Raw genomic sequence first — 144,179 nt, 5'->3', positions numbered from 1 at the left:
ACAAACAAGCCATTGCAAGGGGAGATATGGAGCAATTACCCAGCCTTCTCCTGTATTCTCTACACCACATTACAGCAGGTAGACCAACACTCTCAAAACCACTGAACACAATCACCACAACAGGCCTTTCAGAGACCGTTTACAGAGAGATCAAGGATGCTTTCTGTGGCTAAATGAGTTATATGTAATCATCTATTCATATGCCAATGAAAGAAAAAACTTAGCATCTTCAAACTCAGAGCTGTTTTAGTAACTAGTATGTTTACTAGGAGTGGATGAGCAAAATTCATTGAAATACAAGAAATATTTATATATAATTTAGCTCATGCACACAAAAAATGCAATATACACACATCCTTGTGAATTTCTTCAATGATTGTAGTAGCATGTTTTTTTAGACATAGCTTGTGAGAAAACTAGAAAAACATGTTCAGTGAAGACATTTATCCATTTCAAATAAGTGCTATTCTTTTACATTTATCAAAAAATCCTGAAATGAATTTATCATGGTTTCCATAAAAATAAATAACCACATTAGCATTGATAATAATTCGAAATTAATATTTAATACTTGAAAGAATTGATTTCTGAAGGATCATGTGACACCGAAGACTGGATTAATGATGCTGAAAATTCAGCTTTGCATCACAGGAATAAATTACATTTTAAAATATTACAATAGATAAAAGTTGTTTTAAATTGTAATAATATTTTACAATATTACTGTGAAAATGCAGCCTTGGTGAGCATAAGAGGGTTATGAAATTTTATGAAATCTTCCCAACCACAAACTTTTGAATGGTAGTGCACTAGCTAATAGCGAAAAAAAAAAATACTAAAATCCAGACTATATAAAATATAAATAATATTTGAAATATTTTAATATATTACTAAGTAAAGAAGTAAATTTTTTATCTTTTTTGGATGTCAGTTTTGGCTAATATATCAAGTTTTTGCTCTACATTTGAACTTGGTCAGGGTTAAACATTTAACAAGTAGTAAGTTGAATAAGAACGGATACATTTAGTTCCTAATGATTCATTGTTTGATTGAAAACACATAGAAGATATACAAACAGTAATCCAATCTAATTCTAGACTGGAAAATTCTGTTTTCCTTGGAATATGAGCTGAAGCCATCCACACTTCCTCCACATCTCCTGTTTACCCAGGAACAAACAGAATATATATGAAATCATGACTACCAGCCTCTAAGCGAGTCTCTGCCTAACACCGTCCAGATTCGTACACAAGCCATTTACCATTTCATCCTGACAGAATGTTTGTGAGAAAATACAACCATTACGATCTCGGTTTATTGTGATCTGCAGTCAATATGAAGGCCATATGGATGAGGGAGCGTTTCTGTAACATCATATAATCTCCATCAACAAACAGAGCTGCTTATTATCAGCACGACCACAAGCGGCGTATTCTGTTTATTAACCACGGACAATCAGCCAAGAACTCGAATTCAATCTCCGGATGTATCCCTGTTTCCAAACAGTCTGATCTGCAGCGATCCAGAGGTATATCAGGACATGTTTAGACATGAACTCCCGTAAATAATCCCAAACAGGACGGCTCCCACAGGACTGACCCCTGCTCCCTCATTCCGATAGGAGAATGGATGCGACCGCATTTATATTCTCCAGATGGGTGCTGGAACGGCGAGCGCACACAAAACCGTAGCATATTTTCCTCCCCATCTACCTCATTTTAATTATGATGTCTGCTGAGAAAGAGCCAAGTCAGCTTCTCAGAGCGATTTCATCAGCCTCACATCTAATCTAATTCCTTTAATTCTCACAATGAACTGTAACTTAAAGCCGTAGCGAATAAAAGTTCCTCGCGATGACCTAATATAGGGCACGTCTCAGGCCGGGTGGCTGCTGAGTAATGTTAACCTTTAATGCCGACTGGATTTCGCTCTCTCTCTCTCTTCATACACAGCTTGAACTATTTATGACTGGCTGAAAAAATGACTCCACCCTCTCGCTTTGGCTCCCTCGAGATTCAGTGTGCATATATGGGCCAAAATGCTAGCTATGAATGAGTCAAGCTGTTGTTTGATGGGGAAAAATGTAGTAACTTCTGTGGAGAACTATCATAAACTCACCAGTGGGCATATTATTCTTTAAACATCCCCAGCTGTCACCTGCTCCGGTCTGGATGACTGAGTCACAAGGTGGTGCTTTTATTATGGCTTTCTTGGTGGTTTGCGTACGTGTACGTGCATTCTTTTGAGATCCAGATGAACGGTTAACTCAAGATAATATATTTAGGCTCACTTCAGGTTCATCTGACCCCGATCAGAAACCAGCCCCGAGGAGCGCAACAGACTGTAGCAGAACGCAGGGGTCTAGAGATGAGTGTTAAAAAATTATTTTTAACTTAACACGCTGACTAAAAAAACAACGCGCATGGCGGGACGCTCTAAAAAAACTGTGAGAGACGACACAGGAGTCAAAGACGTCAGTCGGAATGTGTAGGGCTCACTCTCAGCATGCTAATTAGATCAAAACTTTAAACCAAAATACCAAATCTATTTATTAAACCTATTTCATATCATTTTATGTGCACGCAATTGTGTTAAATGTTTCTTGAGTAGCAAATCAGCATATTAGATTGATTTCTGAAGACTCATGTGACACTGAAAAGTGGAGTAATGATGCTGAAAATTCAGCTTTGCATCACAGGAATAAATTACATTTCAAAATATATTGAAATAGAAAATTGTCTTTTAAATTGTAATAATATTTCACAATATTACTGCATTTCTGATCAAATAAATGCTGCCTTGGCAAGCATAAGAGACATTAAAAACAAAAAAAATGTACCAACAGCAAACCTTTTGAACAGTAATGCACACATAAAACATACACAAAAAATAAATGTATTCCACCTCTCTAAATTGAGTTCAAAATTGTGATTTGTGACAAATGCCTAGTTTTTACATCAATGTGAAATCCAAATTGCCCCTATAATGCACTTTCTTGTTCTTCTACATTATTTTTAGCTACATCGACAACAAAAGTTTGCCTTTGCAATCATTAAAATGTAAAAAAAAAAACTTTTTAGCTGATTTCACCAGTTCAAGTCCAACCATCTATCATAGAAATCACAAATCAATCAAATCTCTATGGATGAAAGCAAGTCTCAAGTTCTCACTGAATATCCTTTTTCACTCTGAAATACGTCAGGCTACAGAAGTAACAATGTAGCACATGCTGTTGTTTTTGACCTGACGAAGTACAGAATCAATGATGGATTGGAAGAAAATGATAACGGATTAGTCCATCAATGCACTTCACATATTACCAAACTCACTTATCCACATTTTCTACATATCACTTCCCAATCAACAACATCAAGAAGAAACCAAAAACCCTATATCTCTGTAACAGTCAGCGGTGGAAGACACAGAATGGCTAGTTCTTACCTTCTTGAGGTGGCCACTGCGAGTCCCCACGAACACCACTGAATAGCCTCCGTAAGTGTACGCGGCCACGGACGCCATACCGTCAGCGCGGTCGTCAAACAGAGGAATGCCCTCAATGACCCTCAGTCCTCCGAGAGGCTGGTTCAGAACCAGGCCACAGAAATCATCGCCAATCTGCTTGGGCTACGGGACGAAACGAGAAACAATGAAGCGTAATTAGTTCATATTCATAAAATTGTTTTTGTTCACGTTTAGGCCTGACATAAGTCATGTGTAATAACAGACAATGCGGTTCAAAAGGCTACACTGAAAATGGGATTAAAATCAAATAAAAATAAATAAAACAAATAATTCAATTTATAGATGCTTTCTTTTTTAATTGAATGAAGTAAAACGAATACATATTTCAGAAAAAAACTATATAATGAAAGTGTTAGTGAATCTGTTACAGTGATTTAAAAAAGCAAAACCAAAACAAAACAAATAATTAAGAAAATAAAAAAAATAAAAATAATGAATGGCATAAAATTAAAAATATTAAAGCAGCAACTAAAATTGTTAGAATGAAAAATAATAATAATAATAATAAAAAAAAGTCCATGCAAAAAAACATTTTTAAATGAATTGCAAATACAAAATGAATGCAAAATATTTCAGATTCAGTAAAAATGACTACATGATGGGGTTAGCAAATAAAGTTAGTGAATAAAATAAAATAGTCTGTCTCATTAATATAAAATTATTACTTATTGGTGTTTTAAGGACCCTTAACAACAAATGCCGAATAGTCCATGTTATCCTATTGTTTAATAACCTTTAGTAGATCTTTGGGACATTAAAGTTCAATCAGAATGCAGAAAGTAAAAAGTCATTTGTGGGCCAGATTTCAGGTTAAACACTTAAACGTGTTTACATTTCACAAAAATAAAAATACATCCACACAAGCAAACAAATACCCCAAAGACCCAACAACAGCTTTCTCCAGCTGTCGCCAATCACAGCATCTCAGACAGGAAGTGCCAGCTAATAGATCAGACAGAGAAGAGCCACCCAAACAGAGACTGCGAAAGTGAGTCCATGGGGATCAGACCAGGGGCCGGCGCGCACCGACCGGTGAGACATGACATCATCCTGAAATCTACCTCACTGTCAGTGCTTTATCGCTTCAGATGTGCTCTCTCCTAAAAGAGGCACCATTTACCCTCTGCGCGGCTCGGAAAAGCATTATTTCAGCCGCTTTTAATGGCTGTCCACTGACACAAAGGAGGAAAAACTACAAGAAAATGGCTGTATGTCATTTCTCCTCATGGAAATGTCAGAAGAGTTATTCAAAAATCAATTGCGTTAACTAACATCTGCAACACATCAATCGGCCGGGTGATGATGTCAGCACCAAACCTAGTCCCCCGGTTCATCCCGGAGGTGAACTATTGACTCATTACCAGGTTCTCGGAGCTCGACAGAAAACACAAAGCTATTTAATCTCGCTTCCTCTGGACCTCGGCATCCAACACCACATTAAAAAAGCCTCAGTAAAGTGCAACGAGAGGTCAGCTTAGCCTGCGGATGAATGACATCAGTTCCAACAGCAAGAGTTTTCACGGCGGTAATGACGAACATGAAGGTGCAACAGCAACAGCTGAATTTTTTGGCACCTTCCGCCCAAATTCTTCGAGGCCATGGGCGTCTTGAGAGCGTGCCGTTGAATGATGATTGAGAGGGTGATGTTGGCTGGTGGAACGGCTTGTTTGTGCGCACATATGAAGGGTAAATGTATTAAACGAAGCATGAGCTTGCGGCAGACACGCACGCTCTCATAAGACAGAGGGCCGTCGCCGTGCATGAGAAAGAGCTAATAATACCCCAGCAGCCACGGCGCTGGAATCAGGAGCAGATTTGCATCAGTCATGGGGAACCCTGTTGTTGCTCATAAAAACAACCACAGCCACTCCCCCCCAAAGGAACGAGGTCATCAGCACTCGCCATCTTCGCCCCATCTGCTCTAGCCGGGCCGTGAGGTGTTGTGCTATTGTTCCCGGCGCAATTACAGCCGCGGACGCAAATTGTCCTCTCGTCTGGTTGTCCTCCAGGCAAGTAAGAAGGAAAAACAAACTCAGCCGGCTTGCAAATGTTTTCTGTGATTTTTTCGAGGGGGAAAACATCGCTACTGTAGCGCGAGGAGAGTTTAAGTTTACAAGCACAGTCACTAAATAACTACCAGACAACTAACATATCAAACGACATGCAGCAAAATGATTCAATATGTACGCTAGGGTTGGTCCAAAACCAAAATTTTGGCTTCGGTACCTAGAAATAAAAACTTTTGCTGAATATGCATGATCCAACTGCATACTTAAAACAATTACTAAACTAATACACATTAAATCATGTCAAGTCATGTTCATGCAGAAAACAAACGTCTTAACAACTAGCTACTTATAAATGGCTTATGAATTAAGTGAAAGTCTTTTCCAGTTGATTTGAAATCATTTCTTTGAATATTCCAGTGCATAAGCATTACATATTATCATAATTTAGCAAGAAAATATCAACCATTAACTTGCTTTGCTCAAATAAGCACACATGAACTTGAATAAATGGCACAAAACCCCAAATTTGACAGCATAAACTCTCTTAAATGTCCTTTTTTCCATGCTCAGCATTTCTTGTAAGAGTGTGCATGGAATCTGCATTGACCTTTGTAACACACTGAATATTAATAGAAATAATAATAGTGTATAAATTCCATAATCAATCAAAAGTGCATGTCTTGATGCATCCGTAATTGCGAATTTTAAATATGCGTTTTGTACCATGGTACTTTTTGGTGCCATCTCTACTGTTTGCTAATTAACTTCAAAATTACAGGATGTTTAACCCCAAAGAAATTAATAATATCTAGCCTTTGGACAGAGTTGATGTAAACACTATTTAAAGGATCTGTGAATTGCTAGCTTCGAGGCAGATAAATAACATCAAATCATAAGTGTGATTTGTCACCGGATTACAAAAGACAAATATTAAAGATTCATAAATAAAGCATCAAGGGTTTTCAAAGGCAGGCCTTGTGTGGTACACTTGACTGGTTTAAAATGTCAGAGGCGTATTGATTTTGATGTCTAGCCATCACCTTCTTCATCTCTCACATAATAAGCTATTGCTTCCCACCCTGTCTGGTTTGAATAGATTTTTCATCAAAGATACATTACATCAGATTAAGATGTGTAATCATGTTAGACAGTTTCCCCTACACAGGCATTCCTGAAAAGTCTGCAACACGTCACAATTAGGTCAATGGGAATCATGTATAGCATCCACAAATTAGTTTTTCAGAAGCAACAATGGAAAAAAAAAACCAGACAACAGACCGAAGGTCTATTATTATGTGAGGTCGGAAACCCTTGGGTATCTATTGTGACATGAATACATGCTTTAACATCATGATTTAAACAAGGAGGACATGTTCCTGGATCAACATTGAAATAACGTTGCAGTCAGTCAATAAGATAAGGTCACACTTTATTTTAAGGTCCAGTTCGCACTCTTAACTATTAACTACAACTTTTGCCTCAGCAAATTGCTAATTATTGCTTATTAATAGCTAATAAGGTAGTTGTTAAGTTTTAGTTTAGGTATATGGGTGTAGAATTGGGGATGTAGAATATGGTCATGCAGAATATGTGCTTTATAAGTACTAATAAACAGCCAATATGCTAATAAGCAACCAGTTAACACTGAGAATTTGCCCCTACACTAAAGTATTATCTCCCTCCAATTTTAGGACTTGGATTTAGGACTTTTAAGCTCATAGTTAGGGTGAAGAGATGCACCAATGTTACAATTCTGTCAGTATCAATAAGCCAAACATGGCCACTTTTGTGAATCTATATTATGTGGGGGAAAAAAATTAAAATAATTTTTCCAGAGGAAAAATCACAAATCACAGTAATTATAGTAAATGCAAAAATATTCCTGCTGAAAATCCACTATAAAAAAAGCATACGGTTTAAATTAATCAGTGACACGCATTCTTAAAAGAGAAGTGCATGTCAAGAAATGGTACAGTCAAATGATTAAATATTTACCATAATCTATTGCCATTCCTTTAAATTAGTGCTAGATATAAGGCAAGGGTGTCCAAACTGGATCCTGAAGGGCCACTGTCCTGCAGAGTTTAACTCCAACCCCAATTAAACACATCTGAATCAGCTAATCAAGCTCTTAGGCATGCAAGAAACTTCCAGGCAAGTGTTTTGAGGTAAGTTGGAGCTAAACTGCCGGACAGTGGCCCTCCAGGATCCAATTTGGACACCCCTGATATAAGGTAAAAAAAAAAAATTTGGTTACACTTTATTTTGATAGTCCACTTCAGACATTCTACTAACTATAAGTAACTTTGCAACTACATGTCTACTAACTCTCGGTAGGTTTAGGGTTAGTAGAATAAGTTGACATATACTTGCAAAGTTTCTAATACTCAGTATGTTGTGGGCCCATCAAATATAAAGTGTTAGAAGTTATTAAGCAAACAGTCTACTAATATTCTAATGACTGCTAGTTGACATGTAGTTGCAAAGTTACTTACTGTTAAAAGAATGTCTAAAGTGGACCATCGAAATAAAGTGTTACCAATTTTTTAAATGGGCTGAAAACATTAAAGATCCAACATAGGCGGATACAAATAAATTTATTAAAAACATACATATTGAGCGTTGTTGGTGCTGATTAATTGTGCCCAATGACTGTCTGAAAAGAGTGTGACTGTTCCATAAGAAGGTTAATAAAACAATGTTGATCCAAGAACCTGGAATCCAGGAATTTCTTGATCCTGAAACAACATTCCTGTCAAGCAAACATAGTCCTACATACCCCTAACCTTAATGCCAAAAGCCAGAGATAAATAATAAATTGATAAGAATAAGAACATGGCTGATGTTAATGACAACATAAACCCAACCCTAAGCATAACCCTGAACCTACCCCAAAAATGTGATTGGTAGATGAAGGAAAGCACCCTACTTGGCAAAATCGTGATCACAAATACTTGCAATAAAACAGATTCAGAGCAAAGACTCACCGTATTAATACAAGGCAGTTCCTTGTTGAGCAACCATGGCAGAGACAGCTTTCCTTCCCCGCGGTAACACGACTTGATCCTCTCTCGCATGGCCAGGTTGATCTGGTGCAACGTGAAGAGGCACAGCACCGTTTCTCTCGGTGGGTTAGCCCTGTTCTTCTGACCCTGGGAGAAGATCACAAACAGGACATCCTCATCCTCAGAGAGGCCGAGAGCCTGGGCCAGAATCCTCCCAGGACGGTGTTTGTAGGCGGCTTGGACAAGTCGGTATTCCACACCATCCTTGGTGCACCCAAGTGGGAACTCGACGTAGGAATAGAACTCTGTGTCATTGGAGCACATGCGGACGATTTTTGAGGTGAAGAACTTCTCGCCCGTCGCATCCACCTGGGTGAGCTGGGTATCCAGTTGCAAAGTGAGGAAATAGATGTACGTGCGGCTGGAGAACCCGTAAACATAGTAGATGTCGAATGCGGGATATTGAGACAGTGTGTCTGAAGGTATCTTGATTTGAGAGGACACAAACTCATCTTGGTAAACCAAGCTGAACATTTCCATTTTCTCCTCATCTGCCACCAGTTTACGGCTGGATAGAGTTGGGAAATACTCTGATTTGCCATCGATGGCGGAGCCGATGAAGAGGCGGCTGTCACCTTTCTTTTTCTTCTTCAAGTCTCCGTCGTCATCGCCCACCACAACTCCAGCCATCCCATCTGGCTCTTTGGCTCCCGAGAGGTAATGTTCTTTACGGTGATGCGGTTCACCAAGCTTGAAGAGATCTTCCAGCCGCAGGAACTGGCACACTCCCTGCCAGATGCTTCCACAAGCCACCAGACGGTTGCCAGCATAATCAACCAGCAGCAATTTGTTGACGTTGTCTGTGGATTCCAGTTTCTGCGTGCATGGTCGTACGCTGGGGGGCGGGTAGCACTTGGCGTTGTCCTCCACGGGACCAGTCTGGTGCGAGCGCATTTCGGTCAGATTGGCGGAGAGCTTGTAGACTCGGTTTATCGCGCCGACAAACACCTCGCCAGTCTTGCGGTGCACGGTGAGATGCGTGAGGCTCGTGTCTTTAACCCTGAAGCTCCCGGAGACTTCAGAGGGTTCAGTAGGAGTCATGGGAAACGCTATGTTGGTCCCGGTCAAAACAGAGACGGAAAATACCAGCAGCCACAAGGACCTCATGATTCCAAACCTTCTAATGTGGAGGGGGGAATGAGACGAAGCTCTTCCCTCAAGCGTATTCCAGGCTTTTTCTTCTTTTGCTGTCTCAGTGGTTCATGTCTACAATGAAACAGAGAGAAACAAGGAAAAAAATGAGTTTGTTTGAAAATGGATTATGCAGGCAAAGCAATGTCTTATCTTTAAAAGTTTAATTGCATTAAAGGGGTCATCATACTTTACAATTTCATTTTCTCCCCAAAGGCAATACGTTTTGCACAGAAAAAACAGTCATAATTTAGTTTTTTGACCCACACTCTGACCTTTATAATCAAACAGCCTGTTTCTTGCCAGTATGTAATAAGAGAACAATCCTTCAAGAACAACCTCTTTCTAAAGCTGAAATACCCATAAGCATCACAAATTTTGATCATGCTATGATAATGCATTTAGTAGCAAAACTACGTGTTTGTAACATTGAGATTCTTTGGAAGGATATGCAACACGGCTAGAGCCATATAAAGTCACGAACACGTCTAGCAGATTTACCCACATTTTACTGAGAAACCCTGAAGCTCACACAATTGGCGTCATTAGCGCCAAGATCTTGTATTCGATTCCCTGGGAATGCAATGGATCAACTTCATAAACTTGATCAAATATATACCTTGTCTGCCATAAAATGCATCCAACTTCCTCCGTACTACTTCACCGTGATTAGTGAGGCCAAGTTTCTGAACATCAAATCAGCATTGTTGGTGCGTACATGTCAATAGCTAAGTGTTGCACGTATTTATCCGTCTTGTACACATGCACAAGAGGCGCTCTTGCAGACTCTTACCGGAAATTAAGCTTTGAGTTCTAGTAGAATGAACTTTGACAATAACCGATTTTAAAACCCAACAATCAGAATTTCAGCACTTCTGCCTGAGACTCAATCCATCCCTGCCTGCTCTCCATTTGGAGGCATTAGTGACTCAGAGTGGACTGTGAGCCAGTGCGTGACAGCTGGGTGAGGGGATTTTGGGGGTATGTATTGATCGAGTGGCTTCTGTTGGTGCCAAGCCTTGTCACTCCCACTCCTTTCACTCAATGGATTGCTAATAAACCTTTATGGTCATTGCAAGCACTAATCCCAAGCGCATTTGTTAATTAGGAAGCAGCCCTTAACCAGACAGCAAGAACAGGGATGGGAATCGTAAGGAATTTAACAATTCCGATTCTGATTCAAGTGATTCTGTATTTTTAACAATTCTTTGTGAAAAGGATGGTCAGTAGAGACAAATATTGTCAAATGACGATTATTTTACATTTCAAAACAATAATGCAGGGTTCCCACACATTGTGGCATATACATTTCCATAACCTTTCCAAATAATTCTGATTTCTAAATAAGAATATATCAAATTGATTCAAAGTGAGATCAATTCAATCACTAAAGTATCATTCTGGGAACACGTTTAACCAATGAACTGAGCAGAATCAAATGTTGTGGTTACAATCAGACTGGCTTGAAAGTCAATTTTCTGCAACATAACATAACTACATACAACTTATATTCATTTTTAGAAACTCTATGGCTTTTCTAGGCCTGGACAATGGAATTTTAAAATTTCCTGATATAGCCAGGTTTTCCTTGATTATGGAAACCTGAATAATGGTATAATACAATTACTGACACTCCGTCCAGAGCCGTCAACCGAATGCCATGAAAATCATTCGCTTTTATTTCAAATAAAAAAGAAGCTAGTATTCTCAATTTTTAAACCTGAGCAAGACGTAAGATCACAGAGAGAAGACAGAAAGAACACAAAAAACGCAGCGAGAGGTTATAGCACCATTTCATTCGCTCTTGGAAAATTTAACACAAGCGGTTTGCAGATCAAACACATCGGTCGTTTGTTCAATCACTGCTTCCCCCCACTGGGCAGAACAGCAGGAATGAAAGAGGTCTGCATGGCTTCTGTTGTCTGTCTCCCTTTCTTTCTGCCTTTCTCCCTTTCCAAAGAGAAGGGAAGGGAAGGGTCGGGAAGGGCCACATTAAGCACACACAGACGGAATAAGGCTTCACTTCAACCACAACCTAAGCACTAGAGTTTTTCTGCATATGGTAGGACTAAAAATCTTGCTTCAGTTTGTCTCTGGAAAACATGTGCTCAAGCTACTGCCACAACATTTTTTATTCAATAACACATTACAATATTCAATTCGAGATATTTGTGTCAATACTTTGACGTTCAGTTAATGAAAAAGCAGGTTATAAAACCACATTCTCCACAAATTTAAATAGCAAATTAAGTATTTACGACTTAAACCTGCATGGTTTAAAAAAAATAAAAATTGCACCAGATTCCTGTAATTTAACGTTGCAAACAATGCTGGAAAAATGCAGACTTCAGGATCCTAAAATCCCAAATCCTTGCTCATTGTATTATAATGACGTTTTGTAATACATTCCCTGATATGCAGGAGAAGCTATTGAACAGCAATCACAGTAATTTCATTAGCACTGTAGAAGCCGGCTGGTCCCAGTGAAAAAGCTGAATGCCTAAGCAGAATGTTTAACCAAGAAAAGACAGACAGAGAGAGACAGTCGTATAAGCGTCAGGGGGTATCTGCTCCGATCTAAGCATTACTGTACTTGTTAATAGCAAATTAGGCTGATTTGACAGTCTTTACAGTGTTTCTGGCTGTTTTCATAATGGTAAACACACGACGGGTGGCCATGGAGCTCTGAAAACGCTAAATAAATATCGAAATTAAATCATTCGCACTAAATTTCCCATCAAAACAGAGCAGAGATAAAGCAAACACATGCAAGTTGAGGAAAGCATTAGCGTCCATCAGAATTCTTAAGTGTCTAAGCGCTGGCGGAGCTGGCAAATCTGCACCGACCCAAAACAAAGATTTATTCGAGAACGTGACAGATGGTTTGGGCGTGCTGCAATTTTTCAAGCACGTCAATATTTCTGACAAACGCCCCCCGTGACCTTTCTGCCCATCCTCAACTGTAAACAAGAAGCCGGGTGGAATCCTGATGAGACGAGCAGCGCTGAGCCCATAAAACCACCAGCTTCACATGCCAGCGCGTGTTATTTTAAAGCACCCAGGTGAAATGGACTCATCTATTAGCCTTGTTTTTCAACACTAATTTTAGCTCACTGCTGCCCCTCTTCATCACTGGTGATTTAACACATCAGTCAGTTTGGTCACTTGCTGGAAAAATAATGGACGGTTTCAGATTGAGCCCTCGAGTCCAACGGCACGGTTAAAACTCGGGCAGAGAGGACAGTTTTGTGCAATACGAGAGCTCGTGGTTAGCGGTTCAGGAAAGAGAGAGAATCACACAATCACCCGATACACTACAGTCGGGGTGAAGCAAGTGCCGTGAAATATCAATAACACAGAAAAGATTCATTATTTCCCTTCTCAGGGAAAAAGCGAAACAAAACAAGTTCTGAAGTCTGTCTGCTGCGCTTTGACACATCCGCTAAATGATTTTAAATGACACAGGCAGGTAATAACCCATACAAATATTTACCATGGAAATCAGTCTCTGTCAAAACAACTTAAAAAATGACCAATGGATAGAAAATATAATAATGAAGGATCTAAAGCCTTTTTTAAACAAAAAAGCAAAAAGAATAATAACAATAATAATAAGTAAAAATAAAAAATGATGAACATTTTTTCATTTAACACATGATCCTTCAGAAATCATTCTAATATTCTGATTTGCTGCTAAAAAAAACATTATCATTATGTTGAAAACAGCCGAGTAGAATTTTTGATTCTATATAAAAATAGATATATTATTATTTTTGAAATATATATTTGTGTGTGTTTGTATAGATAGATTTTACAATAGCAACCATGATGCTATAGTGGAAAACATGTTCACCATGGTAAATCATTGTATTGGAAAAAATGGCAAATTTACTGAACATTATTACAGAGAGAGAGAGAGAGAAATAGATCACTAGTCCATCTAATCAAGGACTCACAACAGCATCCTCTTCTCCTCACTCCTGTAATGAGGGTCAACAGCTCTTGATTAGAACGAAGACGATGGAAAGAAAAAAAAAACAAAATTGTTCTTTTCACAGGATTGGACACACGTGGATGAATCCACACTGAGACCCATCAGGCCAACAGAGAATCATAAACACCTCAAATAAACTTCATAATGCTGCTGCCTCATCCGCTTCAATCATCACGACTGTGCTAATCAGGGGTGTTTGCTGAATCATAAATGCATAAACATAAATCTGTTATTCTTCCGTCTCCATTTTCTATGTAAAAGAACACCCCGAGCACAACCCAGTTACATAAACATAGGATGCGCATGGGAAAATGCAAATGTATACAAGTGTATGATCTGTAAAGCTGAAAAATTAAACAATAAGTAATTTAAGTTTAATAAAAATAATTAGTATTCTTATATAAACTGTTATTATTACACATTTATTTATATAAAATAAATATTAGATTTAATAGTTTTATGTAATATAGCAACATTTATAATAAAATAAGAAATTATATAAGATGTTCTAAAATTATTATAATTTCATATTAAATTATATATTTAAATAACACTAAAATATTAACTTTGGCAACTGATGCATACTAAAATCTGACATATGCAGACCAATTAAAAATAGCATAGAAGTGACAACATCTACTAAATCCAACTCAGACTAAATGACAAACTGTGGACTAGATTTATGTGCAATGCTATAGAAATAATCAATATATTGATTTCTAAATCCACTTTTGCCTTGTCTGTTCAATGCTTTCATCTGCCAAAGTAGCAATGTCTTTGAATAATCCTCATTTAGAGGATTTTTCTCAGCAAATATTGATATATGTGATTAATTGTGATTTCATTTGACAAATTAACTGGCTTATCGTGTAATTAGCTCAATTAGATTAGATTCACTTTATTGTCATTGCACATGTAAGGTACAAGGCAACAAAATGCAGTTCAGTTTAAAAAATTTGGGTTTTTAATTGATTGACAACCCAAATATAAAACAAAACCATTGGCGGAAATGGCTTCATACTCATGTCAACTGTTCAAACATTCTTCCCAAGCCTCTTCTTCTCTACAAAAATATTGTTTCAAATGAAAAAAGAGCAAAGTAAAATAAAACCAAAGTCATTTGATATCACTGACAGAGCTCAAGGCAAATATCATATGCTGTATCTGTTGGCAAGATGCTGCCGTGGCCATAATGATGCTGCCCTGTCCTCGACTGACCACAATATTGAGTCAACAAAGGACCAAAACCTCCATACATTCAATCCCCAAAATAACTTCACATATATAGTGCACTTTTCTTCTGAGGGTCAAAACCCCGAGCATTATGAGCTCTCCGGGTCACAGAGGGTGGCTGAGGAACCTCCACGTGTCCTCCGATTATTTCCTCTTTTTGTTGTTTTAGTTTCGAGTCTCATCCTGTTGGAGGCCGGGGTCAAAGCTTGTGTTTACGTTCTCTCTTTCACTCCTGAAATGATTGTCTATGTGGAAACAAACCATAGCAAACACACACAGAAATAAATTTGATGTAGAAATAAATTTCACTCAGAAATTGCTAGTATTATTACACGGAAACTATTCCAATAATCTGTGCAACAATCTCTAAAACATTTCACAGTAGCACTAATGATATAATAAAAGTGCAAAAGTAACTAAAACTAGATTTACTGACTTACTAACATTAGTCAAAACAGCCCAACCTCAAATTTCTATGATATTATGCTCCCTAAATACGACTCATGCCACTCATTTGACTATTTTTAATAGTCTGTCAGGCGCAAATCATACATATTAAAAGTTACAAACATTATTAAGGGTAGGAAATATTACATTTTGAATGAAAAAAAGAGGTTGTGATTGATAACATAAATTTTAAAGACATGTTTTTTAATGCCATATACCTAGACAAATCCACCGGCCTAAACCATTGGGAAGGCAGCAGGCCTTTGAGAACAGACAGTAGCTATTGTTCAGTGATTAGCACCAGCCGTGACTCCACATGGCAGTTGTACTCACGGCTTACTCACAGGACGAGAGCACAACGCTGCCGTTTTATTCCGCATTCAAGGATATACAGAGCCGCTCGCTGACATCACAAGGCCGGAGTATGCAGGACAGTAACCTTGCTCTGAGGCGAGCGAATCACAGAGCAAATTTACAGTTGAGATTTATCCTCAGGTGCTCGGCCGGCGGTAATCAAACAGACAACTAAATAGCATGTGCCCTGATGAAAGAGGGCAGAGGGCGACGGCGGCTGCGTTGATATAGAGATGATCACAGCCGGCACAAGGTCAGCAGAACTGTGCTTCAATTGACGAGGACGGGTTATTCATAAACCAGCACTGATCTCATCAACGCAACATCATCTAATAATGCAGCAAGAAAGAAAAAACACTAGTACTTACGGCTGAAACACATTGAGCAGCCTTGCTTTGAATTCATTGGGCGTTTGTTTCAGTCCTGGGGGTGAAACATGTGGCCTATAATTCATCTACACATGTACGTGACCAGAAACGCCAGGTAACTTGTGATGCTTATCGGTTCTATGTAGTAGAGCCATAACAGCAGACAGTTGTCTCTCTGCTTACAAACAACTTTCTATTTTTACATCAGTGGCCAATTTGTCAGTTAATGCACTGATTGAATTTATTTATGGAGGTATTTCCAGCCCAAATCAATCCATTTAGGTTCGCTACACTGCAGTTTCATCTATCCTAAAGAAAATTTTATTTCACATAGGAGCCAATCGAGCCAAATATATATGGAATCTCTATTATTGTTCAGTCTCCAAATAAATCGGATTACAAAAGAAAATGCAAAAGGACTGGAAATACATAAACATTGATTGATTATACACATATATTAAAAAAATACCGTATGTATATATATAGAGAGAGAGAGAGATGAACAGATAGATAGTTAGCCAGACAGTATGTATACATAAGTAAATTATATATATATATATATATATATATATATATATATATATATATATATATATAAATATAAATGCATTTATAAAATTTTATAAGAATATTTAGCGAAATAAAAATTATTAATAATAGTGATTTATTATTATTATTATTATATATAATGTTACAGCTTAAATTCCATACAAATCATGTATTATTTTAATATAGAGATTTAGATCACGCTCTTTTATTAATTTAATTTCCACATGCAGATCATCTATCATTTCCCCAAAGCATATGTTCCGATATAGAGATCGGAGATTAGAGATTGTTTTCGGTTATGTTTAAAACGCGTTTTGCTCGGTTCCCTCCTCCACAGCACCGAACATCCTCCAGCGGAGCTCGTACTAATCTCAGCCCGGGTGAGAGCATCCCTGATCCGGCTACTGCAGGCAGCCACAGCCCCTCTCCTCTCCACCCAGACATGGATCAAAGTGGCACCCAAGGATCTGAATGATCAGATTTGGTACAAACCCATCAATTGCATCTTATCGCGGGAATCTCAACGCATCAATTAGCCATGCAAGGAAAAAAACGAAATCAATGTGCAAATGAAGCAATACATTTGATTTCAGTTTAGGCTTTAATGGGAGGAACACCATTTGGGTCATTTGCCTAGAGGAAAACAATATTTTAGTCATGTGACTGTTACAGATGTGACAGCCAAACAGATTGAGTGCACGATATCACCTTTTGCCTAGTATCTATTCATTCTGCCTATTAATTAACTAAAACAATGTTTTTTTTTCTTTAATTACGACCCCTGATTGTGGTCTGTACTGTTTATCCAAAGCAACTTTCCATCTGAAATGTCAATATGCATGTGCTAGATCCATGCACAAGCACCAAAAGACAAGACTGAAATAATTATTCATTGTGTATTGGCTACCAAAAAAACAAACAGTCAAGTCATTTCAATGCATTTCTTAATGCACAACACAAATGCACGAATTTTTTTTTTTTAGCTTTAGCTAAACACTGCTTTTAATGCCTCCTTTGTTCTTGCTGGCTTTATTGACCACATCCATCAGGATCATTTCCACACAGTAGTTTAACCATCTATCCTCTCATTTAAGAGATCGCGTTGTTTTTTTGTGGTAAAAGAAGCACGCGTTACATCTCCGGATCATGCATTCACGATTTCGCTACAATAAAGCCATGCATCAGAATGAATCGTTCGCGCGAATGTTTGTGTATCACTCGTACCTGTGTTCAAAGTGCAACAGTTACATCCACAGTTGGGTTTTGTAGAGCCTCTCTGTGCGTATCGCAGGCGGATTCGGAGATATAGCTTTATTTTCCAGTGCAAACGCCCGTATGAAGCCGTAAATGCGCTCAACGCGTCGATGGCATGGTATTCTCCAGTCCGTACCTCAAGAAAGCGTCGCGCTTTACTTCAGAAGCGTGGAGTCGCAGCTATCGCTTTAAAATGGAGCGTACCATTCGGACGGTAGGGGAGCGGCTAGACTCGTATGTAAAGCGTATATATTTTGAAGGGACTTAGAATAACTCAGTCACACAATTATTGAGTTTTACTTTAATTTAATCTCAAGAAAGAGAGGAATGTCTGATCATAATTTAAGAATCGCGTAAATGTTTTTACAGTGTTGTTGTCAATCATCCCTGTCATAATGAATGGCATCATCCCGCCCTTCATCTAGGATTCTCTAGCAACCCAGATGTTGAGTAGACTGTAAAAACAGACGGATATGTCTGGATTACAACAATTAAGGTCATGATGCTGGGAGATGAGAAATTGGTTGCATCTTTGGCTAATAAATACAAACTAATCATTTCATCTTCCAGTCAACAAATATTAATATATCCCCCAAAAAGGAAGATACCACCCTGAAAAGATTCATTTCACTTCCCAGTTCTGTTCTTATGAAATCAAATTTGGACTTTTGTGGTTTTGAGTCAATGTTTATTAGTTTTAGAGTCATCTATATGCTAGCCTTCTCCCAAAAGTTGAGCAAATATTTTTATGCACATTCATTATCTAATGGGAAAACGAATCAAAACTATTGATTAATGTCACACTCACCAGCGTATGCAAAAATTGAACTAATCTAATGCAACCTAGAATGAAAAGGTCCCTCTTTTTAATGTCTCATTACATATAGCAATATATTTTATTTTTGTACCCATATGGCATTTTTTATATTTTAAATATATGCTAAATATTGTAAGCAGTTGAATCAAATGCATTTTTGAAATTAAAAATATATTTAGTTTTAACTTTGTATGTGTGTATGTATATATATATATAAATATATTTTAAAAAATATAAAAATCAAATGAGCAAACTATATTGACATAAAATATATGTATTTAAATATATTTCAGCCATTTTTGTATATTTTGAAATATATTAAAATGTTTAATTTTTAATTAACATAATAACAACTTAAAATAGTTATTTAATATTTGAATTGTTTCTTCTGACAGCAGCAAGATTAAAAAGAGAGCAAATTGAGTCTTCTGCTCAAGTCTTCTGCATCTCAGTTGTTTCTTCTGCGAAAAAGGCCTCTGTAATCTCACAAGTGTCCTCCAGAGTTTCAAAAGAGCTTAAGAGTGTCTCAAACTGTGCTCAGATTTGCCAGTCTACGATCAAAAGTTCAACAACGAACAATATGATCCTGAAGCCAAATGATCTGAGCTGTGCGAAAATGTGTCTTTCAAGAGCTTCTGAGACTAAAGTTGATACCTCAATGAAGCGTAATGGAGATCTCCAACAAGCCTCCTGAGCTAGAATAAAGCATTATCTGAGCATTAAAACATTCTTCTGGGAGCTCCTAACCAGGTCAAAAGTGTTCAAGCGTCAGATTTGCTCTTTGATCTTCTACAACTCTTTGATTCTGCAAGTAAATTGTTTCACAGAGGTCACGTGGCAGAGGTCAGAATAGATTCACGCTAAGCAAATGCCTTCTGGGTGTCTTATGATGTGGTTGCGAGTGTTATTTTTTGACTTGTTTGCGCAGGCAGCAGATCTGTCCTTTGCTGTTTGCTTTTAATGAAGTTTGATGTAATCTGTGAGCATATAGCCACGCAATCCAGTTATTCAAGTCATGTAGCCCAGTAAATGGCTGTTTAGGGAAAATGACACTCCACAGTAAATAAACACCAAAAATCGCCTTGTGTAAACACAGCAAATCTACAAATCCATGCCTATGGCATTTCAATCGTAAGAGCTAATAGTCTTCAGAATGACTTCGCTAATATGCGTTTTACAACCTCTGACTCCAGAGGGGAAATTTCAAGCAGTTACCAGGAAAACAAGTCTTAAATCTCAGATGCGAAGACAAAGTTTAAATCTAATCCTCACCAATAAGTACAGCGACTAAAAATCCAGTTAGTATCTATATGCTGAAACTACGAGATCCCAAAATAACCCGGCGGCGGTTGGGTGGGATGGTAACGTTTCACTTCCCTGCCCTCCCCCTGTGTGCAGTGTTTGTGCTTGGCACGTTCTGACCAACCCTGTTCTTTTCCTCTGTAATTGTGAGCATCTGTAATTGAAGCCACTCGAACCCGGCAGCCATATTCGTTGGTTCTTCAACCACATCGGGGTTTTGGAGGATGGTGCTGCTCGGTGCCGCTGTGCATATGCAGCGGCCCAACAAGATGGGTTGGAAAATGCAGGAAAATGGAGAAGTACGTGGGAGGAAACTTCTGGGGATGATGAAAGAGCGTGGTTTGTCCTTGCAAACATAAACCTCATCAGAGCAAAACACTGTCACATCCCAAAAACTGGAAATTCAATGCTCATTCCTGAAGGACGATATTGCATGGGTGCGTTTGTACGGAGAACCGTTGGTTTCATTGTGAAATCAGATTTATAAACAAGTTTTTATCTACTGAGAGCATCACTCATGTGATTCCGATTCCCAAGTTCAATCATGTTGAGTTGCGACTGGTTTTCATGGAAAAGTACACAAGATGTGCTTAAAATCAAATTCTGAAGTGTATTAATGTTGCAGTTTTCAAGTTTGAGAACATGGCACACAATCTGTTTATGTTGGGATTGGCTTAATTTGACTTGCAACTAACAAATGACAAACAAAACACTGCAAAGTTTGATTTGACACCAAGCTTGTGATACAACAACAAAAAAGCATATTCCTCCCTTTAGGAGGTTAAAGGAATACTAAAAAATAAATTTTGCTGAAAAATGACTCGCTCTCTGGCCATTCAAGATGTAGATGAGTTCTTTATCAGAACAGATTTGGAGAAATGTAGCATTGAATCACTTGCTCACCAATAGATCCTCTGCAGTGAATGGGTGCCGTCAGATTGAGAGCACAATAATCCAGCAATCCACATCACTCCAGTCCATCAATTAACATCTTGTGTAGTGAAAAGCTGCTTGTTCTTCAAGCCATTGCTTCAAGGATATTGCTTTCTCCAGTGAAAAAGTCATCTAATCTGAATCAGGTGAGAAATATGCACAGATAAAGTACTGTTTACAAGAAAAACAGTCCAAAATACATCAATGGATTTTGGAGAACAGGAGACCTTTTCACTGGAGAAAGTGTTATAGTGGATTATGGATTAATGTAGAATACTTGTAGATTATTGTGATGTTTTTATCAGCCGTTTGGACTCTCATTCTGACGGCACCCATTCACTGCAGAGGATCCAGTGGTGTGCGATGTAATGCTACATCCCTCCTAATCTGTTTCAATGAAGAAACAAACTCATCTACATCTTGGATGGCCTGAGGGTGAGTGGTGAACCATTCCTTTAAATAACCCTGTTTATTTTGCCATCCTGACAAAATGAGATTATATAGATTTGCATTTAACATTGATTTAGCACCTACTGTTCTGAACTATACTGAACATCATTTATGCACTTAGCAGACACTTTTATCCAAAGCGATCAAATCAAATCATCAAAGCGACTACATCAAACAAATGCATTTATACACTTAAACACCTAATGACGCTCTCTTTAGTTAATGCAACTAGTTAGTAATCTTAAAGAGGACTGCTTAGCTCAGCCGAAAAATATAATTTAAGCAATAACCTGTCATTTCATGCTACACCATGTGCTATCAGGGGGAATAAAACAACCTTTTCATCAAATGCGATATCTGCTCCTTTTTATCATGTCATGCAGTCCCAGTGAATCATGATTTATTACGACTCTCGAGTTATTTGATTTTGCCAGTAAAATGTTTTGCAGAGGTCATGTGGCGTCTCATCTGAAGGTCGTAGAGGGAGACTAGTAAAGCATATTCATGAGATGATGCCACATGCACAGTATAGTCTGGAGTAATGATGCTCAAAACTCAGCTTTGCATCACAGGAATAAATCACATTTTAAAATATATTCAAATAGAAAACAGCTATTTTAAATTATAATAATATTTCAGAATATAACTTTTTTTTGTCTTTGTGAGCACAACAGACCTTTTTTTAACAGTTGTAATTATTCCAAACTTATGGCTTTAGAGTGCCATGTATATATATAACAAGGTATATGAATAACCATATAACCACAAGTTCTTATGAAGATCTTAAAACTTTTGTGATGGTGAATATAAATGAAAAGTAACTGACAACTGTAATTATCATGGTACATGCCTGTCTGTCTATTTGTTTAGACACCTTAAGATTCAAAAATCAGCAAAAGTGCATCATTTATATGTATAAATGCAAAGAATATCTTTGCATTTGTGCAAAAACAGCCCTGCCGCATGATCTTTAACCTCATGTTCACCTCACTGCCCCCTGGAGGTTGGAGGAGCTCTGTCAACAGAAAACCTGCAGGTTATTTTACAATCTGTCTGGTAGAAACATGAAAACCATACAGCTGAAACACAGACAGGCTCTTGTGATTGCCATGGTAACATAAATTTAGACATAGATCACAAATGAATTTGAATCAGCGATGCGAGAGAGAGAGAGAGAGAGAGAGAGAGAGAGAGAAAGAGTGATGCAACACTTTCTTTATTTTATCTCTTAAATGAATGTTGCAGGTTCAGTTCCATAAGGCATAATGTCAATTACTATAGTCTTGACGCACAGTTTTCTCAATAAAAAATTGTAAGAAAAAGTACACAGGTCCAAGCAATCAAGCATTTAAAAGCACAAATCTGAAGCTCATATTGTGATCAAAGCACTTCTTTTATTTCTTACAAGACTACATGCATTTAAAAATAATATGAACCCTAACAAACAGGTTAGTCTCATGTCTTTGATGATGTCATGACTTTTATTTCAGCTGACATTGCTTGGATGATGCTAACTATTAACCAACTAGTTAGTTAGGCTTTGTTTTAGGCTGCATTCCGGTAACACCCACTTTTTAATGATTCACTCAACTAAAATCAAGTCTTGTACTGCATTTTGTCTGCATTGAATACATGATTATTAAAAACAAAAACTACTTAAACACTGTTGTTACTTGACAGCTAATACTAAATATATTAATATTAAATATAAAAATAATTAACAACTTATTTTAGTTACCAAAGCAATGTTCTCATTGAGCTTGTTGTGCCAAAATAGCTAAAAATAAAGCTGAAATAAAAAATAAAAAAAGAAAGAAATTAAAATAGATAATAACTAATAAAAGTATAAGAAAACACAATACATTAATACAATTACTAAAACTTTAACTTAAATTGAAAATGGAAAAAAATATTATAGTTAACTAAAAACAAAAACTACTAAAACACTCGTTACTTTAAAATAAATGTTAAATATTAAAAATATAGTAATATTAAATTGAATTTGATATTAAATAAAACATTTAAAACTTATTTTATTTGCCATTTTATTTGTTCTCATTTAGCTCGATGTGCCAAAATAGCTAAAACTAAAACTGAAATAAAAATGTGAAATATATAAACATAAAAATAACTAATAAAAGTATAAGAAAACACAATACAAAATTACTAAAACTTTAACTTAAATTAAATTGAAAATGGAAAAAGAAAAAAAAAACTTTTTGGTATTTTAAAAAAAATAAACAAATAAAATAATATATCAATATAAAATAAAAAAAAATTAAAAAAATCTCTCTCTCTGTCTCTCTAGAAAATACATAAAATACCTGAATAAAATGGATTGCAAATGCCAGTTCAGGTTGACTTTAAGATAACAAGTCTTCTACTCTGTATATATGCTATAGTAATACACATTTAGTCCATTTTTAGCTGATTTATTTTTGGTTCAAATACAGATTTCATGTTTAAACACCATCCTCTTCTACTTTTATTATACTGTCTCTCTTTAAAAGATACTCTTGTTTAAGTGCTTTTCACATTTACAGCTTAAGCAGACTCATGGCAGAAAGTTTCGCTGGAGCTCATAAAGCAAGTGGCATGAAGTTTTTGGAACACACACCCGTCCGCGGTGAAGCCCCATGTGAAAATTGATGCCTACATTCTTGTAATTTGCAGAAGTCACCATAAAAAGCGAGCAGCATGCATGACAATAGCTCTCTCTCATTTTACTGCTGGGCACTCGAGCCCCCTGACAGGGCCTGCTTTTCACCCCGAACCACTCCGTTCGGCTTTTCTCCCCTCTCTTACACTACACATCTGGCCTCTATAAGCCACTGCAGCTGTTAGTCAAATTACGTGTGCACTTTGGAGGGTCCGAAACCACAGAAGGCCCCCCTCCCCGAGAGGCCGGGAAGGAACTGGCTGGATTCTGATGAGGGATCTTATTAAAGCGCCAGCAGTAGTCCTTCATTTGCCCCTGTCGCCGTAAAGCAGTTTATTTCACTCTTTTCATCTAGCGCTGCACACTCACTTGAAAGTTATTTCCTTGTGCCATATGTGTAAACAGAAGACAACCTGCCACAGATAATTAAAGAGAGACTTTTACAGTGGAAATTAGATTTTTACATTGACTGACAGAACAATGAACAGTGTTTGTCTGTACAAAATGCTTGGGTGTTGTTGTTAGAAGGTTGCTAATGTGTTCTAAGTGGTTGCGAACTGGTCAAAACAGTCAACTTCCATGTGAGTCTGGGGCTGTGTAAGATGTGCAGCAGTGTTATTTTAGTGTCATTAATATACTGTTATATTTTTGTTAATATTTTGAATGTTTTTTTATATTTCTTAATTTTTCCTTATTTTCTATTTTTGGTCATATTTTATTAGCTTTAGTTTTAATGTGGTTTTCATTTCATTTTTATTTATTAGTTTTATTTTCTTCATGTAAAACAAAATAAAAAATAATAACAAATAGTTAAAGTTTTGGCAATTTTGTTGTGCGTTTTGTTATTTTTATTATTTTTTTATATGTCCATTTAGTTTTTAGTATTTCTTATTAATGAAAATAATTTTTAAAAGTTAAAAAATAGTTTTAGTCATTTTGTAGTGTTTGTTATTTTACTTTTTAACACACACACACACACACACATATATTTATTTATTTAGTCATTTAACATATAGACATATACACATACATATATATATATATATATATATATATATATATACACATATATACACGCAGATAGCTGAAATAAAGCTATTTCTTTTATTTCAGTAAACGTTTTTTATTTTTTTATGGTTTTGGTTCAGTTAAGATAATAAAGCCAGATGCAGTCAGACATTTTGTTGGACGGCGTGTTTTTGTTGTTTTATTATGCTGTAGTTTTCATGTGGCATTTCATGGCTTTTTGCCATCCTGCGGAAAACATTTGTAAAACTTCAAAGTGGAGCTCAAACAGTTGCCAAGCAACAATTCTTTTTGTACAGTACCCCAACAGCAGGTTGCACAGCATTGTTGTCAGTGGGGTAGTCCTGTGGGAATTACTGGAGCTCAGTATTCAACAGAATATTGGGAAGAGAAAATCTCAAATCCATGTTTCAATGGTGATCATGAGCATTGGGCTCCACACTGAAGTATTTAACACATTACTCATACACCACACATTACCATGGATTTGGGACAAAGTACTATGGTAATACTATGTTTTCCAACAGTACTATGATGTCAATATCCTTTAAAGCCCATTTGAGTGTTATTTAAATAACACAGGTTTCATTTTATATTTTAATGTTTATAATAAAACATATATAAATAAATATCGGAGCACAAGAGAATACAATTTCTCACTAAACATTTTATGTTTAATGCAGTGTGTTACTTTGTAATTACTTGTGAAATGTACTAACGATTTCTGTGTGAAAACTGTTTCAAAACTTATTTTTTCAGTGGACACAAGAAACAATTTGGATTTAGAAATTACTAGTAAATTCAAATCGCAAACAATCGCAAAGAAACACATTGAATTAAACATGAAATTTCAAATTTCTTGCCAAATTTCTTGTTAAATGTATTCCAACAGTATTGGAAGCTTAACAAAAAAATGTGTCAAACAAAAGAAATAAAAAATAATAATAATTTTTTAAAATGTTTAATTCAGTGTGTTTCTTTGTAATAAATTGTGAAATTTGCTAGTGTATTCCCACATTTTTAAAAAAAAATGTTTTTCATGATCAGATATCAATGCAATGAAATAAATAGATTAAATTAATTCCTTTTTTTCCATTATCAAAGATTAAAACTCAAGAAAGTGTGTGTTTTGGTGCTTTCTTTTCACCATTATATCACATTTTTGCTTTTTTTTTGTGGTTCATTCAAATAGTCTGCAGTGTAACAAATGATTTTTTTAAAAGAAGAATTATTCCATGTGGTCTTTTAATTAATTAACATGAGCTCGTAAAACCTGCGGGCATAATAATTATAGACAAATGAGAAAAATGTTTTCGATGGAGTTTAAAATGTCAGTCAAACACTCATTTATAAAAGCATCATAATATTACATTCTACACAATCACAGTACTTTTTTTGTAAGAGAAAAGAATCTGGAAACTCACCTGGAAGACAACTGCTTATTTATTTGCTGGCGTGTAAATTTTGACACAAAAAAAGTGCATTTGTGAGTGATTTCGCCTGAAAACTAGAACACCGCGCTCCTTGAATTCAGCTCGCGTCACACGTCTGCTTTTCTATAACTTGCCCACCTGTTATGAGACAGATATTAGCTGAAAGCAGAGACATAATATCCTTCTTGTCACAGAATTGGAACAACTGTTTTATGTGGGCTTTCCTGTGCCCTTGTTAATTAAAACACATGCTGAAAATTACCTGTCACCTAGCAACGACGTGGAAGTCTATATTAAACAGAGTGAAAATGAATAATCACGCAGTTAAGAGGGCCGTCGTGGGGGAGTATGGGAAATCAGCCCACGTGACCCGGAGAGAAATGATACGTCAGCTATCATCACTAAATCTAACAATGTCACAGGTGGTGTGTGTGCAACAGCGAGAGTGCCAAATAAATACTGGGAAGTGCAGCGCAGCGAAAACCAGTGGAACGCGCTGCACAGTGTACACGGTGTCAGCAGAACACACTCCAGCTATCGATTCCAACACTCACAGCCAAAGACCAGACACATACAAGAGCTGATCACAACTTACAGTCTCACAAAGAAACCTTTTTCAATTAGCCTCAACCAAATCTATCTATCTATCTGTCCGTCCGTCCGTCCATCCATCTTTTATTTATATTAAAAAATAAATATTAATAAAATACATAAAGCACTTGTACTGTGTATAGTCACTTTTATTTATGTAGCACTTTTAACAATGCAGATGGTGCCAAAGCAACTTTACGATATCAGAATAGGAAAATAGTGTCAATAATGTAAAATGACAAGATTAAACTCTCAATTTTCAGTTAAAGGCATTTCATTATTGAATTCAGTATACTGTATATATTATATAATTTACTTGTTACTTATTAATTGAATTAATTTTAATTAATATAATTAATACATAAATTATATATTCTACATGTATGTATATACTTATGTGTGTATGTATGTATATACACACACATACACACACACACACATTTTTTTGTGTGTGTGTGTGTGTAGCAACAATATGCACTACAAAATTGTCAACCCATTTTTACTTACTTTTTACAGTGTAGGAAACCCGTTGCCTTAAAATGATTAAGTAAATAATCATAAAAAAATAATAAGTTAAGTGAATTGTCAAATTCACTTAATTTATTTTTTTTAATTATTATTAATAAAATACATCCGTGTGTGTGTGTGTGTGTGTGTGTGTAGCAAGAAAATACACTACAAAATTATATAATGTCAACACGGTTTTGCTTACACACACACACACAAACATCCATTAATGTTAGTGTGTGTGTGTTTATGCGCATATGTGTGTATATATAGTAACAAAATGCACTACACAATTACATAATGTCAACACAGTTTTGCTTACACACACACACACACGTTTGTTTTTGTGAAAAGTGGGGACATCCCATAGGCCTAATGGTTTTTATACTGTACAAACTGTATGTGCTACTGCCGTACACCAACCCTACACCTAAACTTAGCCCTCACAGGAGACTGTGCATTTCTACTTTCCCCCCAAAAAACTCACTCTGTATGATTTCTAAGCGTTTTGAAAAGTGGGGACATGGGGGAATGCCCTCATACTGTAAGTCACCTTGTAATACCCGTGTCATTATACAAATTTATGTCCTCATTTGTCACAAAAACGTGCATTAATGTGTGTGTCCATGCGTATATAGCAACAAAAAATGATCTTGCTGTTTAAACTCAACTTTTCTTTCCTCCAGATCAGCCTGTTCCAGTCACACGTTGTCACATAACCAGGAGACTGTGCGAGTGTGAACATGGAATACGCAAATGGTTTGCACGTTTATCAGTGTGGATGAGTACAGATGCCTGTCCCTGGAGACGTGGACATCTGTACCAGAGAGAGTGAGAGCTGGCAGTGCCAGGGGCTGGCATCCCTTCCCTCCAGTCTGGATTCAATCAAGCTGCTGCTGGAGCTGACTGAAGGATTGCTTAAAAGCCTAAGAAAACTGAAAGCTTTTTATTCGCTAAAGCAAGCATTACTATTACCGCCTCTCATAATTAGTGATATAAACAAATCTTGAACTTGAATTATTAAACGTCAGCGTGTAACTCATCCTGCATTGTTTGTGCTACAGACATGAATGAAACCTCAAATCATGCTGCTTATTGAGAAGAGATGTGCTATTAATTTTCTAATTGATCATATTCACAATTTATGCTTAGAGGAAGAAAAGCATTCACATTGAAGGAGAAAGCTGAGCTGTGTCTAGAGACCAGAATATAATACATGATATGATGTCTTGTTTTCAGGTAAAACACTGAAATTTTCTTAAATCAAGATGCATTTACATCATAAGCAAAACCGAATGATATTTTAAGGCTTGTTTTCAGTGAACATACCTTGCATTAAGTTTATTTTCTTATGTGGCACTGGAAGATTCTTATCATAAAAGTGAAAAATCTGCCAATGCAAGATAGATTTTCTGAAGACAAACTTTATCACTTCACACAGATTTGCTTATCAGGTCAATTTACACTGCTCAAAAATATTTTACCACGAAAACAAGACACATTTTTGTGGCAGTGACTTTTCCTTTCACTCACATTTCTTTCAGAAAATTGTAACTTTGGATCTCTACTAAATACCTGTTGCATTTACATTCTGTTCAAAACTTAAAGATGAAGTCATTTTTGCAGCTTTAGCGATTTCAAAACCAATTCTTCCATAGTTATCGGTCGCACCAGATAGCAGATATTTAGCCCCGCCCTAAACTCACACCATTGGTCGATTCAGTGCTGCTGTGTCAGGCTGGCAAATGTTTTACATACTGTTCTCTCTGCATATCCTGAATAATCATGATCAGGGATGCACCACACTAAATTTCTCAACCGATACTAATAGCCGATTATTCATAATGAATTCTGCAAATAGCTTGGTTTTCTTAAAGGTGCAGTATGTAATATTGACAGCTGGCGGTTGAAATGGGTTCTGAAGTCCAAATTCTAAATACTAGAGAGGACCGAATACAACAGGACCAAACACAACTAACAATGGAAGATGACAAGCCTTAAGGTGATTGCACAATGAGTCTGAAATTTTCGCATGCGTTTTTCCATATCCGTCATCCTTTCCTATCAAAATGCATGCTACGGATGAGAAAACGCAGAAAATCGAACCTGATCCGAATTTTTTTATGACGGATGAAAATAACCCTAACCCTGCAAATCGCTGTCCAAAGCCACGCCTCCTGAATGCATAAACGCGAACAGATGTGACAACATTACTACAATACATCATGTGTCATTCACTGGGGAGAAAACTTTATAGTACAGTTAGTAAAGTACTACAATACCAGGAAGGAAGATCAGGTTGTTGATGTTTGCCTGCTATTCTCGTTCTGCCTGCACAGTGTACATGAACGTGCTGATGACATTTCCTGTCTGTGCGAACCGGGTGAGGTATGCAAATACATATGTTGAAAGGTAGGTAGGAAAGTAAATGAATATGCTCAGAACGAGTGTTTTGATTGGACGAACATTTCTTGGTCCTAGGCCTTCCACAGAATATAAATACATATAAATCCATTTAGACCACTTAACTTAATGATTGCTATCAGGATGTGAAGAGACTTTCAACCAGCATAATGAAAAATGTTTCTGGAGACAACCACCTTGTCTTGCATTTTTAAGGCAAAAGTATACTTCATTTTTTGTTTGCTTGAGTATGCGTAGCCTTTCTAAGTATACTTTATTTGATAGCATGTGCGAACGTAGGCAATTAACATGCGCTCTAAGAAGTTTCTTCTTTATCCAGTGTCTGTGCTATTTTTCCATAGAAGTTATGACAGATAAAAATATATTTGTACTCTTTTAAACTAAGTTGCAGCTATCTCATAACCCCCTCACACAAACGCTTATCAATGCGGCTGTCTGTTGTTGTTGCAATCTCAGGTATTTTATTGTTGTTCTTTGTTCTGCCCACTCCTCATCAGTCGTGGGTTGCCAGGTTGATGACAAGCAACAGGAACGAGCACAACTAACAATGTTGATAATTTGATTTCCCCATGTGTAAATTTTCCTCCGATCACAGAGTTTTTTTTTTAGATGGATGGAGGATTTTTAGGTCAGGCAAAATCTGCGATCTCTGACAGTTCATTTGAAAGCCTCCATGGCTGCAGTACGCTGAGCTTTCCATCCACTGGCACCCCAGAGTGTCGAAATCCTATTGGGCAAACTGGCAGTGGGTGGAATCACACAAACTAAAACAAAAACACACATTCCGACAAGGAATGCACATTTCCAAGTATACTCCATTTGATAGCATGTTACATAAATCGGTGGTGTGCGTATAGTATGCGCAGGGCCATCCTTAGCTGACGTGGAGCCCGATGCGAGGTAGGGAGCGGGGCCCCCTTGGTTCATTTGAAATTGCGTGGGGGGGGGGGGGGGGGGGGGCAGTTGCACCGCCCAAAGTACGCCCCTGAGTATGTGCATACTATTTTGGTGACAACATGCACTGTATGCAGTCCCTCGCATATGTGGAAAACCCGAAATATACTTTGGGCTTTATCACAGTCAAAAAATGACATATAGCCTGTTTAAACAATCAGCAGATAATTTCCCTTATCAGACAATGCCGTTTATCAGCTGGCACGTCAGTCCATCCCTAATTGTGATAGGAGAAAGCATTTTAACATGACATCACCTTTCAGCTCATTTCGTGCTCGAACACGAGGGACACGATATTGATGGTGTGTGATTTTTTTGTAGAGTGTGTTGCCAGTATACATCACACCACTTTTCCCCGGGCCCCGAACAGTGAGACAAGAAGCGAATGAGTTTAGAGATCTCAGCATCAACACCAGCTGCTGTTCCCAGAAACACACACACACACACACACACACACACACACTCATGCCTGTGGTCTCTCTTCCACCCATTCAGCCAACACCCAGAGCTCAGCCCACGCCATGCCACGCTCACGCTCACCACCGGCCGCCCTCCCTCTGCGAGAGAGCGACAGACGGGTAGGTTGGCTGCGCAGTATGCAGCTCACAGTCCCTGGGGGAGTATAATCTGTAGTTAACCACAGGTCTGAATACTCTCCCTACAGCCCCTCATAGAAACGTAACTCTCGCTCCGAGCAGATACACACTACAGCCCTGCATGAGGAAACAGCATTTCATTTTAAACATGTTGAAAATATGACACTTTAATAAACTATTCCTAGCACAGATTTCCATTAACATGCATTAGAAAAACAAACTGAACATGCAGAACGCTTCCCAGAGGAAAAGGCTATTACTCAAAGGTTGGGCTTTCTTACCTAAGGACACTTAAGGGAGTTCTCATTTTTGGCATTTTGTCTCACTTGGTTCTCCTCAAATTATGTCAAACAAATATTGACATGCACAACTATATTTAAGCAATATCACATGGACAGGAAATTACAAAATTGTTTATTTTGCATGTATTCAAAAATTAGATAAAGATTATATTGTGTGTGTGTGTGTGTGTGTACAGAGCTGGTTAGATTGCTTACAAATTGTAGTCTGTTACTGATTTCATTACAAAAATTGTAGTTAGTAATGTAATCCCTTACATTAGACAATCCATAATATTACAATATATAATATAATCAGACTACTTTTAGGTTACTTTTAGATTACTTGTGACCTAACGCGTTACGTCAATGTTTCCCAAGCTGGGGTTTGTGAGTTTAATGATGCTGATAATTAAAATTCATTTTAAAATAACGTCATAAAATAATATCAATCAATATAAAAGACTTACTAAAAATTAAACATTTTATTTATTTACCTGCATGTCATTTGACGATTAACCAATGTGAACTGTGAACATGCAAATATGATACTTAATTACAAAAAAAATTATTTTATCATCTCAGGGGTATTTCAAGTAAATACATTTGGTGAAAGAAGTTCAGATGACAGAAAAGTTTACATTACATGTAAATTAGAAAGAATGTGAATTTGAGCATTTTAATGTGCGTGAAACACGAAAGTCTTCCAAAAACTTTAATTATGGAGAAAATAAAAATAATTATGAATAATTTATTGCTATTGTGTGAATAACATGTAATCATGTAATCAATAAAAATAACTGTAGTCTGATTACGAGTATTTTAAAATGTAATTTAATTTAATTATAAATACTTAAACTAAGTAATATTAATATTTATTTAATATTACAAAAATTAATGTAATACGCATTTTTCAATTTTTTTTATAATTTATTTTATATATGTAAAATATCAGTAAAAGACTATATTTAAGCAATATCACATGGACAGGAAATTGTATTTTATAATAAATACAATAATTTATTTATTATTAAATCAAAATTAATTCATTACTTTGCATTAATTAAATATATATATTTCATTGATTAAAAATATTAAGACAAATATTGAAAACAACATATCAAATATATATATAAAATTATATTTAAGAAATATCATATGGCCAAAAAAAATAATAATAAAAAATTACAATAAATAATGAAGTATTAATTTGACCTTGATTGCATTTATTCTGAAATATAAAAAAATATTAAATTGTATTTTATATAAAATGGTACATAGAAAAATTTCACAACTTTATTTATATACTTTTACAAGCATATTTATATTTTCATCTCTAAGGGAGACACATACTAGTGTCTACTGCAGGCAGGAGAAAAATCATGACACAGAAAGTGTCTCAATTTCCTCATTTTATCTCATTGCCAACTAGGAGAAACAATGGCGATATTACAGAAGTGTGTTCAGCCAACTGTTCCGCCCTAATGAAGGGAAATGTAAACAGACAGAAGCTACAGAAGCTACAGTTTCTAGTGACAATATATGTTCCTAGTATTTTTATGCACTATAAGCATTCATGAATGATATGAGTGAGTGTTATGAAGTCCATTTGCAGCAGCAAATTAGATGGCTGATTCATTCTAGGGCAGTTTCGTGCACCGAGCACTACAAAAGGATATGAACACTAATGAATATGTTGACAGTAAAACACATCCCGACCTGTGGTAAATGAAGAAATATTCTGACCCGAGCGAGCGGAAATTTGAGCGAGTCAGACACAAAAGCAAATGATGTCAGAGAAATCCGACAAGGCAATTAAGACAAAGGCAGCCATAATTAAACAGGAAGTGCCTGCACGGGATTCTCTTGCGCTGCGGTAAAGCCTTATTTTTAGTCCTGGAATACATCAGGAATCTTAAAAAGCCAGCTGGTGCATGTATGTTGAGCGATGAGATTGTCATGTGTAGCTTTGCAGCGCTGGAGCTTTATGACAGATGCCTGCGAGTCCACTCATTATCTGGGTTTCATTACAGTTATTGAACTTTCGCTTCTATGCGTCAGAGTCGAACTACTGGGCCTTAAATTCTGCGAGGTTCTTAATCAAAACCAGCCCCAACCTCCTCTCTGCCTGTCTTACAGCAAAAATGTCATCTCCTCTCCAAACTTGCACCCTTCATCTCCGTCTCCCTCTCTCCCTCGCTTCGGTTCTGCTCCTCTCTCTCTTTCAGTCTTGGCCCTCCGACTTTTGGAAAAATGCACCCCCCTGAAGCAGCGCTCTCTAATCTGAGTCCAAAAGAAGTCATCAAAAAGCCCCGCGGTTGACCCGTTTCCCTCCCTCTCCCCAAACTCTCCAGTACCTCAGTGAGCCCAGTCACCAGGAATGCAGCGAATGGACACATGTGCACAGTACAGAGCAGAATTAGGCTTATATAGCCTTGCGGAGAGGTTCAACAAGACATGCTCAACTCCATTTATCAATATTTGTTGAAGGGGGCATATATTAGGAAACATGATTCTCATTGCTGCGGTGAAGTAAAGGCAGTTATATAGTATATGGAAGCTTTGCTATGCAAGTGCAGCGACGCCTGCTACTGCTTCAGTCTAGCCCGGTAATGCAAATATTGTAATGCATGTCATTTTCATTTCATACTGTAGCTAACGAAATGAACAAAATAAAATGTTATTTATTTTGCCATAAATGCATGGGTTTTCATTAAAACACACACACACACACACACACACACTCGTGTACTGCTCCTCTCTTGAAGTCACTTTTGATAAAAGCATTTTTAAATGTATGTGACCATGGACTAATCAATAAAAGTCAAAGTTAAAAACCAGATTGACAATTACAAAATGGCCACCAAGCTGAAAAAAGTTGTCCGATACTGTAATTCAGTGGGATAAATGGATTAGTCTCCATGGAGACGGCAGGCGGGAGTTGTAGTATGGAGGTATCGCAGTCTTCACCCAAACAGATGGGCGGTGAGACGGCAGGGAGCAGATCAATATCCATGTGCTCTAGTGAACACAGGCCTCCCTTGTCTGCTGGATCCAAACCAGCCTGAGGACCGCCATGGCCTCACTCGCTGCCTTTGTCTTCCCTCAGAACTGACCGTTTTCTCACTGTGGACACTCGCTGAAAGAGATGCTTATGATCCCGAGGTCATGAATAGACTGGAGGACACTAAGCGCTTTCTACAGTCGCGCTCTGATTAATAATCCAACAGATGACAGTGAAGCCATCTTGAAACAACAATGAAAGAACCTCACAGAGTGTTAACTGACTTGCCTTCATGGGAGCTGGTAAATGCACCAACTGTTCTGGATGCGCTAAGCTTCGACATGGACTGTGACAGTAGGGTAAAATTACAATAATAAACAGTTAAAAGGAATATTCGGGGGGGTTAAGTACATTTGAATGTACAACAAACACAGAAAACTTTCAAAAATCAGCTAATTATAAGAATCAAAATGTAAACGGATATACAAGATATTGATTAAACTGCCATAATGTCAGTAAAGGTGTATATATCCAGAGTAAAAAGGGGTTAAAGGGCAAAAACAACATATTTATGACCTTCACTTGATAAAATTATTGCAAAAATATTACAAAAATAAAAGTGTTGCATTTATAATTTTGTTCAGTGTATATATATATATATATATATATATATATATCATACACACACACACACATCACAGAAATAAATTACATTTTAAAATATATTCAAACAGAAAATTTTATTTGCCATTTTAAATTGTAATTATATTTCACAATATCTTTCTTTTTTTACTATATTTTTGATCAAATTAATAGGAGACTCCTATAAAAAAAAAAAAAAAAAAAATCTTGAAGACCCCACCCCCAACACCCCAAACTTCAACATAATTAGACAAAAAGCTATCTTAAAAAGTTGAAACTACAAGTATACACTACTCCTAATCTTTACCACTAGATTCAAATTCAGACAAGCTCTGCTGGCATGACTGTTGTACACTATATAGAACTGATACTATGCAAATTGGGATGCTGCCAGAAACTGTGATTGTACTGTAAAATTGCAATAATAATTCACTCAAACCATAACGTCTGAGTCGCTCTGCAGCGATGGTGTGGATAAGAGAGATTTTATGGTAAGATGGTTTGTTCACTGGATGCTTGTGTGCTACTGTGGGGGCGTTCTTGGAGAGAGCATCTATGAGATGTTGCTGTGAGATTGCTCCAGGCATGGGTTGAAAAGCCATGGCAGAAGGTCATTAGAATCTGGTTTCACATTAGCATGTGCTGAATGGGATTACCCAGCCAGAGGAGCTCAGAGGAGACCAACACACATACACGTATACTTACCCTACAGGCTTTACTGCTAACAGAGCAGCCATTAGCAGAACACTAGCAAACAGTCTCTCCTCTCTGTCTGTCTGTTGCTGTTTCATTGCTGTTTCCATCCGTCTGTGCATCCTCAGACTCCTCTATCAGGCTCTTTCTCGGTCTCATCACTCACACACTAACAGACACACACACATACACACACAAAGAGAGAGAGAGAGTTGGAGCAAGGCTGGAGTCAAAATATTCACTGCATGACTAAAAATGGTGTCTCTGTTGACTGCAGCACCTTCAGAGAAAAACTCCCTCAGGCTAAAAACACATCTACAGGGATTTTTTTGATATAATAATCATGTTGTTTTTGTTTTGGACAGCTCTTGTACAATCACAGCAATGATCAAAGGCCTATTTGGCTCTATATTATCATATTTGGCTGAGATACAACTATTTGAACATGATCTTTAATTAATATCCTAATGATTTTTGGCATAAAAGAAAAATCAATAATTTTGACCCATACTATGTATTTTTGGCTATTGCTACAAATATACCCCAGTGACTTAAGACTGGTTTTGTGGTCCAGGGTCACATACATACATACATATACATATATATACAGCATACATACATCCAGCACCAGAACTGTCTGTTTTATAAGAAGTAATCAGACCTTCTGTCATCATGAGTCTTCAAGTCTTTATGTCTCATCCACATTAAAGCAGTAAGTCTTAACCAGGCGATGCATGTGTGATATGGTGTAAAGAGCAGCAGAGAGCATCTCACAGCATTTCTGCATGATATTGCTGTTACCATCCTGCAAGAATGATTCATCATCAAAAACACGCATCCAGGAACGCTGCCAACAGGCCGAGCATCTGGGAAAACGTGCTCCCTGCTTTAAGCACAACTTAAGATTCCATTGATTTTCATGAGGGAAATAAAATTGCACTGGAGTTTAGAGGGCAGGTTTTACGGTTGTATCACCGGATTGAACAGATAGTCCACACTGGATTTAGAACTGAACGCTTAAGCAACACACAAAGACATGTAATAAGATGTTCATATGGATATATAACAAAAAGCCAAATTTATAGATGAGATGCGGCATCAATAATTATGCACATGTTATGTTGTCTGTAAATGACTTGGTTTTTATGACCCGAGTGATCTGGCTTTCTGAGGAGCAACATGAAGAGAAACCATACCTTAACACTGCCCTCTATTGACAGACACATCGTATCACAACAACCACACTCCACATTTTGAGTTAAAGGGGGGTCGCGTCATGAGAAATCCCATTTTCCCTGATGGTTTGAAATAAAATGTTTTAATGTCGTATGAAAACATCACAGTCCAAAATAACTAAAACTAAACAGCAACTTAACTGGTGTCAGATGAACACATTACAACAGATCACAACTCACATTTACATTGTAAACATCTATTAGGTGAAATTGGCATATAAAATGTGAACAACATACTGTAAGTGGACTAAAATGATTAAAACATTGAACGACCCCTTTAAAATCACATGCATTCTTGCATCAGCGTGCACTGAAATTTTGCAATATTACTTCCAATTTCTATTTTGCCACACAAATACACTAATAAACTACAGTACAGTACATAATCCGTCATACATTTCTTCAGTTCTAAACTTCAAAACTACCAGTTAAAGAAATAAATAATGCTTATTAGCCAGTGTAAAATTAGCTGTGCATCTACGGAAACAGGCTACACTAGATTGAGTTCATTTTTTCTAAAACCTAAAACCTCTTTTCATCTTTCTGCACGACTCCATTCAGCCGGTGGATCTCGAGGGCCTTTGGGTTTCTTTATGCGACAGTTAAAACCTGAAGACAAGCACAGACAGTGTTTAAAATCACCAGGTGCATTGAGAAACGCAAGATAACAGAGCACAGGGTCAAAGTGAATTAATATGGATCAGGATTGCATACATGTCTGCCTTTTTATACAAATTGTTACAAGAATGATATTGCATTCTTCAGAACCTGGATGCTAATGCATTTCTGTGTGATTGCAATGATGTTCTGAGTGTTTTTTGTGTGTTGCCATGTTGATACGTTATTCAAAAATACACACTCTTCACTCATCCTCACATGCTTCAAGTCTTTCTTTCTTCTGTGGAACAAAGATTTAGATATTTGGACTAATAAATGACGTATAACTGTTGTTCCACAGAACAAAGAAAGCCATATAGGTTCGAAAAGACCTAGAATTCTGAAGATATGACCCTAAATATGAGCAATAGTAGAAGTGATGTTTGCCGGATATGGGCACTGTTGAGGCCTAGAAACCACACTGATGCCGCTATTTTGTGGTTTTAAGTGTGTGATCTGAAAAGCTCAGATCAATTTATCTCTTTTAAGGAAGCAGTTTATTTATTTTTATTTACTAAATGACAAGTTAGCAATTCACATGTGCACTGTAAGATTGATTTAGGCAGCCGTTCAACTTTTAGACAAACTTGAAAATGTATTAGCATGCAGTTTTGTCCAAAGGCTCATCAAAAACCCATCCAAACCAAAATGTTTATCAGCTCAGTACTCTTGTTGTGTACAGAATCAAGATTTAGTGTGCATATGGCGTTACTCACCCAGGCCGGCCTGGGCAAATGGGCTGCTGGTGTCCTTGACAACACTAGACACATATTCATAATCATCATCTGTAGAAGATTGGCTCTCAGCTGCGAAAACATGTTTAACAGCATTTAACAACTTCAAAAACAAACTCAGAGTTTGAGAGTGAAACCAGCACTGATCTTATACTTCTTCCTGTTTACTGCTAGATAGTGTTTCACACTCATTTGGTTGATAAGGAACCTCAGGGGAACTGAAGCGACTCCTACATGACAAACACCACGCTTTTATTTATTGACTGTATTTGAGTGCAATCATAGGTGTGTTATGGACATGATATAAGGGTCATTCATCATCAGCACTATGGGTTAAAATTTACATAAACCTATAAGGCAGATGATTTCAACCTTAGGATTTCTGTTAACAGTTTTATGCATGAAAGTTTTTGAGCACAATTATATAACTGCAGATTAGACTTTCATATTATTTATGGAGCTTGTCTTGCATTTAAAATATTAAAATGACCCGGCACATTAAAAATAATGCATTTTAGGCATGAAAATGCAGAGAAGCATAAATATAATAATAAATAGCTTACAATAACAAAACAGAATAAATACAAAATATAATTTGTTAATAATTTACTTTTGTCTTCACTAGAACATTTTAAAATGCCTGTGGTGTGACCAATACATTTTTAAAAGTACAAATTGTCCATGTAAACTCTCAGTTGATAGTTAATAAATCATGTGTCATAATTATAGAAAAATAAGGATTTTTTTTATGTTAACCCCCTCCATTTAGCATAAGCATTTAATAATTGATCTTTTGTGGAATGAATCATTTAAACACGTTCTTTTTATTTGATTAAAAATCAATAATATTGATAAATAATGTGTAAATTCACACAGAAAAATCTTTTTCCAGATCATAGTAAATAAAACGCATAACGGCACACTTACTTGCACTTGGGGATCGTGAAAGAGAGCTGCGTGGCTGAGGAAAACACATTAAACACATTTAATTGGTTTTAATGATATTCTTTGCAGATCTTACTCTGTCATTATCAAGGTTAAAAAGACTGTGATCATCAGACAAATACACATTAGCATCATATTCACTGGAAATATTCAATCTGTCAAGGCTATTTTTTACTAAATGTACTGTCTGTAAGTGTGTGCAAAAGCTTGTTAACTTGTGAGTGTGATCTCAGCTAGAAGCCTCATATCACAGGAAGAGGATGAACGTGAATGTGAAACACAAACAAGAAATGAATATGGCAGGCCAATAACCGCATATAAGTGCATCAGATAAGATTAATATGTACACAGCACTTTCATTTAACAACTAATATGCTAACATGAAAACCAAATGAACCCATCTGCTGAGCAAAAATGACTGCAAACATCTTATTACCAAGAGAACATTTACCTGTGAATCTCTATTCATGGACCTCAACTCCCCTGAGAGAAAAAAACAACAAATAAACATGATTAAATGTTTTATAAAAAATTATTAATTAATTATTTTATATTGTATGTATAGTATTGTTACATCTAAGTATGGAAAATGGCAAATTATATATATTTTTAATGATTTTGTTTGGATTTTTAAATATTTTTTTCTTATCTTATTTCTTATTTAAATATTAAAATGCATATATTAAGCAACCTATTGGTATGTAACTGATGTGTACATTGTGGCACTGTATAAAACATCTAACACTTTACCTCAATAAATGGCATGAATATGGAGGCGGGACTATCTGTTGGTTGACCAATAGCAGATGGAGGAAATATTTATGATACTAGCTTGAAAACACTGGCTTTGTTCGAAATCTAGCTTACTATTCAGTATGCAGTGTATGCTGCTGACTATTTCTATTTGGTGGCACCCCAGTGGCATTAGAAAAATGACACACTTCACCTGTTAGGACTCTGCCGACACTTTAAAAGTTCAAAAGAGGATAAAACAAAAAGAGAATTTAAATTCCCTCAGAGATATGGAAATACACACTTCAAATAACTGATTTTAACAGATAAACACCAAACGAGAGGGCTCCGAATACCCTGCTGATCACATGAAAGAGAAGAACGTGAACAGAACAGAGTCACGAGAGGACAGTGAAAGCAGCAAGCAGAAGTTTCCAGAACTTAACTCTAATAAAACAAGTTCCCTCTGACTAAAATGATCTTCCTTTTATTGCGCAGCTGAAGTTTGCATTTTTTGTCTGCTTTTATTTTCAGTTCAGCAGACTTTAGCCTAAAAGGCTTCAGCTAGCCAAGAGGTATTCAGACTTTTTTATAGGTTCAAATTAGACCAATTTATGTTTTTTATGTAACTGACTTTAAAAAAAAAAGTATGACCAGAGGAAAAAATGAGAGGACTAACTTGCAAGACTAGTATAAGCATTTTATGCAACCGACCACAGGGCAGTGTTGTTATTAATGTTAACTAAAGCTAAAACTATTAAAAAATATATTTCTGCTAATTTAAATGACACAAAATTAAATATATAAACAATAGATTAAAAACCTTAAATAATAAAAAACAAAACTTGGAAAATTAGACATGTTGCCTTGGTGCTTAGCTGAAATCAAATAAGTACCAGAAGTACTAAAAATTATTTGAAAATGTTAAATAAAAAAATAAAAAAGCTATTTTATTTACAAAAATGACTAAAACTTAAACTAAAATTAAAATAAAAAACAGAAAATATAAAATTATGCAAAATATTAATAAATACTACAACAGTAAATCAATAATAATACTACACCAACACTGGATCAGGGTGGTTGCTAAGTGGTTATTTCCTGGCTACTGAATTATTAATTTGGTGTAAATAAAAAGAATAAAAAAAAATTGGAGTCAATAAAAATGTCCTTTACCTGGCAATAGCTCATAACCCTCATGATCTGTCTTTTTGGGTGGCAGTCCTCCTCTCTGATTGGCTGTCGTTGATCTGTCGTAACCCGGTGAGGTCGGAGAGGGCAGGACTGACATGGGCCTGCTTTTAGGCTTGACTATACTATAGACAGCATTGTTCTTGCTTTTCTCTAAATCAGCATTGTCATAGTGATGGACAGTGATGGAATGAGGGGCAGAAGCAGGAGGCTGTAGTTTGGACTTGTTGACGGCCGCGTAAGTGTCGTTCATCCTGATCTGAGGAAGAGGATGAGAAAGCCTGGACTTGAGAGGCAGATTTCTGAAACCAAAGACAGACAAATACATATGTAAGTTAGGAATCAAATTATTTTCTATTTCATGTTATATTTTAGCCAATTATTTTATCCAGCATAAAATCTATTTTTAAAAATTATTTTAAATCACTACATATTATTAATTAATTTGATTATTTGTTACATAATATATAGCAGCATAAAGTACATTAAAATAAAGAACAATAAAATGGGCAAAAACCCATTAAAGTATCCGAGTCAAAAATAAATATACAAAAATGTATTTGAAATACATTTATTTTTTGTTAAGTACTACTAATACTACAAATACATTTACATATTTATGTACTTAATAAAAAAAAACCTGCAACTGTACAACCCGAATTCTGGAAATGTTGGGACGTTTTTTAAATTTAAATAAAATAAAAACTAAAAGAATTTCAAATCACATGAGCCAATATTTTATTCACAAAAGAACATAGATAATACAACAAATGTTTAAACTGAGAAATTTTACAGTTATATGCACAAAATCAGCTCATTTCAAATTTGATGCCTGCTACAGGTCTCAAAATAGTTGGGACGGGGGCATGTTTACCATGGTGTAGCACCTCCTCTTCTTTTCAAAACAGTTTGAAGATGTCTGGGCATCAAGGATATGAGTTTCTGGAGTTTTGATGTTGGAATTTGGTCCCATTCTTGCCTGATACAGGTTTTCAGCTGCTGAAGAGTTCATGGTCGTCTTTGACGTATTTTTCGTTTAATGATGTGCCAAATGTTCTCTATAGGTGAAAGATCTGGACTGCAGGCAGGCCAATTCAGCACCCGGACTCTTCTACTACAAAGTTATGCTGTTGTAATAGCTGCAGTATGTGGTTTTGCATTGTCCTGCTGAAATACACGTCGTCTGGAGGGGAGCATATGTCGCTCTAAAACCTTTCAGCATTCATAGTGCCTTCTAAAACATGCAAGCTGCCCATACCGTATGCACTTATGCACCCCCATACCATCAGAGATGCTGGTTTTTGAACTGAACGCTGATAACACGCTGGAAGGTCTCCCTCCTCTTTTGCCCGGAGGACACGACTTCCGTGATTTCCAACAAGAATGTCAAATTTGGACTAATCTGACCATAGAACACTTTTCCACTTTGAAACAGTCCATTTTAAAAGAGCCTTGGCTCACAGGACACGCTTCTGGACCATGTTCACATTTGGCTTCCATTTTGCATGATAGAGCTTTAGCTGGCATCTGCAGATGGCACGGCGGATTGTATTTACCGACAGTAGTTTCTGGAAGTATTCCTGGGCCCATTTAGTAATGTCAATGACAGAATCATGCCGATGAGTGATGCAGTGACGTCTGAGGGCCCGAAGACCACGGGCATCCGACAAAGGTCTTCAGCCTTGTTCCTTACACACAGAGATTTCTCCAGTTTCTCTGAATCTTTTGATGATGTTATGCACTGTAGATGATGAGATTTGCAAAGCCTTTGCAATTTGACATTGAGGAACGTTGTTTTTAAAGTATTCCACAATCTTTTTACACACTCTTTTACAGATTGGAGAGCCTCTGCCCAGCTTTACTTCTCAGAGACTCTGCCTCTGTAAGACATCCCTTTTATAGCTAATCATGTTACAGACCTGATGTCAATTAACTTAGTTGCAAGATGTTCTCCTAGCTGAATCTTTTCAACATTTCTTGCTTTTTCAGCCCTTTGTTGCCCCTGTGCCAACTTTTTTGAGACCTGTAGCAGGCATCAAATTTGAAATGAGCTCATTTAGTGGATAAAAGTGTAACATTTCTCAGTTTAACCATTTGTAATGTTCTCTATGTTCTATTGTGAATAAAATATTGGCTCATGTGTTTTGAAAGTCTTTTAGTTTTCATTTTATTCTAATTTAAAAAACGTCCCAACATTTGCGGAAATCGGGTTGTACTTTTAGTATACTAAATTGGTCTACTTAAAATCTGCTAAATTAGCGTCTTACCCAACTGGAAAAATTATATAGGGATACCGCAGACCCATGTGTCTTAAATGATATTATGTCACTTAAATATGAATACAATAAGATTACTTTGGATCAGGTAAACAAGACGTTGTTAAAAATTAAACAAAGACATTTCGAGATTGGGGATAAACCAGATAAACTATTAGCTCAGCAGTTAAGGGGTTTGTATGCTAGTAGATCAATTCATAACATTGCTGATAAAGATGGTAAAATTTTGACTAATCCAAAGGACATTAACAATCGTTTTATGGAATTTTATTCAGATTTGTACAAATCCAAAACATCTGTATCTTCAGAAGCTATTGTAGACTTTCTTCATTCGCTTCCTCTTCCAAAAATAAGTGAGGCTGACCAGGAAATGTTAAATGCTGACATTACTCTTCAAGAGATACTGGATGCGTTTAATGCCTTCCCTAACGGGAAGGCTCCTGGCCCTGACGGCTTTTGTATCGAATTTTATAAACAGTATGCTGGTAAAATTGCACCCCTTATGTTGCGGATGTTAAATCATTCTTTTTGTAAGCAAAAATTTCCTCCTTCTCTCTACCTCGCCAATATTTCTTTACTTCTTAAGAAAGGCAAGGACGAAACTAATGTGTCCTCTTATCGTCCAATTGCTCTTCTTAATACTGATTTAAAAGTGTTCACCAAAATTTTGGCAACTAGATTAAACAAATGTATTTCAACTATTATTCACCCCGACCAGGTCGGCTTTGTCCCTAACAGATTCTCCTTTTTCAATGTTAGACGTTTTCTAAATATAATCTATTCCAAGCAAAAATCTTACTCTAAATTGGCAATTATTGCGTTAGATGCAGAAAAAGCTTTTGATCAAGTGGAATGGAAATATATCTTAACTACCATTAAAGAATTTAATTTAGGAGATAGGTTTTCGTCTTGGGTCAGTATGTTGTATCATCATCCATCTGCATCGGTTTTAACTAATTTTGATAGATCGCCACAATTTGAGTTGCATAGGGGCACACGACAGGGGTGCCCAATTTCACCCCTGTTGTTTGCCATTGCCATAGAACCTTTGGCAATCGCTATTAGACAACATCCGCAGATTCCACCCTTAAGCATAGGTCAGGTAGATCATATCATATCTCTTTATGCTGATGACGTTCTTTTATACCTTTCAGATCCGGAGCACTCTGTTCCACCCTTGTTGGATTTATTAAACTCTTTTAGTAACTTTTCAGGTTATTCGGTTAATTGGCAAAAAAGTGAATTCATGCCCATTGGCAATAATATAGATTCAGTCTTCATGCAGAGTATGCCATTTAGATTGGCTCCGGATATGATAAAATACCTTGGTGTGGTTGTTCCTAAGAATCCAAAGGATTTAGTTAAATTAAATTTTCTCACGCTGCTAGACAACTTGAAGCAGGACATAGAAAGATGGCGATCACTCCCTATATCAATGATCGGCCGCATCAATGCAGTTAAAATGGTGAGCCTTCCGAGATTCTTATATCTTTTTCAAAATGTACCCGTTTTCCTACCCAAATCATTCTTTAAAACTCTTGACTCCATTATTATGCCTTTCATATGGGGTTTTAAAAATGCTCGTATATCCAAGACTCATTTGCATAAACCTAAGCATTTGGGGGGTCTGGGTTTGCCTAACTTTCGCCAGTATTACTGGGCAGCGAATTGCAGAGTTTTAATGTATTGGCGGGATTCTTTTCCAGGCATTGTTCAAGTAAACACTCCCTCCTGGTTAGCAATAGAACAAAGTGCCTTCCATTCTTCTCTTTCTGCTTTGCTTTTTTCAGCCCCCCTGCCTACTAAAGAGGTTCCCAAAAATAATTTAATCCTTAATAACTCTATTAAAATATGGTACCAAATCAGGAAGGTATATAAGTTACTAAATACTTCCTCACTTACTCCTATCTGTTACAATCATGCATTTAAACCCTCTCTTACAGATACAGTTTTTAAGGAATGGCAAGACAAAGGAATTGTCATTGTTAAAGATTTATACATTAATAAGTCTTTTGCCTCTTTTTCACAGCTCAGTGAGAGATTCAGTCTTCCTCCTTCTCATTTTTTTCGATATCTTCAGGTCCGGAACTATGTTCGTTTAAGTATCTCAAATTTTGCAGTTTTGTCTTTAGAAAGCAAAATGTTTGATTTATTTTCAAATTCTCCAGATGTTAGGGGTTTAACCTCTTTATTTGTTAATGCTTTTAAAGATGAAATAAACTTCTCCTCCCTTTATTTGAAAGCTGCTTGGGAAGAAGACTTAGGAATTCAGATTACTGAGACTGACTGGGATAAATGTCTTTTATCTGTTTATTCATGTTCTATAAATTCAAGACACCAACTTATTCAATACAAGGTTTTACACAGACTTCACTATTCTAAAACGAAGCTCAGCAGATTCTATCCTTCCGTCTCCCCCATGTGTGATAAGTGTAAAGTTGCTGAGGGTACCCTGGCACATCTTTTCTGGTTCTGTGTACAAATTCAGAATTTTTGGATAGAAATATTCCAGTTCTTTGCCAAGGTCTATAACTGTGTTTTACTCCCCGACCCAATGATAGCAATTCTTGGTTGGTCAGATTTGCTTGAGTCTCTCAGCCTGAAAGTACGGTTACCCATCCAATATGGTATGATTGTAGCTAAGAAAGTTATTTTGCTTTTGTGGAAGAAAAATGTTAGGCCTCTCTTTTCTGACTGGTTAACTGGACTTACTTCTACTTTACATCTTGAAAGAATCAGATATACCATCTCTGGGAACTCTGAAAAATTTGACAAAATGTGGGAACCAGTTTTTACTTTTCTGTTGAGCTACAAGGACCAATGATGTTTTATTTTATTTTAGATTGGATTGTAATTATTTTTGGTATGATATGTTGGTCTTGTATACCGCCATACTACTACTACTTTTTTGTCAGATTTTTGTGCTTCATTTTACACACTGCACAGATTGTTGTTATATGAAGGGTCTGTTTGTCTGTTATTGTTTGTTCATGTCTGCAAAAACCATAATAAAAATAATAATCTAAAATCTGCTAAATTAGAACAACTAATTTTGTACTTATTGCATTTTAATTGTGTGGAAGTAGTGCTGAAGTCCAACTAAAGATATATTTGAATGTGCTAAAGTGGAACTATTTCAAGTATACATCAGGTACACTTTAAATATCTTCCATTTAAAGACCAATATTATTCAAAAATCATACAATCCTCATCAATAGTGAAATTAAAACACATTTTATGGTTAATATTAAAAAGTAGTATTCCATATAAAGTTTAATGAACTTTTATATCAGCAAGTTTCAAGCAATATGTAAGTAAATATGTTGATAGATTTAAACAATAGTTCGAACAATAGAAATGTATTTTAAATATATATCTTTTTCACTAGGGGATGCACCCAAGACATTTTTTTTTACTTGGACCAGTAAGAAACCATCCAAGCAACACAGCAGAGAGTTGTGTACAAACAAGCACCCACAGAAAACACAAGAATCTAGACATAAAATAATTCATATTACTATCTGCATTGGTGCATAGTACAAAAATGAGTATCTCAGAAACATGAGCTCACTAGCATGTCAATTACATTGCTAGTTTATAAGCCAAAGTCATTTGTATTAGATTATACTGTGACGCAAGACTACACAGTAGCTCATTCACAGAAAATAGAAAGTTTATCTTCCACATTTCGCTCTGGGCGGCTTGACTACATTGGTGTATTGTGGGACCACATCTACAACAACGTCTAATGACTGTCTGTCACATTTGCATTCAATGTTTCTTATGAAAAATGCTACTGACCCAAGGGGAAGTGCAACGGCAGAACACGGTGACTTACAAATGATTAAATTGCTTGTTTGCTCTGTATAATTTGAGCATTAGCGGAAACCGCGTTCGTGTAAAATATTCACATCTTTAGATCAATCATCATTACAAAAATCATAGTCATCTGTATGCAAAGCAGAAATGTCACCATGAACAAGTGCCTGTGCAGAGAAATACATATCCAGCTATACGTTGATGACTCATGAGATCAACTCACATTAACTCTAGTTACGTGTTAGATGAGAAAAGTTCAAATCGCTCCCTGTGGTGTGTGAGACAGAACCGACAATAACAGCTTGCGAGCATCTTGGCTGAGTTCAACTGCATGACGCACAGCAGCGTAGTTAGTAGATTTGCGCAGTTGCTAATCTCAAACTGGCTTCTGGCTGTGTCACCACCACTGGTTTTAATCACATACATTCGCAAACGGGGTTAGAAATGTGGAAATGAGGGTCATTGTGATCTTACCGTGTTTTAGGGGGTACGCTGATGCTCCCTAATGATCCTGATTTCAGTGAAGTCTTCGGGGAAACCGCATTGATGTACAGAGAGGCTGAAGTCTTGAGTTTCCAATATAAAAACAGAAAAAACCCCACAAACAAATTGTGAAATACGTACACAGTGTGGAAGAGCGGCTACACAAAGCGTTTGAGTTCAACTGTTGAAGGGTGCCTGAACATTTGCATAGGGGAAGCACACAAGCAAGCGTGTTTCCTGCTAAACTGCTTTTTTTTTTTAAAGCTCACGGCTCAAAGTCTTGAGGAAGTAAAACATGATGTGATGTAAGAACAAGAGATTTAGTGGTAGAGTGAATGTATTTTAAACAAAACAAAATGTAGATCTTGTTTCCCACTAAGATGTCAACAAACGGAAAGCATCTAATGTCTAACACCATTCATTCAATGTACCAACAAGCACAGGAACATTAGTACGTCATCCAACACAAGAACATTAGGTAATAGCTGTTAAACCTAAAAGTGTCATCATTCTGTTATTAGATATTTAGCAAACTATCCTAGTGACTATTGCGTATAATAAAAGTGAGAGAAGCAGAAGCTATCGAGGCCCTACAAGGGCAAAAAAATAGCATCTATAGGCACCATAAGAAAGTAGTTCAGTGAGTCATGGCCTACATTTCACATCAGCGATAGCTCATTATGAGGGGATTCACATCACTCAAGTGCTGTATTTGAATGCAAATATGGCAGAGAGGTAGGTTATCAATGAATAGCAACTTAAATTTCAATGTGTTCCTCATTAAAATCTGATGGCTTTAGTTGGAGCTTGACAGCATCACTTCTGTACGGAAAACAAACAAATATCTCTTATTGTGTTCAGAAAATGATACAGGTTTGGACATGAGTAAGCAAATGATGACAAAATTGTAATATGTGGAGGGTGAAATAACCCTTTAAGTTCAATATAATTACACCATTATTCAAAAGTTTGAGGTCTGTAAGATTTTTTAAAGTCTCTTATGCTCAGCAAAGTTGCATTTATTTAATCAAACATACAGTAAAAACTACAATATTGTGAAATATTATTACAATTTAAAACATTAATTTCTTATTTGAACATATTTTAATATAAAATTTATTTCTGTGATCAAAGCTGAATTTTCAGCATCATTAATCCAGTCTTCAGTGTCACATGATCCTTCAGAAATCATTCTAATATGTTGATTTACTGATCAAGATACATTTTCTATTATTAATATTGTAAACAGTTGCTTAATATTTTTGGTGGAAAGCATTTAATGTCTTTAATGCCAATTTCGATCAATCTAATGCATCCTTGCTGAATAAAAGTTTTTTTTCTCAAATACTTTTGAACATGTTTATGCCTTACCTCTGTATTCTTGTATTTCATCTCCAAGACCTTCTGAAACATCTGAGCAACCGTATGAAAGACAAATGCATACTGCTCCTGAGGATATTCACAAAAACAAAGCACTTGAAATCAGGAATTCACATGGTGTTGTGAAATATGACAAACAGCGCTAAATGGGCCTATACCCATGTGATAAAACATACTTTAAATAGAAGAGAGCTCAATAATTGTTCAAGAATCCATTCTGTAGATAATTTCCATTGTATGTGCCATCCAAAAAAATCATGTTCTTATGTTACCTTGGTCTGCACAGCCGAAGATCTCTGTCTTCTGAGCTCTAACACCAGATCAAAGATATTAAAATCCTCCTGTATTTGCTGAGAATAAAAGAAAACATGTTTCATGTGTTCACTGTGTATGTGTTACATTAGTGTATATATATATACACATACACAAAAGGCAACAAAAGGTGTCATATATATATATATATATATATATATGACACCTTTTGTTGCCTAATTTAACTTTAAAAATGACATGCTTCACTCTCAAGCGCTATGTATATAATTTTGTGTTGCTTAAGGTGTTAATACCTCTGTCAGCAGTAGATCATTGACATAGTCAACAGCACAGATGACTCCCGTTCTACCGCAGCCGGCACTGTAAAGAGAGAGAAGCTGTCACATTTCCATATCATGATATGATCCTTTCCCTCCTGACTCTCAGTTCAGAGGGTCACGGGGGGAATTATGGGCCATATTGTCGGACAGAGCCTCTCTCATGTATATAAAGAAAGGGTAATGAGTGAATCTGTGCTGAAGTCTGGAAGTTAACTGGCTTTTCCAGCGCCACATCAGGTGCTGAATATTTAACATGTCTCGCTTCATTTAAATGGTGCCATTAAAATTCATGGAACCAGAGGAACACAGGCCGGCCCCTGCTGCACCCTAACAACACGGACCGACTCGACCTGATGAATTTTCATGTGCAGATGGGTCATTTGTCAGAGGCACAGAAAAACACAGAGACGGCTGTGTGTGTGATACAGACCTGCAGTGGATCACTACAGGGTCCGTCTGGTTGCCCTGTTTTTGGCGAGCCAACTCCATCATACCCAGAATGCTATCAGGCATGTCTGGAATTCCGTGGTCCGGCCAGGCAGTATACTGGAAATGAGACACTTTACGAGTTTCCTGTGTGAAAAAATGGCGAGTGTTGACCTCTCGATGGATTTCGGTTTCTTCACTAAATTATAATGCTTGAAATGAGCTAATATATATATATATATATATATATATATATATATATATATATATTAGGGGTGGCACGGTACACAGATGTCACGGTTCGGTACGTACCTCGGTTCGGGGGTCACGGTTCGATACAATTTCGGTACAACAGGGAAAAAAAAGACATCTACTTTGCTCAGTTTCTTTTATTTTGATGTGAAAATGCTAAATATTATTACATGTTATATATATAAAATCTGTTTTGTTTTCATTGTGAGTGTACACAAATAAAAGCAGACCTTTAACTACAAGCAACAGCACAAATAAAAATACAATAGAGTAATGATACAAATAAAATAATCAGTGATTTTCAGGGGTTTTTTTAGGTACAGAAATTGAAGTACGATTAAAGTAATCAAAGGTAAAACAGCATTGCATATTTGACTGTATAAATGAAAGATTACTCTTTATTAAAGTTACAAAAGCGATTCAATCAAGAGCAGTGAGTGATTTCTTTGTTGTTGCTGTTTATTTAATATTAACTGTCACTTTAAGAGAAAGCACTGATACTGTACGCCCAGCCGGCTATGTCTGCTATAGGATACTTACCAAGACGGTCATTTTGACAGAATTTTGTGTGAATTTATCCATTAAAACACAATACTTCAGAGAGAGCTTCATATTTGCGCGCGTTCTGAGGCGCAGGTTTGTGCGCTTCTGATGAGCGCATGCACAAATCTTCTCACTGCGCGCGCGAGCTCGCGTCCTCTGGCTCTTAAATATTTGAGCTGGCAAAGCTTACATGACTTTAGTCTAAACACCGATATCAACGTGTGCTGTTCAGGTCTCACCTGTGCGCGCGCTATCAGCACCCGGGTGATGACGGAATAAATGCTCATATTCCAGCATACAGCACTCGCATTGAACAAGAGTGAATGATTTGTCCACTTATTTTTATTTTTTTTCTCATCGCTGTTGTTATAATGTACTGGGAAGCCAGAATGCGCATCCATTAACAGAAACATACATTAGCCGAACCCTATTTGTTTTACGTGTTATTTATAACAAACCACATGCGTTGTCAGAATTCAGTTGAACCGCGGTCCTAGCGCGTGCCGAACCGTGTGTGGAGAACCGTGCGGTTCGGTTTTTTTCCGCGAACCGTGCCACCCCTAATATATATATATATATATATTACACACATATATATATATATATATACTAAATGTAAATGTAAATACACATACACACACCCACACGTTGGTTTTTGTGGTTTATGGGGACTCTCCATAGGAGTAATGGTTTTTATTCTGAACAAACGTGTGTGCTATTGCCCTACACCAACCCTACACCTAAACTTAGCCCTCACAGGAGACTTTGTGCATTTTTAGATTTTCAAAAAAACACCATTTAGTATGTTTTTTAAGCCTTTTGAATTACGGGGACATAGGCAGTGTCCTCATAAACCACCTTCATATTGTAATACCTCTGTCATACCCATGTCATTATACAAATTTGTGTCCTCATAAACCACATAAACATGCACACACACACACAAATTATTTAGTTTTGCAGAAATTAATACTTTTACAGTGCTGCTCACTAATATTGGCACCCTTGGTAAATATGAGCAAAGGTGGCTGTGAAAATAAACCTGTATTGTTTATCCTTTTGTTCTTTCATTCAAAAAAAATTACAAAATTCTAACCTTTCATTGAAGTAAATCAATGGAAAGTAGGAGGAAATTCCCATTATCAAATAAATGTTTTTCTCTAGTTCACGTTAGCCATGGTTATTGGCATCCAATTATTGCAACGTCATTTTCCCAAGATAACAACTCTGAGTTTTCTCCTATAATGCCTGAAGAGTTTGGAGAACACCTGATAAGAGATCAGAGACCATTCCTTCATGCGTGGGAAGTCGTGGCCTAATGGTTAGAGAGTCGGACTTGTAATCCAAAGGTTGCGGGTTCGAGTCTCCGGCCAGCAGGAATTGTAGGTGGGGGGAGTGAATGTCCAGCGCTCTCTCCACCCTCAATACCACGACTGAGGTGCCCTTGAGCAAGGCACCGAACCCCCAACTGCTCCCCGGGCGCTGCAGCATAAAATGGCTGCCCACTGCTCCGGGTGTATGTTCACGGTGTGTGTGTTCACTGCTGTGTGTGTGTGTGTGTTCACTGCTGTGTGTGTGCACGTTGGATGGGTTAAATGCAGAGCACGAATTCCGAGTATGGGTCACCATACTTGGCTGAATGTCACTTCACTTCACTTCACCATTCCTTCATCCAGAATATCTCCAGATCCTTCAGATTCACAGCTCCATGTCTGTGCTGTTTCTCTTCAGTTCACCACACTAATTTTCTACAGGGTTCAGGTCAGAGGACTGGGATGGATATGGCAGTAGCTTCATTTTGTGCTCAGTGATACGTTTTTGTGTTGATTTTGATGTTTGTTTTGGATCATTTCCTTGATGGAAGATCCAAACATGGCCCATTATAAGATTTCTAACAGAGGCAGTCAGGTTTAGATTTTTTTTATCTGCTGGCATTTCATAGAATCCATGATGCCATGTATCTGAACAAGATATCCAGGACCTCTGGCAGAAAAATAGGCCCAAAACATTAAAGATCCAGTAGTATATTTAACCGTGGACATGGGGTACTTTTTATCCCTGTTTGCACCAAACTGATCTGGTGGGTTTGCTGCCTAAAGGCTCTTTTTTTATGTTTCATCTGACCATAGAAGCCAGTGCCATTTATAGCTCCAGTCGTGTCTGATAACTGAATTTGCTGGAGTTTGTTTTTGGATGAGTGAGGAGAATTTTCCTTGAAACCCTCACGAACAACATGTGGTGATGTAGGTGCTGTTTGATATATATTTTTAAGCTTTCTGACCCCAAGACTCAACTAATCTATTCAATGCTCCAGCTGTGATCCTTGGGAGAGTCTTTGGTCAATCAAACTCTCCTCCTCGGTGTGCACGGGGACGATATAGACACATCCTCTTCCAGGCAGATTTTTAACATCTTTAGTTGATTGGAACCTCTTAATTATTGCCATGATGGTGGAAATGGGGATTTCCAATGCTTTAGCTATTTTCTTACAGCCACTTTCTATTTTGTGAAGCTGAACAATCTTGTTCTGCACATCAGAACTATATTCTTTGGTTTTACTCCTTGTGATGGATGATTAAGGGAACTTGGCCTTTGTGTTCCTCATATTTATAGTCCTGTGGAACAAGACGTCATGACTGGACAATTTCATGTTCATAATCACCCTGGGATGCTAAAAAATGTAAATATGAAAATTTATATTTCAGAGATATTTTTCTCATATTAATTTCTAGGGGTGCCAATAATGAAAGAGACAAGATGGCGGCGCGAACACATCGCGAGGCTCAGCGTCTTACCAGATTTTGGAAAATAGTGTTAATTTACCTGGTTATTTCACTCATGTTCGCGCGATCCAGTTATGCGAACTACAGCTATAGTAAACAATCACTTTTGGACATCAACAAACAGTGTTCCAACATAGTTTTAGATCATCCTTTCGACTTCAGCGAACTCCCGCCGGAGCTACTGAGATCACCGCGGACAAGCGGATCACTCGTACCGACCGGAAGTGCTCGGCGTCGGCGTCGAGACCGTAAACAAAGACGGGGAAAGCGTGGAGGGCTGCGTGCTAAGCTAAGGCTAAACCCACATCGACCAGCTCTGCCCAGCATCTTCCTTGCCAATGTACGGTCTCTGATGAACAAGATGGACGAACTAAAGATCTGGACCCTCACACAGAAATGGCTTATGGACTGTAATGTTATGTTCTTCACTGAAACATGGCTCTGCAACGATGTCCCAAACAGCGTGGTGCATATGGATGGACGCTCTCTCTTCAGGGCTGACAGAGTAGCAGCAACCTCTGGTAAAAACAAGGGTGGTGGAGTATGCATTTATGTAAATAAATCATGGTGCAAAGACTCTGTCATTGTTGATACCTACTGCTCTGCTGAGCTGGAGTTCCTGATTATCAAGTGCAGGCCATTCTATCTACCACGTGAGTTTACTTGCATTGTTGCTGCTGCAGTTTATGTACCTCCGGACGCTAATGCTAACGTGGCTATGAAAGAACTCTGTGCTGCTATTAGCAAATTACAAACCCTGCACCCGGATGGAGCCTTTATTGTTGCTGGGGACTTCAATCACTGCACTCTTAGATCTGTTCTCCCTAAATTTAATCAAAATGTCTCCTGCACTACAAGAGGACATAAAACATTGGACCACGTTTATACTAATGTGAGTGATGCCTACAAAGTCACACCCCTCCCCCACCTGGGTCAGTCTGATCACCTCTCTTTGTTCCTGCTCCCCAAGTATACCCCGGTCATCAAACGTGTGAAACCTACAACAAGGACTGTTAAAATCTGGCTGGAAGGTGCTGACTCCACTCTTCAACATCAATTCCAGCTCACAGAATGGAGTGAGTTTGCTGCCCAGGCCACCACAAACTCTCAGATTAACATTGACACTTACACCAACTCTGTCATGGAGCACATCAACAGCTGTGTGAGCAGAGTGACTACACACAAAAAAATAAAAATCTTCCCCAATCAGAAGCCCTGGATGAACAGAGAGGTTCGCCTCCTGCTCAAAGCAAGAGATGCAGCCTTCAGGTCTGGAGACCAGGAGGCTTACAGCTCAGCCAGAGCCAACCTGAGGAAGGGTATCTGCCAGGCCAAACTCACACACAAACAGAAGATTGAAGAACACTTCAATTCTTCAGACCCCCAGCGTATGTGGCAAGGCATACAATCTATCACGGATTACAAACCACCTAACTCTGTGCCCCCCTCCAGCTCTGCCTCCCTCCCAAACGAGCTCAACCACTTTTATGCTCGTTTTGATCAAAATAATAAGGAGATCTCACTCAAAGCTGAGCATCAACCCAGTGAACTGCCTCTCACTCTCTCCACATCAGACGTTTACTCCACTTTGCGTAAGGTGAATGCACGGAAGGCAGCTGGCCCTGACGGAATACCTGGTCGTGTGCTTAAAGCCTGTGCGGAGCAGCTAGCTGAGGTCTTCACGGACATTTTCAATCTGTCCCTGGCCCAAACAACTGTCCCCACTATCTTCAAAACCTCCACCATCGTACCAGTACCGAAACATTCCACTGCCTCGGTCCCTAACGACTTCCGTCCTGTTGCACTCACCCCCATCATTGCCAAGTGTTTTGAGAAACTGGTTGCATCCCACCTAAAATCCTGTCTCCCTGCTACACTGGACCCATTCCAATTTGCCTATCGCCACAATAGGTCAACAGAGGACGCCATCTCAACAGCGCTTCACTCTGCCCTCACCCACCTGGACAGTCAAAACACACATGTGAGAATGCTGTTCATGGACTTCAGTTCTGCATTTAATACAGTAGTCCCCTCCAAGCTGATCTCCAAGCTCAGCCAGCTTGGAATCAGCACACCCATCTGTAATTGGATTCTAGATTTTCTGACTAACAGACCTCAGTCCGTCAAGTTAGATAACCTCTCCTCCTCCATCATCACCCTGAACACCGGCGTGCCACAGGGCTGCGTACTGAGCCCTCTCCTGTACTCCCTCTTCACCCATGACTGTGTTCCTGTTTATGGCTCCAACACCATAATCAAATTTGCAGATGACACCACGGTGGTAGGTCTGATCAAGGATGACGATGAATCAGCCTACAGGGATGAGGTGCAGCACCTGGCTGTATGGTGTGCCACCAATAATCTACAGCTAAACACCCAGAAGACAAAGGAGATCATTGTGGACTTCAGGCGGACTAGGAGTCATGCACACACACCCATCTACATCAACGGAGCTGAAGTGGAGCGTGTGTCGAGTTTCAAGTTCCTTGGCATCCACATCTCTGATGACCTCACCTGGTCCCATAACACCTCTACTCTGGTCAAAAAGGCACAGCAGCGCCTTTACTTCTTAAGGAGCCTTAAGAAAGTTCACCTGAATCCCAGGATCCTTGTGGAATTCTACCGCTGTACCATTGAGAGCATACTCACGAACTGCATCTCAGTATGGTACAGCAATTGCTCCGCATCTGACCGCAAAGCACTCCAGCGGGTGGTGAAAACTGCTCAACGGATCACCGGCACCCAGTTAACTTCCATTGAGAACATTTATTATAAGCGCTGTCTGGGCAGGGCAAGAAACATCATCAAGGATGCCTCTCACCCTAACCATGGACTTTTCACCCTCCTTCCATCCGGCAGGCGTTACAGGTGCCTACGCTCTCGCACCAGTAGGCTCAGGAAGAGCTTCTTCCCCGAAGCTGTGACACTTCTGAACGCCACACCACCAATCTAACCTGCACCTGCTTATTACTGCACTGGTCACAGTACTTTAAACACATGCATTTGCACTACTCATATTTTGCACAGACTGCACATCGTTCAAGTCATTACACTATAAACTGTTTAAAGTTGTTACTGTACAAGCACAGTAAACTATTCTATAAAATATTGCACTACTGCTATTTTGCATAGAATACATTGTTCTATCAATACTTTGCACACTCATCCAGCTGTATTTATTTATTACCACTGTTCTCACGTTTCTGCTGTTCATAATGTGTATATATAATCTGTAATCTATATAATCTACATTGCTCTGTTCATAATGTACATACAATCCCTACATTGCATTCCTATTTATATTCTGTATATACTCTGCTCAATACTGTATATAGCAATTCCACTGTATATTCTGTAAATCATATCTTCACTTACTCTGCACTTATATGTATATAAAACACTATATTCTTGCACTTCTGGTTAGATGCTAACTGCATTTCATTAGCTCTGTACTTGTACTCTGCATAAATGACAATAAAGTTGAATCTAATCTAATCTAATCTAATGGTAGCCGTAGCCAACATGCATTGGAGAAAAACATTCATTTCATAATGTGAGTTTCCCCCCCACTTTCAATTGTTTTACTTCAATGAAAGTTTAGAATTTTGTGGATATTTTGAATGAAAGATCAAAAAGATAAATGAAGCAGATTTATTTTCACAGCCGCCTTTGCTCATATTTACCAAGGGTGCCAATATTAGTGAGCAGCACTGTATTGTGCAAGGATACTTTGTTACAAAAAATGTCAAATTAATTATGTTCTTTTTAACTACATTCAACATTGAATCCTATCCTGTCTAAATGTATCACTGTTTACACAATATTAAGCATCACAACTATTTCCAGCTTTGATAATAATAAGAAATTATTCTTGAGCAGCAAATCAGCATATTAGAATGATTTCTGAAGGATGATATGACACTGAAGACTGAAGTAATGATGCTGAAAATGCAGCTTTGCCATTAATGATTTCACAATATTACTGCATTTTAATCCAATAAATGCACCCTTGCTGAGCATAAGAAATTAATATTTATTATATTTATGTGTGTGTGAGTATATATATATATACACACATACATACAGTTGTGTGAAAAAGTGTTGGCCCCCTTCCTCATTTATTTTTTTGCATGTTTGTCACACTTGGTTTCAGATCATCAAACAAATTTAAATATTAATCAAAGATAACACAAGTAAACACAACATGCAGTTTTTTAATTAAGTTTTTTATTATGAAGGGAAAACAAAATCCAAACCCACATGGCCCTGTGTGAAAAAGTGCTTGCCCCCTAAACCTAATAACTGGTTGGACCACCCTTAGCAGCAACAACTGCAATCAAGCGTTTGCGATAACTTGCAATGAGTCTGTTACAGCGCTGTGGAGGAATTTTGGCAGAATTGTTGTAATTCAGCCACATTGGAGGGTTTTCGAGCATGAACCGCCTTTTTAAGGTCATGCCACAGCATCTCAATAGGATTCAGGTCAGGACTTTGACTAGGCCACTCCAAAGTCTTCATTTTGTTTTTCTTCAGCCATTCAGAGGTGGATTTGCTGGTGTGTTTTGGATCATTGTCCTGCTGCAGAACCCAAGTTCGCTTCAGCTTGGGTCACGAACAGATGGCCGGACATTGTCCCTCAGGATTTTTTGGTAGACAGCTGAATTCATGGTTCCATTCATCACAGCAAGTCTTCCAGGTCCTGAAGCAGCAAAACAGCCCCAGACCATCACACTACCACCACCATATTTTACTGTTGGTATGATGTCCTTTTTCTGAAATGCTGTGTTAGTTTTACGCCAGATGTAATGGGACACACACCTTCCAAAAAGTTCAACTTTTGTCTCATCAGTCCACAGAGTATTTTCTCAAAAGTCTTGGGGATCATCAAGATGTTTTCTGGCAAAACTGAGACGAGCCTTTATGTTCTTTTTGCTCAGCAGCGGTTTTCGTCTTGGAACTCTGCCATGCAGGCCATTTTTGCCCAGTCTCTTTCTTATGGTGGAGTCATGAAAACTGACCTTAACTGAGGCAAGTGAGGCCTGCAGTTCTTTAGATGTTGTTGTGGGGTCTTTTGTGACCTCTTGGATGAGTCGTCGCTGCGCTCTTGGGGTAATTTTGGTCGGCCGGCCACTCCTGGGAAGGTTCACCATTGTTACATGTTTTCTCCATTTGTGGATAATGGCTCTCACTGTGGTTCACTGGAGTCCTAAAGCTTTAAAAATGGCTTTATATCCTTTTCCAGACTGATAGATCTCAATTACTTTCTTTCTAATTTGTTCCTGAATTTCTTTGGATCTCAACATGATGTGTAGCTTTTGAGGATCTTTTGGTCTACTTCACTTTGTCAGACAGGTCCTATTTAGGTGATTTCTTGATTGCGAACAGGTGTGGCAGTAATCAGGCCTGGGTGTGGCTAGAGAGACTGAACTCAGGTGTGATAAACCACAGTTAAGGGGGGGGCAAACACTTTGTCACATAGGGCCATGTGGGTTTGGATTTTGTTTTCCCTTCATAAAAAACCCTTAATTTAAAAACTGCATGTTGTGTTTACTTGTGTTATCTTTGATTAATATTTAAATATGTTTGATGATCTGAAACATTAAAGTGTGACAAACATGCAAAAAAATAAAGAATCAGGAAGGGGGCCAACACTTTTTCACACACACACACACACAAATATATATATACTTAAAGTGTGTGTGTGTGTGTGTGTGTATATATATATATATATATACACACACACTTTAAGTATAGATATATTTGTGTGTGTGTGTGTATATATATATATATATATATATACACACACACTTTAAGTATAGATATATTTGTGTGTGTGTGTGTATATATATATATATATATATATATATATATACACACACACACACACTTTAAGTATAGATATATTTGTGTGTGTGTGTGTGTGTGTGTATTTTTTCCCCAGAACAAACATCATTCGACAGGTCTATTACACATTATGCTGATGACACAATAGGGACACCACTTACATCACAATATTTTACCACCAACGTCCGAACAATGACTTCCTCATTTGGTCGTGACTCCTCAAACTAAAGTAAAAAAAAAAAAGACAGTAATCAAGAGAACTTCCCCTTGTGGGGCCTTGCAGCTGCACAAACTACTCTTTGCATCAAACCGCTGAAAAAGCTGACAAAACTTTCATGAGGTGTGAAGATAACATCAAAAAGAACTGTTGTGTAAGATTAATATCCTGTATCATAGACTGAACTGCTGAATTACGAACAATGATCATTGTTGAGGAGCACAGAAAACACTTACAGTTGAGACAGTAAAGGGACCAAAATTAGATGTGTGATCTGTGTTCAATTCCCAGTAGACTTCACATTTTTTCTAAAGAACAGAGAATTTGATTTGTTACAACAGTAAATGCCAAGAAAATGACAGGCATATGACGAAGAACAATAAATTAAATATAAAGATTACCTTTCCCAACTCAATCTCTCTACAAGCCATGATTATAACCTATCAAAAAAAGAACAGACAAAAACTAAATTGATTCAAGTTTCTACAGGGAAAATAAGAGATCATTTAACAAAGAGATTATGCATGGTTATAGAAAGAAATAAATGAGTCTAAGCAGCTCACCTTAACATTGTGTTGCCAAATCATACGCCAGAAATCAACCACAGTACTGCTCAAAGGGCCCTGGGTGGCGATATACATCCTGTTCTTAGCAGCTCCCTGGTGAGAAAAAATAGATTCAAAGCATCTACTATGCTTTTAAAAATATCTGGGGAAAAAATGCACCACTACAACTTTTATTCTTAAAGTTCTAAGATTTTTTTGGTCACATATTATCTTGCCTGTCACACACACACACACAAAAAAGTGCATAATGCCCTTGATAAGAAGTTAAAACGCTGCAGTACCTTGATGAAGCTGGCATTAATATAATCAGAGTCATATTCAGATGTGGTTGGAGCTAGACAGACTCTGGTCTGATCATCTGGAATACATAAAAAGCAGCATATTTTTCCTCTCATCGGTGCGAGTAACTCATTTATCAGGCAACACATTGTAGAGACTCAATTATAAAATATAATGACATGTTATTGCCATTGCAATACTAAAAAAAACATAGTACTGTAACTATAGGAGGCATGTTTTGACGGATGTGACAGTAAATTGAAAATGATGTGACAGAGAATCGTGCAAAATAACTTCAGTGCACTATTCTGTCTCATACTGAGAGAAACTGAGTCACAAATATTTCAAAGCTGATGAGATCTGAGCTTACTGTCAGATTTGAAAATCCTGATATCAAAGTGTGCAATATTCTAACACAAAAAGTGTCAGACTTAGAAGCATCAGTAAGAATGGGTTGCAAATAATACATGTAGCACCATATGCCATTGTTTTTCCACAAAGATATGAATTTGTATCTGTCATGGAGCTGTACAGTTTCTAGTTATTATTTCTTCAAACATAATACATATATTGTGTTCACAAGAATGACTTATTTAGCAAATAAGTTATGTTTGTGAACAATATATATATTCCCTTTTGACACATAAAAAAATGCTACTAGAAAATAAAATCTAATATAGTTTGTAGAGGGACCAATATAGGCCTTATTTATATTTCTTAATAATAAATTTCCATTTTTGTCATGGTGTCATATTACAGGTTTTGTTCATTAAGTAAATAAATAAACAAACTGGGTCAGCAAAAAAAAAATATTTTAGGCTCTGACAACATTTATTTATGCATTGATTGTAAAATTATACATACTGCTTTTTTGACTACATAATAATATCAACCTATTAACTATATTAAATAAATTTTTTTCATATAAAATATGTGTCTCACTGCAGGACTGTCTGAATTGCAATAAATATTACCTAAAATGTTGGCAGAACAATAAAGGTCATGGTCATGTGATTGGTTAGCACATCTCTCTTAAAACAGTTGTATAGAGTGAACTGCACTGAATTCAGTTCGAGAAACTGTTACACCTTAATAACAGAATAAAGAAAGCTTTACTGATAAGCCTACGCACAGGGCAGAATATCCCTGTAGCGGTTTTTCTTCGCGTTTTCTTTGATTTCTCCTACCGCAGTGGTCAGGCCATAATCCTCTTTCAGTGATGCACTTTTCTGTCGTATCAGCTGAAAAAGGAAAGAAAAAACAGATCAAAAACAAACAAACAGACCCCTCTCATTTTAATAGCATGCTGGTGAACTGCAGCATCTGACCACAAGGTGGTGTCCTAAAGCTTGTTTGCATTGCCATACATTGTTGCATTCCTTTAAATAACTCATAAAAGCAATGAAAATGGTATTTGTTATTTGAGGGAGGATGTGATTTATGAAACATTCAAGATCAAACACTGAAACCTCCAGTATAACATTTTTACTACATTTACAATTATGCATTTAGTAGATGCTTTTTTTTTATGCAAAGCGATTTGCATTGCATTCAAGGTATACTTTTGACTCATTTACAGGTTTGCTTGTATAACGCTATACTGTTTGTGTAACAGGAAAGCCTCCAATTATTCTCAGACAAACAAACAGGTTATACATAGCCGTAAAGAGAGACAGGTACATTTTCATGACTAAATCTGCTCTCTGTTTTACTTCCATTCTCTAAAAGCAGAACAGATCAGAACACATGGGCTATTTTCAGCGCGATGCTCTCGGTTAGGTCTCCACCAATGAAGCCACAAAGCATCACAACCCAGCATCAGCCCGTGCTTTCACCACAAGCACTACAGTCTCAAGTATTTTTTTTCACAGAGGCTTCAACTTCTGTCTGTGAATGCTGCCAGTAGTTAATAACTGAGAAACTAAACGAGGAACTAGATTGTGGGGGTTACAAATGCCCTCTTATTTTTACTAATGTAGCCAAATGAGTCAAAAAGCAACATACTTCTGTAAAACGTTGGTTTGAATGTTTATATGATGCTCTGGCTCTCACATGCCTCCAGTTGGTTCAAAAATGTGTTCTTATAAAAAAAGTTTTATTAATGTTTCCATTAAGTTATGAATACATTATTTCTGATCAGTGTTGCGTGTATTATTAAGTAATTAATTACTGTTATTTAATTACATTAGGCTACATTAAGAAATGGAATATTTATTTTGTTGTTTTAAATATTGTATATAGAACAATTCTATATAAAACAATAGCAGATTTAAGATCAAAATTCAACATCTCGTGTTAAATATGTTTTTAATGTAACCTTGTCCCTTTAAATACTTTAGTCAGTATAATTTATGCAATTTTATATTTATTTATTTAAAATAATTAAAAGAGCAGTGTCATGATCTTTGTATTGTTCAACTGGTTGAGGTTGATATGAGATTCAGAAAGTAATTAATAAGTAATGCAATACTTTTTAGAGAGAGTAATTATACAGTCATTTAATTATACTGTTGAATATGTAATTAGTAGCTAGTAATAAACTACTTTTCTAGAGCAACTTACCCAAAACTGTTTCTGATGTTCTCTGAAAGCATCCAATTTTTTTATATTTTAAAAACTATTTATTTCTTTATGCAAATGTTAATGAAACCATTAAGGGGATGTTACTTTTGAAGGACCTCTGAACTTTGTGAAACAAGAACGTCTAACTAAAGACATCCCATTAACTTTTTGTGCTATTGTTTTGAGAACATTATTAAAGACCACATAACTTGTGCAGTCTAACATCACCGGAAGAACACTTGTTCATAATTTTGAGATAAATTTCAAACATTCTCAGAATGAGACCGTTTGCTGGTTTAAGTGTCAGAAAAGCAGAGGCTTGAATGGAATCAGCAGTGAGATCTTTCACCTCTGTTTACTGTAGCTCATGCAAATGTCGTGTGATGTTGTGTAATCTAGCCTGCAGTAATCAACTCATTTGCAAAGACATGCAAATTAGCAGTTTGCTAAAAGTTATTAACAATATGGTAAAACTTTTCTCTAGTAAGAAAAAGATAAAGATATGCACATTCATACAGCAGGAAATGTCCTTTAATATTTTGACCATATATTTTCATATACACAAAAAGTACTGTCATTGTACCATGGTACACTGTATATGAAGGTAACTCCATGGAATTTATTACCATAATCATATACCATGGCAGGCTATTTACATGATAGTCCAATGTACTTCAAAGAACACTATAATTATGAAAACACATGGCATTACCACGGTAGAGTCCAAAAACATGGTATTGCCACAGTACCAAGAAAGACAGCACAAATCACTTCACAAGCAAAACGTTTCACAAAGAGAAGGATGTTAAAATGACATTTTGACAAGTGTGGTTTTTCATTAAGGTTTGGCATTGTATCCAAAAGCATGGTGATACTATAGTATTGTGTGTCATCTTATTTGAACTGATATATAATTACGTGATATAAATATAAAAGGTCGTGTAAAAGTGTATGACTTACGTTAAACTCTGTGGAGATGAGCTGGTCTCCACTGCTGTCATTGTCGGACAGAGAGCGGACCCGCTCCACGAGCCTCAACAGGTGCGCTTCCATCACCATATAATCACTCTCTCCAGCATCTTACTCCGTCGTTTTTTTGATACTCGACTCCTTGTACAATCTTAACTAGCAATATAAGATTGTTTGACAGCGGAACTGCTCTGTTTCCGTCTTAGTAAAGTTATCCAGGCAGCAAAACTGACACAGGGAAGTTTCTCCCGCTGATGTTTTCTTTGGTCACCTTCATGTACGGCGGTGCGTCAATCATCAGCACTCGCCACGCCCGCTTTATCATTCCAGCCAATCCGCTGTCAGAACCTCACCTGTAGCGTTAGGGAGACACTAGGTGTGCTCGGCCTGAAGCAGCGCTGCGCAGAATGATCAGTGTATGATACTTTGCGGTACTTTGATGTCATACACTGATCATTCTGCGCAGCACCGATTCAAGTCGAACACACCTATTACCACGCTCTCGTTTAGCTCAGCTGATTTATGAGGCTAGTTCTTGCGAACATAAACTACAATTCCCATCAGCCTTTATAGCGGCAAAAGAACGCTACAAAACAGATAAATCAGTCGCAATGCACAGCGTTTGCTCTTTATTAGGACAAATTACAGATTTCGTATGAAATGTTAAAGGATTCACTTATTACGTATCAGAAGGTGGTGGGAGTGGCTAAATCAGCCTATTTTTCAACTCTCATAGATAAAAATCATAATAATCCTAGAACCCTTTTTAATATAATTAATGCTGTATTAAACCCTGTTGTCTGTGTGTATCCTACAGAGTCAGTAGCTATGTGCGAGCAGTTCTGCCAGTATTTTATTAATAAGGTATCTGAGATCAGACATAGCCTACCATTAAACCAGTTGCTGGCGATCCTGCAGGTCATTTAAAATATATAGGTGTCTTTAGTCAGTTTACACCTATTTCACTCTCCATGTTAAATGCCATTGTTAATCAACTTAAACCAACTGGTTCACCTTTAGATACAGTTCCCCCACGGTTATTTAAACAATTGGTCAGTGTTATGGGTCCGACACTTTTAAACCTGATCAATAAATGCCTTGAGTTAGGAGTTGTTCCGGACTATTTAAAACATGCCTCGGTACAACCCAGACTTAAGAGGCCTAATTTAGATACCTCTGATGCATCTAATTTTAGAACCATTTCTAACCTTCCATTTTTAGCAAAAATGATAGAAAAAGTGTTTTTTCATCAACTACAATGTTTCTTGATAGATTACTAAATTTTTGATGCATTCCAATCAGGCTTTAGGAAATTTCATTCCACTGAGATGGCTCTTTTAAAAGTGTTCAATGATATTTTTTTAGCTACTGACTATTCTGTAGCCCTGGTACTTTTAGACTTGAGTGCTGCTTTTGACACTGTAGACCACAATGTTCTCCTGTCCCGCTTAGAACAGGTAGTGGGCATTAGAGGCTCAGCCTTAAATTGGTTTCAGTCTTATCTTACGAACAGAAGTTTCTCAGTAAATATTGGCAAATTTCACTCATCCGCTGTACCTCTGACCTGTGGGGTCCCTCAAGGCTCTATTCTAGCTCCCATGTTATTTTCCTTGTATATGCTTCCTCTCCGATCTATCTTTGAGATGTATGGTATAAGCTATCAGTGTTACACAGATGACACTCAAATTTAAATCCCTTTGAAACAAAAGAATGGATTAGATCTGGTTTAGAATTTTTAAATCCAGGTTAAAAACTTTTTATTTGAGCTGGCTTATTATTCGTGATTTGCTTCTGCTCTGCCCTATGTCTTGCAGTTTTATGTGTGAACTGTCTTTGTTTTTAATTCTGTTTGGGGTTACTTTCTTTGTACAGCACACTGGTCAACGGCAGTTGTGTTTAGTGGTGCTCTATAAATAAATTGAAATTGAAATTGAAAAATTATTATGTTGCATTAGTACTAAATCATCCTTGTCTTTATCGTAAAGTGAAATAGAAAGAGAAATATGTCCAGCGAGCACAACCAAGTGAACGCAACAAATGTCACAATTACTATTTCCAAACTTATAAGTAGCTACCAAGCAGGAACTTTCTACATGGTGAAAACGTTGCACTTAACTGTATTGATCCGCTTTCTGTCTTTGTGTTGTATATCCACATAAACAGAAACAAACCCAAAACAGCTTGCAATGCAGTAATTCAACCACAGTTTCTGCAAAAAAAAAAAAACATGCTTATGGTAATTGAATTGTAAATGGAATATTAACCACCATTGTTAATCACTCATAAATTATGAAATTAGTTAAAATATTTTTTAAACCTCGGACTGTAATACTATGTTTGTATAGTAAACATACTATACAAACATAGTATGTTTACTATGAAAAGTTTAGAAATTTTTTGATATGCATGCATGTCTATTGGAGTTTATTTATCAATTGACATGTTAAGATGCTATGGGCTGTGCTATGATGCCATGTTAACTGTATATGTTTGTGAGCGAGTACCTGGTATTAGGTTCCCACAAGGATAGCGATATCAGTAAATTTTGACCTTGTGGGGATTTGTTTGGTTTTTTTGGTCCCCATGAGGAAACAAGTTTATAAATCATACAGAATTAAGTTTTTTGAAAATCTAAAAATACAGAAAATTTTGTGTTGGGGTAGAGTTAGGGTAAGCGGGTAGAAAATACAGTTTGTACAGTGTAAACACACACTATTTCCCTGTTTACTACGGTAAAGCTGCTTTGACACAATTTGCATTGTAATAAGCAGTATATAATAAATAACGGTTATAAAAACAAATAGAATGTCCCCATAAAACATGGAGACCAGTATGTGTGTGTGTGTGTAAATTATACAGTTATAATAAATCTCCATGACTACAGTATAACCCAAAATGTTTCTAGAGTGCAAATGATCACAAATCATTCTTGCAGTTTCTAGTGACATTTAAATGAGCACAATTTGCAGCTAATACATATGATCAACAAATGTAGGCAGGTGTGACGGTTAAATCAACTGATCTGTAACTCTCCAAAATACTCCTGATTGTAAACCCTGGGTGGCATCTTTTTACTTTTAGACTGCTTCCTCATTTTGACAGTGCTTTAGCATTCAGTCAGTTTCATGTCCCACTTTAACCTCCTCTAAGTCAGCACTGCCACAGATCAGTTAGAAATAATTCTTTTAGCGAGAAATGAAACATCATGTTCATCCTATTACACAGTTTTAACCACTCTCTGATCCCCAGGCATCATGTGATACCTCTGAGATTCCAGACTGAGTAATGGAGAGCCACAGAGATCCATTGTGTGACATCAATAGAACAAGTGTTTGCACCCTTAAAACTAAAAAAAAAAAAAAAGTCCAGAAGATTCTCGCTTTGAGGGAAATGAGAAACAGACAACATGCACAGGAGCAACAATAGAGGAAGCTGTGAGTTTCAACCTGAGGACAGCTTAATAGAGGAGACTGGAAAGTTTCCATCTATTTTGGCCCAAGCAAACCTCAATGGACAGGAAAAGGCAGGTTCTGCCGAGGATGTCCCAGGTCTGGACTTTAGGAATGAAGATATAATGTCAGAGAGATGGAGGCAACACAGGAAGCATGTGTTTGTGCTGAGCGAGGCAGGGAAGCCCATCTACTCACGCTATGGCAATGAGGAGGCCCTCTCCTCCACCATGGGTGTCATGATGGCGCTGGTCTCCTTCGTCCAGGCTGGAGACAACATGATTCAGTCTATTTTTTCAGGTGAGATGCACCATCTTCATCTAGATTTTTTTAACTGTTCAATAAATAAAGATTTTTTGCAGGACTTATAGTTTAACAAAAAAAACTAAAAGATAATTTCTGAAGAACAAAAGAACTTAAAAAAGATTCAGGTTGAAAATTTCTTTGAAACTATGCAGCTTCTTTGAATATATGATTAATGTTGAAGTTTACACTTACATGTAAATTTACTGTGTAAACAAGTTGACTTTGAAATGTACATTATCCTTCTTTCTTGGACAACATAAAATATTTCATTTAATCTTATATAAATTCTATAATATGAAGAGTTTTTTTTGCAAAAACAGATAACTCCGTTTTTTGTTTTTTCAAAAATCATGTTTTTTATTATGTTATCATGTTTTTAATGTGTTTCATTGCATTAGTTAGCTGTTTTTTTTAGTTATTTTTTAACCTAGTCAAAACAAAACAAAACAAAACAAAACAACTGCAGTTTGATTGAGATTAATTGGAATGCACAATGAAAAAACATGATTTTTGAGAATTGTTAAAAAAGGAGTTTTTGCAAATTAACTCTTCATATATTTAATCTCTTAAATATACTATCCAATGCATTAAATGGATCAAAAATGACAGCAAAGACTTTTACAAAATATTTATTTTTCAAATAATTGCTGTTTTTTTTAAACTTTCTATTCATCATAGAATCATGACAAAAATGCATCACAGTTTCCATAAAAAATAAAGCAACTGTTTTCAACATTGATAATAATAATAAATGTTTCTTGAGCACATTAAATCAGAATATTAAAATATATTAATATTTCTAATGAATATTGTGACGCAGTAAAATAATGGTTGCTGAAAATTAAGCTTTGCATCACAGAAATAATTGACTATAAATGGTTATATTATATAAATTATTATAAAAAAATACAATAAAAAACAGTTATTTTAAACTGAAATAATATTTAATATCATAATATTACTGTATTTACTGCAGCCTTGGTGAGCTTAAAAGACTTAAGACTTAACTGACAACAGTTGGTACGATTATTCGCAAAATGGAAGAAACACAAAATAACTGTCAATCTCCCTCGGACTGGGGCTCCACACAAGATCTCACCTCGTGGAGTTTCAGTGATCATGAGAACGGTGAGGAATCAGCTCAGAACTACACGGGAGGATCTTGTCAATGATCTCAAGGCAGCTGGGACCATAGTCACCAAGAAAACAATTAGTAACACTACGCCGTGAAGGACTGAAATCCTGCAGCGCCCGCAAGGTCCCCCTGCTCAAGAAAGCACATGTAGAGGCCCGTCTGATGATTCAGATGAGAACTGGGTGAAAGTGTTGTAGTCAGCCGTGTTTGGAGGAGGAGGAATGCTATGACCCCAAGAACATCATCCCCATCGTTAAACATGGAGGTGGAAACTTTATGCTTTGGGGGTGTTTTTCCGCTAAGGGGACAGGACAACTGCACCGCATCAAAGGGACAATGGACGGGGCCATGTATCGTCAAGGCCAGGGAATTGAAGCCGGCCAGGGCATTGAAAATGGGTCGTGGATGGGTTCCAGCATGACAGTGAGCCAAAACACACAGCCAAGGCAACTAATACTTATTTGACTCAATAAAATGCAAATCAATTTATAACTGTTTTGAAATGCGTGTTTCTGGATTTTTTTGTTGTTATTGTCTCTCACCATTCAAATAAACCTACCATTAAAATTACAGATTGATCATTTCTTTGTCAGTGGGCAAACGTACAAAATCAGCAGGGTATCAAATAATTTTTTCCCTCACCGTAAATGAATTATTTTTGGCCAGTTTTCAATTTTGAAAATTTTATAAGAAGCATTTTTACATATTTAATGTCAGAGACAACAGCTAATATTATTCTGTTCTTTCCCTTTGTTTTCCTCAGATGAGCACACGGTGGTCTTTTTACAGAAGGGTCCGCTGGTGTTTGTATCCGTTTCTGCCACTCACCAGTCTGAACAGCAGCTGCGCAGCGAGCTCCTCCATGTTTATCATCAGATAGTCAGCATGCTCACACAGGCCAGCATAAACCGCATCTTTGAGCTCCGCAAGAACTTTGACCTGCGGCGTCTGCTGTTTGGCTCGGAGAAGGTTCTGGACGGCCTCCTCGATGTCATGGATTCTGATCCCAGCTTCATGCTGTCGGCCGTCCAATGCCTGCCTCTGCCATCCTCTTCCAGAGACGCCCTCGGTCACATCCTACAGAAAGCCGTCACCCCAAATCTGGTCTTCTCTTTTCTCATTGCCAATAACCGACTTGTCTCCATCGTTCAGGAGAAGACGGTCTTGGAGGATGCTAGACTAAAACCCAGTGACCTTCATCTTCTCTTCAACCTAATCAGGGCCTCCTCTGCTTTTCAGGCTGGAGAGACATGGATGCCCATCTGCCTGCCTCTGTTCAATCACGACTGCTACTTTTATGCTTATGTGGCGTATCTAGACCCTCCAGAATGTACTGTGTGCCTTGTTCTTCTGTCTACAGATAAAGAAGCGTTTTATGCCATGGCAGAGTGCAAAAGGAAAATTGAGGAAGCTTTTGCATCCCAGAATGCCTTGCAGTGGGTGGCAAACACTCAGTTATACTATGTTGCCGATATTGGTGTAGCTAATCTTAAACACTTCCTTTACAAGCCCTCAAAAGTGCTAGACCACCATCGACAGCTGCCACAGTTCACATGGTGAGTAGCTTATGAAGCATCATTAAATGTCAATATGAAATTAAAATAGACCCTTTTTACTTTCTTATGGCATGATTATGGTTTATTGTGCGCAATTCATCACCCAAAGTCCAAAAAATGTTTCTTTTTATTGACTTTCATGAAAATAGTTGAACTTTCCTCTTCAGTTGACATTGTCTAGGCCGCATGGATAAGAAATACAATGTTAAAAATAGCTGAATTAAATAAAGTAATTTAATTATAATTCATTCTAAACTTATTTGGATGCCACATTAATTAATTGAAATGCTATGGCAATAATAACAAATAAGAATAGATTCCTGGTCAAAAGCGGGAAGTATTTAGATCGGACTCTTCTTGTATGTAAAACACCCACTTTTCATCATCCGGTGAAGTCCTGTCCTACATTTTTTCCTCAATTAATATTATTTTTTTCTTGGAATTACGGTACGTACACTAGAAGACACCGAAAAATGTCACTATTAGTTACAAAGAAATGCAAGTTAAATGTGGAATGTTGAAGAAGAAAGATAATTTAGTTTTTTTACAACTCCAAAAAAAATAAAATAAAATAGTTTTACAGTAAAACGAGTTGTGAATGCTGTTTAATGTTGGTTGACTTCAATCTGAAATACGGCACTAAAAAGCATTAAACCACAAGCAAATGGACAAATCATTCTAGTTTTGACTCATTCGTCTGAATCAGTGGTTCTTTTTGCCATCAGAGACACCAGATGGCTCACAAATCCTGATGAATGATGGCCTATAAGCCAGGATTTCCACATTCTGTGAAAGATTAGACCACTTTGCCATGAATTCTGCAACAGTAAGCACTTGATTCGGCTAATCACATGGCTAAAATGTTTCAGACCCCGAGCAGACACAGTCGCAAGGTGCCTTTTATGCAAAAATGCAAGCAAATAAGGCCAACTGAATGATTAGATGCATCAAAGACAGTCTGTGGTTTAAACTGTCTATCATCATGCTATATGATGCCTTTATTTTAATATCACTTCACTCAGCCCAGAGATGGAGGTGGCATACAGAAGCCAGGAAGAGAGGATACGCCTGCTGGATCTGTATCGCAACATGCACAATCGTATCCACAGTACGTCACGACCACTTAAACTCATCTACCATTCTGCAGGCAAAGAAACTCTGCTGGCGTGGGTATGTTTTCAGAAAAATCAAGACAACTTCAATAGATCAGGATGTTCTGGGTTTAAAATGTTCACCAAGAAATAGAATTGATCATAGTTCAACAAGAAATAAAAATGATAATTAAAAAAAAAAAAATCAATGCATCATGGTTCCCACAAAAATATTAAGTAGCACAGTTGTTTTCATCACTGATAATAATGAGGAAATATTTAAGAAATATAAGCTATAAATATAATAATAAACATTTATTGAACACCAAATCAGCATGATTTCTGCAGGATCATGTGTTTGCATCACAGGAATAAATATAAAAATAATAATTTGTAATCATATTTCACAGTATTACTGTTTTTACTGTATTTTTGAATAAATAAATGCATCCTTGGTGAGCATATAAGGGACTATCAAAAATATCTTACCAAACCCAAACTTTTAAATAGTGTAATATCTGTATTATATACTGTATGTACAGTATTTCCTAAACACTCTCTTGTTCTATAGGTCACTACCAAGTTTGAGATGTTTGCCTGCTTTACTCCGCTCGTCACTAAGAAATCAGCTATCGGTGAACTCACTAAACTGCTGCGATGGATCAAAAAGGAAGAGGAGCGTCTCTTTATCTGTCACCTTCCAAAATACTCCACTGCCCCGCAGCCCAGCGGGAGCTCCACAGACAGGGGGAGATCAGACAGACCGGATACATCAGACACTGGACTTCTGTCTCTCTTGTAGCCTCGGGGTAACATACAGTCTTGGCCAAAAATATCGGCACCCTTGGTAAATATGATAAAAGAAGGTTGTGAAAATTATATGCATTGTTAATCCTTTTGATCTTTTATTTAAAAAAAAATCTCAAAAATCTAACCTTTCATTGGATAATAAGAATTTAAAATGGGGGGGGAATATCATTATGAAATAATTTTTTTTCTCAAATACATGTTGGACACAATTATTGGCACCCCTAGAAATTCTTAAATATCTCTGAAGTATATTCCCATTCATAATCAGAATTTTGAGCACTCCAGGGTGATTATGAACATTAAATTATGCAGCCATGGCTTCCTGTTTCACAGAAATATAAATAGGAGGGAAAAGCCCAAATTCCCTTAATCATCCATCACAATGAGAAAAACCAAAGAATATATTTCTGATGTGCAGCAAAAGATAATTGAGCTTCACAAATTAGTGAAGTGGCTTTTTAATTATAAAAAGTACCCCATGTGTACAATTAAATATACTGCTGTATTTTTGATGTTGTGGGCCTATATTTCTGCTGGAGGTCTTGGACATCTTGTTTAGACACATGGCATCATGGATTCTATCAAATACCAACAGATAAAAAAGACAATAAGGGACTGACTCTGTTAGAAATCTTAAAATGGGCCATGTTTGGATCTTCCAACTGTACAATAATCCAAACACAAACCTCAAAAACAACACAAAAATGGGTCACTGAGCACAAAACTGCTATGGCCATTCCAGTCCTCTGACCTGAACCCTGTAGAAAATGAGTGAGGTGAACTGAAGAGAAGAAGCCCCAACATGGAGCTGGGAATCTAAAGGGTCTGGAGTGATTCTGGATGAAGGAATGGTCTCTGATCTCTTGTCAGGTGTTGTCTAACCTCATCAGGCATTATAGGAGAAAATTTAGAGCTGTTAAACTGGGAAATAGAGGTTTCAAAAAGTATTGAATAAAAGGCCGTTAATTGTGGCCAATGTGTATAAGAGAAAAACATTTATTTCATAATGATATTTCCCCCCATTTTAAATTCTTATTATCTACTGAAAGGTTAGATTTTTGTGAACTTTTTAAATAAAAGAGCAAAAGGATTAACAATGCAGATTAATTTTCACAGCCGCCTTTGATCACATTTACCAAGGGTGCTGATATTTTTGGCCATGACTGTACCGGCCAACACACAAGTTGCTGTTTTACTTCCATGTTTTATGGTAAATTCAGTGGGTTATGAAATGGGAAATGTGGCTGCATGGAATATACTGTGTGTACGGTTTGTTTGTGGGTTCATATGTGGCGTGTTAACTTAATGCAGTTAAAGTTCTCCAATTCATGTTAATTTTTCTGTTCAACTTTTCATGCATTTTTCTGCTGATAGCATAATTTGTAATGTCCGGCTTTTGTTAAATGAATACAAAATAAAATAATCACACATACTAATTTGGCAGCAGTAACATTTTTTTTAATATTTTTGAAAAAGTTTTCTTATGCTCACCAAGGCTGCATTTATTTGATCAGAAATACAGTAAAAACAGTAATATTGTGAATTAGCATACAATTTAAAATAAGTGTTTTCTATGTTAATATATTTGAAAATATAATGTATTTCTGTAATGTCAAAGCGGAATTGTCAGTTTCAGAAGTTGTGCTGCTTAATATTCTTGCTTTTTTGTGAGTGGAAAGCATTTATTTGAAATATAAATATAAAGTTATTATTATTACTTAGTTGCTAGTTTTTCATGCAGGTCATTTTAAATCAAAATACAGTGTTATTGACTGGTAACTGCTTGTAAAAATGGCTAACTCATGTGACACTCAGATGTTTCCAGAGTCACTGATGTTTATTCTGCAGATACAGTAAAGTTCATTGACTTATAAACCTTATCAGAGTATCATGTGTTCCTTTTATCTGTTCAGTCATTTATGCTTTTCCGCTTCCTTTTCAGTCACAACCATGAAAATGTCAATCTGTCACACAAAATATTAAGAAGCTGTTTGGGATTTTAGATATATTTTTTAGATAATATAAATAGGTCACATTAAATTGAGCTTTTAATACACATGATATGAATGGTTATTTTGTCACTGTTGATTGTCTGTGGTGACAAAAGAGCAGAAAATTCACACATCTAAGTGAATGCTCGAACTCATTTTTGACAAATGAGCATAGATGCCGTCTAGGTAGTAAACTCACTAGGATTTTGAGCCACAGCACATGTCATGTGTCACAACAACTACAGTACTGGATATCTTGTGTTAGTGCGCCATCTACAGGACAGGGTTTCTGTCAGCAAGCCAAAGCGTTTAGATGGGCGACATCCGCAAGCTGCAGCTTTAAAATTCTTCATCTTATCAGAATGACAGTTAATTTGCTAATACAAGGCTGACAGAAAACACAGTAGTAGCAGATAGAGAGAGTTTGTATTCTGTCCAGCAGTGTTTTGCTGTGGTGAAGATGGCGCAAGCACTGTCAGAAGAGGAGTTCCACCGTATGCAGGTACAAATCTCTTTATTTGTGCTTGGATTTGACTTCGGATACAACCTGTAATGCACATACGAGATCGTTAACTTGTTTAGAAGTAATTTCGGTTGAGAATATGTGCAAACGGGTCTATTTTATAGCTGAAGTTGATGTCAATCTGAGCGGATTGGGACTTTGTTAGCTAGCTGTATCCGTTAGCCTGCAAGCTAATTGTTATAAGGCCGAAAAATTATTTTAAAGGACAATTACGACGTTTTTTTTATTAATGTATGTAATAGTTACATTAATAAAATGACAGTTTGTTGAAAAAACATGGAATATTGTCGCTATATGCCGAGTTTGTGACATATAATAAAGATGTGTTTAGCCTGTTAGCACGCTAACTTGTAATTACTAACCGTTAGCACACCAAACAGCTGATATTATTGCTTTTCTACAAAATAAAAGAGTTTGTACGTTATACATTGAGTTCTTTAGACGTCTTTCGTGCGAATGCTAGGCTATTAAATATCATATCGCTGTTGTTTTTCTTCAGCATCACCTTGTTTACAGCTCCAGAAGCATTTATTCAGTTTCATAGCAACCAGACTCTTTAATTAAATGTTTCCATTACGTAAATAAACTCTTAATAGATTGTAAACCACCGTTTGTGAGTGTGTTGTCTTGGTGGTTATTATTTTTGGTTTACAGTTATTCAATAATATGTATATTAAATAGCTTGTTACCTCAAATAGTATGTTTTGCTATATTAATTGATCTTTAATGTGTTTCAACAGGCTCAGCTCTTGGAGCTGAGAACACAGAACTACCAACTCTCTGATGAGCTGCGGAAAAATACAGCAGGTGAGTGGACAATGTAAACCTTTACTTATTCAAAACACTGGCCAACTTGTTTGCATCATTAAAACGACAGACTGTAATTTGTTTTTATTAAAAATCAGATGTCTTATCCCATTGAAACTTATTTTTTACAGAATCTGTTGAATTCTGTAGATTTAATTCAGTCTAAAAGCGAGAGTAACTCTCCTATTGGTAACTGAGAGCACAATGAAATGTACTCATTTATTTCATAATTGAATGCACGTTGGGGGAAGATATATAAAGATAGATGTTCTAATTCTGTCAGTTGTCTGAGGGCCTGGGGCCGGTTGCACCAGTTGTGTGTAACTCAGAACTTGGTCTAGTTCAAACATCATTGGGCGTTAAGTCAAAATTGATGAACTTGGTGTGAAAATGTGACCTAATATATGAAACAAAATATTTGTAGGAGTTTAAAATACATCAGTGAGTTCATGTTTGTTTATAAACCTCAATCCTGTGTAAAATTAAAATTAATAAATTATTTTAAAACACAGTTTGTATTGTATTATTAATATATGAAACATTTAAATGGTTAATTAAATGCATGTCATGTGACCTTGTGATCAGTGAACCATGAACATGCAAATGTGTTGTTCAATTATTGACATCAACTTGAGCAAATTCTTCAAAGTAAATATTTTAGGCTTTAGATATATGAATTCAGACATTTTCAGAATTTTTTTAACTTGAAATTTGATGATTTATTTATTAATATTTTGTTCCTGATTAATTTGATGTGCAGTTCCTGGATCCATATACTAAGTGGAATTATGGAATAATACGACAGAATTCCAGAATTATGGAATGAACTTTAAAAGTTATGAAATGCAAAAACTGCAAAGTGTATGGAAACTATTCAGCGCTAGCCTACTTATTGTTTACAGTTATGAAATCTCTTTAGTGGTCAGTAAAGGTCGATGTTATATGAACCAACTCAGCATCTTAAGACCTTCTGAATGACTTGGCAATCCTACCCTGTTTATCAGTGAACTTTCTGAGAAAACAGGCTATTATATTGACTTGTATTATTTTATATAGTCCTGCTAATTATTAACAAAATGCATTAGCAGTTTCGGCTTGTGCAGCTGTTTGTTAAGTCATAAATGCACGTATTTGTGTATCATCGCATAAAATGAGTTTAGCGTTGTGTTTCTAGTTATTTTGTACCTTTATTTATTCTGTGTTACAGAGCTCAACAGTGTCCGTCAGAAAACCTCGAACCTGGAGAAAGACTATGTCAAAGCGCAGAAGGTAGTGGCTTTCCTTGGTTTTTCAGCAGGTCATTGCCGCGAGATCGAGGTCAAGCTTTACTGCTGGCCTTGTGAATTTGCTTTGTGTGCTGTTTTCTTGCCTTCTGTTTTAAAGGGCTGGGAGTAATTGACTGTTCTGGTCTATTCCATTTTTTCTCACCTAGTGTTTCTTTTTCTTACTTTCCTACTGTAAACTTGACAGTTTACATGCATTGCAACACAAAGTCACTAGTCTTGCATTGATCATGTTGTAAGACAATGTAATACATTGTGTCTGTGACTCAGTTTGCTAAATGTAGTTCTGTTTGGTCATACTAGCTTTGCCCAGTTCATCTTTAAAGGAATAGTTCAACCAAAAATTAACATTTGCTGAAAATGTACTCACCCTCAGGCCATCTAAGATGTAGATGAGCTTGTTTGTTGATCAGAACAGATCTGGAGAGATTTAGCATTACATCACTTACTCATCAGTGGGTCCTCTGCCGTGAATGGGTGCCGTCAGAATGAGAATCCAAACAGCTGATAAAAACATTACGATAATCCACACAAAGACAGTCCATCAGTTAATGTCTCAAGAAGTGAAAAGCTGCGTATTTGTAAGAAACAAATCCATTAAAGATGTTTGTAACTTAAAGCTGTTTCTAATATACAAATCCTCTAGCCATAATATTGCTTTCGCCTGTGAAAATGTCTGAATCAGGAGAGAAATATGCACAGATCAAGCATAGTTTACAAGCAAAACCAGTCCAAAACATTTCTAAACAAATATATCAGTGGATTTTGATGTGAGAGGACAATAGAGGATGGACTTTTTTACTGGAGGAAGCGGACTGGAGTTGTGTGGATTATTTAACAGCTTGTTTTTATAAGCTGTTTGGACGGCACCCATTCACTGCAGAGGATTAATTTGTGAGAAAGTGAAATGATGCTAAATTATTCCAAATCTGTTCTGATGAAGAAACAAAATCTGTTGGTGATATTTTAGGCTTGATTCTATTTTAGTTAACAATTTAGTTTAGATAATGTTTTCTTTTTCATTTTCATCCTCAGGCTTTGAACAAAAGCAAGAAAGCACAGGTGAGATTTCTTCTTACATTAGTGTTCGTTCTTTTCTAACATTAATTGGGGAAGTCGTGGCCTAATGGTTAGAGAATTGGACTCGTAATCGAAAGGTTGCGGGTTCGAGTCCCCGGCCGGCAGGGATTGTAGGTGGGGGGAGTGAATGTCCAGCGCTCTCTCCACCCTCAATACCACGACTGAGGTGCCCTTGAGCAAGGCAACGAACCCCCAATTGCTCCCCGGGCGCTGCAGCACTGGCTGCCCACTGCTCCGGGTGTGTGTTCACGGTGTGTGTGTGTGTGTGTGTGTGTGTGTGTGCATTTGTTCACTACTCACTGCTGTGTGTGTGTGCACTTGGATGGGTTAAACGCAGAGCACCAATTTCGAGTATGGGTCACCATACTTGACAATACGTCACGACGACTTACAGTTTTGAATTGCTAGGGATACAAATGTAATGATATGATATCCTGAGCGGTATGGGAAAAATCTCTGTCTGGTAACCATGCTGTATTATTCACTCACTTTCAGGAGGTAGATGCCTTACTCGGTGAGAATAAAATGCTTCAGGGCAAGTTACACAGTCAGGAAGATGACTTCAGACTGCAGAACAGCACCCTCATGCAAGAGCTGTCCAAGGTGCTGAGCACACACACAATATTTAACCCCTGTCACGACCATGAGCATGTGAACCCAGTCGCTTTATGCACAAGTATACTAGAAATCAAAAGGCATACAGTTTCTATGCAAGAATCAATATACACTAAAATTGAAAACTTTTGGATCAATACAGTTTTGTAATGTGGCTGATTTTTTTAAAATAAAAAATACAGTAAAAACAGTAATATTTTTAAATGTGTGTGTATATATATATATATATATATATATATATATATACATGACTTTGTGCCCATTATATGTTGTCACACCAGATTCAAATGAGTTTTTACATTATTTTTCTGTTTTCTGATGTTTTTCCCTATGTTTTAGTTATGTTCCCAGATCGAGCAGTTAGAATTAGAGAATCTGAGACTGAGTGAGGGTCAAGGGCTGGAAGGACCTGCCTCCATCTCTGCCTCTGGTCCAGTGGATGCTGAACTCCTGCGTCTACAGGCTGAAAACTCTGCCCTGCAGAAGAAATTAAAAGGTGAGAGAAGCTTATACATACAGTCTATCTATCTAGATAGTCTATCTGTCTATCAGTCTGTCTATCAGTCTGTCTATCTATCTATTTTGCCTCACAAACAATTTAGTCTAAGAATTCAGAAGTGAGCTCGATTATAGTTTTCTCTGTGCATCTATACAGCTCTTCAAGAATGTGCAGATGTTAATGATGGAAAAGCAGCACTCATCGATGGATCGGCCGGCACTAATGGTGTCCAATCAGATGCCAGCGGTCACAGTGATGACCCTTCGGCCCCAGGAAATGATCAGATTGATCAGGTAACCGATAATGGGTTTCAGTCTCGCCAGGGTTGGGTTGCTGTATCATACAGTGGAGGTTCGGAGTGAAAGAACCAATGTAATGAAATGACTGCAGCTTCTGCTGGTATAATAATTACACCATGTGCAGGAAAACCAGAACTCTCAGATAACAATCGATGAAGCCATCTACACTGCAGTCGAGTGTGTTTGTCATGCGTCTCCTGGTGTATGTGTATGTGTTGGTGAACAGTGGGATATTCCTAAGCGACTTTCTAAAAATACATGCTTCACTCGAAGTAAACAAGTTAGTTTGCTCAGTCAGCGTATCCTAACAGTACAGTTTCAGAGTAAATCAATTATATTCATCAGGAGGAGTTTGCTGGAGTTCTCAGAGGTCATGTTTAATGCAGGGGTTACAACTGCTGGATGAACTGTGGCCAGACAAAGCAGAGACACCACCATCAGCTTTTTCTGTGAGATCAGCCCAGTAAAGGGAATATAAGGACAGTGAACTGCAGTCTAGTGTTTGGCTACCACACCCCATTCATTAGCATTACCAAATTTGATCAAATGAGGGCTGCAGCTAATCGGTTATTCTTTATATATTTTCTTCACTTTGTTTTTTTTTTTAATATATAAACATTCCCAATACCATAATATGGTGCAATATCTTGAAATTGACACAGAATATCCAGCGGGAAATAATGTTGAATGGGACTTGATTTTATCCTGATTGGATGATTAAAAAATGTTAGTGGTTAATATTAATTCCCAGCCTCATGTACTTGCCTTAAATCAGCAGAAAACTTGTTTAAGGGTCCGTGCATCTTGAGATGTTTTTTTAACAACTTTTGACTTTGCACAGCATTCTAAAAATGCAACATAGATGTGCATAAGATGTGACACGCAAACGCAATAGTCTTGTGAGAAAGTCTAATAAAACATTAACAAATCTTTAGAATAACTTGCACTGATGAATCATTCACGACAAGTCCAGGAACATTTATTAAAGGTATAAATGGGGTCGATTTGTTTCCATATACATAAAGTCAGCTTTCATAAAGTGCTTTCTCTGTTAATTTCTGTATTTACTGGGGTTTTATATATGGAGTTGCTTTGTAGAAACCAAACCTGCTGTTAAAATCTTTTGTGAGAAAGAGTTTTGTTCATTTGTGTTTTTTTGCCTCCTGTGTTCTCTAGGCCGAAGTGCAAAGCGTCAAACCGGAACAGCGAGATAATGATCTGAGCGGTGAGTACATCTTTCTGACAACTTCCTTTTAAAGTTGTGACCTTATCAAACTCACTGAAGGGTTTACTGAGTAGAACCAGGAAAGGTTGTGTTCTGGATCTTCAGATAGCAGCACAATGTGTTTGACTTTGACTGGGGTCGTGTACATTAATATCTGTTCACGCTGGTTTTCAGAGGTGGCATTAAAGCTTCAAACGGAAATGGAGGAGAAATGCTTACTGAGGGAACAACTCCAGACGCTAGAGGTAAAAACATCAGTTTTCCCCTCTAAATACCCAGGACAGCAGGAAACAGACAAAAGGACAAAATGCTAGGATTCATTTTGCTGATGAGTGTGTATTTTTACCCTCGCCATGGGTGATAATTTTGGACACCTTCATGCTCATCTTGCTCCAGAGAATATTTTCATATCTATGATTAAACTGGCATTTTGCAGGTTTAAATATTTGAAATGTTTTCTAGGGTTGATAGATAATTTGCTTATTAAAAATAGCTATTTTTAATTTTATCATACATTTTAGTATTTTCAATTTCAGCATTAAATAAAAATACAATGATTAATTCTGATTGATTCAAATTTTCAAAGATCAGATTGTATATTTTTTTTGTTTATTCATATTTTAACCCTCATACAAAAGACTTATCTTGTTGTAATGTATTTATTTTCAGATGTCCAAGCAGTCAGAAATCACAAAACTACAAGAAGAAAATGCTAAAGTAAGTGTCGTGTGTTTCAGTATTTGTGCTCAGTGATAAAAATGCCAGTGATAATGCCATATATATATATATTTTTTTTTTTAGTTGTCCGATAAGTTGAAGAAAAAACAAGAGAGGTAAGTTGCTTTTATGCTTTATTTTTTCATATTATATGTTCAAGCTCTTTCATATTACAGGGATAGTTAACAATATTTACTCACCATGGTGTTCTAACGACCTTATTTCTTTTTATGACACAAAATGAGAACTTTAAAAACATGTCCTGCTTGCTTACATCCATATAATGGTAATGAATAGCAACCAGCTTCAAGCAGAAAAAGAAGCAAAAGTATCACAGAGTGATCCCATTAGACCTATGCCATATTTTCCAAGTGTTCTTGAGGCATATGATAAGGCTATTATATTTTTGGTTTAAATTAGGCTATTATTTAGCGAAAAAACTAATCTTGGTCATTGGTCTGCTGTGCACGACTGTGTGCTCATAAGAACAACCAGAACACAACAGAGATATTCACCTCAGAGAAGAAAGTATCTGCATAATTTCCTAGGAGCTGTGTGTCACATTTTGATTAACCTTGATTTCCTGAAATGCTGCACTAGTGGGCTTTTGCTGAAATAAACTCCTGCATTAATACGCTCTCATGAACGCATAGTCTTGCACAGAAAGGCCAATGGCCAAGATCAGGACTTTCGCTAAATAATCATTTAAATTTCAGTTCGATTCATTTTGTCAACACTATCGTAAGCCTTCAGAGGACTTGGATAAGTGAGTCGAATGGGGTCATTCTATGATACTTTTGAATATTTTTCTTTAAGGCTTGAGGCTAGTTGCTGTTCATTATGCCATTATGGACAAGTGCAAGCAGGACATTTTTGCATTTATCCTTTCATGGTCTGAAAAAGAACGAAGGTCATAAGGCATTAGAACAACAGCAGGGTGTTGTTTCATTTATTGGTGAACTATCCAGTTGAAGTGCATATACTTTTCACCCAACATAGTATGAACATTTTTGGTAACACCTTAGTATAGGAACCAATTCTCACTATTAACTAGTTGCTTATAGCATGCCTATTATTAACATATTGGCTGTTTATTAGTACTTATAAAGCACATATTCTGCACGACCATATTCTACATCCCTAATCCTACACAATAAATAAACTTAACAACTACCTTATGAACTATTAATAAGCAGCAAATTAGGACTTTATTGAGTCAAAAGTCATAGTCAATGGTTTGTTAATAGCAAGTATTGGACCATAAAATAAAGTGTGACCAACTTTTCTTTATGGCCCAAAATTCGCTTAATCAATTCAGAGACATGCATGCCTATTTTCAGTTGTCAAAATATTTAAAGATTTCCACCTTATTTTATGGTGCTTTTAATTTCCTCAAGACGCACTCAGTTTTTTGGGGGGATTTTTTTGGTTTATGCTGTGTATGTTGTGCTGGCCAACATGACAGTTGACATGATCTAATGACATGAGCACAGCAACAGCCAAGCTGTGGTAGAAATGTGCTATTCATAGCAAAGTCAGCCATGTGAGTGTGCATCATCTTACATATAGTTTTTAAAAGAGTTATTCATTTCTTTAGGGGTAAAAAAGAAAACTTTAGGGGAAATAACCGAGTGCACCTATAAACCTGTGCAAGACTACAGCTTGCAGTGATTAATTGAGGAAGACAGTGATGGAGTGATTTCAAGCAAAACCTGCTGAAATATGGAAAAATTAAAGTTAAGGACGGTATTAATGGACGATGTTATATTTGAACACATTACCTCCTCAAGCACAAGATAAATGACTTTCAATCCTCCATTTAACTTGAGTCCTCTTACTCTCTACTGTGGCCCTCAGCCAATCAGAACTCTCTGTATGATTACATCACCCCTTAGTGTTCCATTCTAGAAGCCGTGGTAACTCAGCTGTGGCTTAGCGACAGTCTCCGTGTCAGAGTAATGAGTCTGAACGTGAACTTGTTGTGCTGGCACTCACTGTAGACTGCTGTATCAGCACAGACTGCCTCCCATCCACATCCCACTGGTCAACACGGGCCTGTTTTCCCTGATCAGGAGATGCTGCCTGTTATTTATCACTGCTGTATGGGTTTTTTTAGGGCCAATGAGAATTCAAGTCTCTTTATGCTTCCCTTATAGCTTCCAGCGACTACAAGTTGAGAAGGAAGCACTTTACAATGACAGCAGGTGAGAAAGACAAACCCAGCAGAGCAGTTATTTTGTGATAAAGCTCAACGGGGAGTTTTTAGCAGCCTGGGTTCTGGAAATGTATTTCCCATTTATTTTCCAAATGAAGAGTTATAAGGCTTGAACCTGAAGATGAATAGCAATTTTTTTTACATTTCATTCATAATGAAAAACAAAGCAAACAAACTACTTTCCTATAAACTGATTTTGAATCAGTGCTGTGGATGGTGTACTTCTGACTTTAGGGCACTAAATTGAGGAGTGTAAAATCCCACTTGATTTTAAACTGAGCCGCTTTGGGTAAAGCGTCTGCTAAATAAATAAATGCAAATTCAAATCCGACTCTTTCTGCACTCTCAGAACAGATCATACATATTTGTATCCGTTAAAGGAGTAGTCCACTCAAAAATACCTCAGCTCACCCTCACCCTTAGGTCATACAAGATGAAGATGAGTTTGTTTCTTCATTAGAACAGATTTGGAGAAATGTAACATTACATCACTTGATCACCAATGGATCCTCTACAGTGAATGGGTGCCGTCAAAATGAGAGTCCAAACTGCTGTTTAAAACATTGGAATAATGCACAAGTAATCCACATGACTCCAGTCCATCAGTTGATGTCTTGTGAAGCGAAAAGCTGAGAGTTTGTAAGTAACAAATCCACCATTAAGGTGTTTTAACTTTAAGCTACCATTTCTGGCCAAAATATGATTCTGATGGCACCCATTCACTGCAGAGGATCCATTGGTGAGCAAGTGAATAATGCTAAATTTCTTAAAATCTCTTCCGATGAGGAAACTCATCTACATCTGGGATGGTCTGAGGGTGAGTATTTTTGGTCAGTTTTCATTTTTGGGTGAACTATTCTTTGAAGCACATTCAATTAAAAACATGCAGCTGAAATCACTGTTATGGTTTCTGTAGAAACATAATTTATAGCTCACGTTATTTTGTTTTATTTCTCTTGTGAAGTTTTTAATGCCATTTTTACTTCTGGAACCCACCTCCAACTCTATATTACATGTGTTCCCATGATGTAATTTACACTCCCCTGTAATGTTTTTCCTGCTGAATTTGCCATTTTATTTCAGTATTCATCTCGTGATGCCTGGAAATAGACCCTACCGCACATTAGTCACATCAAACCCCTCATAGCATATGATGCATTTGTTTCCACAGGACTAAAATTGATGAGATCCAACAGAGAAAAGAGGAGGAGCTCAAATCCATAAACCTTCGTGTGCAGAAATTGCAGACAGATTTAATGGCCGCCAACCAGGTGAGATCCGCTCAGGTTCACCCTGCCAAATTCCCTAATATTGAAGCCCGTTTGTTGCACATCTCGCTGGGCGATCGATGAATGGGCACTAAGGGAGTACGATGATAAACATTTGCAAACCCTTGGGAGTGGGCTAAAGACTGCAGTCAGTGCTTCAGGATCAGACTCTGGCACTGAGGCACATCTGCAGAGATTAATGGACCGTAGACACACTGCTGTATCCATCACTGTCATACTAAAAATGCATTGAATCTTCCTGCCTGTGTGTGATTTCAGAACGTCGCTGAACTGAAGGAGCAGTTGCAGAGTAAACAGAAAGAGCATGAGATGGCCATCAATGCGCTCAAAGATCAGGTAGTGCAAAGATTGGTTAAAAATGTGAAATATTCTGGACACCTGACACTAAATTGAACAAGTTAGTGTAGTGTGGTCATGCAACCACATTTAATATGCTTAAATGTTGCATACTGCATTGTATACAGTGTATACAGCAGATTATGTTCCATTCCAACCATTGCCAAAAGCACTAATGGGAAGAATACAGAAGATTAATAGTTGGTTAAAATGTTCATTTAGCATTTCTTTTAATGTTTATTCCATCACAGATGGTCGTTAGTGCATCTCCAGAGAATTAATCGGCAATTTCCACATCTGCTGGTTTGCTGTTTACTAACAGGTTTATAAATGAAAGCAAGTAATTAATCTGCATAAATTGAGTACGATTTTAATGATAATAGGTCCTACAGATTCAATTAAATAAACCGTAAAAGGCTCACGTGGGTGTTGCTATCAGCGTGGAACACAATTACGTTTTTATTGTTCCACTTAAAAAAAATCTAATAATGAAAATTTTACTTTTTATTTTTTTTTTAAATGGCAGGATGTGGTTTTGCGATTATTTAGCTGTTATCATTTTCAGTGTTGTTGTAAAATGCAGTTTGGCTTTGCTTAGAAAGCTCTTTTTTGTCTTAAAGCTAGTTATTCAGTTCAGTTCAATTCTCGTTTACACACCATCATTTTATTCCAAACCTGTATGCCTTTCTCTCTTGTGTGAAACTCGACAGGAGAAGTTTGTCCTGGGTGTTTTTTTCAATACAATGAAAGTGAATGGGGACAGATATATTTGAGCTCCAAAAATAACAAAAGAGCACTAGAAAACTGCTTCACAGGACTTCTGCACTATATTCCAAGTCTTCTGGAGTAATATCAAACTAAACCAATCTGTGATTTATGTAAGAATTTTAACACATTTTAATAGAATGTCTATTTTTTAAATTATTTCAGACCACATTTTTATTCAGAAAATATATTAATGGACATTTTTAAGAAGGGTTTTAATCATATTTATCATTAAATTGAAAAATTATGTAATTACAGTAAAGTATATGTGTATTTTTGGCTGCTTTAAAGACAAACAACTTTTTAAAATACTTTAAACCAAAGTATTTGAATATTCATGAATGACAATAAGTTAGCATTAGATCTTTTGCCAAAATTGTCAACAAATATTAATTAAAAAGATTAATTATGAATTTAGAAGACTTAAAATTATGATCTTTTTTTTTGGGGGGGGGGGGGGCGGCTTCACTTTTGTTGTATATTGAAAAGACAAGTATAAACATTCTTCAAAGTGTCTCCTTATTTGTTTTAAGAAAGTTTGTTATATTAAGTCAAATCGGAGCAACATAAGTGCGAGTAAACAGTGACTGAATATACATTTTTGGCTGAACTATCCCTTTAATATGAACCAGAAGACACACCAGTCTTTCTGCTGATAGCAAACTCTTTGTGCTTAAGGAGAAGTTGGTGAAGTTTATAATTATCCAGAGAGCAGCCTGTTTAATTGAGCATTTATGGATGATGGTGCTCAGGATCAGCTGAGTAATTAAGGATTAGTGGGGCTCAGTGCAGGTGGCTTAGGGGCACACGCGCTCTGCCGGGGCCCCCTGAGGGAAGGGCCGCTCTTATACTGCCGTCGGCCCTACTGCAGGTCCTGCAAACACAAATGTCTTTCACTTCCTCCGTGAGGTCACAAATCTTAATTAAGCAGCTGCCTCTAATGAGCAGCAAGCAGATAAGGATGAAGAACCTCCCTGTTCTGTTTTTCCATTCAGAACTGCTTGACTGGGTCGCTTCTGTTTGATGTGGATTTTCTAACTCTGCCTGTTTTCTTCTCTCTTCTTTTCACTTGTTTTGGGGCGTTTTTTCTTTATCATCTCTTGCTCTCATTCACCTCCTCTGGCTTTATTCTTCTTGTTCATCTTCTCCAACACTTCCCCTACAATCCCACGCTGCCGCTGGACACGTCTTCCTTCATCAATCACATCTCCTTCTTTCTCTGTACATGTTCCCTTCCATGTATTCTTTTTGCTTTTTTGTTTCTGTTATCTGTATTTTTTTCTTTCATATTTTATATTTTATTTCTTCGAAATGGTTATATTTTAATTTTAATAATTTTTTTAAATTAATAATTGGGTTTTTTGCTTCATTTCCTCATTTGATTTTTTCTTTCGTTCTTTTTTCATGTTTTTGTTGTTCTTTTGCTTTTTTGTTTCTATTTGTTTCTTCTATATTTTTTTTCCTGAAAATGTTTATAATTTCCCTTTTCATTGATTTATTTCATTCTTTTTTAATATAATTTTTTTTTTGATTCATTCCCTTATTTGTTTTCATTCGTTATTTTTCATGTTTTTGCTGTTTTTGTCTAATTTTCATATTTTTATTATTATTTTTTTATTTTTCAAACTTTTCATATTTTTTTTATATTTTATTCTTTTTATTTCATTCATTCATTTTCTTTTTTATTAATATCCTCTTCCTCTCATTGTACTTTCTTTTGTCCCTTCATTTGGTGTTACTTTCTTCTTTTTTGTCTTTATTTCTGTCCCGGTCTTGTGGGCTGGTTTTGTGTTTGGGGGGAGCTGCAGGTAGCGTGTCAGAGCGCGGTCAGTCAGGAGCAGGTGGAGGGCATGCTGAGTGAGAACGATGCTCTCAGGACAAATCTAGCAGCCCTAGAACAGGTACCTGACCATGATACAGCATCACGACCTTCATCAACCCCAGTTCCTGCATCACCTTCACTCAATGAATGTGTTTGGTCTAACACGCATGCTCTTTGTACCATTAACTGTTCATACACACACACTAATGTCACTTTTATCAACTTTATTGCCACTGCCTATGGACAAATAACTCGCACCAGTTTCTTTCATGCCATATTTTTTTAATTTCTTCTCTGAAAAATTGTCAGTATCTAAAAGGAAGTTCATGAAGGTTCATAAAGTTACATTGTTTTGGGTTGCACTTTATTTTAAGGTGTCCTTGTTACAGTTTAATTATACATTTACGTACGGGGTAATATTAATTAACAGCATGTACTTACTATATGTTCGGATTAGGGTTTGGCTTAGGGTTACTTGCATGTAATTATGCATCATTTATTGTTATTGTAGTATGTACATGCAATTACCTTGTTTTGTTTTAAAATCTTGTTTTGTATGAATTTCTAATTGCAGTGTGATTAGTGTCTTTAATGCAAGTATCTGTGTGATAACTTAAAACTGAAATTCAAAACTGCGTATTTAAATACTGTTTTAGTTTCTTGCTCACCAGCCAAAATCATTATGCTTATTTATTTATTTATTTGTTTCAGAATGACTTAGTGCATTTAAGGTATATATTTACATTAGTACATGCACTCCCTGGGAATCGAAGCCATTATCGTTTGTTAGCAATACCTAAATATTAATATTTAAATGCGTATAAATAATTTATTTGACACTCTTTATAAAATATGTGACCAAAGCCCAAGAACACTCTAAGGCTGCAGTTTTAAAAAGTTTCTATTATTAATATATTTGTCAATGTGTGATTTTGTTTAGCCTTATTCTTTTTTTTGCATGTGTGTATGTATGTTCACACATTCATACATAAATATGTGTATTGCATCATGCATAACGGTTTATATTTAGCTTTAAAGCACTCATGAGTACATTTATATTTATATTGTATTCAGCACTGTGCTGAATTGCTTTTCTCAGTTCCCCTCTTGTATTTTATGTTCCTTAATAATACTTCTTTTGTCTTCTGTTGGCATTTTCTTACTTATACACTGAATTCAGACTGAATAAGACTTTATTCAGCTGTCCTGGGTTCTTTGGGGTAAATATCTGAAACTGTGTGTGTGTGTTTTTTTTTCAGATCCAAACAGTAAAGACTCAGGAACTGAATTTGCTGAGAGAACAAAATCTGGCACTAAATGCAGAGTTTCAGCAGAGACGCACAGAGCAAGAGAGCTTCCTGGCACAGAAAGATGATCTCAACTCACAGCTACAGGTATTTTGGCACCTGTTAACTATAAAAACCAAATTAAAATGCACTTGTAACTTTTTATCCAGAATCATTGTGCTATAATATTATTAGCTAATATTACATTTCCTTACCAACTGCAGAGAAGTCAATTGTTGCAGACATTGAGAAAGGCTGTTCTGGTGAAAAATTATTCAAATGTTTTTAAAAGCCTTTCATTAATATAATGAAGTAAGATATGTATTTTAGCATTTGTATTCAGAGCATTCATAAAAATGATTTGACTACTTCTTGCTGATCAGGAGTCAAACCGAGCGAATAGTCGACTTCTGGAGCAGCTCACTGAACTGGGTCTGGAGAAGGACAAGCTACAGCAGGAGTTAGAGGAGGCCAGAAAGGTGACAACACACACAATCATTCTTTTTACCTTCTGATCCTTTTACAACTCAGTCAATTCCCACTGCAGCAGGTGAAAGTAGTTTGACGTTTGCTGCACTCACTATCTCTATCTTCATTTAAGCTTCTTTAGTGAGTCAGTTCACTCTGCTCATTCTTCCATCAGTTAATGCTCTGATCTTTTGACCATCATAATGACTTTATTAATGTAAAAGCTGCAATCGGATTTAGCCACAAACAAGCTCTAGAATTTTCACCTTTGGAGTTCTTTTGTAGTTTTTTTTTTTTTCTTCCCTCTAGAATCTACTTGTGATGTTAGTCAAGGTTTTTTGTACCAAAACCAGTGATCCACCATGATCATTTTCCATCATCTTTCCAACCCTTTGAATTAAACATGCTGTAGTAGATTATCTTGATATAACGCACTTAAATCCGTAGCAAATTCAGCACAAAAATAGAACCATGATATATAAATATTTTATAGTTTAAAAAAATTTGTTTTTTCATATTACAGTAATGCCAGTTTGGGGAAAATTTGCTAATTCTTGAAAATAACACCACAATAAAAAAATTAAATATACTAAAATGGGCTAAAAAAGATTTTGGGTGCAACTTGACAGACCTAGCTTTAGAAAAGACAACATGCTTAAAGGCAAGTTTGTCTCTAATGTTCTTTGCTATGCAAAGTAATAAATTGAGATTTCTATCTGTCTAAATACCTGTTGAAGTTAAGAAAAAAATCAAGAAAAAAAAATCTTTGGTAATGACTGCTTTAAAATGACCCCATTTTATTTAATAATAAATATCACACTGATCAGAAGTAAGTCAACGTTATCCTTGTTCTTTCAGACTGCGGATAAGCGTAAGGTCATGCTGGATGAACTGGCCATTGAGATGGCGCAAGAGAAGTCGCGGCACAAAGAGGAGCTCAGCGATGTGCGCTTGCAGCATGAGAAGGAAGTGCTGAGCATCAGGGCCCGCTATGAGAAGGAGCTCCGCGGCCTCCACGAGGAGAAGAACCGCACGGAAGAGGAGATCCGCTCACAGCTGCGAGATGAAAGAGTAAGGAACCTTTGTGGGTTGAAGGCAGAACTTGTAGGTTGAGACATGAACATTCAACAAAGCACTTAACCTCAGGTTTCTCCAGGTGTCTGTACGAAGTGTACTTTGGACAAAAACGATCTGCTAAATTTCTCCTCACAATAGTTTTTTTTTTAGGCTCGTACCAAAGAGCTGGAGGGTCTTCAGCCATATTTGGAGGAGTTGAAAGCTCAGGTTCAGTCCATGGAGGGGACGAAGGGCTGGTTTGAGCGCAGACTCAAGGAAGCAGAGGTGCTGTGTGTTTACATCCATCTCTCGCTGCCAAGCACTGTCAGAGATGGAAACTGTCTTTTGTTGTTTACATCTGGCTACATCAGTATCATTCTGACCACATGATGTCAGTGTTGTTTTTGTCGTTACTGTGTTACAGACTTTACAATTCCAAATGGTGAAGAGCGTTTATAGTGGATTTATTGTTAGAATTCAATTTCTTATTAAAGAAATTGAGCCATTGAAGCAAATCCTCGACAAATGCACTTCTTTTCATCATTTGACAGTTTTATAGTCTATAACTTTAAAGTTTGAAATAAAAGTAAAATACACATTTTAAACTTGAAAGTTATAGACCTTGAAACTCTCAATTGGTAAAAAGAAGGGAATTTTTAGTAGATTTAACTAAAAATACTTAAAAATGTCACTCTCGGATGTCTGGGTGATTTATACTTGATATTGGTGATATTTGTTTGTGGTTTGAGCAGGAGACCACGGAAAAGAACAAACTGGACCATGCAGAAGAGATCCAACGCTTACAGAAAGAGCACACTCTCCAGCTGGAGGTAAACTTTTGGATGTGATCATAAACACGTTTGGTGTTTGACGGCACTTAACAGAGTACAGTCAGCTAAAGCAGATGAAGTAATGAGCGGTAAAGCTATATTTAGCAGCTCTTGTCTATATGACACATTTGTTGTCTTCTTACATATTCAAGTCTCAGAAAAACATCAGAATTCTGTCACATCTCATTGAGTTGATGGATGATTGCTTGACATAGAATTTTACTTAATGAGCTTAAATGACAATATAAATGCATGAAATGTGTTTATCCTCTGTAGGTGCTCAAAAGTTGAGATTTACTTTGGTTTTCAGTGAAGTAGATGGAGTACATTTGATTGCATTTAATTTATGATTCTGCTGACCTGAACCGTAAAGTCCTATGGTCAGTCCATCTCTGGCCTGACATGATTTTATCCACCTAGATCGTAAAAAGTTGGATGTGATATTACCGTTCAATATTATTTTTTATCATGCCTGCACAGCCTTGGATATGTCAGCACAAAAGAAAAGTTATTTCAGAAGCAGAGGAAGATGATTTGATGAAAGATTTTGAGAACAGAATTTATTTTCTTTAGAGCTTATCTTTTGTGCTGACATAACCAATGGAAATTGTTTTATTTAGGCTGAAACTTTTTATATATATTTTAGTTTTAGTCATACACACACACACAAACACACAAATAAATTAATATTTATACTTACTACTTTTTTAAACTTTATTTTATTTTATCCTGTTCCTTGCCATAAAAATAGAAGCTAGCATGGAAAACAAATAAGCATGAATAATATTACCCAGTAATAGCATATCCTACTTTCAAGTCTAACAGATCTGTGTATCAAAGAAGTAAATACAGCTCATTCTGTCCAGAACTCATCCACTGTGCATTTGAATGAATGAATGAATGAACGTATCTTCCCGCCATTTCTCAGGCTAAAGTTGCAGAGGTGGAGGCAGTCAAACAGCAAGTGACGAAGATGCAGAAAGAAAGAGAAGAAGTCAACAACATAATCAGCAAACTCCAACAGGTGTGAGAACAGAATGTATTCTTTTGTAGCGCTCTGTCAGTCTCCTAGTGGCTCTGCTGGAGCGTTTGTTCTTCAGCGTGATGAGAACCATGTGTTTTTAAGATGCTAAATAAGGCACGAGTCAGATGGAGAATATTATGGGGGTGTGATCGCTGCAGCTCACCAGTAATTTTAAATGTGACTCAAGAACGATGCATGACTCAACAGTAGGATGAGATTGTTCTTTGTGTGAGCATCTGGTGCTAGCAGGTCCTGGGGGATGTTCAGTTTTCAGAGCTGCAAAATTGGTGTTTCCTCGTCTGATCTGAATATTTTTAGGATAGTTTATTTGTACTTACCTTGTTCTGATGTTACTTGTGTTATGTGTTATTATTGTATACTAATACTAATATTTAAAGCGTCATAACCAACATCATACACTGCACAACTTTTTGGTAAAAGTTAAATAATGTTACAAAACTTTGAACTTTGTATTCATCAAATAATCTTGAAATAAATGTATCAGGGTTTCCACAGAAATATTAAGCAGTACATCTATTTTCTATAAAAAGAAATGCGTCTTGAGTATTAAATCAGCATATTAAAAACATTTCTGAAGACTGGAGTAATGTTGCAAAACTCAGCTTTGCATCACTGGAATGAATTACATTTTTAATATATTAAAGTGGAAAATAGTTATTTTGAATTGTAATAACATTTTGCAATATTGCTGTTTTTAATGTATTTTTGATCAAATAAATGCAGCCTTGAGCATATAAGACTATTCAAAAACTATAATAATAGCATAAAGAGGAAATATTGAAAACATTATTTGCAAAACATTATTTCTGCAATAGAAATTTCACTGTAAATAAAATTAAATGCACTTTTTTTGTTTTATGCGGTTCTTCAGATGTTCTTTTTGTTATCTAAAATATAAATATGAAAGAGACTGAAAAATGAAACATTTCAAACTAAACTGAAAAGATACTTGAAAATAATAATTTGACAATAGTTTTAAAAATAAAGATGATTCGATGAACTCTAATGACCTTTGTGTGTGTATTTCAGGAGATTAAAGATACAGTGGATGGACAGAGAATCCTGGAGAAAAAAGGTAGTTCAGCGGTAAGTAGGCAATCCAGCCAGGAGAAAGAGATGAGTCAGGGCTTTCCCTCTCTCCATTTCCCAGAAAGTGAATTAAAGTAGTCCCAGGCGATGGGCAGGACACCTCTCTGCCCTACAGACCTGAAACCAGACCTCCCATTGACGAGGGTCGATCAGCTTTCATTAACGCTTTAGCCGTTTCATCAATAGAATCTCGTTTGACAGTTCATTGATTGTGTGTTTTTCCAGCTCCAGAAGCTGTCCATACTTTTAGCTCAAAGTTTTGGTTATAGTTTTTCTATGGTATAGTTTATTAGTCACACCGTTTATTAGGTTACAAATGCAGGCCCTCTGGGAAGTTCCTTCCTACTCAAAGCGATTTTGGCCACAAAGTGGATGAAATTTCATATATCTTCCCCTCTTTTCTCCTTCCGACAAAAACAATAGGATTTTGTATTGCTACTGCGGGAAAATGGAGTCTCTGTGTATACTGTATATATATATTTTTGTTTGCTATTTTCCTATGTAATGCAGTCATATCTAGACATTTTTAAAAGAGGTAGTTCATGCAAAAATTTAAATTTGTCATCATTTACTCACCCTCCAGTTTCAGTTCCAAACCTTAATGGGTTTCTTACTTCTGTTAATCATAAATTTATCATATATTAATCATATATTTTTGGGAAGTCGTGGCCTAATGGTTAGAGAGTCGGAAATCCAAAGGTTGCGGGTTCGAGTCTCGGGCCGGCAGGGATTGTAGGTGGGGGGAGTGAATGTCCAGCGCTCTCTCCACCCTCAATACCACGACTGAGGTGCCCTTGAGCAAGGCACCGAACCCCCAACTGCTCCCCGGGCGCTGCAGCATAAATGGCTGCCCACTGCTCCGGGTGTGTGTTCACGGTGTGTGTGTGTACGTTGGATGGGTTAAATGCAGAGCACGAATTCCGAGTATGGGTCACCATACATGGCCGTATGTCACATCACTAAAAGAAGATATTTTGAAGAATATGGGTAACCAAAAAATCCAAAGACTTCCATAGTATAGAAAAAAAAAATGTGGAGGTCAGTAGGGACCATCAACTGTTTGGTTACACGCATTCTTCTAAATATCTTTTGTGTTCAGCTGAAAAAGGAAAAATTCATACAAGATTGGAACAGAATTTTCATTTTTTGGTGAACTATCCCTTTAAAAGTGTCCAAATACATTTGGGGCAGCTGTATAGACGGGTCTAGTCTGCTAAATGTCCATCAGACGTCAAAATAATGCCTGTCATGTTATGTCTGCAGCTGAAAGACTTGAAGAGGCAGCTCCATCTAGAGCGAAAAAGAGCCGATAAACTCCAGGAGCGGCTGCAGGAAATCCTAACCAACACTAAGACCCGCACAGGTGAACACTTTCTCCGTCCTTACATGTTACACTTAAGATTTTGAGACATACCCCTCTATCATCATATAAAGCATTTGTTAGTACATGGAATAGGGCTGTTTAGAGCTGTCACCCACCCTCTCAGGTGATTTAAACTGCGATAGGCTCTGCAGTCGCTATTTCATCACACATGGGCAGCATGAATGAAAAATTTAAAGCAGGTAAGTAAATATGTGGCGCTGTGCATAAATAAGGCAACAGATGAAGACGGCTCCGCCCCTACTGCAAATCGCTACAAATGAGACAAACCCAAAGCGTGTTCTTACCACCTGAAGTGAATTCCAAAGATCCCATCCACTCTGTTCTTGCATCAGGTTCCTGTGGGAGGTCGAGCAGTTCACTTTCCTGCATCGGCTCATTGGCTATAAATAGTTTTTCCAAGAAGGCAGATTACATTAATGTAGTTTTTCTTTCACATTACTGTGGTGTTATTTCATATCACTGAGATTTTTGGCTCACTTTTCACAATCCGACAAATTGCTTACTCTCCCCCTATTTCTTTTCTTCATTGAACATAACATTTGAAATACAGTAAAATGGGTTGTGAACAGTTTTCATTGACTGTTTATATCTGTTTATATGATATCAAGTCAATTTTATTTGCATAGTGATTTTCACAATACACGTCAATGTCAAAGAAAACGTCTTTATAAAGTTTTTTTGTTGGAGTATGAATTTTAAAAAAATCCTTGAGTTTGGAACACATTTTTTAACACACTTTAGCTTGCCTTTTTATATGACATCAAGTCAGTTTTATTTGTATAGTGCTTTTCGCAATGCCAGTTTTTATAAAGTAGATTTGAGAACTTTTTTACTAAAACACTTAAGGGTTGCACTGCTTGGAAACTGATTTATAATCAAATTTTAGTGTTTGGACCACATAAACGACTCAAAAGTCCAATGGTCGAATACTGGCTCAAAATCAATACACAATGTCTCAACTTAATAGAAACATTGTGAAGTGACATTCAGCCAAGTATGGTGACCCATACTCGGAATTCGTGCTCTGCATTTAACCCATCCAACGTGCACACACACAGCAGTGAACACACACACACCGTGAACACACACCCGGAGCAGTGGGCAGCCATTTATGCTGCAGCGCCCAGGGAGCAGTTGGGGGTTCGGTGCCTTGCTCAAGGGCACCTCAGTCGTGGTATTGAGGGTGGAGAGAGCGCTGGACATTCACTCCCCCCACCTACAATCCCTGCCGGCCCGAGACTCGAACCTGCAACCTTCGGATTACAAGTCCGACTCTCTAACCATTAGGTCAAGACTTTAGGTGTATTCATTCGTTTGTTCCTTAACTTTAACTCCTGTGGGGACAGACCCCACACACAACAAGGAGGGAGAGGCAGGTGCTGTAAATATTTGATGGAGCACCTCTAAAAATGTTGTTGGCAGTGCCAGGGCACTCCTCTTTTGAGCCATTTATAATTTAAAGTATAATAAATGTTTAATGGTTGCTCTACAGAAAGTTTAGAATCAGACATTTTAAAGTAGGGAGCTTTATCTTTGTCAAATGTCCAGAAGGGTCTGAAAGTCCACACACACTTTCTCAAAGAGATTTCAGCATGTTTTGGTTTACTGACCCAATCAATTTAGAGTTCTTTGTTGTGTTCTATTTATAATTTTCTTTTTTTTTAAAGCAGCATTTATAGCTTTGTTCAAATACCTAGTGAGCTTGCTACTATGTAAATAAACTACCTTCGAAGGAAGCATCCTAAATGAAATGGAAACTCCAAAAGTGACTCACAAGTTGATTCCAATGGAGGATGATTAGCATGCTACTAATCTAACAGTGTCTTTCCTTGAAAACATTTAGCACACAAATAATGGGTAAAATCGCCAGCTTTAAATTATACTATTTATAAATACTTTTTGGTATTGAATAGTATAACAGTATAGTTATTTATTACATATTGGGTTTTTTTTCCCTCAAGTTTTATGCAGTCTGTAAATCAAGGAATCTCAGAACTTTCTTATTGATACGGCCTTTGTGTTGTTAACATAACATTGATGTCTAAAATCGCTAATCGGCAGCTCACTAATTTTTGGAATAGAGCTTCTATATATACACTACCGTTCAAAAGTTTGGGGTCAGTACGATTTTTTTCTCATCAAGGCTTCATTTATATTATAAAAAATACAGTAAAAACGGTAATATTGTGAAATGTTATTACAATTTAAAATAACTGTTTATTCTTTTAATATATTTTAAAATGTAGTTTATTTCTGTGATGATAAATTTCCTTCAAAAATTATTCTAATATGCTGATTTGTTGTTCAAGAATCTTCTTGCCATGTTTTGGGGAAGTCGTGGCCTAATGGTTAGAGAGTCGGACTCGTAATCGAAAGGTTGCGGGTTCGAGTCCCCGGCCGGCAGGGATTGTAGGTGGGGGGAGTGAATGTACAGCGCTCTCTCCACCCTCAATACCACGACTGAGGTGCTCTTGAGCAAGGCACCGAACCCCCAACTGCTCCCCGGGCGCTGCAGCATGGCTGCCCACTGCTCCGGATGTGTGTTCACGGTGTGTGTGTGTGTGTGTGTGTGTGTGTGTGCATTTGTTCACTACTCACTGCTGTGTGTGTGCACTTGGATGGGTTAAACGCAGAGCACCAATTTCGAGTATGGGTCACCATACTTGACAATACGTCACGACTTTACTTTACTTTTCATCTTATTGAAAATAATTGTGCTGCTTAAAGGTGCTGTATGTAGGATTGAACTAGGTATTGCAGTCCAAATTCAAAATGTTGGAGAGGGTTTTTTCCACCCGGCCCCTCCTCTTCAGACTTGACTCACACACCGGTTGCCAGATTAAGGACACCAACAGGATCGAGCACACATGACGATGAATGACATGACATATGCTGTATTTTCCGCCATTTGGCAACCCGGGGTGCTGAAATACAATTGGGTAAACTGGCAGTGGGCAGTCACAAACCAAAACAGAGACTGACATTCCGGCCTGGAACGCACATTTTCAAATGAGAATAACTGACTGTAGCATTGTTTTTCAGATAAACAAGTATGTTAACTTAGCAGGTTTCTTAAATATCTGCAAACATATTATGGTATTTTTATGCTATAGTAGAGTCAAAAACTTTACAAAAGAAAAGAACAGCATTTATTTGAAATAAAAAGTATTTTGTACTGTAAATGAAATATGATTCTAATATACTGATTTGCTGCTTAAGAAACATTTCTTCTTATTATCATTGTTGAAAAATGCTGCTTTATATTTTTGTGGTTACTGTAATTGATTTTTTTTCCAGGTTTTATTTTAATAAAGTCAAAATCAACAGCATTTATTTGAAATGTAATGTTATGAATGTCTTTGCTGTCAGTTTTGACCAATTTAATTTGTCTTTGCTCAATACTGACCCCAAACTTTTGAACATTAGTGTATTGCATACAATGAAAATTGACATAAAATGGATGGCTTTTAACTTCTGTTAATTTTTTACCTTGTAGATTCTCTGTCTGTGGGTGCAGGTATTAATGGATGACATTCTGTTAAATAGTCTGTATGTTAACATACCTAGTGCTAGTATAGATTACTCAGTAGTGTTGCCATGTTTGTTGACCTATGTACTTACTCTCTGTAGACTCAGACTGCAGTGTACTGATATTGCTGCCTACTAATAATTGCCTTGCAGTAACTAGTTGTTGATCATAATAGCGGTTACCTGTTTCTGGAAACTGCTGTTGTTTAGTTACTAGGACTGGATGATATATTGATTATATTTTCAAACAAGATATTAAATGAGACAATACCATTCATGTCAACATGCATTGATGCTTTAAAAGCTTCTGAAACATGATGAAGAGTGAGATGCTGCAGTAAATAAGCACAATCCAAGTTGCCCTAAACATGAGACGTGCTTAATATTAAGTGCTACAAAATAACTAATTAACATATATTTAAAAGCAACTTGCCAACCTCTCATGTGTGTGTGCTGTTTAGTGCATTTGTGACTGGTTCTTCTCAGTGCATAACTTATTTCTTATGGTTGTATACTTACCAGCATATGTTAGAAATTGTTGCTGGTATTTCCATTTAGCATAAAGGCTTGTCCTGACAGCAAGCTAGTATGCTTAAACTTACTGAGTTAAGTTGCTGTTTTCTAGCTCACCTACAGCGCTTGTTGATTTATGCTCTTAAAATATTCCTCTTTTTGCGTCATGTATGTATTTGCAGGTCTGGAGGAGCTGGTGTTGTCTGAGATCAGTTCGCCCAGCCGTACGCAGCAGACGGGTGACAGCAGTAGTATCTCCTCCTTCAGCTACAGAGAAATCATGAAAGAAGGGGCTTCAGCTACCAGCACCAATAAGGTAGAGCTGCCCACTGGGGACAAAACGACCCTTGCAAATACTGTCGCCACAGTTGACGCTTCTTTTTCTCCGGCTCCTAGGAGCATTTCCTTCCTCTAGAAGCTATTAATAAACTCCTGAACAGTGTAAATTCCATAAATACACTGTTCCTGTGAAGAAACGGGAGAAAATAATGGTTGTTGTGACATGCTGGACTATCTTGAGGGACATGAGTGTGGTTTGGTGAAACTTTGAGGTGCGTTTGGAATAATTATTTCTGTTTGCTAAAGCTATGAAGTTTTAAAGTTCATCATGCAACTCGTACCTCAACGTTTGTGCTACAGACATGACTGTTGCTTCGGTCATGAATCATCTAGTTGACTTTCTAATGCATTTATCAAAGCACAGATGCCCATTTTATGCCATCATTTTGAAACCTAATGCATATCAGGCATGTTTGAGATATGTTTAAGGAGAATTGTCATCAACCTTCAGTAAGGGAAGTTCATTTTTTTTAAGCCAGAGGGAAAATGAGACTCATGGGACGAAAATAGTATACACAGGGGACGGTGAGAGTCTGTGGGATGAGTCGACTTTCATTTGATTGGATCGTCTCTAGCTCCTTGAAATGCCCTGAAACACACTAAGGGACAGAATAGGACCACCACAAGTATGAGACTGGTGGAATTCCTTCCTGTGACTTTCATGTGACGTCAAACGACACAGTGTTACATTACAGACAGTCTCAAAGGGATAGTTCACAAAACGTATATATTTATTTAAACTCTTATAAAACTCATCTTGTTCTAAACCTGCATGACAGTGTTATTTTGGTATTATTTAAATACTATTATAGTATTTATTACTTCGTATTATTACTTAGTATTATATTACTTGGTATTTATTACTTAGTTCAAGTTTATTTGTATAGCGCTTTTTACGATACAAATCGTTGCAAAGCAGCTCTACAGGAAATTAAGTTTCCACAATATATTTATATATTGCGGAACCTTAATATGTTTAACTTATGGCAAAATTTGGTAATTCTGTATGTTGTCTGAGCGTTGGCATCCACTGAGGTCCTCTGAGGGGTTGGTATTATCTCTTCTCAGCTGTTCGGTCATCTCAGATCATTTAAGGGTTGGATCCAGACTGAAGCATCTGTAATTCCTAGTTACCACAGGATGTTAATGAAACGGAGAAACAAATAGAGACATAATTAGCGTAGCTGCTGTTCCATCTAAGCAAAAATGATTTGTTCAACCCAAGCTAAAGAATAATAATAATGTACATTTGATCAGATATAACTGCAGTACAAGATTATAAGATGCATTATGTAAATGCTTGGCTGAAGAGATGTGTCTTTAATCTAGATTTAAACAGAGAGAGTGTGTCTGAACCCCAAATGTTATCAGGAAGGCTATTCCAGAGTTTGGGAGCCAAATGTGAAAAAGCTCTACCTCCTTTAGTGGACTTTGCTATCCTAGGTACTACCAAAAGTCCAGAGTTTTGCGACCTTAGAGAGCGGGTTGGATTGTAGCGTGGTAGAAGACAAGTTAGGTACGCAGGAGCTAAACCATTTAGGGCCTTATAGGCAAGTAATACTATTTTGTAAATGATACGGAACTTAATAGGTAGCCAGCGCAGAGACTGTAAAATTGGGGTAATATGATCATATTTTCTTGACCTGGTAAGAACTCTAGCCGCTGCATTTTGGACTATCTGTAGCTTGTTTATTGAAGATGCAGGACAACCAGCTAGCAGTGCATTACAATAGTCCAGTCTAGAGGTCATGAATGTATGAACTAGCTCTTCTGCATCAGAAACAGGTAAGCTTGGCAATGTTTCTAAGATGGAAGAATGCTGTTTTTGTAACATGGGAAATATGATTTTCAAAGGACAAGTTGCTGTTTAATATAACATCCAGATTTTTGACTTTAGAGGACGTAACAGTGCATCCGTCTAGTTGTAAATTGTAATCCAAGAGATTCTGTGTACTGTTTTTTGGTCCAATAAGTAATATCTCTGACTTATCTGAATTTAATAGGAGGAAATTATTGGTCATCCAATCTTTTACATTTTTAACACAATCTATTAGCTTAGATAGTTCAGAAGTTTCATCTGGTCTTGCTGAGATATATAGTTGAGTATCATCAGCATAACAATGAAAACTAATCCCGTATTTTCTAATAATATTACCAAGAGGCAACATGTATATTGAAAATAGCAGAGGACCTAGGACAGATCCTTGTGGTACTCCATACTTTACTGGTGATAATTGAGATGACTCCCCATTTAAATGAACAAAGTGGTAGCGATCGGACAGGTAGGATCTAAACCATCTTAAAACCTGCCCTTGAATACCAGTATAGTTTTGTAATCGATCTATGAGTATGTCATGGTCTATAGTGTCAAACGCAGCACTAAGATCAAGTAATACTAGCAATGAGATGCAGCCTTGGTCTGAAGCTAGAAGCAAGTCATTTGTAATTTTAACAAGTGCAGTTTCTGTACTATGGTGAGGCCTGAAACCTGACTGAAATTCTTCATAGAGATAATTTTTTTGCAAGAAGGAGCACAATTGAGCAGACACAACTTTTTCTAAAATTTTAGACATAAACGGAAGATTTGAAATGGGTCTGTAATTTGCCAGTTCATTAGAATCTAGTTGTGGTTTCTTAATAAGAGGCCAGCTTGAATGGTTTTGGGACGTGACCTAAAGATAACAATGTGTTGATAATATTGAGAAGCGGTTCTTCTGCTACAGGTAACAACTCTTTCAGTAGTTTAGTGGGTACAGGATCTAATAAACATGTTGTTAGTTTAGATGCACTGATAAGTTTATTTAGCTCTTCCTGTCCTATAGTTGTAAAGCACTGCAGTTTTTCTTTGGGTGCGATGAATGAAGCTGAAATACTAGACGCAGTAGAATCTACATTTGATATTGTATTTCTGATGTTATCTATTTTATCAGTAAAGAAATTCATAAAGTCATTACTAATAAACTGTGAGGGAATATTTAGATCGGGTGGTGTCTGTTTATTTGTTAATCTAGCCACTGTGCTAAATAAAAACCTTGGATTGTTTTGGTTATTATCTATGAGTTTGCGGATATGCTCTGCCCTGGCAGCTTTTAGAGCCTGTCTATAGCTGGACATACTGTTTTTCCACGCAATTCTAAAAACTTAAAGTTAGTTTTTCTCCATTTGCGCTCAACATTACGAGTTTCTTTCTTGAGAGAATGGGTATAACTGTTGTACCATGGCGCAGTATGTTTTTCTCTAACCTTTTTCAATTTGAGGGGGGCAACAGCTTCTAATGTATTAGAGAACATAGTGCCCATGTTGCTAGTCATTTCGTCTAGTTCATGTGTATTTATGGGTACACAGAGCAGTTGAGATAAATCAGGCAGGTTAGTATTATATAGTATTTATTATAGTATTTATTACTATGAAAGCTCTTAACATCAATTCCGAGAACTGGGAAGATGCTGCAGCTGAAAGCAACAGGTGGCGCAGTGTCTTTCAGATACAGCTTAGGTTGGGGGAAGAACAGATCCAGACCTTAGCGGAGGAGAAGAGAGCAAAGAGAGTCCCAGATGACACCGCCACAATTAAACATGCATTCAGTCTGCCTCTCCTGCATCGGCTTAATTAGCCATAGCCGGTGCTGTTCCAGAGGAGACTTCACGACTGGGCACATCTTCCATAGTCGAGAATGACTGAAGGAGGCCTACTACCATACTATTTTGAATAGTTAGCTTCTTCTTTTTTTTTTTTTTTTTTTTAGTATTTTTAGTTTTAATAATTTTTTTTTTATTTCAAGTTTTAGTTATGAGTTTTTGTTTTCTGTTTAGCTTTAATTTATATTTTAGTTTTAGTTTTTAGTATTGTTAGGACAATAGTACTGTACTTTTGGTTCTTTAGTACTATTTAGCTTTAGTACTTAAACTTAAATTAGTTTCAATTAGTTGTCAAGGCACATTTGTAATTTTCGTTTAAGTCTTAGGGCCAGATTTACTAAACAGGGAAAATTAGTATTAGAGCGCAATTCCATAAAAGGGCCGATGGGAGGGGGAAATTCTGCAGGTGATTTACTGACAAGTTGCACATTAAAGAACACAGACGCAATTCTCATTTCCATAATGACCAGCGGAATCTACATTTTTACCGCTTTTTTGGACGTTAAATAATGGCGCAAATACCAGTGAATTGACGAGTGCAAATCTTAGTAGGCACTGTTTTATTCAAATACTCTCCTCCCATAAATTTACCAATAGAAACTCCTACAAATGCATATTCAAAAATGTGAGTCGCAAAAATAGCTGTCCACACCTTTTCAGCGCTAATTTCCCACTGCGTGTCTTTAGTAAATCCAGAAATGAGAAATGAGAGTTTGCGCTGGCGCAAGCTTATAGTAGATCTGGCCCTTAGTATTTTATTTTATTTCAGCTTTATTTCAATGATCCAAAATGATTTTTAATAGCTTTAGTTAACAATAACAACCCTGATGACTTTTCAGGTTCTCTGGAACAAGTTTAGTAAATACAATGTTTTTGTCAGTACAGTGAATGCTGTTTTTAACCCCACTGCTAAAACATTCATATTGGTATTAGCTGGTCTTTTCGGCATTTCTTTAAGTAAAAAAAATATGTTTTAGTGAAGTTTTGTTACTCTTTCCACAGTCCAACACCAGCAGCCCTCAGTCCCAGCGTCCTGCTGACCTTTTGGACGATGAGGTCAGTGAGCTCTTCCAGAGACTTGCCGAGGTCCAGCAGGAGAAGTGGATGCTGGAGGAGAAGGTATGACGTTTTAACCATTATTATAGTCTCATGTTACTAGGAAGAGTTTAACTCTTGTGGAACAGCCCAGGTTTGCAGTACTGCACTAAACCTTCACCCGGCCAGTTCTGCTGTGTGCTCCATAGGGGGCTCTAAGTGCTGAATTGTGTTTCTGGATCATGAAATATGCATGCAGGTATTGATGTTTCACATTTTAATCGATCGGTCTTGGTTAGTAACTATTGGAATGGAAATATGTAGTTTGGGCTTTGACAAGTTACATCACTCTTTCTGCTTCAAAGAGACGTAATACTTTAAGCTCAAACATGTCAGTGCCTGTCACCTTAAACATGTTGTATCATAACTCATCTGGATTTCATAAAATGTCATACAGGAAGGTTGTTTTAATTTCTTAACTTATGATTGAATATAAAATAGTTGATTCATTATTTTAAATGAATGTTTGATGTGTTTAAATTAATTTCAATTATTAATGTAGTCTATTTATATAGTTAATCGTTTCTTTTTTTCACTCATATACACTACCATTGAAGTTTGGGGATAGTCAGATTTTTTTTTCTAAAGAAATTAATACTTTTACTCATCAAGGATGACTTAAACTTTTAGAAAATTTCCAAATGAATTGAATTGCTATTCTTTTGAAATTTCTAATAATCAAAAAATCCCCCAAAATTATTATGGTTTCCACATAAAATATTATGAATTTCTTGAGCAGCAAATCAGCATATTAGAATGATTTCAGAAGGATCATGACTCTTTTTTTTCACATTATCGTAAAGATAATTTTTATAGCTGAAATAATGTCTTTTCAGTCAAATTTAATAGACATCATTGTTATGAGATTAATTTATAACAAAATTGACAAATGAATATCGCATGATATTGACTGAATTTATACAGCATTTTTTAAAGCTAAAGCCAATCACAGTGGCAGTGATCACAGTGTCCACACCTGTGTGCTTTCGTGTCAGGATTATCACACTTTGTGTGTGTGGCAGTTTATTGCAGATCTTATCTTTGTGCTCTCTGTTCAGGTGAAACACTTGGAGGTCAGCTGCGCCTCAATGGCCGATGACATCTGTAAAAAGAGTGCCATTATTGAGACATACGTCATGGACAGCCGAAGAGGTAAGTGGCTTTCTCTCTCCCTCTTTGTCATTGTTCACAGCCTCAGGCGTGCTTGTTTTCTGAAAGCACCTGATGTTTAGGTTTACAGATGAGGTCAGGTGATAGGTGATACTGATTGTGCTTTTATTCTAAGGAGCATCAAGCATTTGGTTGTCAGCACGGAGAAAGACCCTACACTATTCAATAGTACAGGTTTGTTAAAAATGAAGGGTTCTTTAGAATGATACAGAGATCCAAATTTCCTCTTTTACTGTACACTGTTATTTGTTCTATTTTTATATCTGCTCTCATACTTGCATAAAGTACAGCTAAATGTTTTATTGCTCCTATTTATAATGCTACTATTTTGTTGCCACTGTACAGTTCTTAGGTATTCTTTGAAAAAGCACTTTGCAGCTGAAAATAATATTAAACTTTTTTTAATGTAAGGGAGTTATGAGTGCAGACTACTGTGTTTTATTATTATGTTGCTTTTTAATGGATTGGAATGAAACAATCCCTTGTTATCTGTCTGTCTATTCTTTAAGTGAACATAAACATTGACCTCAAGAACAGATTGAGTCTCTTTCTATCTAGTTGCAGTAGTTTTGGCTTTGGTGATTTATAAAATAATTTGGTGAGAATATCATTACTGGGGTTCATTTGTATTCATGATTAATCAATAGTTAATTGTGTTCTGGCAGTAGAATGTGACAGTGCTAAATGTAATGGCAAGATATGAGGAAGCATCGTTTCATAAATAGTCTCGGAGTACATTTATCAACAAAAATACCTGGACTTAGTACAAGATCCATTGAGGCAGAGCAGAAATTTGCTACAGACACTAATTTCAACATAAACATATTTTGTTTCATTCAGTTGCCAAGGCATTTATCATTTAAGTTTATGTTTTTCATGTAATATTTATGTTTTATCTTATTTCAGTTAACGAATATTATTTTTACTTTTTTTATTTTAGTTAACAATAACATTGAGTGCCACATGTCTTTCTGAAACGGATGGTTGTACAATATTTTGTAGTAATCAGTCGGTCAATAGCTTAACTTTGAATGAATGTCGCCTTAAATTTGTCTTTATCATAGATGTTGCACAGAAAGTTATCTATAAACTCTTTCTATGAACTCTCTCTAGCACTCTTTCTTTGTGAAATTCCAGTAAAAGTCACTTTTTCATTTTACTGAACACTGTTCATGACCCGTTTTTAGAATTTGGAACCATCCGGAGCAACTTTTGACAGCTTGGTTTGCTTGTGTGCATGAAAACAGTCAAACTCAATAATATTGGCAGAGATTCACTCGTAGAAGCTTGGTCTAAAGCACTCGATTTCTGCACTCAAACTCACAAAGATCTTGTAAAAAACATTTCAGTCTCCTGAGAAAATAGCACTGGTACTTTTCAGCTGCCATAGAGCTTTAAACTGGAAGCCCATCCTTAGTTTACCAACAGAAACTTTAGATTTATGTAAAAGTTAGACTTATTTTAAGTTTTATATTTGTATATTTGTGACACTTACATTTAAATTTGTTAATATTGCTTAATGCATCATTAGCTAACAATGAATAATACTTTTATTAATCCATCTTGATATTATTTTTATGTATACTAATACATTTTAACATTTCCAGTTGTACTGTATAAATTACCATTAGCCAGCCTATTATGAACAAACATGAATTTGCCAAAAAAATTATGTTTATAAATGAACATTGATCTTATTGTAAAGTATTACCATCCACCCATCTGCAGTCCATTGTGATGTTTGGACTGATCCTCCTGACACGTGTGTGAGTGCCGCGCTAGAACTGTTGGCCGACCAAATCACACACACAGAGCAGTGTTACCCGGACTCTTTCATTATCATTCTCTGTGATTTTAATAAAGCTAATCTCACCCGCGAACTGCCTAAATACAGACAACACATCACGTGCCTTACCAGGGACAGCAATATACTGGACCATGGATGCGTATCACTCTGTCCCCCGTGCAGCACTGGGACTCTCTGATCACTGTTTGGTTCATCTTCCAGGCTCCAGACAAAAAAATCGAGTAAGGAGCCATTGGCTCCTATAAAAGAAAAACTTAGGCGCCAAATTATTTTTTTAGGTGCCACAGAATAAAAGTGGTTTATTTTATTATTATCATTTTATTTTTCCCCCCTATTTTAACATTTCAATCATTTTGTCATGTGTTTATGTCTTATCTTTTCTAGGCTTTATCAGCATTTTAATCCATCTTGTAGATGATCAGGTCGACCGGGGGACTAAGGTTCACTTAAAGTGTGAATTAAATGTCTTTTATAACTTGAAATATACAGTCACAAAGAATTGTTCGTTACACAGAATCTGTACCAATATCATGGACCATAAGCATCACTTGGCAACTGAGTGCAGTGCATCCTATAAATGTTGTCACGTATTTCACACATTCAGTCTGTTTTTTCTTCATTAGTAAAATGCAATTTTATAGGAGGAGTTGAATCATGTACAACAGAATAAGTAAAAATATTAATATGCAACAGCGCATAAATATAGCAAAACGCTCCTCTTTATAGTTATTTTTCTAGCTGACTGATGAGTTTATGGACACTGAGTGGTTAATCTGAGGTAAATGTATTACAATGCAATGTTTACAAGCTTTATACATTTCCTCAGTTTGAAACACTGAATGAGCTTTTACATAAAACATTATACTATAGGCTTTCTTATTGCCTACCTTTTGATCATGTTCATTTCATACTATAGTAGTAAATCGAAATATATAATGGGTTCACTTGCTGCTTTAACTGAGGTGCTAAAGAGATCGCGCCTGAGCATTAAGTGCGATACTCTCCGCTCGCGCGATCCGGACGCATACACGGACCGTGTGGACGCGGGGTACTGGTGTTTATATTACCGAAAGTGTGCGCTTGTGGTCCGCATTAAAGAGCACCCAAACCGCATCATTTGAATTTCGTAGCATTTTAAAGCTGATACTTTGTTTATTAAAAAGTAAGACAGCACAAAGCTTTTTGCGATTACTGGATGGCAAGTGCGCTTCAAATAACAGGAAGTCCATGCATTAACAGAACACAGCATATAGACTAAGATCTCGATAAGAAGATCGACCGGACAAGTGTAAATGCATCTGGTTGTTGAAACCACATATGGTAATTTTACTCCTCCCATAATATTAAAATAATAGACGTGTGAGAGCGTTTTATAGGCTATATGGCCTGTTATAGTCAGATATGACAGCGCAATGCAACAAGCATCACCGCGGATGAGTAGCGGCGTATTTCTTCAGCAAGCGACGCGCAAACTGAATGAACCTGAAAGTAAGCCGCAGACGCTCAACACACAATCTTCTTCATTAAAAGTAGCGAGACTAGCCTATCTTTCCAGTGCTGATGCCGCGCGCTCTCTTGATATTGAAATTAGCTGATAATAAAATTATCCATTGCTCCGTTATATTTGCATATGAAGCGGGAATTGAAGAACGGATTTATATCCGTTTTGCGAAGACATGTGGCCAAGTGTAAATGGGGAAACGTTTTAACAAATCATATAGATATCCGATCAGAGAAAATGCATGAAGTGACCAGGTGTAAACAGGCCCTTTCAGGTCTCTCTCACTGCGTTCAGCAGACTGTGTGCGGCAGAGACGAGGACTATTTGAAACTCTTTTTCAGTAAAACTTTGATGCGCATCGTCTTATGTAAGTATAACAAAAGATGTGAGCGCAAAACAATCGGGAAGTCCTTTCATGCAAATTATATATAGTCGCCAGTGGCGACCTCAGCAAAAACTTCACTCGCAAATTAATGTTTTTGGTTGCAAATGCGACCATTTTAGTCGCAGTTTGGAGCCCTGTCTTCTACCAGCCTACAGGCAGAAACTTAAATCTGCTAAGCCTGTAGTAAAAACTGTAAAGAGATGGACTGTTGAAGCAGAGCAGGATTTACAGGCCTCGAACTTCGAACTTACTGATTGGAGTGTTTTTGAGGCTGCAGCTACTGATCTGGATGAGCTCACCGACACAGTGACGTCCTACATTGGTTTCTGTGAGGACGTGTACCCCCACCAGGACTTATTTAACATTTAACAACGACAAACCTTGGTTCAGTACAAAATTCAAACAGCTTCGCCAAGCCAAAGAGGATGCTCACAGGAGTGGGAACAAAGCCTTGTACAAACAGGCCAAATACACACTGAATAGAGAGATAAGAGTGGCAAAGAAAAACTACTCTGAAAAGCTAAAAAAAACTGCTTTCAAGTAACGACTCTATATCAGTGTGGAAAGGCCTGAAAGCCATCACCAGTTACAAGACCCCTCCCCCCAGCACCGAGGCCAATCAACAACTGGCTGAAGACTTGAACAAGTTTTATTGTAGATTTGAAATGCAAAAGCCTGGTCTGACACCCCACACCCACTCTTGACTGTCTCACAAAACAGCCATCAACACCTTCCCCCTCCCTCCCCCCTACTGTTTCTCAGCCTGTAATCAAGATATGTGAAGATGTAAGCAAAGTCTTCAGGAAACAGAAGATAAGGAAAGCCAAAGGCCCAGACGGTGTCTCTCCAGCCTGCCTCAAAGCCTGTGCTGTCCAGCTATCATCCATCTTCACACAGATCTTCAGAACAGATCACTGGAGCTGTGTGAAGTCCCCTCCTGCTTCAAACGCTCCACCATCATTCTTGTATCCAAGAAACCAAAAATCACAGGACTTAATGACCTGTTGCTATAATGTCTGTGGTGAAGTCATTTGTGAGGCTCATGTTGGCTCACCTGAAGGACTTTACTGGTCCCTTGCTGGACCGCCTGCAGTTTGCCTACAGAGCAAACAGGTCTGTGGATGATGCAGTCAACATGGGACTGATTCAAGATTTTTATTTGTCACATACACAATTATACAGAGTATAACCAGCAGTGAAATGTAAGACTGCACTTCATCCTCCAACATCTGGACAAACCAGGGACTTATGCAAGGTTCCTGTTTGTGGACTTCAGCTCTGCCTTCAACACCATCATCACGGACACCCTTCAGAATAAACTGACACGGCTCTCCGTGCCCACCTCCGTCTGTCAGTGGATCAGTGGACAGACAGGCAGCAGCTAGTGAGGCTGGGTAAACTCAGATCTAACACCTGCACCATCAGCACTGGAGCTCCTCAGGGGTGTGTGCTCTCCCCACTGCTCTTCTCCCTCTACACCAATGACTGCACATCTACAGACCCCTCTGTCAAACTTCTGAAGTTTGCAGATGACACTACAGTCATCGGCCTCATCCAGGACAGTGACGAGTCTGCTTACAGACAGGAGGTTGATCAGCTAGTTGTCTGGTGCAGTCACAACAACCTGGAGCTCAACACGCTCAAAACTGTAGAGATGATAGTGGACTTCAGGAGAAACCCCCCTGCTCTCCCCCCACACACCATCATGAATAGAGGTCGATCGATTGATCGGCCGGCCGATTGATCGGCTGATTTTTGGCATTTTTTTTATTAATCGGCATCGGCCGATTGTGCTGCAAATTAGGCCGATTAATATACAGGCGCATCTGCAAGCAACACGTGATGCTGCCTCGTGCAGCAAGCAGATTGCCATTCAACTGGCACAACGGATAACCCTGTGATGTCCCCCTCTGCCTGCTAACTTTTTGAAGAGAGAACTACCTGGTAGAGCTGTGCGATTATTCGAAATCGAATCGCAATCACGATTTGAGACGTTGAGATTTGCTAATGGCAAAGCCTGCGATGTGGACGCGATATTACTCTGATCCAGATCATATGCATGACTGCCAGCCTTGAGTAACAGTCTTACTAACCAACAGAGTGAGCGCACCTTCTCCCCGATCATAAATTAAGTCTAACTGCTTGTTAATTTCACTTGGATGAAATGAAACATTCAGCACATTTTCCACTTGTTCTTAAAATCCCCAAAATACTTAAAAATGAATAAACCATCCCGTGTAACATGTAAAACTTTAATAATTGACTAAAGAAATACAGTTCTTTATTTATAAAAAATTAAACAAATCTTTCCTGTGAAATTCAGTAATTCTGTGAAGTACAGGTGTATCTCAAGAAATTAGAATGTCGTGGAAAAGTTCATTTATTTGAGTAATTCAACTCAAATTGTGAATCTCGTGTATTAAATAAATTCAATGCACACAGACTGAAGTAGTTTAAGACTTTGGTTCTTTTAATTTTGATGATTTAGGCTCACATTTAACAAAAACCCACCAATTCACTATCTCACCAAATTAGAATACTTCATAAGACCAATAAAAATTATTTTTTTAGTGAATTGTTGGCCTTCTGGAAAGTATGTTCATTTACTGTATATGTACTCAATACTTGGTAGGGGCTCCTTTTGCTTTAATTACTGCCTCAATTTGGCGTGACGTGGAGGGGATCAGTTTGTGGCACTGCTCAAGTGTAATGGAAGCCGAGGTTGCTTTGATAGCGGCCTTCAGGTCATCTGCATTGTTGGGTCTGGTGTCTCTCATATTCCTCTTGGCAATACCCCATAGATTCTCTATGGGGTTCAGGTCAGGCAATTAATCTAAAATATATGACTTACAAGAAAAAAAATGAACTTTTTCACCACTTTCTAATTTATTGAGATGCACCTGTACATAATAAATAATATTTTGGCATTCAAATACATAGCGAATACGGAAACATTTGATTTTGTGTCGAATGAGAGACCTAACATTGGTTTCAGTTTTGTTTTAGCCTAAATGAATTCGTTTTGGCTTGTCGTTTATAGCTAGCTTCTTATATTTTTAATTCTTGTTCTTTTCTAAATAGCCTACTTTTAATTGAAAGCATTTGTTGTGGAGTGAGGGGAACTACAATAGCCTAGCTATGTTTACAGTGTTTATTATGATGTTTGTAAACATTTCACGTCGGCATTAGGCCTATTTCTGAATGAAATAATAAAATGCGACTTATACGTGACTTTTTTCTCTCTCTCTCTCTCTCTCTCTAAAAACGCTTTTTTTTTTAATATGCACAGCATATTTTAACCATGCAGCAAACCTTTTTAAATATTTTGATAAATTTCTGAAAAAAAATGAACATCCCTGAGATGAAGGGGGAAAAAGAAAGAAAGAAAATCGGCCAAACATATCGGCCCCAAAAAATCGGCATCATATATCGGCCATCGGCTGCCCTGATTGCTAAATATCGGCATCGGCATCGGCCAGAGAAAAACCCATATCGGTCAACCTCTAATCAACAAATCAGATATAAGAAGACTGCAGGGGACTGTTAGGTCAGCAGAAAGGATCATTGGTGTCCACCTGCCCAGCCTTCAGGATCTGTACTACTCCAGAGTGAAGAAACGAGCAGGTAACATCATCACAGACCCTTCTCACCCTGGAAACGACCTGTTTGTGCTTATCCACCTAGGCAGACGCTACAAATCTCTGTGCACTAGAACATCTAGGCATAAAAACATTTTTTTCCCCAATGCCATCTCCAGCCTAAACAACTAACACAGGAATTATTACCTGTGTTCTGTAATTCATGCCTGTAATTCATTCCCCATCTCTAATTATTGACTCTCTCCCTAGTACTTTGTAACTATATATGCATATTTTTCTAAACAGCTGTATATATAGAGTAAATGAGGCACAAATCTGTACATAAATCTTCTGTTCCAGATTCTTACACATTATTATTATTATTAAGTCTTATTTAAATGTTTCTGTTCTCATGTCAGATATGTATGTATGCATGTACCAAGAGCTTCTTAAAAACCACAACAAACTCCTCGTGTGTTTGTGCACACTTGTTGAATAAAGCTGATTCTGATTCTGAATAACCTGAGTAGTTCATACCATTTTTCTGCAGGCCGAGCAAATTAGCTGAATACTAAGGTGGGTCCTATGTTAATGAGCTTGAGGTTGTGACATCATAGAGCTAAACAGGCAGAATCTTAATTAAGCTGCTGGTCTATCTGTTTCTAAATGGGCAAATACATAATATGCATATTTGCTTGCAGCTTATCTGTATCCTGCAAGCTGCAACAACCATAAAGAGTCTGTGATTATCATTTCAAACTTTTTTTTTTTTTTTGCCTCATTTAAAGCAAGGTTCCTCTTGTGTTTCCCTGAGAACATTTTGCCTCATTTAAAGCAAGGCTCCTCTTGTGTTTCCCTACGAACAGAGTGGAGGTGGTAATGTTGCGTCTTCCCCCCCCCCCCCATGAGTTTTCCTGTTTTAATTTCATGACTGACTGATTTAACATTTAATGGCAGACTAGATTCCATTAAGGCTGGTGCCGTCTAATTGTAAATATTGTGCTATAAAAGTTTAAGATCTCTGCTCCTTTGGGGTGTCGGGAGAGCTTAAAAACAAACGTGTTCATGTAAAGCCACTTTTTTTGCCCATTACAGATATCCGTAGAGAGGTGAAGATTGTTTTAGTATTAAAATCGATATAAACTCTGAAAGAAACTGATGTAAGTGCCCATATTCCATTTATACTATTCATCACAGCCCAATGTGATTTTTAATGTGGCAGGAATACTCCTGTTTAACCGTTTCCATCTGGTTCAGGTCTAACCAGGATAGTCTTTCTGAATAGCATTGGAAACTATCCTTCATCTCCTACAATAATTGAGGATAGACCTGGGGAGATGTAAAAATGGGGAGGTGGAGACTCCATAGAAAAATTAAGAAAGGATGCAGAAGGTAGCAGTACTAGATGAGAGCTGACATTAGCAGGATGTAAATGATTCAGAATGCCGACATGCCTCAGTGAATCCAACACTCATCCTCAATAATGCAGCAGAAAGACTGAGCACCCCTCTTGTCTCCTCTCCTCCGGCCTCTCCCCTCCCTCTGTTTTATCCTTACACCAGTGTGGCTCGCTGTAAATTCATGCCAGTGACATAACAAATGAAACAGTGCGACATTTTATCTCAGCCATAGCCTTATGAGTCGGTAGCGATTTCCGTTGTCACCAATGTGTTGAGGAAATGGCAGGAAAAGTCAGGAAGCACCTCAGATAAGCCATATGTATGCCACCTTGGGGGTATTGTTGACCCTTCACTTGCCAGAACTTTCTGCAATATTCATCCCTTCTAAGTGGGGTTTGTATAGAAGGTGTTGCGGATTGTAAAAGAGACGAGTTATCCCAGATGTCTGGTGTGCGACATTGCATCACTCCCATGAACCCCAGGATAATTCCGTATTCGTCAAGACAAATCCTGAAAATTGCAACCATTAAGCAGCAGTGGGCAAATATATATGAATGTTTCAGTCAGTACTCGTTTCAGTTGTCGCCAGTTTGTTAAGGAAATGGCAAGTCAGGAAGCGGATCATATGTATGCCACCTTGGGGGTATTGTTAAGCTTTTACTTGCCAGATCTTTCCACAGCATTCTTTCCGTCAAAGCGGGGATTGCCTAGAAGATTCTGCGGATTGTACAAGACACAACAGTTTTCTTGAACGTTTGGCCTGTGACATTACGCAAATCAGTCCCACAACTCTGCAGTATTTCAGGGCACATGCTCCTGGCAATGCAACCCTAGGATTATCCCGTATTCGTTAGGACAAATGCTGAAAATGTCATTTGTTAAGCAGCGGAAGGCAATATGAATGTTTTTCTGTAGCACTCAGCATGTGTGTGATGTAAGACAGCTGTAGGATGGTTTATTTACGAAGCCTTCACTAAGCAGCCATTCATCAACATGCCGCAGTCATGTGTGCACAGCCTTCGCTCCGCCTAAGTGCTGCTGGAAGAAGTCAGCTGGGGTGAGACACCACTGCAGTCTGGAAACCCTCTGCCTGCCTACTTGCACCCTGTTTTAGGCCTCTACCGAAGCGTGAAGTAAGCCAACCTCTGTGTACTCCAGCTTCTTCCTGCTGCATCATTTAAGGAAGAAACTATCCTTATCATGTGCCCTATAGCTCCAGAACCCACTGAGATAATGGGAGTGAATGTGAGTCACAGAAGAATTATTTTTCTTCCCTTTACAAGCAAATTTGGTCCACTTTAGATCGAATTACACCACCGGGAGTGGGTGCTAATGGGCACTCTGCTTGCCGAGGTTGCAAGAACAAATATGTGAAGAACAGATCATCGATATCCACACAGATCCATCGAAAGAAGGGGTTACATCTGTAACTGGGAATAACACATGGCTGCAAACAGGAACGATTCTTGTTGTCGAGATGAAATTGCCTGTTCTCCCCCTGGCAGAGGTTTCAGTTAAGCGTCGTGTCTCAGTGAGAGATGGCTGAGAGGTTGCAGCCACTGTGCAGAATCTGCGAGTTTGACTGATTCAAGACTGCTGACTCCTGCACAGGCCTGAGGAGATTCCCAATGAGGCTTGCTAAGAAGAGGCCAGCGTTTCTGTGAGATTCACATGGTAATTGTATGCTTGCTGTTATCTTGCGTTGGTGCTTCAAAGCCTGAAGAGGACATTCTTCAAGGCCAAGCTCTGGTTGGTGTGATATTCCACTGTAACTATGTTCGCCTATCTTTTTCTTAGGTGATTTTCGTTCTAAATCCACTAAGTACCAGAGTTGTGTTAGAATTAGAATTAAATTAGTTCACCGAAAAATTACAATTCGGGTCAGTACTCACCCTCATGTTGTTCCAAACTCTGTTGTTCATCTTTGGAACATAAATTAAGATATTTTTGATGAAATCCGAGAGCTTTCTGACCCTGCATAATCGTGAACACACATCGAAGACTGACACGGAAGAGAAGAAATGCAAAAGCGCATGTTTGGCAATATTTCGCATTTTGAAAAGCCTGTTGAATTTTGCCGTTTATCTAAGGTGATTTTGGAAGGTTTTTTTTAACATTCGTTTCTTATTTAATTTTATTCCACCGTGTTTGCTGATTTTCAGTTTTGTATAGGCCTACCTAGGCTATTTAAACTGTGTAAGTTATTTGTTATTTTATATTAGGCATGGCCTATAGAATGGTGCATTTTGATTCGTTTTGTTAATAAAAGTTCTATGATTTATATATAGGCTAAGTTGAGTTTGAAGTTGTATTTTGTTGATGCTTGAATTTGTATTTTGTTGATGCTTAAATTGACGCCGAATTGCCTCCAGTTCGAAAGTGAAAGAAAAATGTGCACATCGCTTTTAAGCTGTTTAGAATCTAAGGAAAGTGAGGAAAAGAGGGAAAACTCGAACTAAACGAACAAGTGCTTTACGCCGAATTGCCGCTAATTTGAAAGTGAAAGTAAAATGTGCACCTCGCTTTTACAAGCTATTAAAAAGCGAAGGAAAGCATGAAAAAGAGGGGAACCCCATCCCCCCAACCACCCCCACGGTGATACCGGTGATACCAGTGTTGTTACACGTCAATTAACCGGTGGGGAAAGTTCCTCACTGTCACAACCCTAATTCTGTTCAATTCTGACCATAGTTTCCTTTCAGTTTCAGGTAGTTTTAATTCTACTTTCCTACATTCAAAATTGATTGCTACCTAAATTAAAGTTAATTTCATAGTCAGTAACTGAATTGAAATTTAAAAGGCATTTTCCATTCAATTCTTAATGTTACACAACCCTGTCAAGTCCCGTTCTCTGCAGGTTGTGACCTCAGCACTGTTCTGACGTAGTCAGCCGAGCGTGTGATCAGGGATCCCCTGAGTCGTGAGTCAGGAACATCTGCGTGCCTTTAGTGTACCTTCCATCCAGCATCTTCGTTTGCTTCCGTGACTTGGCTTCTTAGGTTCACATGCCCTGCTGGTCCATCTGCAAGAGGGCCTGGCGCCATTCCACACCTTTGAAAGCCATCGGCCTTGCATTTTCCAGCCATTAGAGCAGGGAGTCCTCTTTGTAAATCTCCTTTGTGGATTTATCAAAGTGTCTCCATAGAGTGCTCGCCCCCTACGCTCCAGCAAATTAGAATTAATGACACTGATCAGTATAGAAGAAATACTGGTTACAGACAAGGGTGCGCTTTTCCATTTGCAATGTCATTAGCACAAACATTGATGTAGCCATCGAAGGATTCACTTGTCTTCTTCCCTAAAGAGGCAGATGCATTAACTTTAGCGCAAGTTATTTGTACTGGGAGGGAATTACACCGTGGTGAAAGGAGACACTACAACATCACAAGATGAAGCCTGTGATTTCCCTACTGTAGATGTTAATAGAATTCTAATGAAGCAATGCATTGGCTGCAATGGGCTATTTGGCTGCCATGCTAAGCAGTGGATATTGGAAAAGGACACAAGTAAGAAAAAAAAAGGTTCAGTTCTGCGACATGGAACTGCAAAATGCAGTCTCCTTTCCATTATGGTTGCATCAGAGATATTACAGTTATAATTTTAATTTTAGTTTAGTAATTTGTCTTTCAATGTAGTCTAGTTTTCATTATTTTTTATTTTATCATTGTTTGTTTTTCGAATTGTCTAGCTTGTTTTTGTTGTAGTATGTTAAGTTGTTGCTTTAACTGGTATCATTTCAAGCATTTAATGCCAAAATATTTGGCTGCTATCCAGTGCCATTTTCTTGTATTATGCTCACGAGTTGTAACAATCTCTAATTTTAGAGATTTTAAAGTTACCATTTTTAAACCCTACAATTAATTTGTGGCCATATTTTATTATAATTATTATTAATATTAGTTGGGTTCTGAGTCATGAAAATATGTATCTTAAAGTTAATTTCAGTTTTTCGTAATAGTAATAATTTTTATTTAAATTGTTACTTTTATTATTTTTAGTGCTGTGAAATGATTAATTGCATCCAAAATAAAAGTTTTTGTCTACATTATATATGTGCACTGTGTATATTTATTATGTATATGTAAATACACACACATACAGTATATATTTTGAAAATATTTGCATGTTTATACATTTATATATTAATATTCATATATTTTATATATATAAATATATTTAATGTATAAACATAACATATTTTTCTTAAATATACATGCATGTGTTTGTATTTATATATATATATATATATATATATATATATATATATATATATATATATATATATATATATATATATATATATATATATATATATATATATATATATATATATATATATATATATATATATATATATTAGTCCACATACATATATTATGTAAACAAAAACTTTGGTTTTTTGATGTGATTAATTGCGATTAATCGTTTTACAGCACTTAATTATTTTTATTCAAAGATGTTTTCAATTAGTTTAAGCTATAAGTTTTTATTAACCATAACTAGGGCGCTATGAAATCGTTTTTTTTCCCAAATTCTATTTAATTTATTTCCAAATTCCATTTCTGTTGAAATTTTTCTACTTTGTTTTTAGAGTTAAATTAAATGTAAATCAAAAAGCGTGTCTAATTAATTTAAATCATCAAACTTTCCATTTTAAACAGCATTTTACATTACATTTTTAAGGCCCTATGAAATGTTTTATTTTTTTTCTCAAATTCAGTTCATTTTTACCAATCTCTGTTTCCATAAATTTTCTGGATTCCATTTTAATGGTTGCATTAAATCTTAATAATCAAAAGCATCTCTAATATTTTTTTTTTTAATGCTTTTAACTTTAGGTTTCTGTTTGTATATGATATGATGATAGCTTTTTTTTTTTCCCAAACAAGAAACCGTAAAATGCTCATGAAGTGACTCGGAGCAGTTCTAGAGATTATGTGTTCATGTACTCATATATTGAATTTTCTGTATCACGTTATACAGAAAATTCTGTTTTTATGACTGGATTCCGCGTTTCTGTCTGTGTTTCGGAAATTATAGGACCCTACTTAACACACAGCAATGCTGTATCCATTTGATGTTTTAAAGCTGCAAATATTCACCGGCCATAGTGTTGAGCTAATGCTTGCGTGGTAAGCTGACAAGGTTAATTATCTTATAGTCCAGATAAAGAGCAAAGACTGCGCTTTGCACCTTGTGGTGTTTACTGTCAGGCTTCAGGGGCGAGGCAAATGTCATTCATGGACTTCAACGCTTAAAGCCATGCATTCAAAGGTTGAACAGGCCTCTGGGGGATGAAGTTAACATCTCAATTAGCAACGGTGCGTCACATTCTACTTCATTTTCGTGGCTCTGGGCTATGGCATCAGCTCACCTTGACCAGCGATGCTGGTGTGCTGCGCTAATGTTGAACACGTGTGAGGCTCTTCTGTTAGCCACACATATACGCTATTCTTGCGCCAATCTAATAAGGTTAAAGAGGCGTGAGATTGCTAGTGTTTAGCTTGATATACTGTGATGTAGCAATGCATTAAGCTCCTCAGCTAACTGTGACATGGCCTGTCATGAGAACAGGTCACAGTTGCTTGAGCAACTTAATGTTTTAAAAATCCAGGTTACTGTGCATCACTTGATATGCATAATACTGTTCCTGAAACGTGTATAATCTGTTCTTTTTCATTACTAAAGTGGCAGCTATAGCAAGGGAAATTTTTTGATTTTTTTTTAATTGTTTTTCAATTTTATCTTAGCTTTTGCTATTTATTTATTTTTTTATTCTTGCTTATTTTTTCTTCAACAAAATTCTGCTCCTGTCCCCCTTTTTTGGCATCATTGCAGGCCAAACCACTTACTATACAGCGTAAATGTATTTTAAAAAAAATTCTTAATCTATACAGCATACAGAATCAATTTTAACTTTAACTAAAGTTTAGTTTTCTTATTTTATACTTTTTGTTTTATAGACTTTATATTTCTTTTTCAATGTTAAGGTTAAAGTAAAAAAAAATATACTTATTTTTGTACATAGTATTTGTACTATTATGAAAATGAAATGCTGTTTCAGAAAAATAATTTGTATTATTTTATTCTAAAAATATATTGGTTTCTTCAGACATTTCTAGTTTATTTAATTGTAGCATTTGTTTTAATTTTAGTAAGTTATTGTGTTAACAGATAGCATACAAATATCTGCGTTAATATTTTCTGTCCCCGAAAATTTAAATGTTTTTAAAAAATTTATTTTGTTAATTTTAGATTTTAAAATGTATTTTATTTATTTTCCTTCTTTTTAAATTTTGAATGTATTCAAATGTATATTTTTATTTCAGTTAACAAAGATGTTTTCATTTAGTAACACTAACTATAGCCCAGTATCTTTTTTACATAATAAAAGATGTGTTTGCCTTCACAGAGATTTTATTGTAAATTGCATTTAAACGCAAAAGTTAATGCTGTTTAATAAAAAGATAAATTTTGAATATTTTATTCTAAAAGTATATTTGTTTCTTAAGATGTGTATAGTTTATTTACTTTTAGTATTTGTTTGAATTTTACTAAGTTAGTGATATCATATAAATAGCTGCGTTAAACTTTTTTACAAAATATTCTGTCCCATTTTTATTTTATGATGTTGTTTTATTTTGGTGTTTTATTTGTATTTTATTTTTATTTCAGTCGAGAAAGATATTTTCATTTAGTAACACTGACTGTATCCCAGTGTCTTTTTTTATTGGAAACTGCATTTAAACACCCGCAGGAAGTGGCACATTTCCCATGTGCTCCGTCATCAGACCACAGGTGTAAGAGGCTATTTGACAGCACCGTTTAGGGACTCGCTGCTGAGCTGACCTTGAATGTCTCCACTCACACAGATGAAGTGAAAGCCGAGAAAGAAGCATCCCGATCGAACTTATTGCTTTTGCCCTTGACACGCAGAGGCTGGCCAGCTCGATTCCCTGTCCTCCCTCAGAGGAAAAACTCCACTAAACTATCTGACAGTTCACCAGGAACCTGACAACATCTTAGTAGCCTGGCTTTAAGCAGGCAACCCAGTACCTCAGCTCTTCCGCTCACTCGCCTCCATTAATCATCAATTAAGCAACATCTTTCATTTTTTAACACACCACCTTGTCCAGTTACAACCCCACACCGATGTCCTCTGCTTACGGTCACTTCCGTGGTTGCGTGTTACTGTCATGAACCCTGTCGACAGACCTTGTCAGAGCTGTCTTTAACTTGACTCCATCCTTACTATCAGTCTCTACTTTAACTGGGGTTTGAATTTCCTGAAAGTTAGAATTCATTCTCGGCGGCTCTCGTGAATGTGCAGCGTTGTTTATTTGCCAGCTTTAAGACATGCACAGCTTTTCGTCAAACCTGCGGATGATTGCACTCGAGGTGCTCGTAAATGTTTTGGCGTGCGAGGCGAGAGCCGTTTGAAATGCTTTCCTCGAAACGCAAGCACTCTGTATTCACTCAGCAGACACTAATAATAACACATCCCCCTGATAGAGATCATCTTTATTCATGGATGTTGAGGCATTACTGGGGAAAACATGGTTAAAAAGCACAGGCCGGAGTGATAGAATGTTTGCCGTCTCTAAAATGACACCTTTTTCCTCTCTCTTTCTCTCAGATGTATCCGGAGGAGGTGCAGTGGCCCATGGTGCTCTGGGTGAACGTGGAGGTTTGAGTTCTGTGCTGAGGGACTTGGTAAAACCTGGAGACGAGAACCTGCGTGAGATGAACAAAAAGCTGCAGAACATGCTAGAAGAGCAACTGACAAAGAACATGCACCTACAGAAGGTAAAGACAGGGAAGGCCAGTCGTTTGGGGTGGGAAAGACAAGCTTTTATGATCAAGCTCAGTTTAGGTTGGATATAAAACCTTCTTTTGAAAGGCGATTTTAGGCCCACACAGAATCTGTGCCTCTAGACCTTCAAGAAAGCTCAGTAGATATCAGAATTTGAACATTACAACAAAATCAAGACAAAAATCTGCTCCTGTCTCGCTATATATTTAAGTTTTCCTTATCATTGCAGGGCTTCCAAGACTGCTCTCTATTGTAATTTCTCGCCTTTTTATATCCTTTATGTTCTGCAATTAAGTAAATACAACATTTTTATTTTATTTTAGTTCAATTGAAATATATAAAAATATTTTATTGTAAAGTTTAAAATACTTTTATTTTTGTACCTACTTGCTATTTATACTTTTTTGTACCTGCAATTTTGAAAAGCCAATGCTGTTAAAGCAAAATATCAGATGTAAATGCTTTATTGCAATACTCCGTTTTACACATTTTTTAATTAATTCGGCAGAATTCTACTCCGTGCAAGTGCAAAAAAGTGCAGATTTCAAGTGGGTTTATATTAGCAATGGCCAAGTTCCTTGGCATATCTTTGATTCAGAAAAAAATTGAGACTTGCATTTGATGCTTTATGGGGAATAAAGAGCTGAACCATGTTGAGCAATGACTCATTCAGGTGAGTAGAGGTGAAGTGACCGTGAGTTTTCCAACTGCTAGAGAAAAAGGTGACTGCAGTCGCTCTGACAGCGTGATCGGCAGATTGTGTGATTGTGTGTGTGTAGGTGGCTTGCTGTCATACGGTCCTGAGACTCCACTGAGAGGTCTTATTCATCAGCAAGCAGAGGGTGGGCGTGTTGTTAATGCTAAAACGTTTCTAGGAGCAGAAATAGAAAGTGCACGTCAGGCAGCCAGCAGGGGGATGCGTTTGATGGGATTACACCATCACACAGATTGACTAATGACAATTAACATCTCACACCCCTCTTGATATTTCCAGAGCCGCACATCGTTAATGGCTGGTTTGTTCCTGTAGTGAAGCCATGTGTTGGTTTGTTTGAGTTATATTAAAACCTATAATATGTGCTGTAATATTAAAGGCCACGTACACACTGTAGCTAAATTCGGTTGTCAGTTCACCTTTTACTCCTTAATCACGTTCTGTACACACATAATTCACTAAAATACAGGAGTGGCAACCGCATTCGAAAACCACAATAACTCCCGAAAAATACAGGTAGTGACAACCAATTCTGTGGAGTGTGTATGGAACCGAACTAAACAACTAGTTGTTAAGGACATATTTAATCGTCTTCGTTTGTATGTGAGATGCAAAAAAATAACAGTGAAAAAAGTCTTAGCACATTTTTGATAAGGAGCTAGTTGCGCTCACGAGACCTGCGGTAAAGTGTCAGTGTTGCCAGATCTTCATTGGAAATAACAACAAACAAAGACAAGCACAAAAAACAATAAAACACCCAAATGCTTTGTTTTATAACACCTAAAAACCATACATCTCATATCCACAACATACCACTTTATTAACTCCATAAAGCGCCTAGCTTTATGAGCTAAGACCAAACAACATGCCTAAAAGCGCTGTGAATATGAGGACATGGCAACACTGCAAGACAGCGCTTTTTAAAGCAGCCTCCCAAGCATAAACAGAACAGCACGCAAAAATTGCAGATAAGTAACAAACGGCGAAATTTTTATTCACTCCAACAACTCGCCAAAATGTTGCTATGGTTACAAATGCGGGAGTGAGTGGTGTTCGGTACGCACATGGAACGATAATTTACGGGACTTGTCACTCCTGAAACTGTAGTGTGTATGTGGCCATAGTCTCTTATGCTCACCAAGCTGCATTTATTTGATTAAAAAAAAAAAGTCACACTGAAATATTTTTTTTTTCTATTTGAATACATTTAAAAATTTTCCTGTGGTGGCAAAGCTGAATTTTCAGCATCATTACTTCAGTCGTCTGTGTCACAATACGTCAGAAATCATTGTGATGATTTGCTGCTCAATTATTATAAATTATTATTGCTGCTCATTAATAATGCTTATTATTATGATCAATATTGAAACATTTTACTGCTTAAAATGTTTGTAGAAACAGATACTTTTTTCAGAATTCTTTGATTAAAAAATAAAAAAACTGCATTTATTTGAAATAGACATCTTTTATAACATTATAAATGTCTTTGCCAATTGTTTGCGTTAGCATTGATAATAAGAAATAATTATAATCAGCATGTTAGAATTATTATTTTTTTTACCTTATCATATGTAGTGGTGCAACGGATCACAAAACTCACAGTTCGGATCATACTACGAATTTTGAGGCACGGATTTTTCGGATCAGCAAAAAAAAAAAAAAAAAGTTTGCTTTTCATTAATTACTAAAAGCTTACTTTAAGTACTTCTATACCCCAGCAGAAACTACTAGCTTAACTACTAAAGTCAGTAATAAAGAACAATTACACAAATTACAAGCATAGATGAACAGCCTACAACATAAAATTATAAATAAAGACAGTAACTGTAGTATTTAGGTGCAGGAATTAAAACATTTAGTGTAAAACAACACAATAATGCTTACTGCATAAGTTAAATACAGATGATTAGCAGACAGAAGCAGGTATTATAGGCTGCAGTCTCTTTAAGACTAAATGCACAGACCTAATACTGACACACATCCGGTTTCTTTCTCAGGTGCCTGTATATGTTAACTTAAGACATAACCGACTGTGTTTACCAGAATAATTGCCAAAACTGGTATTTTAACATAACTTTGTGTATCCATCGGTTGAGGCGTGGTCTGAAATTGCTTGAATGTGTAAATTGGCAATACAAAACACATGCAAATGATAAACTTTCACTCTATGATGGTTAAATTTAACAGTTAATCTGTGAATCACATGTTTGCCGAACTGTGGGGACTGGTCCGTACGGATCATCTACGATCCATTACACCCCTAATCATATGACTAATAACTAAAGAAATGTCTACTAAAAATTAAGCTTTGCCATCTTTGGATAAAAGCGTCTGCTAAAATGTGTACATGTATGGTGTATATCACATTGTGCTTATTTTTGGCTGCAAACTAAACCCAAAAATGTCTTAAAGATTATATAACCACATAGTAAAGTCTATTTTTGTATAATCCAGTATTTTAAATAAATAACAAATAAAAGGTACGTCATTTTATTCCTCTCCGTTTAAATTGAACTGCATGGATGCAAACCAGAATCTGGAATCGGTGCAAAACCAGCGGCTTCGCGTTACGAAAGTCTTGAGTTAAAAACAAAAGACTCGCAACAGTAATACATTATACATTTGATTGGATGAGCCACGTTCAGAGACGTTATATGCACACCTGCCACTTCACATTCTTTATTAATGCACCAATGTGTGATGCATGGTGCTCTGTTTTGTGAATGTGAATAAAATCCTTACTGAGGGAGCGTTTGAGCCGATGTGAGGCCCGGAGACAGTCTGGATGTTGGCGGAGTGCATCGTGTGTGTGTGTGTGTGTGTGTGTGTTGGTACCCAGGGGGAGTTGTAGGTTACAAAAACACCCTGCCGTAACCTTGGCAGAGTCAAACGATGCAAACTAAGACCAAGATGGGAGTGACGATCCCTCTGCAAAGCTTGGCCATAACTAAGAACAGAAAGTTTCCTGCAACACAAACCTTTCTAAATCGATTCACAAACATTTGGAGAAGCTTATGAAGGATCTAGTCTGGTCATGTTTGCAGTTTGACGCTTAAAAATGGATGGTTCCAACTTAATGTTTGGTTGAAGCTGTAATATGCACACACCTATAAACTTTGGCAGAGTAATAGTTTTATTTGATTATCATCATTACTAAATGTAGTTATTTTCTAGTGGTGCTTCATAGCTAAAAGCCTTAGCAATATATATATATAATGATGATAATTGAATTTTTAGTCATCTTCATGCTCTGGAGTACATGCACTTACAGTAAACGTGTTGAATGCTGCAGCTTGTGTTGTTGTGGGTGGTGTTCGATACAGAAACGCAGTGGAAAGCGATCCTGCAGGCTGCTACAGCTGTGAGCGCCCGTGATGCTTCTAGCTCGTTAACAGCTGATTTAAGCGTTTGTTTTTCCTGCAGACAAGATGAGAAAAATCTGGAGATGCTTAAAATCCAATGAGTTCGATCTACAGCAGTCCATGCTACAAAGCTTCCTGTTTTTCTTTCTCTGTATGTCTGTCTCTCTGTCTCTCATGGTGCTCATCACACCGTCAAAACCTTGTAAAGTGCTTTCTGAAGTTCATCTCACACTGATGCCACTTTACAAGTCAAAGGCAAATAACACCTAGATACATTTGTTCCCAGGATTCAGTTGCATAAACATAGCCACTGTGTTAAGACTGTGTCTTATGAGCTAGTTTGATAAATTATCTTATTTTTCACACTCAAATTGGGCTAATCTACCTTTTTGTAACTGACTTTAAAAGGTTATGAGCAGTATTGAGGAAAACAAATTAGATGACTAAATTTTAAGTGACATTACACCCCAAAAATATAAAATAGAATATAAAAATTAAATATGAAATACATTTTGTATAAAAATTATTAATATAATATAATAACTAAATACAGACATTTTCATTTTTATTGCCTCATTTTCATTTTATTAAAACAATTTTTAAAACCATTTTCAGTGATATTATCATTGGATTGTCATTACTGTAATACAGTATTTTGTGTTGGAACAAAATCAAAAATTGTAACAAAATTGTAACATTTGCTTGACAATTTTTTTTGCCAATTGCCATTAATATATTCTCAGTTGTAATTATCATTAGATTTTCATTGCCAAAATACAGTATTTTTACAGCAATACAATTTTTACAATTTTAAGTTTTTATTTATATTTACATAAAGCAGTCCAACATGCTACTGTGCTATATAAATATTTTTCATTTAAATTGGTCATTTTTAATTTTTTTCAATATTGTAATGAGAATTGGGGAGGATGTGCATAATTTCAGTTAAAAATAACAACAAAAGTAACAAGTTTTATGTTAGACAAAATATACTGTATACTTTTAGATGTATTATACTTTATATAATTGAGATATATTTTTAATAATGATATTTTTAATATAATATTTTTTGATGTAGTCTGTCTGTTCATTTTGGGGGGAATATTGACACACTTTTGCAGAGCAGGCTATCGATGGGGAAGCCATAACTACAGACCAAAATGGCCACCGTCTACTGTTGTGGACTTTGGAGGTCTTTTTCTAATCCAGCGAGCAACCACCTCATGAATATTTACTGGCAGTTGGGGCCGCCAGCCCAGAAACAAACAGCCCACTTAATATTTTATGTTTTTTTGGCTTTAGAGTGAGCACACGGGGCATGCAACGCTGCCCCTGCTGTTGTGTGTGTGTGAGAGTGAGTGTGTGTTTGTTTGTGAGAGAATGAGAGTATAATACCATGTGAGATTGCAGCTGAACTCGGGCCTGACTGCCTAATGGGTCCTTTGTACTCTTTTTAAAACCCAAATATTTGGCGGGATATTCTGGGTTGCTTTCAACCTAATGTGTAAAGCTTAGCAGGAGGGAGGAACTGTAAATAAACATTTACAGTATGCACCTACCACATATGTTCAATAGTGTACTCTTCATTAAAATCATGGTTAAATTCTTGGTTTGTCTTGCAGGATCTGGAAGTTTTGTCTCAGGAGATCGTGCGTTTGAGTAAAGACGCCATCCCTGCAGAAAGCTCCAAAGCCACGGGATAAAACTGGACACCGTCCACCCGATGATTCAGTACCCTTCTCTTTCTCTTTCTCTCATCTCTTCATGGCTACCAGGAGGAAACTACATCCATCTCGTACAAAGACCTCCAGTAATCTCAGATGTACCAGGAGCACAGAGGGTCAAACAGATCAAGTCCATCTGTGATTTACATACTACTGAATATAACGTAACACTTTATATGTTTGCTTGTCTGTGATGAGAAAGTACTGTTAGAAAAGGGTCCGTCGAGCAAACCCTGGCTGCTTGACATCTGTGAACTGAGTGCTCGGGACAGTGGCATGGCCTCGGTGGTCCAAACAGGACCGTTCTACCTACCACTAATTCCCCCTTTCAGGAAAGCGTGTCTAATGTTGGCGTCCTCAAACTGCTCTCACTGTTGTATTGCCTGTTTTGTATATTTGATTTGCTAAAGACACTTACTGTATGTGTGTATTTGTGCCAGAAAATCCAAACATCATCATGTCTACATCTATGTAGTATGCAGTATGCTGCTCGTCTCTGAAAGAAACTGGCTAAAATCTGCAGTTCTGCAGTTCGTTATTTCAAAAACATTCAGGACGTTTTCCGGCGAGAGCGGGAGAGTGTGCATTTAATTGCTGGGATAATTATCTGAGCATTTTTGTGGGGCTCTCAAAATGTTCCCGTTAAGGAAAGCAGCTCCCTGGACTCCCCTCGTTAAGCAGCAATCTCTCCGCAGCTTAACGACTCAATTTGACACCTCTCTGTCTTTCTCAGAACTGACGGCGCTGTTGGGGAACGGACCAATTTCTCACAGCGCGCACTTGAGAGAAGCTAGCCGCCTGTTTTAGTGTGTAACACCAGTTTGTTTTGTGCGCGTCGATGCCCTGTTGTTTTTTGTGAATGTTGCGACATGATTCCGCTTTGAGTTTTTGCGAACATTTTAAATTCTATTGCACACAAAAAAATTTATTTTGAGAGTGCAACGTTAATTTAATCATTGGTCCTCAGACTACATGTTTTGGATCCATTGTGTCTTGATTTGTCCTTAGTTAGAGAAGATGCCATATTTAATTTAACGCAAATGAAAGCTAATCGAGTTGGCGAAATAGTAGCCTCTTTTTCATTCACGTCAAATTAAATATGGCATATGCTCTATTGATCATTTTAGATGCAATGAATATTGACGAATTATTTGTTTAGTTCGTTTCAGAACATAGTAGATTGAACATTTCATGTGAGATTATGGATTCAGGGTCCACCTTATTCCTCAAAGGTTCTGTGTTCATTTAGAGATATATATATGTATATTCACCTTGGCAAAATTATGTTTTATGATTTGTGAGATGTGAATGATTAGCAGATCTTTGCAATGCTTTAAGCTTTATTACGACAACAGTTTGTTTCCGTGTTCTTGGCACATGAGCCTGGTGTGTTAAATGCCTGTCAAATCCCTGTCTCTGGCTTCTTAAGGAAATCCTGATGAAATGCTTTTCCATATTCCTTTCGTTTATACCATGCAGAAGTAGGAAAACGATATTCTTTCATTTCCACAATTGAGGAAACTGACATATCGATTCACTTAGATGATTACACTCAAAAGAATGAAGGATGTTTGCCTTGAAGCTCAGAGTTGTTTCGAGTTTTTTTTTTTGCCTTTTAGTCTTCTAATATAATATCTGCCAAACAAGCTCTTCTTTAATTAAGATCATCTTTTAATCATCACTAACTACATGTAAGCAGATACTATTATTAATGTCTGATCTCCCACTACATCTCTACGGCTAATATTTATTTATGTGCATTTCATGTCATGTTCAGACTTCCATAACTTGCAGTGATAATAAAGAATGGCTGGAAAGAGTCTGAATTTCTATGCTTTGTTTACAATTTATATTTTATGCATTTGACAGTTGCTTTTTATTGTATACTTTTTTTTCTTTTTTTTAATCAGCAGGTGTGCCCTGGGAATCGAAACAACGACCTTGGCGTTGCAATGACATGCTGTACCTGCTGAGCTAGAGGAGCCACAAATCACACATCACAAAGGTTTTTCCTTTCTTGAAATGTAGTGGTTTTATTTAAGAGTAGTGCATTACATTTGAGTAAAAATAAAGGTTCCAAGAGGGGGTTTTCACAGTGATGCCAAAGAAGAACATTTCAGTGAGCAATTCTTAAAAGAACCATTTTTTCTTTGTCGTGATCGTTATAATAATGTAAAGAACCTTTTTTGCAATCAGAAGATTCATTGGATGTTAAAGGATCTTAATGGAATCATCTATGCCCATAAAGAACCTTTATTTTTGAGAATATGGTTAACAGTTCAGTGAAAAATGAAAATTCTGTTATTATTTACTCACTTTCATGTTCCGAACCAATATGACTCATTTTCTTCTGTGGAACACAGACAAACATATAGAAAACAATGCTTTTATTCAATGACAGTCAACTGCATCCAAAAACAACTTTGGACCCCATTGACTTTCATTGTATAGACAAAGAAAACACTTCTTTGTCACTTTGTCACACTTCACTTTTTTTTTTTTTTTTTTTTTTTGAAACCTGTTTTGTTTTCCACAGAAGTAAGTCGTACATGTTTGGAATGATAAATGCCGGTTCCTCCCCAGGTCAGTGGGCTATACTCACAAGTACCTCTTTGTCACTGGGTCTTTGTCTAATTGGTTAATCTCTCCTCTGAGCTCAAGCTGTGTTTACCGCACTATCAATGATGCCTGTAAGAACCGTGTAAACAAATGACACGAATCATTGAGCAGCATTTAATTGGAGCCGTTCAAATACTGCTGTCATCTTTGTCTTCGTCACTGTTCAGTGAGTGTGGTCCCTAATCAACACTACATGCTGAAGGGCTCCACTGCTCTGCATTGGGTTTCATCCTTACAATGACCAAAGGCCTCATTAACTAGACAATCCAGGAAGACTTGAAAGGTTTTAAAATTGGGTTTCAGTTGATTATATTCTCATTTACAGAAGTGGGGGTCACAACATTGCCACACCAGCCAATGGTGAGAAATTGGAGAAAATGTACTGGCTATAAATATTCATCACTGTATTTTATGGAAGCTTATCAAAGTAAGATTTTTGTTTAAAATACCTATAAAAATCTATCTATAATCTATAAAATCTATCATCTATAAAAAAAAATATCTTCATTTATTTAGTTTTTGTAAACGGGCATCCACTATATTAAAAATGTTCAAAATAATTTTTTTCACATATTGAAAATTAGACGTTTTTCCAGTATATGTATTTTAAAATATTAAAATTGATTTTTTTTTAATATCTATGGTATCTATGGTTACAGTTATTTATGAGATCATGCTATACATTATAAGGTGCATAACTAATGCATTAAGAATACTTTTATAATGCATTACATAAATATCATTTTATATGTGGCTAAAAAGTAGATGTAATAAGTTTCAGTGAATCTGTGAGTCATTTTCTAACTAAATAAACCACTTTACATTGGGTGGTTATTTTGCTTCCATGTGGTGCATTAAAATCATTTAATGTACAGCTATCATTGGATTATCCCTTACGAAATCAATGCAAATGTGGTACTGTTCTTCCTCTGCCAAAAATGGTACTCTTCAACTCAACTATGAAGTGTTTATTTTATTTAATATCATAAAAAGTGATAAAAGTCAGGTCACTGAAATGCACACTCATGGGTCCTAAACAAGGCATTAGTGGATTGACTGATATCAAATCAATACCTAATAAAGAAAGGAATTATTCAGGATGGAAAAATAGTAGAACTGATTCATTCCAATGGTTGCTCATTAGTTTAAGTTGCAGATTTAATGTGGCTGAGGGGCTCTTCAGCATCTGTAGTCAAATGATTAAAGCATTGATTTGTAGTCAATACACCTACACCTCAGAACATAACTCTGTCACGGTTAAAACACTCCAGCTTCTTGTTTTCGGTCTACATTTTGTCTGTTTTATTACAGGTAACTAGGGATATTCTGCATTGATTTGGAGCTGCATTCCCATAATTGTCTTTGCTTCTGGTTATTGTTTGTGACTATGGCGGTCAGGCAGCTGTAAATTCGAGGCCTTAGAAAGAACGAAATTACTGTTGTAACTCTGCTGTCTGCTTTTGTGTCTTTTGCTGCAATAATTTAGCCGTGAAGCCTTGTATTGACATCAGAGTTGTAGAAACTGAACGCAAGGGTTGTCAGATGGAAAAGGTTAGAGAATTACTCCCAAGGGTGTTGGAGAAAACACCCATTCCGATGCTCCCATGATTCCTTTGGTAAGTGGTTTTCCAACAGTCAATGAAATTCTTGTCTCTTCTTAATCCCTCCTTCTACTGAGGGTCAGTTTGATTTTTTTAAAGGGATAGTTCACCCAAAACTAAAAATTCTGTCATTAATTACTCACCCTCATGTCCTTCCAAACCCCTAAGACCTCATCGTTCATCTTCGGAACACAAATTAAGATATTTTGGATGAATTCTGAGAGCTCTCTGACCCTCCCATAGACAGCAATGTATACTGTTTTTCTTGTAAATATCTGAGTTAATTTTTCAAACAAGTAATGCCAGATAATGTGTTTTCCCGTGTATTGACTGACAGCTCTCCTGTCCCCATGTTGAGAGAAATCAGGAGTAAGTGCAGAGGTGTTGTGTGCGCTGTCTAAACATGATGTCACTGCAGTTCTAGACTAAATGTCAGCATGTATTTACTCATCTTACATGCACAAAAACAGATTCAGCATTTCCTCAAAATGAAATGCAATCTCAGAATGGCTGAGGCTGATTTCTTTTTCTTTTTTTTACATTTGCTAAAAATTAGTAATGTCAAACGATTAATTGCGATTAATCGCATTCAAAATAAAAGTTTTTGTTTACATAATGTATGTGTGTGTACTGTGTATATTTATTATGTATATTTAATACACACACATGCATGTATACATTTAAGAAAAATATGTAATATATATTAAAAATATTTATATATGATATCAATTATTTGAATATAAATATATACACGTAAATATTTTCAAAATATATGCTGTGTGTGTGTGTATTTATATATACATAATAAACACAACACACACACATGTTATGTAAACAGAAACTTTTATTTTGGATGTGATTAATTGCGATTAATCGTTTGACAGCACTACTAAAAATATAATTTTTTATAGTAAAAACAAACAAGCAAGCCCAGCCCAGAAGAGAAAAAGTAACGTAACACATTACTTTCCATAAAAAGTAACTAAGTAATGGAGTTAGTTACTTTCTTAGGGAGTAAAGCAATATGGTAATGCATTACCTTCTAAAGTAACTTAACCCCAATACTGCTTGAAACACTGGTTAAACATTTATTTCTTTCGAAAGATATGGTGTTGCTTAAACTATAGGATTGAAAAAATGTATGTAACCTGGAGTTAATAAAGATGTAAAACCAATGCTCAGCAGTTTCGAGCATCTAAATTGAAAAGAACAAAGGACAAATGAGGCTGTCAGAAATCGTTTTGCGTTCCTTGCAAGTTTCTGTTTCTATATTTGCATTTGAGGATATCGATCAGAGGATTCAATCTGTCCAGAAACGGATCTCATTGCCTTCGTCCTCTTGAAAGGTTCTAGGTGTTGTATCGCTCTGATGTATTTAAAATCCAGATGATATTGTGACCCTGCATTGGGACTCAGTGTTGATTTCCTTGACAGATACACACACAAAAAAATTACTCCGGCTGAAGTAGGACAGACCACTAAAGATTAACTCGAGGTGAGGCGCATGAAATATTGAATATGAGTGCCAAACGGGCTAGTTAAACGGGTTACGTAAATATTGCGAAATGCTGCGGATCCCAGTTTTCTTGGTGACTCGTTAGAGAACAGTTGTCCGGCACTGCACCAAAGCACAAGAAATGGACATGCACACTTCACTGCTACTTTAAAAACTGACCCTTTGCCAGGAGTTTGATTGACAGGCGATCTGACCAATCATAATGGCGAATCTACCATTTTGTCTGACAATCAAACCGGACAGGAGAGCAGATTAACGTTGCTGGACTTGAGCTTGATAAATAGTGTGTATGGACATCTTTCCATGGTTGAAACAAGATACCTTCTGATGTTCATTCATGTTTATTTCAGGCTATGACTAGTAAAGAGGAAGACATGATCAGTTCACGTGATGCTTGAACTGATGTCACGACTCGTTAAAGAGCCACACAATGGTATTTATTGTTTAAATTTCTTTAGAAAATTACAACATTTGAAAGATGAGGCTTGCTTCATACCAGAAATAACCTGCTCTGTCTTGTCTAAATGTAATCTTTCATGAAAATCAGCTACATGAAATGTCTCTATGCACCTTTAAAAGAATTGAGATTTTAACCATCCTAGAGATCTAGACTTGTTTTTAGACTTTAAAATACATATACATTGACATAATCTGCTGAACTGATTTTCAAATAATTATAATTTTAATAATTTTTATTAAATTTTTATATTTAGTCCAAAAATTAAAATCGCACAAATCATGATTTCTGTTTAGACATGCTTTTATTTAAGCCATGGGCGAAACTAAAATGAAAACCATTAAAAGATTTGTGTTACTTAAATTAAGTGTTAAGTGAAATAAAATACAAAGGCAGCATTTCTAATTTTAATTCAATTAAAAAAATTATCTATCTGTTTGTCTGTCTGTCTAAAACTGACAAAATGCAACAACATTACTAAAATTTTCAAATGTAAAATGAAAACGGAATATAAAAATACAAATATATATAAAAAAACTAACACTGATTTTGACTGTTTTTGCTAACAGTTTTGCAAACCTCATATAATATGAATAAGAAATAAAGCCTCATGCAAAATTAAATTGATGATCAATACTTTCTGAAGTTTATTTGTTGTCTTAATTGTTCAAAATATTTTTTTAAACTTTCAGCCCCTATTTTTTGCTCTATGGAAAGTCCACAGTCCGTTTTTGTGCTGTATTGTAAATAAAGAACAACATCATTTATAAATTGGTGTCCCTCAAGCATATACGATCATTGTGTTTGCTGTTTTTTGTTGATGTTGCGTTGTGATAGGAATACTGCATGTTTTCCCCAGTGTTCAAAACATCCCTTGTGGACTCATTAAATTACTTTGCCTAAACATAAGGTTATGAATATGAAGTAAACCTAATGAGTTTGTTCTGTTTATGAAAAATTGACTTTTCTAAAGAGAAGTTCTCACATCCTTTTGGTGTGTATTATTCCTTTTTCTCCACTGGGAATGAAAGTGTCTTTAAGGTGAACTCAAGTTTCAACAGAGTTGAGCTGGTGAAAGAAATCGAAAAAATCAGATGTTAAGGCTAATTGAACTGACACTCCAACAACCTTTGAAATCAGTTTTTAATTAAAGGCAGCATGCTGAGGTGCCTGGTGTTAAACTTTCATAATTACGCTGCTGCAGACACCGTCTCCATGTAAGATTTAGATACGGCCTTCAATGCACCATCAACTAACTGCATCTCATTTCTCCTTGCAGCCCAGTCCTTCACTGCTGCTTCACTCATTCAGAGCTTGTGAGTAATTCTTGATATTACTGGTTTTGATATGCTAACTCTTGCCAAGAACGTTTTGCACATTTGTAGATTTTTATTTTTTTCCCTGAAGGACACTTATCTCAGTCAAGGTTTTTATTTTCCCCACAAAAAACAGTCCTAATTTTGTTTTACATGACTGTTTTCCACCCACTCTGACCCTTCAGGTCAGCTCTCACAACTACGTTTTACTTCCATAATGTGATGTATTTCTGAAAAGGATATTCGATGTAGCAAAAATGTAGGATTTGTAGGACTTGATTTGATGCATCTGGAATTGATATGATGATGAATGCCATTTCACACATTTTTGAGAGGACTTGGAGGCTGAAGATCATGTTTATTCTCTTGAGCTTCTCCATGCATATAAAATTGCAGAATATATTGAAAAATATATAATATAAATAATGTTATAATCATTTTGTATTATATAATTATCTTATTAGAATTCATAAAATTCTCCTTTCAAAGTGGTACGTTTCTCAGAATGTTATGATTGATTTTATATATATATATATATATATATATATATATATATATATATGGAATAAGAATCTTATTCTTTGTGTTGTGAATGTCAAAAACAAGAAGCAAAACCTTTTTTCATGATATGGTCCTTTAAAATACCCCCTGGCTGTGTACCTGCCTCAAAAAGAGCAGACTGACATATGGAGCGACTGTCTGACCAACGCGAGCTTCACAAAAGTCTTTTCATCCATATTTGATGATAAACAGCAGCAGCAGAGAACTGTATTGTAGTGCTGGCCGTTTGGAGACAGTTTCCATGAAGGAAACTCGGAGAATGAATGAAATGGCCTGCAGCGTATGCGATTCCCCTCGTGTGGCGCGGGACTGATGTGCTGCTTTCATGATTGTGCTGTCCCTGACCGTCTCGCCCTCACACATGCTGCGCTGTTCCACTGCCCATGTGGCCTCTCTAGGGTTAATATTTCATGACTGAGAGATTATTTTTAGATTTCTGCTGCGAGTAGCATTTCCGCATAATAACTACATTGATTACCACTTTGACCAACTACATATTATGTAATATAAAACTGAGATTCTGATTGCACAGTGTTCAGTCTGTGCTATATTGTCGGTGTAGTCACAAAAATGCATTTTTTTTCATTTGAATCTATTACAGTGCAATAATGCATCACATGCAATGACTTTAAACTTGCAAAATGAGTTTATTGAATCCATTTGCATTGGGACTACATTAATAATTGTAATCATATTAATGCATATACAGAAATACAGATCCAGAGTGGCTCAAACTTATTGGAAATTGATGCAAGTAACATATATACACTGCCCTCCAAAAGTTTGGAAACACCCCTGGCAAAGTGTGGTTTTGGACGATATCAGCATAAATCCTTATAATTTTTTTGGTGCAAATACATTAAAGTAACTTGACATTATCATTGAAGACCAGCAATAAAATATAATAATGGCAGCTGCATGTGATGCCAGCTTTGCCAGCTTTGCCAGCTGCATGTGATGCCTGGTTACTGGTTTAAACTTGGCCCAGGTTTTTAAAAGATTTTTTGGTCAGCACACCTTAATACTGTTTCAAAAATTGATCGCCAATTCAAAGTCAATGTTTGAATAAACTCAAATTATGCAGAGCTGTAATCGCTGCTAATGGTGGATATTTTGATGAATCGAAAATTTTATTTTTTTCTATGTACAAACTGTTTATGTAATAAAATATGTTTTCGTAGTTTATGTTGTCCCTTATGTTGCAACATTATCACAAATTAAAAAAGGATTCATGCCAATATTGTCCAAAACCCCACTTTTCTAGGGCATTTCCAAACTTTTGGAGGGCAGTGTTTATGTGACCCTGGATTTGTAGCAATAGCCAAAAATACATTGTATGGGTCAAACTTTTTTGATTAATAATATGCATTGCTAAGGACGTCATTTGGACAACTTTAAAGGCCATTTTCTCGATATTTAGATTTTTTTTGCACTCTCAGATTCTAGATGTTCAAATAGTTGTATCTCGGCCAAATATTGTCCGATCCTAACAAATCATACCTTATTTATTCAGCTTTGAGAAAATCTCAATTTGGAAAAACTGACCCTTAAGACTGGTTTTGTGGTCCAGGGTCACTTATATATTTTTAATCTAGCATCATCTGTCCTTGAGGTTTATTCAGTTGTAGTGCTATATAAAATTTACATATGCTTATTTTTTGTAATTCTATTACATTTTCTTTGCATCTAGTTGGTTAAGTAACTTAAATAATATTATAAATAATAACTTAATATTATATTATAAATAATATTTATTGTTATTATTGTTCTTATTTTTGATATTTTATTTAAATTTATTTTAGCTGTATATTTTGTAATTATATAGTTATAAAATATAATAATTATAATTTCTATAATATATATATATATATATATATATATATATATATATATATATATATATATACACCTACTTTTCTTTCTTTCTTTCTTTCTTTCTTCTGAATGTGTACTGGGACTAGATTGATTTATTTTTTATTAGGGTTGCAAAGGGGTGGAAAATTTCTGGAAACATTCCAAGAATTCCTGGATGATTCCAAGAGATACTGGAAAGTTTCCAAAATTTCTGTAATGTTACCAAAATGTACTGGAAAATTTCCACCTCTTTGCAACCCTATTTTTTTATTAATTCTTTTCAACCATTTTCATTTTCACTAATAGTAGGTTACTAAATTGAAAATAAATCTGTTGTTATTATTATTATTATTGTGATTATTACTTGCATTATTAAAATGTTTACTTTAATTACCTGTTGATTATTATTTTATTTATTTATTTATTTTACTAACCAGAGAGGACAATAATTATTTTTGCACTGTTGCTATAGTGGGTCATAATTACACTCTTCATCTTCAAGGTGCCAGCCGAAGGTCTCGGAGGTCTTGTCTGATGTCTTCAGCACTTGTTGGCCATGAGCAGATCTGTGATAAAACGCAAATAGAAGGTATCAAAGGATTGATGAAGAAAAATGGAGGCAATCATTCGCTTGTCCTCAGCCTGTCACAACGAAATATAACTCAATTATTTCTTGTCAACAGATGAGAAATGTTGAACGTGACACCAGCCTGACTTTCACACTGAACGCGCAAAAAATAAGAATGCGTGTTTGTGCCAGCTAAGATCTGCTGGTGCGTGCGTTAGGCTGAAATGTGTGGACAGATCTGCCACAAGCTGTTGCTGGAGAGCGTGTCACAGCAGGACGTCCCAATGTGACACAATGTCACTTAATTCAACATTAGTTTTTGACATCTTCCTCATGATGGTTGTCTTTCATTATGCGCTATGTAACGTTATATTATTTCTGATTGAAATTTGGTGGTGAGATGACTAGCGTCTCCCTCACATTAAGCACTTGTAGTTATTTAGAGTTACTATGTACGTAGATACACTGTAACATGAAGACTGTAATGTCAGTTGTGATCTAATATCCTCCACCTAATACTGAGCCTGAACAGGGCTTGATTTCCTTAAAGGAACAGTTCACCTTGAATACAAATCATGTCATTCCAAACAGCATTTAATATATATATATATTTTTTTTTTTTTTTTTTTTTTTTTCTTCTGTGAAAACTTGTTTATACACTACTGTAAAAATATTGTGAAATATTATTAGAAGTTAAAATACTTTTCCTCTATTTGAAAATATTTAAAAATGTAATTTATTCCTGTGATGCAAAGCAGTGTCACATGACCATTCAAAAATCACTCTAATATGATGATTTGCTGCTCAAGAAACACTTATTTTTTAATCAGTATAAGTGTGAAGCAGCATTTATTTGAAATAGATTTTTAATAATAATAATGTAAATGTCTTTGCTGTCACTTCTGATCAATTAAAATTCTTCCCAAAAATTGTTACTAACCCCAAACTTTTGAATATTAGTGCATATAATAAAGATTTAACATTTATTTTATTTATACATGTTTAATATATTTATTAATAATTGATTATTTAATAAAAAATGGAATATTTAAATGTGTATATAATATTTTTCTTATACAGCATTAGATCATATACCATGATTTGAATTGAATTGAATTTGTCACTTTTTAATTTCATTTTAATTTAATTTTCATGCTTTGAGTTTTGGTTTTAAGTAAAATTGAATAGAATTTTTGATGCTTTGAATTTCTGTCTTTTTTATTTTATTTTAATTGAATTAAAATATTTTTTTTATTTTATACTTTGATTTTTAATTTTACATTTAAGATTTTATTTTATATTATTTTATTTTATTTTTGCTTTTTTGAAACCTTGAAATATAGTGCCTGATTTCTTCATTTTATGAAGTAATATTCAGCAATTCATAGACCTGTCTATCAAGCTCAAAAAAGACCAAACAATTCTTAAAAATCTGCTTTTGTGTTGCAGTGAAAAATAACCCCATACGTGTTTACAACATGACGGGAAGTAAATGATGATTTGAACTGAGACCTAACCGTTTAAACTTGTTGTATGTTTAAATCCAGAACACTTACTGTCTGAACTTTTGGAGGTGATGTTCTCCATCATGTGGACGTGACGTAACCCTGATGCTATTTTAAAACGTGCCTGATTCGAAGTGTCTCCAGTCTCCTTTGGACAGACATAACAGAGATGGGAGAGGAAGAGCAGAGGCAAGGAAAGGTGAGAGAGGCCTGAGAGATTGGAATCTTGAGTCCCTAGTTTTAAAAATGTACTAGTTTCTTGATTCCTTTTTGCTGCCGTCTATAAATAGCTTCTCCTCTCAGCCTTACAAAGGAAGCTAACAACATGGGACATCTGTACGAGAGGACCGTGTCTGCATCTCATCTCTGCGCTCCCATTAAAGTATTAAACTACACAGCGCATGTTAGTCTTTTCCCGGACGGTCTGAGATCAGCTCCCTTCCAGACGTTCATTATCTACTGTAGTTCATTTCCCTCTCGGAGTCGTGCTAAACATGTTTGCCAGAGGTTCATAATTACGCCTGCATCATTTTTTAATGAGACTGCGAGTAGTGAAAAAACCCTCCTGTGATGTTGTGGAGAACAGGAAGTTGAAGGGATAGTTCATCTGAAAACGAAGATTCTGTCATTATTTACTCATCCTGGTGATTTAGTTTCTGTGGAAAATTCAAAGAGATGTTAGACAGGATTTAGAAAATTCAAAGAGATGTTAGACAGGATGTTGTGGTGCACTTTTCCATAGTGAAAGTAAATGAGGACTGAGTTTGTCAAGCTCCAAAAATGACAAAAGGCACAATAGAAGAACAACAAAAAGAGTCTATACAAGTTGTACACTATATTTCACTTCATCTGAAGCCATGCAATAGCCAAACGTCATCAGTTCTCACATATCTTGAGATTAATTAATTCCACTGGTATTGTGGTATTCAAATTACCATGGCAAAACAATAACTATTTAAATTTAATTATTTTTAATTTCATGTAATTTTAATTTAATTGATTTAATGTAAATTTCAGTGTTTTAAATGTATTTAATTTTACTTTAATTTAGATTTAATTAAATTACTTATTTTTATGCTTTGAATATCAGACTTTTAAATTGAATTGAATTTGTCATTAAGTTTTTTTTTTTACATTTTATTTAATTATTTTATGCTTTGAATTTCAGCTTAATTATTTATTTAGATTAATTTTTTATGCTTTTAATTTCAGCCTTTTAATTTGATTAGAATTGTATTATTATACTTTGAATTTCAGTTTCTTTAATGTATTAAATTAAATTAAAATTAAATTAAGTTACAAAAGACCTAAAAAGACATAAATTCAAAGCATACAAATAATTTATTTAAAAATGAAATAAATTAAAATGTTTTTTTATTATTATTTAAATTACTTATTTTATGCTTGGAATTAGATTTTTTTTTTAATAAAAATTTTATACTTCACATTTTGGATTATTTTTATGCTTTGACTTTCAACTTAATTAAATTTAAATTGAATTCTGTGAATTTCATTTTTTTTTTTTTATTGTTTCAGAAACCTTGAAATGTAGTGCCTGAGTCCTACAGACTATATTCATAGATCTTTTTTAGTCCCCATTTACTTTGACTATGAGTAAGCAGCATGAACACTTTTTAATATTGCTTATTTTGTGTTATTTTGTATGTTTGAAATAACATGAGGGTACGTAAATGATGACATTAAAATGTGTAAAAAAACAAACAAATTTTTGGGTGAACTCTGCCTACGTTTCAGAGTAAACCTCCATCAGGGATGTCCTATAAATGAGTTGTGTTCCGGCAGTGATTTTGTTTGCTGCGCTCTCCTCCTTTGTCTTTGTGCTCTGGCAGGTGTAGTGTAAAGCTGCTAAAGGATGTATTGATTCTCCTCATCTGAACTTCAGTGTGTAAGAAAATCTGCCGGATGGGACAGCGTGTCATTGCAGCAGTGTGATAGGACACAGGAAAAGGAAGATCCTCTTAATTGAGACTGGATGAATCAAGGTACTGTAGGTTTAAATCCGTTCCTGGAGAACCGAGTCTAAATCGAGAAAGAAGATGAAATCTATCCTGAAACAGACCCATTTTTGTGCAACTGATCCTATATGTCAGTGCAGGAGAGATAGCGGGAGGCTTTTTCTCCAAGATTTGATATAAAGACAGTCTTAACAGTGCTAATGAATGGAACATTTAGTTGTGCATAAAAGCCAATAAGGTAAGAGTTCAAAGTTCATTTTATGTAAATCACAGGCTTATCTTATACTGCTTTCCTTTCAAAGTCAGATGTGGGATTTGACTTCCAATGGGTAAATCTCTGGGTCATATTTCAGCAAAATCATGAAAAAATAAATAAATAAATATGTTATTACAAATTATTATTATTATAAAAACCTCTTGTATACAATGTACTATGCTTCCTGTTATCTGATAGTTTGCATGTTTTTTTGCTTATTATATGTCTTTTTGCTGTTAAATCTTTAATGATTTGTAGTTTTCAGTTGTAGTTTTGTGTGTGTGTGTGTGTGTGTTTGTGTGTGTGTGTGTGTGTGTACATTGCTGCTCAAAAGTTTGGGATCAGTATCTTCCGCTCATCAAGGCTTTATTTATTATCTATTATTTATTCATCAAGAACAGCATTTATTTAAAAAATAAATTTTTGTTTTTGTGTGAAATTTTGTTACAATATACAATGCTATTAAAAAGTTGAGAACAAACTTGAGCAGCAGTGTATATATATATATATATATATATATATATATATATATATATAAACACACTGAACAAAATTATAAACGCAACACTTTTGTTTTTGCCTTTTCATGAGCTGAACTCAAAGACTTTTTCTATGTACACAAAAGGCCTATTTCTCTCAAATATTGTTCACAAATCTGTCTAAATCTGTGTTAGTGAGCACTTCTCCTTTGCCGAGATAATCCATCCACCTCACAGGTGTGGCATATCATGATTATTGCACAGGTGTGCCTTAGGCTGGCCACAATAAAAGGCCACTCTAAAATGTGCAGTTTTATCACACAGCACAATGCCACAGATATCGCAAGTTTTATATATTTCGTGAACACTTACTGAAGCAGCTTGGGTTTGATTATAAAAACAGCTTTTTTAACTCATGAAGAATCTTAATTAAAAACAAATTCGAAAAATTCAGATTTATCGAATATGACACCAGGTTTTTTGAGGAAAGTTTATTTGTTCATCTTTCAATCATCATTGTGTTCCTTTTGCATTATGTTTATAAAAAAACCTGATTATTGATTATGAAACTAAGCATTTAAATATCATCTTACTAAGATATATTATTGGGAGCTATAGGGTGACAACTGATATTTCTATGCATTTTATATTAGTTTACTGTACTGCTATAAAGATCTCATGGATTTACATTACAAGCTATCAGAATTTCATCTTACTTACTGTCCATATAAAATCCAGCATCTGCATCAAATTGCATATTTTTGCTCAGTTTGGGCCTCTGGCTACATTATTTTTTTTCCATATTCTCCTATATTTGTGCCTTTTAAAAGCTTGGTGTATCAAATATAATTCAATAGGTTGAATTAACTGTTCCATTTCAAACCATTGCATTTTCTGACTATAATACATCAGGCTGTATGGGTCAAAACGTTGCTTTGAATACAACTTCAAAATAACGTTTATATAACGTTATAAAAACATCTCGCTCAACCTATTCATTCAATATACAATAGACCACATTTCTGAACTTGTTTGTTGAAATTTTCCTGTTTCCACCGTGATCCAGATGGCGTTTTGTGTGTGGCTGTTGTGTGGATTTTAAAACTGCTGTCTGTCGGTTTGAAACGGGCCGCTGAGACAAAAGGCTGCCCGCACACTCACCGTCCAAAATGAATAGCGACAATCTGATTTGGCTTAATCTGCGAAGCCCA

The 144,179-nt window shown here is 36.6% G+C and overlaps 4 protein-coding genes across 9 annotated transcripts in view; 2 read left to right on the top strand and 2 right to left on the bottom strand.

The window, feature by feature from the left end:
• LOC306847992 (plexin A3) overlaps positions 1–9,703 on the bottom strand; it is a gene marked incomplete at its 5' end in the record, with an annotated part of 145,749 nt that extends 136,046 nt beyond the window's left edge. The window contains 2 exons of the mRNA XM_079382285.1: positions 3,442–3,624; positions 8,519–9,703. Coding sequence (XP_079238411.1) covers positions 3,442–3,624; positions 8,519–9,703 — 1,368 coding nt within the window. The remainder of the gene's footprint in view (positions 1–3,441; positions 3,625–8,518) is intronic.
• A 27,830-nt stretch (positions 9,704–37,533) lies between these two features.
• On the bottom strand, positions 37,534–64,990 carry LOC306847750 (tyrosine-protein phosphatase non-receptor type 18-like). Its single transcript, XM_079381890.1, has 17 exons — positions 64,713–64,990; positions 62,323–62,431; positions 61,193–61,269; positions 60,909–61,004; positions 60,747–60,785; positions 60,582–60,653; positions 60,290–60,352; positions 50,711–50,853; positions 50,254–50,320; positions 49,960–50,037; positions 49,679–49,756; positions 48,299–48,390; positions 41,715–42,031; positions 40,258–40,289; positions 39,789–39,822; positions 38,844–38,933; positions 37,534–38,079 (listed from the first exon to the last, which is right to left on the bottom strand). The coding sequence occupies exons 1-17, from the start codon at positions 64,809–64,811 to the stop codon at positions 38,006–38,008; spliced, it is 1,560 nt and encodes a 519-aa protein (XP_079238016.1). The 5' UTR covers positions 64,812–64,990; the 3' UTR covers positions 37,534–38,005.
• Positions 64,991–68,127: 3,137 nt separating this feature from the next.
• Positions 68,128–74,945, top strand: LOC306848595 (vacuolar fusion protein MON1 homolog B-like; the record flags this gene model as incomplete). The annotated part of the gene is made up of 4 exons (XM_079383237.1): positions 68,128–68,470; positions 70,375–71,167; positions 72,190–72,337; positions 72,830–74,945. 4 exons carry the CDS (start codon positions 68,128–68,130, stop codon positions 73,058–73,060), a joined length of 1,515 nt encoding a protein of 504 aa, XP_079239363.1. The 3' UTR covers positions 73,061–74,945.
• A 355-nt stretch (positions 74,946–75,300) lies between these two features.
• Positions 75,301–130,090, top strand: LOC306848353 (GRIP1-associated protein 1-like). Of its 6 annotated transcripts, XM_079382847.1 has the most exons (28): positions 75,323–75,561; positions 76,323–76,389; positions 77,597–77,658; positions 78,708–78,734; positions 79,248–79,355; positions 79,707–79,863; positions 80,023–80,159; positions 81,342–81,390; positions 81,565–81,635; positions 82,060–82,107; positions 82,192–82,223; positions 84,264–84,311; positions 85,494–85,593; positions 85,870–85,947; positions 88,521–88,613; positions 89,794–89,928; positions 90,204–90,299; positions 91,147–91,359; positions 91,516–91,629; positions 92,097–92,174; positions 93,103–93,198; positions 94,249–94,305; positions 95,572–95,671; positions 99,916–100,049; positions 104,713–104,829; positions 105,864–105,957; positions 122,283–122,452; positions 128,159–130,090. In XM_079382847.1, the coding sequence occupies exons 1-28, from the start codon at positions 75,520–75,522 to the stop codon at positions 128,237–128,239; spliced, it is 2,604 nt and encodes an 867-aa protein (XP_079238973.1). In that variant the 5' UTR covers positions 75,323–75,519; the 3' UTR covers positions 128,240–130,090. The 6 variants fall into 6 exon arrangements, with proteins under 6 accessions (XP_079238977.1, XP_079238973.1, XP_079238974.1 ...); XM_079382851.1 differs by lacking the exons at positions 122,283–122,452; positions 128,159–130,090 and adding an exon at positions 106,091–106,507 and having other exon boundaries at positions 75,301–75,561; XM_079382848.1 differs by lacking the exon at positions 84,264–84,311.
• Positions 130,091–144,179: the final 14,089 nt, after the last annotated feature.

This window comes from Barbus barbus (assembly GCF_936440315.1).
Source record: "Barbus barbus genome assembly, chromosome: 28".
In the NCBI taxonomy this organism is placed as follows: domain Eukaryota; kingdom Metazoa; phylum Chordata; class Actinopteri; order Cypriniformes; family Cyprinidae; genus Barbus; species Barbus barbus.
Note: the sequence above shows the minus strand (reverse complement) of the source record. Positions and strands in the feature narration are given on the sequence as shown.

Bases quoted from the DNA above. Each gene is read 5' to 3' on its own strand.
- LOC306847750 (XM_079381890.1), bottom strand. From the start codon at position 64,811: ATGGTGATGGAAGCGCACCTGTTGAGGCTCGTGGAGCGGGTCCGCTCT. The intron at 62,432-64,712 runs GTAAGTCATACA...TTCCTTTTTCAG, and splicing joins TCATCTCCACAGAGTTTAAC to CTGATACGACAGAAAAGTGC. The intron at 40,290-41,714 runs GTAAAGGACATT...TTTTTCTCTCAG, and splicing joins GGGTTATGAGCTATTGCCAG to GGGAGTTGAGGTCCATGAAT.
- LOC306848353 (XM_079382847.1), top strand. From the start codon at position 75,520: ATGGCGCAAGCACTGTCAGAAGAGGAGTTCCACCGTATGCAG. The intron at 78,735-79,247 runs GTGAGATTTCTT...ACTCACTTTCAG, and splicing joins ACAAAAGCAAGAAAGCACAG to GAGGTAGATGCCTTACTCGG. The intron at 79,864-80,022 runs GTGAGAGAAGCT...GCATCTATACAG, and splicing joins CCTGCAGAAGAAATTAAAAG to CTCTTCAAGAATGTGCAGAT.